Consider the following 131,856-nt stretch of genomic DNA (forward strand, 5'->3'; position numbering starts at 1 on the left):
CATTTGTTGTTCTGATTATTATGTGTCGGGAGGTATTTCTTTTCTGGTCCAGTCTATTTGGAGTTCTGTAGGCTTCTTGTATGTTCATGGGCATCTCTTTCTTTAGATTTGGGAAGTTTTCTTCTATAATTTTGTTGAAGATGTTTGCTGGTCCTTTGAGTTGAAAATCTTCATTCTCATCCACTCCTATTATCCGTAGGTTTGGTCTTCTCATTGTGTCCTGTATTTCTTGGATGTTTTGAGTTAGGATCTTTTTGCATTTTACATTTTCCTTGATTGTTGTGCCGATGTTCTCTATGGAATCTTCTGCACCTGAGATTCTCTCTTCCATCTCTTGTATTCTGTTGCTGATGCTCGTATCTATGGTTCCAGATTTCTTTCCTAGGGTTTCTATCTCCAGTGTTGCCTCATTTTGGGTTTTCTTTATTGTGTCTACTTCCCTTTTTAGGTCTAGTATGGTTTTGTTCATTTCCATCATCTGTTTGGATGTGTTTTCCTGTTTTTCATTAAGGACTTGTACCTGTTTGATTAGGTTATCCTGTTTTTCTTTAAGGATTTGTAACTCTTTAGCAGTGTTCTCCTGCAATTCTTTAAGGGATTTTTGTGCTTCCTCTTTATTTTCTTCTACCTGTTTACCAGTGTTCCTTTGTATTTCTTTAAGTGTGTTATTAAAGTCCTTCTTGAAGTCCTCTACCATCATCATGAGATATGCTTTTAGATCCGTGTCTAGCTTTTCCGGTGTGTTGGGGTGCCCTGGACTAGGTGAAGTGGGAGTGCTGGGTTCTGATGATGGTGAGTGGTCTTGGTTTCTGTTAGTAAGATTATTACGTTTACCTTTCGCCATCTGGTAATCTCTGGGGTTAGTTGTTGTCGTTGGCACTGTTTAAAGATTGGAGCAGAAGCTGTGTTCCACTCACCAGCAGTCTCAAAATCCTGTGGCGGGGGTCGTGGGTAGCTGGCAGTACCCCGGTGCTGGTCCAGCTGGAAGAGGCCTGTGGTCCTACTCAGGCCGGTTTTCTGCTTCCCTAACTAATGCAGTCTCAGGTCCCGGGCGCAATTGGATTGGAGCAGAAGCTGTGTTCCACTCTCCAGAAGTCTTAAGATCCTGTGGCGGGTGTTGTGGGTAGCTGGGGAGTGTCAGCCGACCCTGCGCCCTAGCTACTCCGGTGCTTTTCTGACCGGAAGAGGCTTGTGGCCCTATGTAGGCCAGATTTCTCTCTCCCCAACCAGAGCAGTCTCAGGTCCGGCGTGATTGGACTAGAGCAGAAGCTGTGTTCCACTCACCAGCAGTCTCAAAATCCTGTGGCGGGGGTCGTGGGTAGCTGGCAAGTGTCAGCCGAACCTGTGCCCTAGCTACCCTGGTGCTTTTCCGTAATGATTCTTAAACTATGAAAAACTGAGATATAAGGGCTCAGTACAGCACAATTCAAAATATTCCAAGTGTAGGCTGTGTGTTCTCATCTTGGAAACAATGTAATAATAACTGTATAATGGTCGTTCTAAATTAATGCATAACTTTAAAAGAAACTTTGAAGAAATTATTAGAAAATGAAATAGAAACAACGTTGCGACCTGAGAAATGTAAAAGTTATTGAAGTTATGAAATTAGTTTTACAAAACATTTGAGAGTAGTCCTGAATAGTAAAGTATAGAATATGTCATACTGTATGCCAGTCAAACTAAGCCAAAACACTGGGACTCTTACAATGGTTATTGTGTGCAATGTACAGAATCAGAAAGCTAGCAGAAGTACTGAGATAAGGGTTAAGCACCTCTGACCCATTCAGTGCTTTGGTAGAGGCTTTCCCATCAGAGCCCTACCCTGCAAAGCAGAGGATGAATCTCCAGTACACACCAGCTATTCAAATGGATACCATGTTTCCTATTGTAAAGAAATGGAGGAGTCCATTCAGCCACCATCTGGGAAGGCTCTATCTCATTTTCAGAGTCACTGCAATTGCAGGGTTTTACCTTGGCACCAGCTCCATTGTCTTATGTCAGTATTCTCTGCATTGTCCACTTTCCTGTGGTAGTGTCAGTGATGAGCTCTGCACTATGATTTGTCCCTGTTACCTGGTGTTGCTGCTCACAAAACCTATTCTCTGATCCAAAGAGAAACTTCAAATCACATCCTAAACTGCTTTGGCTCTGAAAGGAAATGGGTGCTTCCACTTTTTTACAACAACGTAAACATACTTCAAGAAACACTTTCTACAGGTATGATCCATTCGACTAATATAGCACACAAAGAAGGACAAGAGTCCATATTAGGGGATGGAGAGAGAGCCCTTCATTTGAGAATATGTTTCTCAAAAGACCCACATGGCATCTAACAGTCCTCTGTCATTTTCGTTCCAGGTGAAACCCAATAACTTCTTCTGGCCTTTGGGGAATGGCATGCAAGTGTTGCACAGACCTACAGAAGGCAAATCATGCATAAATATAAAATAAATGCAAATAACAAACAGAATCGCACTGGGGGAAAAAAACCCCGAGGGAGAAAACTCATAGAGCATATGGGCCTGGATTTTGTCTCAGCTTTTAAAAACATCTGGATACTGAATACTGGACTACATTCTGTGCTTGTGTTAAAACTCCCTTAAAGAACCAAATGTATTGTCAAGCACAAAATTCACTCTCATAATAAAAAAAACAACAAAATAACCAAAAAAATAATAAATCCCTATCTCAAAAGGTCCTAAAATTGAATCTCTCTAGTAGTAGTTACCACTGATAGAACATTTAAAGGACAGCAGAAGCATACATGTCTGTGTTTTCTGAAAGCTTTTATATTCCCTTAGAATATGTTTTTATTTCTTGAAAGACATTTCAGAAATGCTGATATATTTCCCATTAATTTGTTCAACACTATCATTCACTGTATTTTAGCAGCAGCTAAATATTTGACATGCAAGGATACAATATGGGTAATTTTTCCATCATGACATCGGTATCCACAGAGTTGGACACACTATCCACACTGAATGTAAAATCAATCGCTTTTGTTGCTCAGTCTGGCTGGGAAGTCATTATGGAACCCACTATAAGTGGGCAGTCAATATGTACAGTGTGTAGACTTATCAAAATATTAAATCAACTACAAAACAAATCAACAGCAAAGAAACAAAGATAAAACTTCTAATGAAACAAAAAACCAAATAACAAAATTAATCAAATCTCAAACCAAAATCTAAAAACAAGAATTGTGCTAAAGAGCCTTCTTTGGCTGTCATTTTGCAGCACAGACTTACAGCCCATGGCTGTCCTTGGCAACACAGTAGAAAATAAGTTACTTCTGGTAACAATCTTTACAACAGAAATTTAAGTAGGTCTCCTTTTTTGGAGTATGGGTTTGAAGAATAAGGACACCCAAGACTAAGCAGAAAACATGTTACAGACTTTGGCTCAAAGTCTTTGCAATTTTGTAGAATGATTTTGTAATTTTCCTTGATGACCTATCAGGACAAGAAAAATTTACACTCTCAGAATCTTCCTGTTTTCCCAGCAGCTCTTGATGTGTCTCAGCACATGTCTGAATCCCTCTACATGCTCACTCTTGCTGAGCCAGAGCCCAGATGAAATTAAGGGCTATTCATTCCAATAAAACAAAAGTAAAGGAAGAAAATGCAGCAGATGATAGCCATGATTACTAGGGATGAGACGAAATATTTGCTTCGCACATGCAGATCTCCCCCTATAGAAGTTATCTTCAAAGGAGACCTTGTCCTGGTCTGTTCCATGTTCCAGTTTCTGCTGGAGTATTTCACACCTAGGGAAGGAAGGAACAAAGGCCTGATTAGGATTTGTCAATTCAGCTCTCCATCCCACACTAGATCTATTCAGCTGGATAAACTATTATGACCTATCATTGGCTGAGGTCATTCCCTGCATCCCCAAGTGTCATAGAGCACCTGGGCTTGGAATTATTTCTCAGCTTTTAAAAACTGTTAGAAACTGAGCTGTGAACTACACACTGTACTGTAGTTTAAAAGAAAAACACTATATTACTCCAATAGTCCAGGTATAATATATTGAATAATAACATTGTAGGAATGTACAAATCTGAGTTCAAGAGAGATGTGAACAACCTAGAAAACCATGTGGATACCTTATGGGGAACCTGCCTAGAATTGAAGTGAAGGTTATGATTATTTCTCTAGTGCAGGATCCTGACAGGGTACCACTCATCAACCCTTATATCTGGAAATAACCAGAGAAAACCTATAACATGAAATCCACAGGCACTGCATGTGTTCTAAAATCAGAAAGAATGTGCTAACTGAAAATATTCCCCAGGCTAGGAACTGAATTTAAAAAGTGATGGTCATGAAGGAACATAACAACACACCTGTACATCTGAGACTGTTGTAGAGTACTCTGTCAAATATGCAAATTATTTGTGTTCACACATCACAAGCACAGTATACCTCAGTAACCTGTTTAGTTTAGTTTCCTAGCTACTGCTATTATAAAAATCTCCCAGGATATTTTGGAGTCATAAAAAACAAATCTTGAATGGGATAGGTACGTAATGAGCAAAGCATATAGACAGCTCAGTCAGTGATAAGCTTTCCCCTCATAAACACAGACTCGGAATCAGGGTTCTTGGCATATTATTCAATATGTCTTAGCAAGTTCAAAAAGCTATGTAGAGTAGGCTTGTCTGCCAGCAAAGGATCACATGGTGGTGGTGGACTAGCCTCTCCTTCACTGTTTCAGTCTTTTCCCAAAGTAAACAGTTCCTTCCTTTAAAGGCTCCCTTTGTCATTGCCTGACTGAATCGGTGTCCAAAGGTATGATCCCAGAAAAACAGGAAGTCACTATAAATAGTATGTAATGGAACAATTTTCACCCAATAATGTGAATGTGTCAGGGATATTTTGAGTAACATGATGCTAACTAGTTGAAAGTAAAATACTTACATGGATTATCTAACACTGAGCTATAATTCATGAAAGGGCTGCATCACATAGTATATTTTCACTCTTTAGCTGATTGACATCAGGATATCATCTTTTTCTGGGCTACTCTGAGGACCAGTATAGACCTCATGTGCCCTAGAGACTCTCTGGATATGTACTTATTCTGGAATCAGTGGGTCAAAGGGGACTTTTTTTCTACTTTCTGAACCTCGCTTCTCAAACACCTACCTGATTTTATACTACCAGACCTGTCTGAAGGTCCTCATTTCTCCCAACCCCTGTTGAGGCTGATTTTAACACTGAGAAAATGATTTTGAATAACAGCAATTGCAGAATGCTACACAGATAACATAGTGTGAGTTCTTTAGATTATCATGATCCTCAAGGGGTTCCTGAAACAGCCCCTTTTTGTACCACAGTATGGGAATTCTGCTGGATGCATGTACAGCTACGTGCAACTCAATCTCTCTATGATTAGAATCCAAGCCAAATTATAAGGCAACATTTTACTGAGTAGAGGTAGCTGGAAAGTGATGGAGGAAGGCAATGATGAAAACAATCTGGATTGCTGAGAAGAGACAGTGAGCCACCTGACATTACAGTGGGCCTTCTTAATTCTTCCAGAGCAGAAAAGGGACATAACACATGGATTTTATACACCAACCTCCTCCTCAACACTATGTACCATATTCCATTGATTTTCTCCAAAGGATTTCAATGAGGATCAGCAATTTGGTGCCTAGTCAGTTGAGAGTCTGACTTTACATGAGTTTTTGTGTCCTTTTTTTTTCCCCTTGGGAGCTAGGTAGAGTTGCACACTAATTGGACTGCTGTATTTGATTTTTCATGGGCAATTTGAAATCTCAGGGGCTTTACTCATTATGCTTGGCCTCTACAGACAAACATGGTTGCATGTCCACACAAACACACACACAAACACATATACACACACAAACACAGTTGTATATAGAGCATCCATACCAAAAACACTTGGAAAGGCATTTTGCATTATACAAACACACAACTTAGAATAAACACACTGAGTCACAGCTGGTACACACACACAAACACACACACACACACACACACACACACACACCACATACCACACAAAGACTGACACAAACACACATACATCAGTGAAATTCTTGTTCTTATCTAGCATATTTTCTATTGTATGAGCATGTAGTGGGACCTATGATGTGTACAAGACTTTTAGACTCAAGGGGGCTTCGAAGCCCTGACCTGTACTTATCTCCTCTTCAGGAACTTTTTCTATGCAAATATTTGCTGGTCCTACAAGTAAATTACAAGCTCTACACAGATATCGTGGACAACACAGTACTCAATTGCCATGAAAGAGATTTCTGTGTATAGCCTCCAGTAAGCCCCATTTTGACTCATCAAGGCCCTCTCACTAAACCTACACTGAGTCCTTTTGAGCATCCGAGGAAGACTGCGACTTTTTGTCATTACTCAGGATCTTTTCAACATATTACTTATTATATGATATTAAATCATCCTCAAAATCAGTCAGGAGAAATCTAGTTAAATGACCTGCTGTGACATTTATGAAATGCAGCACTCTGCACAACTCTCAGTGAGAATCTATCCTGAAACAAAGTCATGCCCAAAATACAGTTAGCAAAACAACGTCAGTAGAGTGATGCACTGTAGGCTTCTATGTATGCCGATGGTTAAGCCAATAAGACAAGCCAGAATCTCCCAGGCAATAACCATAAGCAGAAAAAATTAAGAAATGTAATACTAATTTTATAAATAGTATTATTGTTTAATGATTTGTTGATATAAAGAAGAAACAGATCTCTACCTGGTAGTGGACAGGAGATGAAAACTCTACTGGACATTAGACAATAGGAAGTATCAGGTTTATTGAGAGACGTAGGCCCAAAGAACTAAGTTAGAGAATGACTACAAAATATCAGATGTCCTTAACTGGCCTTACAAAATACCCACAAAGGTACAGATTGGCATAAGCATCCATAAACACACATACACACACACACACACACACACACACACATCTAAAATCATAAGGGAGCAAAAAACAATGAAGAATCTGTCATGCTAGTGGAACAAAAAATTTAGACTATGCAGAGCAGATGTTTCAACTGAGAAACACAACTCTGGTATTCTTACTAGGAAATAGAAAGATCTAGACAACATTCTTCTTGGTCAGAATGAGGGCTATATATGGAGAAATTTTTTCATGAAGCCTCAAAACTCTCACACCAAACCTGAGACTGTGAGAAGCCTTTCCTACATCCCTGCTCATTCAGCCAGCACCAGACCAGAAGGCCCAGGAACTCCAACTCCAACAGCACTCAAAGAAAATAGGACTGACAAGCTGCTACTCAGGCTCACTTAGTGTGAATCAAGATCTACGGTGAAAGGGTTGGGGTGGGGAGCAAAAACTTCCAAAAGGCAACAATGAAATCCACTTATTTGTCTATTCCACTAAGCTCTCATCCATGGCAATCTACTTCCTTCCAGGAATCCCACCTGATCCCTATAAAGCAAATGAGCTTCAGGACTTCTTCCTTCAAAGCTCTCTACTATTCCATCTCTACTATTCTAAAGAAAGGCTCCAGCCAAGTACCCTGCAAACTTAATGTCATGTAGAGTTGTGATGTGTAATCAACTAATCTCCCTTAGTAAACTGCACATTCTAGCAGAGCAGAAATATTTGCTTGCTAAACATACAGTTTCTTAAAAAAGGCTACCTCCAGAGAAAGCCTTGTAGATGATCACCTAAATAAACACTTGGAGGAGACACAGGTGAGTGCCTGGATAAGTTGGTGGATGTTACATTGGATTGTCTATGTTTATGGTTAGCCATGAGGGCAATCTGCCTCTGATACACATCATCCTACCTGCTACTGCTTAGCACTTGGGATGCATGTTCTTGCTGACCTCATCACAGAACCTCTTTTCTTCAACATAAGATGCTCCCTGGTCTGCCTGCTCTACCAGCAGTTTTCTGGTCTTATTCAGCAACATCCTTACTTTTTCCTTCAATTGATTGCATTCTTTCAGGAGGTAGGTGTGCCTGAAGCTGAACCACAAATAAACAAAAAAACAAAAAAAGGTGATTCCCAGCAAGCTTCCTTTTGTCTGCCACTCCTCCAAGTACTATGATCCCTGCAAGAGTCCTGATACCCAAACAGCCCCAGACTGGAGTCCACAGTATACCCATCAGTACCAAATAGAGGCAGGTCAAATCCAGAGACCAGCCACATGCCACAAGAATCAAAGGACTTCTGAAAACCCTGACACCAACAGTGTCCCATGTACATCAAAGAAGAAGAAATGTTCCCCATGGGTGCTTATATGTCTGTGGTACCAGAAAACCATCAGTAGGGAGAGGGCAAATCCCCTCTGAGGGAGGAGAGGATACCCAAAAGTTATAAAATCTTTCCATTTTTGTCATGGATCCTGTTGTGGCCCGCCCGCAGTCCGCAATGCGAATGGTTCAACTGAGAATGGCAGTTCGAGCTGAAAAGAGAGGAAGCTAGACGGGGCGGGAGAAAGAATGAGGCCAAGATGATTCCATGTTCAAGGCCCCCCTTTACTAATTCCAACTTTTAGTTATAAAGGAAGGGGGAGGGAACCCAATTTCCCGCCAAGTAACTCGGGGTCCAGTAGCAGGATGAACACGTGTGTGCCTCCAAGCAGCAAAGCTGACAGGGTCCAGCAGTGGGCGTGGCAGAACGAATGAGCAGGAAACTCCACCCTTGAGCAAGCAGGTTCAAGCAGGTGGGGGAAGAGAGACCACAGGATCCCATATCTTTTAATCTGCTGTCAGAACCCTAGAGATCAGGGTTGCTTGTGATTCTCAGCATGGTGGAAATTGTTTCTATAAAGAGGATCCTGAATTTGGAAGAATAAAGACAATCTTGGACAATCTTCACACTTAGGAAAACTGTGTCCAAAGGTACAAATCCAAGACTCTTGCCTCAAGGAAGGTCTACTATTAAGAAACAGATATTATAGAACAGAGCTATTACTTTTGGTCAAAGTCCTGGAAGGCCACAAGCATTTCCTGACTAGTGCAGGGTCTCAGCTGTGTCTGGGACTCACCTGTAGGTATCCTTATCTTCTATGAATTCCTTGTACTTCTCAATGGTATCACTTATTGACTGCATCATTTTTCCATATCCAACATTGTCTTCTCATGTTGTGATTTAATGATGGTGAATTCAATGTTCATCCTGAGCAAATAATCCTCTGAACTAAGCAATCAAGTATCATGTGCAAAAAGGCTGTATCTGACTACCCAAGCCAATTGTATGCCACATCCTTGCTCCTTCAGAGTGGGTCCTATTGGTACTGATTAAATATCTTGGGCAGAGGACAGCAGAGCCAGGGGATCAAATGGAGATAGCTGATCTCCAAGTGTTTCTTACGTGAGCCTGAAGGAATATACTAGTTCTGTGAGATGTTTCTACAAGACTGTGCCATAGTCTTTGGTCCTTAGATTTAAGGCTTTTTTCTCCTCTTAGTTTTAAGGCAGGGATAATCCTTTGTTCCTATTGCTACATGAATTCTCAGAGGACATAACTAGTATTTACAAGGAAAAAGGTTTTATAACACCTCCAACCCCAGGCCATTCCTATGTGACACCAAGGTAAACACAGAGAACAAAGTATCCTGATGATCAATATGAGCCTCTAAAGATTCAACAGTAGCATGCTCTACAAACTGTGCATCACAGAAATCCTCAGATCCCAACAAAGTTCCCATAACTCCAGATCCTGAAAAAAACGCATAAAACAAACTTCACACACAGGAAAATTAAAATGCCAAATAAATCCAGGTAGGTTCCATAGTTTCAGAGTACAATGAAGAAAACAAGAGTAAAGCAGCAATGGCCTGCAGACATTACATTCTTACACAGTAAGGCAGCTATTGTGACCAGGTCCTTCCAGCTGTTGACAGAACCAATCAGACTCCAAGTACCACAAGGGCAAGTACAAAAGGTTGGTGAAGAATTTTTCCCAATATGTAGTTTGCCTATTTGTCCTATTAGCTATGCCCTTTGGCTTACATAAGTTTTTCAGTTTCATGAGGTCCCATTTATCAAGTTTTGATGTTAGACCTGAGCCATGAGAGCTGTGTTTAGAAAAATTGCCCCTATTTCGTGAGTTTGAAGCTCTTTCTCAATTTCTCTTGAATTAGATTCAGTGAATCTGGTTTTATGTTGAGGTCTTTGATCCACTTGGACTTGAGTTTTATTCATGGTGATAAATATGGATCTACTTTAATTTTTCTACATACTTACTGCCAGTAGCACCAGCACATTTATTGAAGATGGTTTCTTTTTTACATTGTATATTTTTGACTTCTTTGTCAAAAATCAAGTGTCCATACGTGTGTTTTCATTTCTGGGCCTTCAATTCTTTCTTTTTTTTTTCTATTTTAAAATATTTTAATCTTACTTTTCAAACTTTATCCTCTTTCTTGGTTTTTGGTTCAGAACTTATTATCTCATGCCCTCTCCACCTGCATCTATGAGAGAGTTCCCCACTCACACACCCACTGCTGTCTCCCTGCCCTGGCATTCCCTACATTTGGCCATCGATCCTTCAAAGGAACAAGGGCGTCTCTTTCCATTCATGTCTGGCAAGGCCATTCTCTGCTACATACGTAGGTAGAGCCATGGGTTGCTCCATATGTACTCTTTGATTGGTGGTTTAGTCCCTGTAAGCTCTGGGGTATCTGGTTGGCTGATGTTGTTCTTTCTATGTTTGCAAGCCCATTAACACCTTCAGTCCTTTCTCTAACTCCTCCATTGGGGACTCTAGGCTAGGACCAAAGGGTAGCTGCAAGCATCTACCTCTGTATTTATCAGTCTCAGGCAGAGCCTATGAGAAGACAGCTGTAGCAGGCTCCTGTCAGCAAGCACTTTTTGGCATCTTTCATAGTGTCTGAGTTTGGTGTCTGTATATGGGATGGATCCCCAGGTGGGAAGTCTCAGGATGGCCTTTGCTTCAGTCTCTGTTCCACATCTTGTCTCCAAATTTTCTCCTGTGATGCTTTTGTTTATGCTTCTAAGACATTTTTTTTTGTTATTCTAAATGAATTGGCAAATTGCTTTTCTAAGTATAAGAACAATTGATTTAGAATTTTGATGGGGATTGCATTGAATCTGTAGATGCACGATGGCCATTTTTACTATATCAATCCTGCCAATCCATGAGAGATGGAGATCTTCCCGTCTATTGAGATGTTCTTAGATTTCTTTCTTCAGAGACTTGAAGTTCTTGTCATACAGATCTTTCACTTGCTTGGTTAGAGTCACCTTCAAGGTATTTTCTTTTGTTTGTGACTATTGAGAAGGATGTGGTTTCCCTAATTTCTTTCTCAGCCTGTTTATTTTTTGAGTAAAAGAAGGATACTGATTTGTTTGACGTAATTTATATCCAGCCACTTTGCTGAAGTTGTATATCAGGTTTAGCAGTACTCTGGTGGACAGTGTTTCTAACCATTGGTTGTGTGCTGACCCCTGTGGTTGAATTATGGAAAGCTGCTAACCCCTGTTGTTAGAAAGCTGGAAGAAGCTGAGGACTGGGGGGGGGGGGAACCCTGTTGGAGGATCAGAACACTCAGTAAACCTGGACCCTGGAGATCTCTCAGAAACTGCAATACCAACCAGGCTGCATACAACAGCTGTTATGAGGCCCCCAAAATATATACAGCAGAGGACTTCCAGGTCTGGATTCAGTCATAGAAAATGCACATAAGCCTCAAGAGAATGGAGGCCCTAGAGAGTTCAAAGTTCTAGTTTGGGTGGGCGTGGGGGTAGGGACATCCTGTGGCACAGGGGTGTGTGGTGGAGGTATGGGATATGGTATGGGGTTGGACCAGGAGAGGAATAAAATCTGGAGTTTAAAATTATAAAGGAAAAAAAATTTAAAAATAGAAAAAGAAAAAAGAAGGAATTCTCTGGTGGAACTTTTGTGTTCAGTTAAGTATATGATCCTATCATCTTCAAATAGTGGTAATTTACCTTCTTTCTTTCTAATGTGTATCCCTTTGTCCTCCTTCTGTTGTCTAATTACTCTGGATATGACTCTGAGTACAATATTGAATAGGTAGGGACTGAGAGGGCAGCCTTGTTTACTCCTCGATTTTAGTGGGATTGCTTCCAGTTTCTCTCCCTTTAGTTTGATGTTGGCTACTGATTTGTTGTATATTGATTTTACTATGTTTAGGTATGGGCCATGAATTCCTGATCTTCCCTAGACTTTATCATAAATAGATGCTGAATTTTGTCAAATGCTTTCTCAGCATGAAATGATCATGTAGTGTTTTTTCTTTGAGATTGTTTAGATAGTGGATTATGCTAATGGATTTCTGTATATTGAAGCATCCCTGCATCCATGGGATGAAGTCCACTTGATAATGACAAATGATCTTAATGATTTGTTCTTGGATTTGGTTTTTGAGAAGTGAATTGCATAATTTTGCACTGGTATCCATTAGTGAAATTCAGAAGTTCTTTCTTTGTTGGGTCTTTATGTGGCTTTGGTATCAGTGTATCTGTGGCTCCATAGAGCACATTGGGTATTATTCTTTTTGTTTGTATTTTGTGGAATAGTTTGAAGGGAATTGGTATTAGGTCTTCTTTGTAGGTTTGAAAGAATTCTGCACTAAACACATCTGGTCCCCAGCTTTTGTTGGTTGGGAGATTTTACCCATTGCTTGTATTTCTTTAGGGGTTATGGGACAGTTCATATGTTTTATCTGATCCTGATTTAATTTTGCCTGTATCTGTCAAGAAAATTGTCCATATCATACATATTTTCCAGTTTTGTTGAATACATCTTTGTAGTAGGATTTGATGATTTTTTTTTTTGATTACCTTGGTTTCTGTCATCATGTCTCCTCTTTCATTTCTGATTTTATTAATTTGGATACTGTCTCTGAGCCATCAGGTTAGTCTAGATAAGGGATTTTCTATGTTGTTGATTTTCTCAAAGAATCAGCTTCTGGTTTTGTTGATTCATGTATAGTGCTTTTTGTTCATTTGCTTGATTTCAGCCCCGAGTTTGATTATCTCAGAGCATCTACTCCTCTTGGGTATATTTGCTTCTGTTTGCTCTAGAATTTTCAGATGTTCTGTCAAGCTGCTAGTATATACTCTCTCCAGTTTCTTTTAGGAGGTACTGAGAGCTATGAGTTTTCCACTTAACATGGTTTTCATTGTATCCCATAAGTTTGAGTGTGTTGTAACTTCATTTTCACTAAATTCTAAAAAGTCTTTCATTTCTTTCTTTATTTCTTCCTTGGCCAAGTTATAATTGAGGAGAGCATTGTTCAGCTTCCATGTGTATGTGGGCAATCTGTTGTTTTTGTTGTTATTGAAGATCAGCCTTAGACCGTGGTGATCTGATCAGTTGCATCACATTATTTCAATTTTTTTTTAATCAGTTGTGGCCTGCTTTGTGAACGATTATATGGTCAAATTTGCAGAAGGTGCCCTGAGGTACTGAGAAGAAAGTATATTCTTATGATTTAGGATGAAATGTTGTATAGATATCTGTTAAATTGATTTAGTTCATAACTTCTGTTACGTTCACTGTGTCTCTGTTTAGAATCTCTATCCATTATCTGACCATTGATGACAGTGGGGTACTGAAGTCTCCCTCGAGTATTGTGTGAGTTACAATGTGTGCTGTGAACTTCAGTAAAATTTCTTTTATGGCTTTGGTTGCCTGTGCAGATGGAGCATAGATGTTCAGAATTGAGAGTTTATCTTGGTAGATTTTTCCTTTGATGAATATGAAGTGCCCTCCTTACGTTTTTTGAAAACTTTAGGCTGAAAGTCCATTTTATTCGATATTAGAATGCCTACTTCAGCTTATTTCTTGGGAACATTTGTTTGGGAAATTGTTTTTCAGCTTTTAATTCCGAGATAGTATCTGTCTTTGTCAGTGAGGTGCATATCCTGTATGCAGCAAAATCCTGGGTGCTGTTTATTTTTCCAGTCTTTTAGTCTATGTCATTTTATTTGGTAACTGAGTCCACTGATGATTGAAAACCACTCTAGAAATCAGTTTCCTGGTTCCTTAGAAAACTGGACATAGTCCTACCTGAGGACCCAGCAATACCACTCCTGGGCATATACCGAGAAGATGCTCCAACATGTAATAATGACACATACTCCACTGTGTTCATAGGAGCCTTATTATAATAGCTAGTAGCTGGAAAGAAACCAGATGTCCCTCGAAAGAGGAATGGATGGAGAAAATGAGATGTATTTACACAACGGAGTACTATTCAGCTATTAAAAACAGTGAATTAATGAAATTCTTAGGCAAATGAATAGAACTAGAAAATATCATCCTGAGTGAGGCAACTCAATCACAAAAGAACACACATGGTATGCACTCACTTATAAGTGGATCTAGCCCTGAAGCTTGGAATACCGAAGATACAATTAACAGACCACATGAAGCTCAAAAAGAAGGAAGACCAAAGTGTGGATATGTTGGTCCTTCTTAGAATGGGGAACAAAATACCCATGGGTGGAGACAGAGAGACAAAGTGTGGAGCAGAGACTGAATGAAAGGTCACTGAGAGACTGCCACATCTGTCTAACCATTCCCTATACTGTCACTACACCCAGGTGCTATTGTGGATGCCAACAAGAGCTTGCTGACCAGAGCCTGGTATAGCTACCTCCTGAGAGACTCTGTCAGTGCATGTCAAATACTGAGGAGGATGCTCTCAGTCAACCATTGGACTGATCACAGGGACCACAATGGAGGAGATAGAGAAAGGACTCAACGTACTGAAGGGGTTTGCAGCCCCATAGGAGGAACAATAAGATCCAACTAGTACCTCCAGTGATCATAGGGACTAAAGCACTAGCCCAAGAGTACAGATGGAGGGAACCATTTCTCTAGCTGCCTATTTAGCAGAGGATGGCTTTGTTGATCATCAATGGAAGGAGAGGTCCTTAGTCCTGTGAAGGCTCAATGCCCTAGTGTAAGGGAATGCCAAGACCAGGGAGCTGTAATAGGCGGGTTAGTGAGCAGGGGAAGGGGGGATGGGACTGGGGGTTTTAGGGGGAAAAGCAGGAAATGGAATAACATTTGAAATGTAAATAATGAAGATACTTAATTTAAAAATATTTTAAAAATAATAAATAAACTGAACTTCTAAATTATCCAGAGATTATGAGACTTGAGAAGGTTTTGGCTAATGTTCCTAACCTGGTTGTCCTGGTATAAATCAAGACAGGTTTCTTTGTGTGCTGGGGAGGGTAGTTGAAGGAAACAATTTTAATTTTCATCTGGAGGTGGCTTATTCCCTAAGGATGAGGAGGAATTCTGACCATGTCTGTCAGGAATGGCACGCTACCATACATTGTTGTCCCATTTCCAGACTGTAGAGCCCCACTGGTTTCTGAGCCTTATTGGCTGTTTGCTCTTGTCTACAAACCCTGCTCTCTCTTTTGGAGTAAATTGTCCGCTATTATATGAACTTAATTTCGTGTTTTGTCTTCCTACAGGATGTTGAGTAGCTGCTTAAGTAGTTTCAGGACAACTAACCTTAGTGCTTTTATATAAGATTGAGTGGGATTATCATTCAAAGTCTGCAGATGACCTCCAGAAATCAAAGAAAAGGAGTCAATTTGATAATCCTGAAATAAAATAACATGGGAAAAGCTTAAAAACCAGTGACTGGACAAGCTAGTCATTTGGAAGAGGTGTTCATCAGCCTCTGGTTCTATCTGTACCTTCAAAGTCTACTCAAGGCTGGACTAACCTGAAGGAGTAAACACAAATCTCAGGGAGCACACAGTGGTCATGGAATACTTTCACCAAAGATAGATTCAGACAGTCTACAAGGATGACAAACAGAACTCACCTGTGGAATGGGAACATTCTGGCCGCACAGTCTTATTCTGACAAAGGCTCCAGAATTCAAGATTACGAACCATAAAAGTAGAGCAAATCTGTGTGCAGGACACTATTGGCTCATCAAGCCTGGGACGCACCAGGGCATACAGTAGGCACATATTTGTTGTAAGGAATCCCTACAGGAATGAGAAGACAGGATGAAGATGCCAAGATCATCCCTCTAAAAAGAAGACCTGAGAATGTTAACTCATCACCTAATTTGTAGAAAAGTCTGTGCATTCCCTTTTAACTTCCAGCTATGCATGTGTTTAAAAAAGAGAATGAGAAAAGGCACAATGGGGAAATCCCAGCATCTTCAAGAAAACACCATTCTCTTCAACCACAGGAGAGTGGTTAGGAATATCTCCCACACCCACCTGGACAACTCTTCCAGGGAAAACAGAGGCTTTAGAATCTAAGTGCAGACTCACATCTAAGCAATGAGAGAGGCATTCTAAGTTAGATCATACCAGTCCACAGATACTAAATGAAACAATGTGAAAGCCTTTTCAGAAGCAATTGCCCTCCACCCTACCACTCACTCTCCCTCCCTTTCTTTTCTCAGACAGGGTCTTTTGTAGCTCAGGAGGGTCTTGAACTCTGGATCTCCCTGGTTCAGTGTTCCCAGTACCCAGCCTTGAAAGACATTTTTCAAACAATGTTTAACACTAGGAGTCAGACTCTAAACTTCTGAACTTCTAAGACCATCAGAAGCCATTTTACAACTATATATATAAAAAAAAAGTCACCACTGTGGGTGTGATTGGCAAACACATTCTTGCACATTTCTGCATTTTCTTAAACTTTATTTACATTATGCTCCACCCTTCGGTCTAATTATCTGCAAGTTTCGGTCTAATTATCTGCAAGTTGGATAACTATCTCACTCTGTCTCTCAAAAATCCCCCCACGGACAGGAAAGTTAAGTAAGGGCTGGAGGGTCATTTCTGGGGTTGTCTGGTTTTGTCCCTAAAAGACACCCAAATCCCCGGACCCCTTGGGGCAGGCAGAGGAAAGCTCTTCAGAATAGCTTGGCTGCCTGGAAGCCACAGCTGGTCTCTTTTTCTGCGCTGTCTAGCAGGGTCACCGGTTTTATCTGGGGAAACTCAACTCTTAACTTTAGTTAGGCCACCAGCAGCCCCTTGCCCAGCACCTTCCTGGACCCCATAGCCAGGGCTCCTGGCTCACCTGACCAAGTTGGGGTGCTCAAATTCACCAGGTGCCTTAGCACTGCCACCTAGCGGATGGTGGAGAGCTGCATGCCCTCCTAGCTGGTCTGCACTCATATGAGCTTCAGAGTCATGCATGAAGCAGTCACCTTTCTTCAGGTAGCGGGCCTTGAACACCTACCCTTAGGTGCCTTAGCAGATCTCCTCCAAGCACTCATACTGCTGATAGGTGAAACTCAGGCTGTCCTTCTCCATGCTGGCTGCAGGCTATCAGTGCAGCACAGTGGAACCAGGATGTGCACTCCTGCCTTATAGGCCTTAGGGATGCCTGGAGTTGGAATCGTGGCCACAGGGCAGGACTGACCAACCTCCTTGCCCTTGGGCGCAAGCCTTGTGCAGCCTCCAGGAAACTCCACCTAGCCAAGTCTCTGTGCTGGGCCGCTGCCACTGTGGAGAGCACCAATCCCACCTCTTCACCCTCCTCAGTGATTACAGAGTCTGCCCACAATCTCTGCACCTAGGAGGAGGAGCCAGGAGGAGAAATTGTGATCAGTCTGCCCTGGAGACTTCCACCGGGTTCCACCAGCTCACTTTTCCTCCCCTCTACTCGCCCTGGCTCCCTAATCAGGCTGGGTTTCTAGGAGAAAAACCAAGTTACTTTTCTTCCCCAACAGGGCTCATGCAATCTTCAGAGGATAAGGTTGCTGGGGCCCCTGGGGGATGAGGGCCAGGCAGGAGGCAGCAGGACAAGAGGGGGCATGCTGAGCAGCCCAGAGTGTGCCCAGAGCACAGGGGAGGGGAAGTGCCCAGAACATCAATGTTATGGCTCAATATTTATACCTACATAGTTGTTCTCCGATGCCCTCCCTCACTCCGGGGGCCTAGTCGTGTGGGGTATGGGGCGACCTGGGGGAGATCTGAAGCTGGCATGAAAGCACCTGGGGTTCACCAGTGTGGGGCCACAGAACAGGGATGGGGCTCCTGGGACCCTGTAACCCAATGCTGCAAGTATGCTAATAGGGGTGTCAGACATCTGCTCAGAGATTGCTTCCTTTCTTTCTACTTTCAGTTTTTCTACAGGGAGACATTTGAAAGGGACTCATTCTCACAAATGGTCTTTGGGGTATGGCAAGCTTAGTGGGAGACCAAATTCTGCCTCTGACTTGGAGGACCTCCCTGGTGGATACTCTGGGAGGATAGACCATCTGGTAGGGGAGTGCTGGGGCTACTAGAGGTAGGAGAGCAAGGAGCCCTGGAAGGGGAGAAGTGTTGTGCCCCCGCACAGATAAAGCCCACATGCACAGGATGAGTGTGCCCCCAGGCCCTGGGCTGCTCCTGCCCAGGGTGTGCATTTGAACTGCAAAGCTTTAAATAAGAAAAGTAAACTTGGGGCATGAAGCAAGAATGCACACTTGCAGGGATTAAACCATGGTGGGCTGTGTGCACTACTCCATGCATAATGAACCTGAGGGGTCCCCAGCAGGAAGCCTGGGCCAAGGTTTTTACTCCTTAGTTGGGAAGATGGGGCCCATACCCACACCCCTCGGGAGGCTACAGAGGGAACTTGCACAGGGGAAATAAACGTGGGGGCACGGAAACACATTCTGCAGCACAGAATCCCACCCAGATGGTGCACATTCAATTTTAAATGTGACTGTTCAAGTAGAGTCAGTTTGGGGAAGCTCGATGAAAAGTGAACATATGAGTATTTTATGCACGAAATCTGTTCAAGCTGGCATAGGACCCAGGTATCAGCGTGTCCCCGCTGTGGGAGGTTCCTCTGGAGACCTCTAGCTCCCCCCAGCTGGCACCCATAACCTACCCAGTCCCAATGTTAACCCAAGTAGATTCCGAGGGGCCACACAGCCCCCTACACCCCTTTACTCTCACACACTGGGATCCTAGCCGGGACCCCCGCCCTTCAACCCACCCACGAGAGTCTTTGGCCCCTTTCCTGTGGGCCAGGGGCGCCGGCCTCCTGAGAAGCTGGAGTGTCTGTCTGCCCCCACAGGCATTTGCCCCTAGAAGCAGGTAAGTGACTACTGTGGCCCAGGTGAGTGGCACTCTGCGGGCAGGGGGTTGGCACAGCCAGAGAGGGCGGAGGGACAGCAGAGTGCACTGCCCATGGGCAACCCAGAAGGCTCAGGGGCCTCTGGCTCTAGCCATGGCTGGGGGCCCGAGTGGAGGACAGAGGGGCTTGGACCTTCTAGCCTCTGAGAACCACCTGGGGGTGAGCATGCAAATTAAAGCCTTCAGGAGCAAGCAAGCAAGGCTGTGTTCCCCAATGAGCAGCTCAGAACTGGGGACCTGGAGGGCCGGGAAAAGGTAAATGAAAATTTCCAGTTCTCACTGCAACCACTCTAGTGGGGGAATCTAGCTACTGAAAATAAGTGGCATGAAAGGCATCCAGTGGGATTCTGCATCGGGGGTCTGCAGGGTTTCCACCAACAATTAAGGTCCCCCAGAGTTGGGTGTTGACAGGGTGGGTGAAGGTTATCAGTCTGATGAGGACAGAAGAAAACAAAATAAAGCAAAGTACTTATGGGGGTTCCGTGGGGTGGCAGATAACAACATTTTCCTACATGCAAAAACCGGACCTTATTGAGGAGTGGAGTGTGGGGCGAAGAAGATTGGCAGGATGCCATGCAGAAAAGAAAATACCAATCTGTTCTGTCCAAGCACTTTTCACTTTCAGCTTGAGCTACATTTGTTTTGTTTTCTCTCACTTCCTTTCTGCCTCACAAAACTCTATCTTTTCTTTTTGGACAGAGGCTATGGTTTGGGAATAGCCAAGCACACTTGTGGTTAAGGATCTATTTGAAGGGGCTGGTGGGGTCACATTATTAAGTGGTTAGAAACTGTTGAGGGCTCACCAAGGTATTTCTGGAGAACTATAAAGATTCAATTTCAGTATTAAAAATTACTGCAAAATAACAGACACGTGCACACATAAAGAAGAGTGCTCAATTTAAGTACTTTATTGGGGACTTTGAGATTTGAACCTTTGTAAGAATGTCTCTTTTACCTGAGAAAAAAATGGATGCAGCTACTTTAGGTGAGAATGAGAATTTTGGTGAAGGGGAGGAAAGGTCTTCAAGTCTTTCTACAAGGAGTAAAAGAAAATAGCTGTCTTTGAAAATAATTCAATATTTCCCCAAATCTAGATCTGTAGATCTCAAAACTTTTAAACATCTTAAAGCAAGAGAGAGAAAAAAGTACAGGAGGGGCAATTTCTGTACTTTGTAGAAAAATCAACAAAATTCTGTTTAAATTGGAAATATTGCTTTTAAGATTTTTTTTATATTAGACCATGTTACTAATTTCGCCCTAGGGTTTTTTTTTCCTTTTTAAAATTAATTCTGTTGCAATATGAAGCAAGGTTAAAGGAATAAAAGTTGCTATAGAAAACTGCAAACGGTTTTTTACTACAGGTGAATTGTAGTAAATTTTTTAAATAATAAAACAGAGCAATGATGTGTCTTTAAACTTAACTTATAAAACACATTTTGTGTTTGAGTGCATCTTCTAAAATAAAACCCAGTTTCTGAGCAAATTTTACTTATGGTTTAAGATGTATCACATACACAAAGCAAATTATTAGATTTTATACTTATAAAAGCATTACTACCAATCACTAGGCTCTTAGCCAAAGATACAAGTGAGAGCCTCCCCCATTTTGATGACTGTTCACACTTAGCAATGCTTTTTAAAACAATTTATTTGCTGGTAATTAATATGCTTATCTCATCTAAAAATAATGGTCAATAAATAGCTGTAGGAACAAGCACTTGGTGTCATGCATTCATTTAAGTAAATAATTAATTCAAAAAATAGTAACTGGCAAATAGCTTATAACACAAGAGTGTTTATTCTATACTATGTAGTATTTTTAATTATAGTGTTAGAAAACATCTGTTGCCAAGCAGATGACAATTGTCATGGTTTAGATTACAAAATCACCTGGGCAATGTCAAAAACAACCCCCCAAACCAATGAAGCTGACTGTATCAGATTTTACCTCTCTTGGTGTCCTCTTTTCTTTTCTGCTGCAACTTATGTTTTATGTTAATTTAGCATTGTGTACTTTCCCTGGTTATGGTTCACATTAAGTACCAGCTGGTTAAAAATTCAGACCCAAAGAGTTACAATGGCTTGCATTAAAATATTAAACTAGGGGTTGGGGATTTAGCTCAGCGGTAGAGTGCTTGCCTAGCAAGCACAAGGCTCTGGGTTTGGTTCACAGCTCTGGAGGGAAAAAAAAAACAAAGAAAGAAAAACAAAACAAAACAATAATAATTAATAAACTATAAGGTTGCTTTTGTGTATGGGTATCTTCCTCTGTTGTCAGCAGGCGATCATAACAAAATTTGTGCAAAGTTTACAAACTGAACCAAAGTCTGACTCCTTTGTTGAATATCCTTCACATGAAAACACAGCATTTAAGACTCATGGCTGGACCCAGTGTTTTTATACTGATACTGCCAGTCATATTCCACAGTTGCAAATCAAAATCATCTTTGTGAATTTCTTAGCATTCATGAATTTAAACTCTAAACTGGGAGTTTAGTGTTACATAAAGGATATGTGTCACATGGGAAGAATTTTATGTCAAATTATGTAACTTTTTGTTTTCCCTTGAATAAAAATTAAAACTTATGAAGTTCTAATGTAAAAAAAAAAAAAAAAAAACAGTGAATGAATTCTTTGCATACTTCTATGACAGTGAAAGGCTGGGAAAATCCCTAGGAATTGGAGTGTGAACTGAGACTCAGTACAAGGTCTATGGGCACAGAAATCAAATGTTGAAACAGCTTAGAAGACAGATCAGGACGAAATATATTGAGTCCAGACTGATGCTGGGGAGTCAATGAACAATCCAGAGAACATTGGCTCAGCAAGAAAGGAGCAGGGAGGAGAGGTACTCGGGCATTTCTTGAAGTCAACCTTTGCTAAAAATGAGTAAAAAACTCAATTTTTCATAGTTGGTGCATTCATACAGGAAAGGAGGAGATGACTCAGTCACTAAAGGTCCTGAGAGGCCACACTGAGCTGACATTCATGAGTTCTCCATTATTTATTAAGAACAACGCACTTGATTAAGAAGTTTACATGACCTATACACCCAGCACTTCTCTCTCTGCTACTATCTGTCATGGTGGAGGATTTTCTCAGGGTTGTCTCTTCCGAGCTGTCAGGACACGGGCAGGCTTTTCCTCTCACCTGTTTTGGTCTCAACAAAGTCTTCCCTCACCCACCAGAAAAATCTCTTCTTGAAATTTGAGCCTCATTGTGAGGTAGCAAAAGAGTGGAAACAATTTATGGCATTAAAGATGAGGCCTTTGGAAGGCAATGTGGGTTAGATAATGTCATCAGAGTAAATTCTTGCCTTTTGCAAAAGCCTTCAAAACAAATGGTTCCCTAGAATAGTTTCTCAACCAGAGAGCAGGATAGCATGTGGCTTATGTATTTGCAATATGGTTGTGGGAGACAGGCTACTGATTTTAGATAGTCTTAAGTAGCCAGGGCTGGTCTTGTACACAACCCACTAACGTGGTCAAGGTTGACTTTGGATCCCAAAAGCCATCCTAAATATTTGAATATCAATAATTAAGAACCACTTCTTCATTTCTAAAATTAGTAAGTATTTCAAGTCTAAAATAGTTTATCTTTACCTTCTCTTAAGTTAGTATGTAAATAATGATATCATTGTGTAACGATGATTTAATTTTCCCCACCGAGAGAATGTTGCTTTTTTTTTCTTGGACCTAAATGGTTAAATGGAACCAATGATGGAAATCTTCTGTCAAAGTTCCCTCTCTAAAGAAAATGCTCCTGATTCCTGACTAAGGAACAGAGTGTGGTGTGTGTTTCTGGTTGAGGCCTCTTATCAAGTTAAGGAACTACACTAGATTTTCTTTTTAGAAACCCATAAATAGGTGCCATCTTGTATCAAAAGTTTCTTCTGAGTGTGATGAGAACAACGTTTTTTTTTTTTTTTCACAGAGATATTGTCAAGACTGAAGCTTCTGTGTGCAAAGCAGAGATCTGCTGTACCTTTCCCAACTCAGTCCATGACTCAGTTTATGTTCAAATAATGTATGATCTTATTAGTAATGCAAGGTAGATGAATACCTCTTGTGTTCTCCTCATGGGAATAGTCTAGACCAGAGTGAGATTATGTCTCTCTTTCTGTCTCTCTCTGTGTCCCTAAATTATGTTTCTGTGTGCCTCTGTCTCTCTGTCTCACTCTCTGTCTCATTCTGTCTCTGTCTCTGTGTCTGTCTCTGTGTCTGTCTCTGTGTCTGTTTCTCTCTCTCTCTCTCTCTCTCTCTCTCTCTCTCTCTCTCTCTCTGTGTGTGTGTGTGTGTGTCTGCCTCTGTGTCCCTCTCTCTCTGTCTCTTGTCTCTCTCTCTGTCTCTGTCTCTCTGTCTCTGTCTCTGTCTCTCTCTCATGGTGGTTTTGAGACAGTGTTTTTGTGTGTTATTCCTAGCTGTTCTGTACCTCACTCCATACACCATGCTGTCCTTGGGAGATTCAGGTTAAATCATGCACCACAAATGCCTACTGCCTCAAAATACATGCCTTATTTTCATCTCTCCAATTCTACATAATTCCCCATTCATCTGCATTTTCTTTACCACATTTAAAAAGCTAACACACTATTATATTTCACTGATGTGTGCTTAGAGTATAACACTACTTCCCTTACAGCTATTGGTCATTGCTAATATGTATTAGTGTTGCTAAAATTTTTCTGTAGAATAAGATTCAGGACATGAACCAAATCCTTGCTCCAGTTTTTGTTTTCCTGCAATAACTAGCTGGGCTGCAATTCTCACATAAAATCTTCCAGAACACCTGGCCAACATAACCATATATTGATCATTAGTGGTGACATTTTCCATTCTGTCCAGGTCAGTCCTCATAGCATAGAAACTGGCTGGACGTGTATTAACCTCTTCTGGATAGGTTCAGTACTGCAAGGGGATCTATCACACTTTATCTAGATATGTTGTATATTGCCTAGTATCTTATTCTGGAGTCTGGGTATTTCATGTGGATTTGCATGGGGATCCAAAGGATCTCTTCTGGATACGTTTGGCATTGGAAGGTGTCTTAGTCAGGGTTTCTATTCCTGCACAAACATCATGACCAAGAAGCAAGTTGGGGAGGAAAGGGTTTATTCGGCTTACACTTCCATGCTGCTGTTCATCACCAAAGGAAGTCAGGACTGGAACTCAGACAGGTCAGGGAGCAGGAGCTGATACAGAGGCCATGGAGGGATGTTCTTTACTGGCTTGCCTATCTCTGGAACACAGCCTCTTTGTGCTTTCAGAAAACACTTCCCAGAAGATGTCACCTCAACGATGCTGGTCTCTTCTTAATCACCGCTAATTTCTTAGCTCCAGCTAACCAGCATCAATAGTCCCAGTAATGCAAAGTTTTTGCTTTAGTAGTTCTGGTATCTTGATAATTACAGCTGATTCTTCAGCCCCAGCTAACCAGAACTACAAAATCTTCACAATCAAAACAGCAATGGCCCTGAAGAGAGTCTTTAATTTTCCCTCTGAAATTTTACAAACCAGGCCTCCATCTTCTGCACTGTTCTCAGCATTATCTTCCAAGCTCCTACACAACATCTGACAGAGCTCTTAACAACGAATGGATCTTCAAGCCCAAAGTTCCAAAGTCCTTCCACAGTCCTCCCCAAAACATGGTCAGGTTGTCACAGGAATACCCCACTCTGCTGGTACCAATAAAAGAATGTTTATAATGACAGACCCAGTAACGTTCAGCACAGGAGAGGTGAAATTTATAATGGCATGACTCGCTTGGACCTTTGGTACTGGCTAATCAATCATGGTGTTTCCAGGAATGAAATACATAAGAAGCCTACTGCATATTTGTTTGATCTGTATAAGCAAAAAAATTCTCAAACAAATGAAAGAAAGGCTACAGTAGTTCGTGGTAAACAGCAATCTCGGCCAGTGAGTCAATTTCCAGACTTGAGCCAGTTTGCAGATCCAGAACCCCTTGAATGAAGGGGTGGCCAGGTTCCCCTGAGGAAGGATCCTGATAAGACACCCAAAGGTTTTGCTGTTACCCTTTCTCCAGTTCTTCCCCAGAGGGACCTATGGCCTTTTACAAGGGTAACTGTACACTGGGGAAAAGGAAATAATCAGACTTTTCGGGGTCTGCTGGATACTGGTTCTGAGTTGACACTGATCCCAGGAGATCCCAAGAAACATTGTGGGCCTCCAGTTAAAGTAGGGGCCTATGGAGGGCAGGTGATTAATGGAGTTTTGACTGATGTCCGACTCACAGTAGGTCCAGTAGGTCCCCGGACACATCCTGTGGTGATTTCCCCAGTTCCAGAATGTATAATTGGGATAGATATACTCAGAAACTGGCAGAATTCTCATATTGGTTCCCTGAACTGTAGAGTGAGGGCTATTATGGTTGGAAAGGCCAAATGGAAGCCTTTAGAGTTGCCTCTGCCAAAGAAAATAGTGAATCAAAAACAGTATCGTATTCCTGGAGGCATTGCAGAAATTACTGCCACTACCAAGGACTTGAAAGATGCAGGGGTGGTGGTTCCCACCACATCTCCGTTTAACTCTCCTATCTGGCCAGTGCAGAAAACAGATGGATCATGGAGAATGACAGTTGATTATCGAAAACTAAATCATGTAGTAACTCCAATTGCAGCTGCTGTACCAGATATAGTTTCGTTACTTGAGCAAATTAACACATCTCCTGGCACCTGGTATGCGGCTATTGATCTGGCAAATGCCTTCTTCTCAGTACCTGTCCATAAGGATCACCAGAAGCAATTTGCTATCAGTTGGCAAGGCCAACAGTATACCTTCACAGTTTTGCCTCAAGGATATATTAACTCTCCTGCCCTGTGTCATAATTTAGTTAGAAGGGATCTTGATCGTTTGGATATTCCACAAAATTTCACATTGGTGCACTATATTGATGACATTATGCTGATTGGACCAAGTGAGCGGGAAGTAGCAACCACTTTGAACTCATTGGTAACACATATGCGTATCAGAGGATGGGAAATAAATCCAACCAAAATTCAAGGACCATCTACCTCAGTGAAATTCTTAGGAGTCCAGTGGTGTGGGGCATGCAGAGATATTCCTTCTAAGGTGAAAGATAAGTTATTGCACCTGGCCCCTCCTACAACCAAGAAAGAAGCACAACGTTTAGTGGGTCTATTTGGATTCTGGAGACAACACATCCCTCACTTGGGTGTGTTACTTAGGCCTATTTACCAAGTGACTCAGAAAGCTGCTAGCTTTGTGTGGGGCCTGGAACAGGAGAAGGCCCTTCAACAGGTCCAGGATGCTGTGCAGGCTGCTCTACCACTTGGACCATATGACCCAGCAGACCCGATGGTACTTGAGGTGTCTGTGGCTGATAGAGATGCTGTTTGGAGCCTCTGGCAGGCCCCTGTAGGTGAATCACAGAAAAGACCTTTGGGATTTTGGAGCAAAGCTCTACCATCATCTGCAGACTATTCTCCCTTTGAAAAACAGCTCTTGGCCTGCTATTGGGCCTTAGTGGAAACTGAACGTTTGACAATAGGACACCAAGTTACTATGCAACCTGAATTACCCATTATGAGCTGGGTACTATCAGACCCTGCAAGTCATAAAGTGGGATGCCCACAGCAGCAGTCTATTATCAAATGGAAGTGGTATATACGTGATCGTGCCAGAGCAGGTCCTGAAGGCACAAGCAAGTTACATGAAGAAGTTGCTCAAATGCCTATGGTTTCTACTCCTGTTACAATGCCATCTGCTGCCAAGCATGCGCCTATAGCCTCATGGGGTGTTCCCTATGATCAACTGACCGAAGAGGAGAAGACTAGGGCCTGGTTTACTGATGGCTCTGCACGTTATGCAGGCACCACCCAGAAGTGGACAGCTGCAGCATTACAACCCCTTTCTGGGACAACTCTGAAAGACACAGGTGAAGGGAAATCTTCACAGTGGGCAGAACTTCGGGCAGTACACATGGTATTACAGTTTGTTTGCAAGAAGAAATGGCCAGATGTACGATTATTCACTGACTCATGGGCTGTAGCCAATGGATTGGCTGGATGGTCAGGGACTTGGAAAGATCACAATTGGAAAATTGGTGAAAAAGACATCTGGGGAAGAAGTATGTGGATAGATCTCTCCAAATGGGCAAAGGATGTGAAGATATTTGTGTCCCATGTAAATGCTCACCAAAAGGTGACTTCAGCCGAGGAGGAGTTCAATAATCAAGTGGATAAGATGACCCGTTCTGTGGACAGTCAGCCTCTCTCCCCAGCCATCCCTGTCATTGCTCAATGGGCACATGAACAAAGTGGCCATGGTGGTCGAGATGGAGGTTATGCTTGGGCTCAGCAACACGGGCTTCCACTCACCAAGGCTGGCCTGGCTACAGCTGCTGCTGATTGCCAGATCTGCCAACAGCAGAAACCAACACTGAGCCCCAGATATGGCACCATTCCTCGAGGTGACCAGCCAGCAACCTGGTGGCAGGTTGACTACATTGGACCACTTCCTTCTTGGAAAGGACAGCGTTTTGTTCTTACTGGAGTAGATACTTATTCTGGTTATGGATTTGCCTTTCCTGCACGTAATGCCTCTGCTAAAACCACCATTCACGGACTGACAGAATGCCTTATCTATCATCATGGTATTCCACACAGTATTGCTTCTGACCAAGGAACTCATTTCACAACCAGAGAAGTACGACAGTGGGCCCACGATCATGGAATTCACTGGTCTTACTACATTCCCCATCATCCTGAAGCAGCTGGCCTGATAGAAAGATGGAATGGCCTTTTGAAGACGCAGTTACAGCGCCAATTAGGTGGTAACAGCTTGGAAGGCTGGGGTAGAGTTCTTCAGAAGGCAGTATATGCTTTGAATCAGCGCTCAATATATGGTACAGTTTCACCCATAGCCAGGATTCATGGGTCCAGGAATCAAGGGGTGGAAAAGGGAATAGTTCCACTTACTATCACTCCTAGTGACCCTCTAGGAAAATTTTTGCTTCCTGTCCCCATAACTCTAGGTTCTGCTGGCTTAGAAGTTTTAGCTCCAGAGAGGGGAGTGCTCCTACCAGGAGCTACAACAAACATTCCATTGAATTGGAAGCTCAGACTTCCCCCTGGTCATTTTGGGCTTCTAATGCCCTTAAACCAACAGGCTAAAAAGGGACTAACCGTGTTAGGAGGAGTGATAGATCCAGATTACCATGGGGAAATTGGATTACCTCTTCACAATGGAGGTAAGCAAGATTATGTCTGGAGTGTAGGAGATCCCTTAGGGCGTCTCCTAGTACTACCATGTCCTGTGATTAAAGTCAATGGGAAAGTACAACAGCCTAATCCAAGCAGGATGACAAAGGACGAAGACCCATCAGGAATGAAGGTATGGGTCAATCCTCCAGGAAAAGAGCCAAGACCTGCTGAGGTGCTGGCCGAAGGTAAAGGAAATACAGAATGGGTAGTAGAGGAAGGTAGTTATAAATACCAATTAAGGCCACGTAACCAGTTGCAGAAACGAGGATTATAAAGTAATATGAATGCCCCATTGTAAATTTACAAATGCGTTTGCGATTGTACGAGGGATAGTTATATCATGTTAGGCGTATTCACAACCTTGTTATTGTTTCATGTGAACATGAGATATTATTTGTGTCAAGTTGACAAGGGGTGGATTGTAGTGGCTATTCCTGGTTGTCAACTTGACTATATTTGGAATGAACTACAGTCCAGAATTAGAAGGCTCACCAGTGACCCTTATCTGGAGGCTTGGAGATCCTTATCTGGATCTTGGTAAGGAGATCTTGAGCCATAGTGGCTATGGATTCCAGAAGATTAAATCTCTGAGTTTAAGGAGATTTAATCTGGGCTACACCTTTCATCTGGGATTAAAGGTGTGGTGGAACAAACCTTTAATCTGGGCTACACCTTCTGCTGGAGACAATATAAGGACATTGGAAGAAGGGAGTCTAGCTCTTGCTCCTTCGCCTGCTTGCCGTGTGAGACTGAGTAACTGCTAGATCCTTGGACTTCCATTCACAGCTGTGACTGAACCATTGTTGGGAATTGAGCTGCAGCAGTGGAGTACAGGCATCTGGAGCCCAGAGGACGACATGTGTGCTACAAAGGGCATGGTTGGAGAAGTGACCCAAGCCCTTGGAGGAGCCCAGAAGATCGTGAGTTGGATCCCAGACTTTGGACGGTTGGAGATTGATTTTTGCTTTGATTGTGACTGTGCCCTGATATTTTCCCTCTTGAAGGAAGAAACTAGTGGAGCCCACAGTTAAGAGACTTTTTTTTTTTTTAAGATTTATTTATTATATGTAAGTACACTGTAGCTGTCTTCAGACACTCCAGAAGAGGGCACCAGATCTCGTTACGGATGGTTGTGAGCCACCATGTGGTTGCTGGGATTTGAACTCTGGACCTTTGGAAGAGCAGTCGGGTGCTCTTACCCACTGAGCCATCTCACCAGCCCCCAAGAGACTTTTAATTGTAAAAAGACTTTGGATTTTAAAAGAGATGGATATTTTAAAGAGATTGAAATTTTAAGAATATGTAAAGACTGTGGGACTTTTAAAGTTATTTCGATCTTGGGGATGAATAAGAATGTAAGGGTTGAGGCTTACTAGTGATGTGTTTGTGTGTCAAGTTGACAAGGGGTCAATTGTACTGGCTATTTTTGTGTCAACTTGACACAGCTGGAGTTATCACAGAGAAAGGAGCTTCAGTTGAGGAAATGCCTCCATGAGATCCAGCTGTAAGGCATTTTCTCAATTAGTGATCAAGGGGGAAAGGCCCCTTGTGGGTGAGACCATCCCTGGGCTGGTAGTCTTGGGTTCTATAAGAGAGTAGGCTGAGCAAGCCAGAGGAGGCAAGCCAGTGAAGAACATCCCTCCATGGCTTCTGCATCAGCTCCTGCTTTCTGACCTGCTTGAGTTCCAGTCCTGACTTCCTTTGGTGATGAACGGCAACATGGAAGTGTAAGCCGAATAAACCTTTTCCTCCCCAACTTGCTTCTTGGTCATGATGTTTGTGCAGGAATAGAAACCCTGACTAAGACAGAAGGTGATTGATAGCCACCTTTTAATATTTTGAGTACCAAAAGGCAATCTATCCCACTCTCTGGAAAAGGCACTTTGACTTCAGGTCAATTTGAGTGAGGTACTCAGCAGGAAGGCAAGGGCTGTCCTGTGTGACATCAGAAGTCCCTTCCCTAGATGTTGTATTGTAACCTGGAGAGCCCTGGCATTGTCTGTGATGTTACTAATGTTGTGGTGACTCCAACTGCTCTTGGAGCATTCATTAACTACCTTTAAGGTTCATCCTTAGACATGCTGACAAAACTGAGTAGGCTTCTTGGAGGAGAGAACAATGAACCTACAGAGACCAGAAAGAGGCAGCCACAAGATGGCCTTTGGTCTTAGTGTTAAAGAGCCAGAATTAATGGTCCTGGGGAAGTCACTGTGAATCCTGGGCATGAAAGAGGGAGCTTCCTAGAGAAGGTGGGCTTGAGCTTGGAATTCCAGTAATAGAATCAGGAGCTTGGGGCTTCTGGGAAGCAGTTTGTTTGACAGGGAGCAGGAATTGTCAAGGCTGCAGCTGCTGTACAAGAGCTCCTTAATTTCATTCTGACTGTCAGAAGAGGGCATCAGGCGGCAGACTCCTCCTCCTCGCTCCTAGGGCTATACCACAAGCTGACTTTGATCTTAAGATGCTCTCTGGATGTCTTTGGTACTGGATGGCAATCTGTCTTATCCCATCTTCTGGATAATTTGGGGACTGAGGATCTAGCACCCTCTTCTGAGTAGTTTTCATAATGCATAGAGGACTTTCATCCTTTGCTGTCTGCTTTGAGTATAGGAAATAAATCTAACCCATTCTTCTACTCACTGAATTTACTCCATGACACAGGCTTCAAGGATCACGTGAATTCAGGCTATGTCCTGGACTACCCTCATGCAGTGGATGTCACATTCTGCCTCCTATATACTGAGACCTTCTGTTGCTTATTAAACTCAGTGTCCTGATGCCAGGACAACACAGGTTGGGGTTCCTTAGTAAGGGATCAAGGGCTTCAAGACCTCCCTCATGGACCTGGAAGGAAAGACTACCCTTCTAAAAAGTTCCCAGGAAGTCTGTGCCACAGGTCCTGGCCCACCTCAACCCTGTTACCATTTTTTCAAAAATATATCTTCAGAACACAGATTCTCAGTTGTAGGTTCTTATTGCTACACAGCTACCGAGAGCAAAAAAATCAGTATTTGCAGGGAGGAGACTCAGTATCAGGATGGCTATATATAATCCTCATGTGATTTCAATGTGCCACCAAGGTGAACATATAGACAAAGAGCAGTGCTGACTAAGGTGGGGCTCCCTGCACATGGAGACAGCATCACCTTGCAACAGGCCCCACTGTAGACTCCAGATTCCAAGGATGCATAGACCCATGGGGGATACAAGCACATACACACACACACACAGACACACACACACATAATTGGTCCTCTATGAGGAGTCCATGACTGTAGGCTTTTGCTACACTGCATCCTTGGTGTATTGCTTTAAGTTCCATGTATGTCTGATAGCAAAAATCAAGGAAAGGATATTCCAAGTTCTCAGACATTTACTACTTTCATCTTGTACACAGGCAATCACAGCTTGGTGGTGCTAAGCACTAGGGAATCCAGGACCTACTTGCATCACATCAGATACTAGCTGACAATGCCCTCCAAGCACAGCATGGCTGACTAGCTTATGCCATCCAGAGCCAGTAGGACTGCAGTATGTGCTGAGGTACATGACTAGCCACAATGGTTGGGAATGATATCCTATCTTGAGAATAGCTGCCCTGATTTTAGCCCAAGAAGTGGGAGTGAGTAGGTAGGGGAGCAGGGCAGGGGGAGGGCATAGGGAACTTTAGGGATAGCATTTTAAATGTAAATGAAGAAAATATCTAATAAAATAAAATAAAAAGAAGAGGATACTTCTCAAAGAGTAGCTGAAAAGCTCTTCCAGATACTGGACTAAAAGTTTTACCAGTCCCATTGAATTGTGTCAAACCATAGCAAAGAATTCATAGACAAAACTTGTCAATAAACAGTGAATGATTTATGGATAGATGGGAAACTTCATGGTGCATGCAGACTTCAGAGTTCTGGTCTCATGCAGTAAAGAAGATTTCATTAATGAAAACACTACAAAACACTTAGTAGAGTGCAGGAAAAGGTGGATGGGCCTCCTTCTTACTTTGGGCCTATTGCACGTAAATACAGGGAGGGATTCATCCCAATACTATTTGATTGGAATGCATGCTGCATTGCTTTCCATGCTCAGAGATAATCAGCTACCCAATCTATAACTATTGCTTTTTCATTACCCATTTTCTCCAGTTCTCCATAAAGGCTATTCATCTGACGACCTGAGAGACAGATTGGGCTTCTGACTAACCCACCATCCCCCCAGACAATTTGGAGCCTTGTCATAGTGATATTACATAGCTCAAGAAGGTAGACAAGACAACATAATCAATTTGGAAAGGCTTTACATGATTTTTCCACTATTTTACTGGAGAGTTTAAGTATCATTTTAGCATGCACTCAGCACACCCAGGTCAAGAAGGCAGAAGGAACAGATGTCAATGCCAAACAGATCCCCTCCTGAAATGATGGATCCATTAAAATTGAGGTTTCACTGGGCCAGAGGCCTTTCCATCCCCTATCCATCACCTATCCATTATATTGAGTCTTAAGCATCTCATGAATACAGGATCATTATGCAATCTGGAAGAGTCTCAGGCCTGGAACTGAGAACTCAAAAATGTAGAAACTGGAGAAGGGATAGGTAATGGGACTATGGAGCAGCAATTCAATATCCCTGTAGGCCTTTGTTCACAGATACCTATTTTGTGTGGTTGTTTTGGAGACAGGAATAATGTGGGATTTTATCTTTTGAAGAATGGATGTAAACTTTACAAGTTGATGCCCTCCCTGAATCTGCCTTCCTCTATTGCCAAGTATAAGGGAGTTTTCTTTGCAACGAAATGGGGTTGTAAAACAGAGATTTAATGAAAACACATGGCTCAGTATAGTGAAACAATGTGTCCTTCCAAGGCATGTGCAGACTAAAAAATATAATCCAACTTGCATAAAAGTAAAGGTGCAGGAGGATGTTTTTGGCCTCTGGGAAACAGGGCCTCCTGGGGAATAGGATTGTATGTTACATGAATACACCCAGATCTAGATTTATATTGGAGAAGAATCGCCCACATCCAATGATGCTAGAGCTTTAGATCCTATCACAGATGAGCTACCCATGCCATGGCCCTAACAAAATCTCCCCATTCAAATCATTTGACTTGTAGTGAAGCAGAGAGAAATGTCTCATTTTGGAAGGAGAAGTTGCCAAGGGTTAACCCCTGGGTCAAAAGAGAGACTCCAGGAAAGGGCACTTCAGAAACTGGTCAAGATGGGGCAAGCTGGCAAGCAGGTAAGCCATGGACATTCCCAGTGACATCATCAGTAGTCACTTCCCTTGACAATCTCTTGTATCCAGGAGAACCTTAGAATCTTCAGTGATGTCACCAGTGTTGTGGTAACAAGAGTTGCCTGTGAGGTATTCCATTAGATCCTAATGGGTTCCCAAGCAGGTATGTTGTCCATGCTCCTCAGGGTATTTTGGAGGGAGAATATAATACAAACTGAGACCAGATCAAGGCAGAAGGACACTGTCCCTCTATCATGTTGGGAGAGGGCAAGAAAGAACTGGTCATGGAGAAGGCACAGTGAGACCTGGGCAAGGTTGGGGGAGATACATGGGGGATGTGGGCTTGAGCTGGTCCTTGCAGGAATATGGCGTTTGATCTGGATCCTTCAAATTCCTTAATGGTAAAGCCAGAGACAAGAATATCTGATGATTAGTTTTTTAGTCAGTGTGGAATTGACAAGCCTGCAGTTGATTTGCTGAGAGATCTTTATTTTCCTATGAATGGCAAATTATTCAAAGACCCAGCTCTATGAGATTAACAAAGTGTTGCTCTCAGGAAAGAGTGTTGAAGCACTCCATGCTGATACAGTTTCCTCTAGGTTACATAAGCATGTGATGCCAAGAACAGAGAGGGCTATTCCCCTGCTCATGTATCAAGGTTTCAGACACTTTGGTATTGAACAAGTATGATGTGGACTGATTCACAGTCTGGGGTCAGTGTAGTAGTGTATGAGCTCTCATTACACATTGTAAGAAACCTAGAAAGGTGTTGGCTCATGGAATGTTAGGGGCTGGTGTTTATTGTCAATTTTCTTGTGCTAAGAGGGATGGAATATGTTGTAAGATATGAACTGAAAATGCCCTCCAAATTCTTCTTTCTGGAGCAGCTTATTATGCATTTCAGGCCTGGGAGATTGCAGTAGGTTGTCAGGCATATGTTTAGTGATGGTGGATGGGAACAGGGACACAGCTGAGGAGACCAGCTTGAAGATAGCTTTCCTGCTCTTTCAGGGATTCACAGTGTCTCTAGATTTTTTTCTTCCTCAGGCTTCTGTGTGTGACAATGCTTTCCCTGTCCTATTTTCTCTACAAGTTTACTAGTGTTTATCTACCTACAGGGTCTTTTAGGAAGGCATCACCCCAAACTCCCAACATCAAAGAGCACAAGAAAAGAATCAAGAGGTTGGAGAAGCTCAAAAGAGATCTCCAGAACATAAAAAATGAGAGAGACAAACTCCAGGGAATCCTGGCCAAGTACTCTAACAAGGATTTGAATGACAGGTAGTCACTGTGCCTACTTCTTTACTATCTTGGGACCTTCCTGTTAAGCACAGATTCCCTCGTAACAGGACACTACAACTCCAGACTGTCCACATATCCAAACTCATTTGTCTGATTGGAGTTTCAACACAGAACTTGAAGTTCAGATAAGAGTAAGATGGGGGTCACAGGAATTATGATGCCTCCAAAACTAAATCAGAGCCTTTAGCATGAATCACCACCTGGGGACGAAGATAGTAATGTATGAGCTCTCATCCTGCCTTTTTTTTTTTTTTTTTTTTTTTTTTTTGGTTTTTCGAGACAGGGTTTCTCTGTATAGCCCTGGCTGTCCTGGAACTCACTTTTTAGACCAGGCTGGCCTCGAACTCAGAAATCCGCCTGCCTCTGCCTCCCGAGTGCTGGGATTAAAGGCGAGCGCCACCACGCCCGGCTTCATCCTGCCTTTTAAGAAGCTTGCACAGGTGTTAGTTTGGGGGACTTGCTAGGTATTGTGTGATTATGGCCTATCCTTTTAAAATTGATCTGGAGGTAATTTGGGTGCAATTGACCCTGTCAACAGCTGGAGTATCCAAGTCCCACATATTACCTCTCAGTATGACGGGATTGGCTGCAGTTCATCACTGATTTTCTCAAATTTTATTCATTATACTCTCAGATAATGCCACATCATTATATTTATTTAGCATTCTGATTGAGTGTGTGTGTGTGTGTGTGTGTGTGTGTGTGTGCTTATCATCTGGAGAATCTATGTAATGTGACAGGTCATTATGTTTTGCCTGACACAGTTTCTAGGAAATAACAGTGAGGAAGCAAGGAAGGATCATTCTGAACAGCACAGGACTTGACTTCTGTGCTTACATTCGAATCTCCTGGTATATGTTATAAAGGCTTCGCCCTGTAGATATGATTATGTCCTTTGGGAATTTTTGTAGTAATAGAGCCAAGGATTGCCAAATCCTTGTCAAAAAACAGGAGGAGAGTCATAGAGATTTAACGTGGTCCCAGGCCTGTTGCACAGGTTCCAGGAAAGTTCGTTGAGAGCTAATCTATTATTTCAAGCCCCTTCAGTTAACTGAAGCAGGTGAGCTCCCTGCCATTACTTCCCTGTCTCTACTGGCCCCAGGACAAGGGTAATAAATTTAATAAGCACCAAGTGGAACTGGTAATAAGGAGCTAGGTTGTGGCATACATGGGTTGGCGTAGTACATGATTCTCCTTGAATTGAAATGATTCTTGTATCCTTAGTTCACGGGATTATTTATTCCTTGGGCCATGTCCTCCCACAGGATCAACTTTGAGACATTCATGCTTGAGATGCAACATGACCAGGTGATGACTGACCTGAAGAGAATGCCCCAGGACATCAGTGAGGCCTTGTACAAGTGCCAGGACTTGACTAAAGAAAATCAATATTACTGGTGAGTGACTAACATGGTCATGAAGCAAGAACTAGACACAGGATATGTCTGTCCATATGTGTCTTTGAAACAAAGTGAGGGCTCAGGTTCTATATTGTTTTCTCTAACAGGAAGCTTACCTTGTTTAAAGCAAGCCTGTAAGATTTTAACATCTTGTACTCATTTTGGCAAAGTGTGTAGAGTCTGTGAGCCCCTCAAGTCATTGTCCTTTACAACTAAGTATCCTCAAGATAGAAAATGTTTACACCATGGTGGAAATAGTTATCAACCTTGAGCCTCTTGTGCTCTGAAATTAGATTCATAGATGTCTTAGTCAGGGTTTCTATTCCTGCACAAACATCATGACCAAGAAGCAAGTTGGGGAGGAAAGGGTTTATTCGGCTTACACTTCCATACTGCTGTTCATCACCAAAGGAAGTCAGGACTGGAACTCAAGCAGGTCAGGAAGCAGGAGCTGATGCAGAGGCCATGGAGGGATGTTCTTTACTGGCTTGCCTCCCCTGGCTTACTCAGCCTACTCTCTTATAGAACCAAGACTACCAGCCCAGGGATGGTCCCACCCAGAAGAGGGGCCTTTCCCCCTTGATCACTAATTGAGAAAATGACTTACAGTTGGATCTCATGGAGGCATTTCCTCAACTGAAGCTCCTTTCTCTGTGATAACTCCAGCTGTGTCAAGTTGACACAAAAAAAGCCAGTACAATTGACCCCTTGTCAACTTGACACACAAACACATCACTAGTAAGCCTCAACCCTTACATTCTTATTCATCCCCAAGATCTAAATAACTTTAAAAGTCCCACAGTCTTTACATATTCTTAAAATTTCAATCTCTTTAAAATATCCATCTCTTTTAAAATCCAAAGTCTTTTTACAATTAAAAGTCTCTTAACTGTGGGCTCCACTAAAACAGTTTCTTCCTTCAAGAGGGAAAATATCAGGGCACAGTCACAATCAAAGCAAAAATCAATCTCCAACTGTCCAACGTCTGGGATCCAACTCACGATCTTCTGGGTTCCTCCAAGGGCTTGGGTCACTTCTCCAGCCATGCCCTTTGTAGCACACACGTCGTCCTCTGGGCTCCAGATGCCTGTACTCCACTGCTGCTGCTGCTCTTGGTGGTCATCTCGTGGTACTGGCATCTCCAAAACACTGCATGACCCCTTCAGTCCTGGGCCTTCAATTACAACTGGGGCTGCACCTTCACCAATGGCCTTCCATGGCCTCTCACAGTGCCGAGCCTCAGCTACTCTGCGTGACCCCTTCATGCCTTCAAAACCAGTACCACCTGGGTGACCCTTACACATTACCAAGTCCCACTGCAGAAGGAGTACAACCTTGCCTATCTCTGGAACACAGCCTCTTTGTGCTTTCAGAAAACACTTCCCAGAAGATGTCACCTCAACGATGCTGGTCTCTTCTTAATCACCGCTAATTTCTTAGCTCCAGCTAACCAGCATCAATAGTCCCAGTAATGCAAAGTTTTTGCTTTAGTAGTTCTGGTATCTTGTTAATCACAGCTGATTCTTCAGCCCCAGCTAACCAGAACTACAAAATCTTCACAATAAAAACAGCAATGGCCCTGAAGAGAGTCTTTAATTTTCCCTCTGAAATTTCACAAACCAGACCTCCATCTTCTGCACTGTTCTCAGCATTATCTTCCAAGCTCCTATACAACATCTGACAGAGCTCTTAACAACGAATGGATCTTTAAGCCCAAAGTTCCAAAGTCCTTCCACAGTCCTCCCCAAAACATGGTCAGGTTGTCACAGGAATACCCCACTCCCAGTACCAATTTGTCTTAGTCAGGGTTTCTATTCCTGCACAAACATCATGACCAAGAAGCAAGTTGGGGAGGAAAGGGTTTATTCGGCTTACACTTCCATACTGCTGTTCATCACCAAAGGAAGTCAGGACTGGAACTCAAGCAGGTCAGGAAGCAGGAGCTGATGCAGAGGCCATGGAGGGATGTTCTTTACTGGCTTGCCTCCCCTGGCTTACTCAGCCTACTCTCTTATAGAACCAAGACTACCAGCCCAGGGATGGTCCCACCCAGAAGAGGAGCCTTTCCCCCTTGATCACTAATTGAGAAAATGACTTACAGTTGGATCTCATGGAGGCATTTCCTCAACTGAAGCTCCTTTCTCTGTGATAACTCCAGCTGTGTCAAGTTGACACAAAAAAAGCCAGTACAATAGATGAGGTTTCCCTGAGGAACATAGAACGACTGTGTGCTGCTTGGGTGTCTTCTCTCCTAGAGAAATTTTGCCCTATACCTACAGGTGGTTTTTTTTATACTGCAGACATATAAGCACATATGGACCCCATGTTCTCTTCTGAGGGATACATGAATCCCTGTTGGTATCAGTGGTTTCAGAAGTACCTTGGGTTTTCTGGAAAGTGGCTGACCTATGGATTTGACCTCAATCTATGTGATGCTCCACGGACAATCTGGATACTTGTCTGGGGCTGTCTGGGTATCAAGGCCCATGATAGGGGAATGGTCCTCGGAGGAGTGGGAGGAAAATGGATACTGCCTGGAGTCACCATATTTTGTTTGTGGATCAGGTTCAGGAACTGCCACCTCCTGATTGAATCTAAGCTCATCCAGCTCAATGTCAGGATGTTGCAGAAGGAGAACAGACAGCTGTTAAGGGAGCAGATTGCCTTGGAAGAATGCAACATAGAAACAAAAATACTAAGTAAAGAAGGCAGCCAGAAGATCAAAGACAAATATAGCAGGCAAGCAGCAGGTAGGCTGAATGAAGCATCAGGGGCAGGTTGCCCTAATGTGTAAGCATAAACACAGTCAAGCCTATGCAACTGTCCTGAAACTTATGCAGGCTCTCTCCTATGTCCCATCCAGTTGTACAATTCTGTGATCATTACCAAGACTTTCTGTGGATTTGACCTTTTTTCAAGAAATTTAATTACTGCCATGCCCTCTCCTCCTCCTCCTTCTCCTCTTCCTCCTTGCAATTGGACACCTCTAGTTGGCCACTATAAGGCAGAGGAGATCCTGGACCCCTTATAGCATCTCGTTCTTGCTCTACAGTATAGAGAGGTGCCTCAGGATGCCACTTCCTGAATTATCTAGGAGCCAGGTCCTCTGTTCTGATCTATGGCAACTCACTCAGAGGGGCTTGTGCCCAGTTCCCTCCTAGGACAGTAGGGTAGCCTCCAATTTTAATGTTTTATAATTAAAGTCTTTAGTAAAAAAGAGTAAGTTCCACAATATACATATTTTAAAAATAAAACTTAGGCTTCTTTGACTTTCTTGTACTAAGTTAACCACCTAGAAATTCAAGGTATATCTGATTGGCTTCACCAAGAGGATTCATAGAATCCTACTCTGCATCCCTCTCTTGATGTAGTTTTCCTTAGTATATCATGGCCTTGGCTTTGCTTCAGTACAGATTCCCCCTCAGAGTTTTTCAGAGTGCTGCATTTCAGAACAATCACTGTATGTCTATTCACTACCCTCATTATGACTGACATTGGAGATGATTTTTATGTCACATGAACTGCAACATGTTGAAATGTTACTGTATAATAACTGTTGTTAACTCTTTTTATTGGTGCTACCAGGGTCTTCTGAGATGTGGCCAAGGTAGGTTAATGAGCAGAATATATTTCAAGTTTGAGCTGGCTGGAAGATGTTCTTTGACCCCTCTTTCCTAGGACCTTGAATCTTGTTTGCCAGCTTGTCTGTGCAAGGCTTATACCATACTTGTAGAATCAGCAAGTATATGCATGGAAAATGTTCCTGACAAGGAAATCAGTACAGGCCAGGGCACACAGGCCGGTTTAGTCTAAGAGCCTTTTACACATCTTAGGTCCCAATAATTCCTCAAGTGACAGGAAATGTTCTCAAACATAGCCATCTTTTCATAGAGGAGTTTGTGTCTCTCTGTGTGTGTGTGTGTGTGTCTGTGTGTGTCTGTGTGTGTGTTTGTGTACATTTGTGTGTGTGTGTCCTCTTGTCCATGGGTGTTTAGCATGTGTGTTTTGTATTTCAATAATCATAGGTGCTTGTTATAGTTGCTTCATTATACAAGTGTGTATTCATGTACTCTTTTTGTATGTGTGTGTGCATGTGTCTTTGAAGGGATGCAATTGTGTGTCTTTGTACATATATGTATGTAATTGTGTCTATATATATTCATACGTTTGCTTGGTCTTTAAACATCTTAAATGGTAATAGAGGAAATCTTTAATGAGAATTGTACTCTGTCAGTTCATATTGTATTTTAAGAACCTCAAACATAGTAGCCCATCATCATGCCTATCCACCTGGGTCACTAGAACTAAAGAAGACAAAAAATGGTATAAAATCTGATATTCCAAAATTTGTAGATTGAAAAATACTTATCTGTTTTGATTTTATTTGTAGGAAAACAAATAATTGTGGTACCTGGAAGTAAGGAGAAGGCTCCTATGTCAAATCCATGATCCTGAGAGTCAAAAAAGCTGGCTAAGGCTTTGTGTTCCTTCTCTGCACTTGGTGAATAGTGATTGCCCACTGGAAGATCAACAACAGCATCAAAACCAACAACTTAAATAATGGACTTTGTGTGAATCTAAGGGGCATGTCTCTCTTAAAAAGAAAAAAAATGGCATCTTCTAACGGAACTGAATATGTTTGCTATGTATTAGTCAGTTTGTTTCACTAGTATTAGAAAGGTATGAGGAAGAATTTATTAACATCTCATCACCAATAAAAATTAAGGTTTTTAAAATTATTATTAATGTTAATTATTTATTTATATCCAGATCTCAGCTTCACCCTCCTCCCTTCACAATCCCTCTTTCCAATGGCTCCCTGCTATCCACCCTTCCTACCCTTCTCCTCAGAATTGAGGAGGCCTCCTATGAATAACAACCAGCCTTGCATTATCAAGGTGCAGTATACCTAGGTGCATCTTTGTCTTTTCAGGCTAGATAAATCATGACAGTCAAGACAAGGGGATCCAAAGTTAGGCAATATTGTCAGAGACAATCTCTTCTCTAGTTTTACGATTCCCACGGGAAGACCAAGCTATGTAACTGTTACTTCTTTGGAGAAGGCCTAGGTCCATCCCACATATAATCTCTGGTTCAAAGTTCAGTCTCTATGAGTTATTCAGAGCTCAGATTTGTTGAAACTGTAGGTTATCATGTGGTGTCCTTGATCACTGTGGCTCCTTCAACCCTGCCTCTCCCTCTTCCACAGAATTCCCCAAGCCTCTGCATCTGTTTCCAGAAGCTGCTGAGTGAAGGCTTTCTCGCTAACAATAGTTATGCTAGATCCATGGCTGCACATATACACGAATATCATTAACTATGTCGGGGGTGGGGGGGCTCCATTTCTTGGCATGGGTCTCAAGTTGGGCAAACCATTATTTTGTGCTTTCATAAAATTCAACTTCATCTTTTACCATGCACATCTTAAAAGCAAGAAAAATTGTGGGTCTAAGTTTTGGTGGCTGAGTTGTTGTTTCAGTCCCTCCACTGGAAGTCTTGTCCGGTTACCGGAGATGGCCAGTTCAGAATCCAGACTTTCCATTTTGAGTCTTAGAGCCACCCTAAAAGATTCCTGGGTTTTTCTACTGTCCTGGGATTCTAGCTCTTCCCAGAGAGCCTCCCACCCCCAATCCAGGTGCTGCTATGAAGAGAGGTATACAAGTATCCTTGTTGTATGGTAGAGCATCATTTACATATATGCCCAGGCAAAGTTCAACTGGGTCTTCAGGTAGAAATATTTCCAGTTTTCAGAGAAAGCATCAAGTTGATTTCCAATCTGGTAGGACAAATTTGTACTCCCTCTAGCAGCAGTGTTATCCTTGGCACACATTTTCATCAGTATGAGCTGTCCCTTGAGTTTTTTACTTTATCCATTCTGAGGCTTGTAAGATCTCAGAGTACTTTTGATTTGCATTTTCCTGATGATGATGACTAGGAAAAGTGAATATATCTTTAAGTGCTTCTAAGCCTAGTGAGATTCTTCTGTTGAGAATACTCTCTTTAGATCTGTATCCCACTTTAAAATTGGGATAAAATTTTATTTAGTTTGTAGATACATAGTTTCGTGAGTTATATAAGAGTTAGTGAAGATCTTTTCACATTCTGTAGGTTGCACTTTTGCCCTTTTGATATTACCTGTGCCATTGTGAAGCTTTTCAGTTTTATGAAGTCCCATTTATTAAATTTTTGCTATAAGTGTTAGACCTGTTGGCATTCTGTACAGGAAGCTGTCTCCTGTGTGATTGTGTTCAAGGTTATTCCTCCCTTTCTCTTCTATCAGATTTAGTGTATCATGTTTTAGATGAGGTCTTTGATCCAGTTAGACTTGTGTTTTGTGCAGGGTGAATAATATGGGTGTATTTTCATTCTTTAACATGCAGTCATTCAATTAGACCTGAGCCATTTCTTGAAGATGCTTTTTTTTCCACCCCGCTATACAGTTTTAGTTTCTTGGTGAAAAATTAAGTTCTCATCAAGGTAAGGGGATTTGCTTCTGGGTCTTCAATTCAATTCCATTGGTCAACCTTTCTATATCCGTGCCTGTAGCACTTTGTTTGGTTGCTATTGCTCTCTAGTAAAGCTTAAATCAAAGATGGTGATGCCTCCAGAAATACCTTTACTGTAGCTGATTGTTTTAGTTCTACAGGGTTTTGGTATTGTTTTGTTTTTTGCTTTTGGTGGTGTTGGTTGTGGTTGTATGGTTTTTGTTTGTTTGTTGCTTTTGATTTTATTTCTTTTTTTTTTTTTTTGGCTTTCCATATTGAGTTGTGTAATGTCCTATCAAAGTCTGAAAAGAATTGTGTTGGAAATTTAATGGATGTTTTGCACTGAGCCTGTAGATTGCCTTTGGTAAGATGTTCACTCTTACTATGTAAATCCTACTAATCCATGAAAATGGGATATCATTTCATGTGGTGATATTTTCTTCAATTTCTTTCTTACAGGTGTGAAAATTCCTGACATAAAGGTCTTACATTTGCTTGGATAGAGTTACACCAAGATATTTAATATTATTTGTGGCTATTGTGAAGTGTGTTGTTTCCCTAATTTCTTTCTCAGTCCAATAGATGGTAGGCAACTTTATGATGTACCACTTGCTCAATGCTATATACATATGCTGAAGAAACCTAGTTGTTAATTGGAAACATCTAATACATATCCTTGAAAGACACAACAGACTTCGTTTGATAATGAGTGTCTTTAACTCTAGGTTCAGACATTGGTATTCTTGTGTTCCACGTCTATAGCTAGGACTATAGATACTATCTTCAAAACAGTAAAAGAAAATGAATATAATGAACTCGTGGGATGTCACAATAGTGAAGGTGATTGCAACCAAGCTGGAGACCAGAATTTGATCCCAACAATTGAAAGACAAGAGTAAATTGATTCACAACTTGTCTTTTAGGCTTCACCCAAGTGTGGGGGCAACAAGCACAGAGATGGAGTCAATAATTCATAAGTGTATAAACAATGCACAACATGATAAAAATAGAGGGAACATGCCACAATTTATGGATTGTTATACCATAAAAACCATTACATTGACCACTATGTATGTGTCTTGTGAAGAGATTCTAGCCTACATCAGACTCTCCTGTCCTTATCCAAGTTTCTCTTTCCCTTCCACTCTGATATACTCAAATGGGACTCACCTAAATTCATCGTCTATTGCTAGCAAATAGGGTTTAACATGAAGGCACAGGACACAGTACTAACCTGATGCTGAGCCTTTGCAGTCAATGCATCCTGAAAGGCTTAGGATTTACCCATCACAGAAAGAGTCTTCAAAAGTAGCTTTGAATTACACTCTTTCAAAGACATGATTTCTTCCCCATGCTAATATCAATCTTCTGAGTTTAAAGAAGCCCCACACCCTACAGAAGGGACACTTTAACTTCTTCAATAACTGAATTTGAAGTACCCAGCCAGAATCCTAAAGGTTCTGTGTAATTCCAAAGCTTGAAAACTACCTGAAATATGGCATGAATAGCTGGACAGACATTCATCTGGAGGCATCTTCTCTGTCAACTTTTCAAGATGAAGAGCAGGGCCTTGTCCTCTACCATACTCTGTCCATCACAATAGGTTGACACTTTTCCTAATGAAAATGTTCATGCTAAGATGTAATCTAATAGCTTACATAATTTGGCACAAATCATCCCACTACACATTAAGGCCGGACACCATTTTCTGACCCAGACTGGTAAGAGTTAAAGAAAGAGACTCGAGTTAATTCTGTTTCCCATGTTATACAGGCTACTCACAAGCAGAGTGGCATAGTTTCCAGTATTCATTGAGATGAATATTAGGAGTGCATCCTAAAAAGGCTAGCATGTTCTGGTTTCAAAATCCACATTGAAATATGCAGCTGGCTATGAGTTAAAAAACTCTTTAATTCCAATATCTTTGCAGATAATGCATAAATGCAGGGCTATTCTAGGAAGCTAAGCAGATCACAGAAAGAGTAACAAGAGATCTAGGATTTGTTACAGGCTTGACAACACAATGAGTTCAATTTATCTTATAACTGTCAGCCTGCCTACAAAGTGACTGTGGTTTCTGAAAAACAAATAAAAATTACCTCTTGGATTTTCCAGTGTACACAGAGCTGCCCCTGAAATTTAGTCTGCCTTATGTGGAAATGAGCCATGAACACAGACAGGTATACTTAAGAAAATCCTGTTTCCTGGTTGACTCATAAACTTCCAAGATCTGCCACCTGAAGCAGATCTGCTAATGTTTCAAGGACCCTGTTTGGTCAACTCATTGTTAATCTCCACCTTCTGGGGACCTGAAAAAGAGTAGTGGCTTCAAGAATGGTGGAAACCTTAGACCTTTCTCAGTCTCCTTGCATGGATTATCAGCCCAAATAGGGTGAATGTAATAAAACAAATTGAGCATTTTCTACCTTCATAATCCACACTGAAATTTGGTGTGAACTCTCAGCAGAGTTCATGACCAACAGGAGCACCTGGCCTCCCTTCTTCCCAATGGCCATTACTGGTGTCCCCCTCCATTTTTTCTATTCTCTTTTCTAATATGAACAATCGGCCTTGGGAACTCAGATTTGGGGTATTTTGCCATTTTGTTCAGAATCTGTGTATTGCCTATGTCTCCCTTTAGGACTCTGTGAATCAGCCTGAGTTCTTATTAGAGCTTTTTCCAGCTCTGCATCAGCAGATACCCATGGGAGCTTCTGGCCCCCCAGGCAGGTTATTTTCCAAAGCTCAGATAAGAGACATGACTGTGAACAACACCCTGACTCCTGCAGATGGATATCTGATGAACAAACTCCATGGCTAGTTGTACAAGGAGGTCTTTGGGACTCCTCCAAATCTCCTTGCACTGCAGCTTCCCCTACAGTTTAATGGGGATGCCTTACATATTCAGAGGATCAATCCAGTATCAACAAGGTGGCAACATACTAGCATCCAGAAAGGCATGGTCCAGGAGAATCTGAGAGTCCTACATCTTCATCTGAAGGCTGCTAATATAACACTAATTTCAAAGCAGCTAGGTTGAGGGTCTTGACACAATGTCACATCTACTCCAACAGTGCCACACCTTCTTATAGTGCCAATAGGACAAAATGGCAATGCACATACTGAGAAAACATCTTTACCAACCCTATATCTGATAGAGGGCTAATATCCAAAATATACAAAGAACTCAAGAAGTTACACTCCAGAGAACCAAATAACCCTATTAATGAATAGGGTACAGAGATAAACAGAAAATTCTCAACCGAGGAATCTTGAATGGCTGAGATGTACTTAAAGAAATGTTCAACATCTTTAGTCATCAAGGAAATTCAAATAAAACTGATCCTGAGATTCCACTTCACAGTAGTCAGATTGGCTAAGATCAAAACTCAACTGACAGCTGATGAAAGTTGGAAATATTTCTACCTTAAATGCAGCTATGCCACTATGGTGCATATAAGCAAAAGATTCTCCAATACATTAAAAGGAATATGCACCAGTATATTAATAGCAGCCTTATTATATAATAATCAGAAGATGAAAACAACCCAGATGTCTCTCAACAGAGGAATGGATACAGAAAATATGGTACATTGTACAGTGGAGTACTATATAGCTATTAAAAAAAAAGACTTCATGAAATTTGAAGACCAATGGTTGGAAGTTGAAATTGAAATATCATCTTGAGTGTAGTATCCCAGTCACAAAAGGACACACATGGTATGTACTTTTGATAAGTAGATGTTAGTCAAAAAACTGCATGGAATGCTCATGAAACAATTCACACACAATATGTAACCCAGAAAGACGGAAGACCACACAAAATGTGGATGTTTCTGTCCTACTCAGAAGGGGGAAGACAAGAATGTTTGGAGATAGGAGGAGAGAAGGATCTGGGATGGAGAGAAGAGTAAGAGGTAAGAGTGGGCTGGTTCAGATATGGGAGGAGATAGGGAAGAAGTACAGAGGGTAACTCATTTGAAAGGAGGTCTGTAGCCATGGGGGAGGGGGAAGTGTTTGTAGCCACTATAAAGTCCCAGATGCCAGGGACCCAAGAGATTCTCAGGACGCAACATGGAGGACATTAGCCTAAATACCAAACAAAGGGCAGGTAGGAACTATACAAACCATATTCAGTGGATATGCATGGCCACAGTTGAAGAGTGGGGCCAGTTAACTGCCTCAAAAATACTAATTCAGAATTACTTCTCTCAAAAGAAAATGCAGAGATAAAGAAAGGAGCAGAGATTGAAGGAAAGGCCACCCAGAGACTGACACACCTACTGTTCCATCCCATTCTCTCTCTCTCTCTCTCTCTCTCTCTCTCTCTCTCTCTCTCTCTCTCTCTCTCTCTCTCTCTCTCTCTCTCTCTCTCTCTCCCACACAGGGGGATAATGCCCTCCTCACTGGTCTGCACTCACAGGCACTTCAGATTCAGGAAGAGGCAGCCTTTCTTCAAGTTGAGGGCCTTGAACACCTTCCCATAGGCGCTTTAGCCAATCTCCTTTCATGCACTCATACTGCTGATCAGAGCGACTCAGGCTGTCCTTCTCCATGCTGGCTGCAGGCTGCAGGCGCTTCACAGTGGAACCGGGATGCACACTCGCTGCCTTACAGGCCTCGGGGAGGCATGGAGTCGGACTCGTGGCCTCCAGGCTACAAGGATGGATCTCAGGCACAGCAGCAGTGAAACTCCGCCTGGCCAAGTCGCCAAGCCTCTCCGCGCCAACACTACAGGAGAGCTCTGATCCCTCCTCTTCCCCCTCCTCAGTGATTACATAGTCCGCCCACAATCTCAGCACCAAGAAGGAGGAGGAGGAGGAGACAGGAGGACAAGGAGAAAGTGTGATCAGACTGCCCAGGAGACTTCCACCGGGTTCCACCAGCTCCTCCCTCCCCTTCACTCGCCCTGGCTGCCTTATCCAGCCGGGTTTCTCAGAGAAAAAACAAGTTACTTTTCTTCCCCAGCAGGGCTCCTGCAGTCTTAGCAAGGAAAAGGTTGCTGGGGCACCTCCGGATGAGCACTGCGCGGGAAGCAGCAGGACTAGATGGGGCGTGCAGAGCAGCCCAGAGTGTGCCTGGAGAATGTGTGTGTGTGTGTGTGTGTGGGGGGGGGGTATGGGAGGAGCCGGCGCTTCTATGTCCTGGCTCAATATTTATACCTATATCGTTGTTCTCCGCTGCACTCCCTGACTAAGGGGTCCTAATCATGCGGGGTACAGGGCGACCTGGGGTAATTCAGAAGCTGGCATGAAAGCACCACAGGTTCACAGGTGTGGGGCCCCAGAACGGGGTTGGGGCTCCTAGGACCCTGTAATCTCATGCTGCCAGTCTGCCAGTGGGGATGGTCAGACATCTGCTTGGAGATTGTTTCCTTTCTTTCTACGTTCAGTTTTTGTACAGGGAGACATTTGAAAGGGACTAGCTCTCACAAATGGTGTTTGGGGTATGGCAAGCTTAGTGGGAGACAAAATTCTCCTCCAACTCAGAGGACCTAACTGGTGGATACTCAGGGAGAACAGACCATATGTTGGGGAGGGCTGGGGATACTAGAGGAGGGAGAGAGAGGGGCCCTGGAAGGGGAGAAGTGTCATGCCACCCACCCCCACCCCTGCACACACACTAAGATCCTAAGGGTGTAGGAAAGGCAGGTCCATCACACTTTCAGTCATCCTGTCCTGAAAAAGTAACTTCAGGACTTTTCTAGCTAACTGGGACTGGCCCTTAAGTTTTCGACCCATGCAAAAGCAACCGCCCTTATGATGGTGGGGGTGGGGGGCAGTAAACATAGGTCTCCCAGGTGTGAGAAGGGGCAGCGCTTGTGTCACTACTTCTGAGAGTCACAACTGTATTACTCTAAAGCTTCTTAGGAAATGAATATTCATTTGGGGTTCATAAGAAATCAGGAAACCTAGAGCTATCTGTCTCTCATTTCCTTGAAATACAGCATTAGTGATAACTGTAAAGCAGAAATACTGACTTTCCAGGAAAAGACTTCCCAACTACCCATGTTGAGGTTTCCCAGGCATGTTGAGACATGGCTTTCTTTTTAGGTAATATTAGTGTGACTACACATTTGGTGCCTTTTTGGATTTTCTTTATTTGTTTGAAATTGGAGCGTTGCTATTTTTTTTTTATTATATGTATGTTTTGCCTGCTGCAATCCGCACTTGGTAACAGCAAAACCTGCAAAAAGCAAGCTAGCCAGGCACCAGGGGCAGGCCCCCACAGGCACCCAGTGGGGGCTCTAGAAATCCCACCATAACCACATCTGTGCACCAAATGCATGCAATTCCTCCAGAAGCCAGAAGAGGGCATGGTGTTCAACCCAGAGACTCATTAATAGGATTGTTAGCTGCCTCTGGGTCCTCTGGTAGATAAACAAATGCTCTCAATGGAAGAGCCTTCTTTCCTGTCCATACACTACATTTCTTCTTTGTCCTTCCAGACTGTGTGGTTTTTATTTAAATAAGATAATCCACAATCAAAGATAGAAGTTTATGGAGACCTATAGGTTCAGGTGCTTGAAGATGGAATGCTAATTTCCATAGGTTACCTAGCAGGCACCCATGCAGAGCTCTTGTGGGTTCAAGATAAGGCCATAGAATTGAAAAGTTGGAGCAGACCTGTCACCTCTCATGTAGGATAACCAGGCAGACTAGGCATGAAATGCCTACTTGATGAAATGCAGAATTGAGAAGTTCCTCAGTGGGTAGAGTTAGAGGAAGGAATAATCATTTAAGGCCAGCTAACAAGTGTTGGGATGAAACTTCAAACTCTCCTGCATGGATGGAGCCTGAAATAGAGGTCACATGCCTATGGTGGAGAGCATGTCTGTGCAAGGCTAGGAAGGGAGAGAGATGGTTGATATTGATCTTAACCACACTAGATCTCAGAATTTATTGAGGTAGTACTTCTTCCAGTGGATGCTTCATGCTTGTGAAGGTCTCCTGGAACAGATCTCATTTCTGAGACTAAATGTGAGTCAGAGACATAATGTGTGAAGGAATTCATCCCGTGGATCCCCAAACTGGTGCTGTCAAACCAGGGCTTTTAACCAGAAGCCTTAGAAGGACTGGGGATGTGTTAAGTTGCATACTGTCTTTGGACAACTTCTCTTTCTAAGCTAACTCTGACACAGAAAGGGACACCTGTAAACACACAGGAAGCCAATCATTATCACGTGATACGGCTCTTCTTGTCCATCTTTCAATTCTCTGGTGGATCCTGAGCCTTATTTACTTGTAGGTCTTCAGTGTAGTGCTTGGCTGTTTTGGTAAATGCTACCTGTCAGGTAGCTTAACCTGTTATCTACTAATGGTATTTGTGCAGGTAGATAACAGCTTGACATCAGTCTTTAAATGAGTAAACTGTCCCGAGTATGCAGTGTGAAGTGAGACACTTCCTTTTCGCTTTCAGATAGATATTCCTAGTCTTGAAAGCATTCTCTCAGCAATTCTCAAGGACCAATCTTGTAGCAGCCAAACTGACTATGGTGTCTCAAATTGCCACTTGCCTTGTTGCTGTTGTAGCAGATGAATGAAGTTACAGGCCTGGAATGTAACTCAGGGAGCGTGGACATTTATTAGGTTCAATCATAGCACGGGGAGGTCAAAGAGAAGAAAAATTACCCCATTTCATCCAGACTTGTTGGAGACAAAAAACTGTGAGACTCCATGGAGGCTTTTAAAGTCTGCCACCCACCTCATAGATCCCTCCCAGACTCCATTTATTTCCCTTAATTGAGTAGATCTATTCTCTGGGGAAAGTTTCCATAGTTGAGGTATAACCCCGAATGTACATACGAATACATAGATTACGACATTCTGTGTCTGTGGTGACTGGCTGATGAGATGGCTCAGTGGATAATGGTAATGCGACCAAGCATAGAGACCTGAGTTCTTTCCCTGTGACCCACATGATAGGAGAGAAAAAAACTCCATATTTTGTCCTATGGCTTTCATGTAGGTAGGGGTGCCAAGTCTTAGCCCACAACAGCTCAAGTTTCCCATTGCTCACTTACTGAAAACTCTCCATCAGATACACACATCACTTGTCCAAACTCATTCTTTGCAGCTCACCTCCCAGGATTTCTATGTGAAATGACCCCTTGTTATGAAAAATCAGGAGGAGGGAGTATGCTGGCAGTTGGAACAGCTCTTATAAAGCAGAAGGAGAGCGAGTGAAGCAGGGGAAATTTTAGAGCAATTTGTGTTGTGGAGAATTTCACGGAAAAACAAAACAAAACAAAACAAAACACCCATACACTTAAAATAAAATTTAGTGAAAAGACAGGAGAATTTGGATAGAAAAAAGTTAGAAGGAGAAGCACCCACACCGGGCACTGTACACTTACCACATAACAAGTGTCTGCATGTGACCAGGATGAATGTTAATGACAAATGAAAAAGGAAATTTAGTCCAGTGAAGGAATGTCTTAACCTCCTTAAAGAAAACAACTTCAGTGTGAAAAAGACAAGCAAACATTGACCTCTGAACTCGAGCTATAAAACGCCTTCCAACAATAGGGCCAGACAGTTTTGGCAACAGAAGCAGAAACCAGCCTTAGCTACTCAGCTTTGGGGACCCACAGCTTGTCATAACATTGGGCACCTCGTCTCTGGAACTGAAGAAAACAGATAGAGTTAGTATTCTGAGGTGAGGTAGGAGATAAGGTCTGTGTGTCCTGGAGACAGGGCTGTGACTGTACCTGCTGGACTCACAGGAAAGTCAGGTCGAACATCTAGAAAAGGAGGTTGTGTGTCTGTCTGATCTTTAACCTGAACTTTCTGGAGTGATCCCAGCAGAGTCCATAGGAAATGGAGACAGAGACATTCCATCTCATGTTTATACATGGCCATGCTAATCTCTGAGACAGGTGTTGCATTTTCTCCCTTTGCTCTCTTCCTTCTATGTAGCTAGGGTGGCTTAGGCTCTCCCACACTGTAATCTCTCTGAGAAGCAGATGTTACAGGCAATGGTCTGAATCTGGCCGGTAGCTCTTGGGGTTTAAGGGAGGTTGTGAGATCCTTTGTTTATTATCCATGTTTTTGTTTGCTGTTTTGCTTCATTATCATGGTTTACGTTTATTGTGTTGCTGGGTGCACACATACCACAGCACACTGTGTGAGGTCATGTATGTGGAGGTCAATGGACAACTTACAGCAGTTGGTTCCTGCCTTCTGCCATATGGATTGTGCAGCTCAAATTCAGATCATTAGCAGTGCCTTTTATCACTGCTGTGATAAAATGGGGCAAAACCAACTTGTATGAGAATGGGTTATTTAGACTTACAGCTCCAGGCAGACACTGGGACACAGTCCAGCATCTGTCAAAGTTATGACAGCAGACATGGAAGTCATACTAGTAGGAAAAGAGCTAGTCACATTACATCCACACTCAGAAAGCAGACAATGAGCCAGGCATGAGGCTAGGCTATGGAGCCTCAAGACTTAACTTCAAAGACTTCCTCCACTACCATCTGAAAACAACTGGGGTCAGGGGCCCTCAGTGTTTGGACACACAGATTCCTGTGTGATTTTGGGAACCTAATTAAGACAAAGCATTAAAACCAATTCCCAACAGAAAGGATGAGATGTTGGGATATAGAAAGTGTTAACTCTGGAATACCAGAGGGAGTGTGTGCTTGCCACAGGGAGGTTTGGAAGTGCCCAACCACTGAGCTAGTAAGGCATATCAAAAATCAGCCGGCATGTGTGTGTCTTTCATTCATGAGTCCAGGTCTCTTGAGCGACTACAGAGCTATGAATGCTCCCACTGGGAGCTCAGAGCAGATTAACAATTTACCCCTACCATTAACCACTGAATCCTCTCTCCAATCCCTCTTAAATTTCTGTTTAGTGTTATGGGGGGATGTGGAAGACATAGGTTAGCTTTGTGGAATCTATTCTCCTTTTCCATCTTTACATAGGTCCTAGGAATCAAATTCGGTTTGCCAAACATGAATAGCAAGGGCTTTTGCTGGTTGGTCCACCACCTCACTCCACCCTCACCTGATGTCCATATTCCTTAGTAGCAGGATTCACATTGTTAAGACCTAGGTAAAATAGCAAGGCCAAGATGGAATGTTAAGGCCTAAGTGAAAATATCAGGCCTAGGTAACTGTTTCCTGGCTAACCTGTTATTTTGTGCTGTTACTAATATTATAAGGAAACTTTCTCATGTGTTGTTTCTGTTGTAACTAGAAAATTTTCTCATGCCAAATTGATTAAATATTCTTTTATGTTCTGTGCCCTTGGAAATCATGATAAAAGTCAATAGAAATGCTTTATATAGGTGCCCACATAAGCTTAAAACTGAACCAACCATACAGCAGCACTTCCTGCATCTGTGTATAACCCCTTATGATATTTACTTTTATACATTATGCCTGGGATGGAACCCAACAAAAGAGAGACACCTGCATCAATTTATATTAAGACTTCCATTTTGAGTAAGGGTCAAGTAAAGTTCAAGTTGCCAGGACCTCTGCTTCCCTGCTCTCTCCCTATCTCTGCCTTCCTACAATAAATGCCTTAAAACCATTAACTGCCTCTTTCCATCAGACTTGCTGAGCTGAAGCAATGGAGCAGACATTCCTGTAAGGAGGTGCTTGCTCAGAACCTCCCACCAGGAGATCTCTCTGGTTCCCAGCCACCACCACCATCAACCTGCCCACTGAGGAAGCCAGCAGAACTAGGCAGACACTCTCCTCCCCATGGGAACTGAGCCAGCACTCCCTCCTCCTGGAAATTTTCCTTCAGGCCCTAGACCAGAGTCTGCCTGAGCTTCCCCTCTCCCAGTCACCCCTTCTTTGGTCTCAGCTCTACAGGGTCATCCAGTGGCATCTGCAGTGTCCAAGCCTGAGAACCTGACACCCCTGGACTCTGTGTGGACCACAGACTCCAGAACGAGGTCTTCCACAGACCCCAGAGCTGTCTGCGATGCCTAACACTCTGAACACAACTCTGCCATGTCTAGAGGAACATGTGTCACCAGATCTGGCTAGTAAACACATCCTTTTCCAAACAAAAAGATAAATAAGAGAAATTGATGCTGGATTATATTTTCAAAATCTCTTTAGAGGCTGACATCTTGATTCCAAATCTGATTTTTATCTGTACTGTTCTACATCATTATTCTGTTGAATTATATAAAGTTGGCTTCATACACATAAGCAGTGGAAAGAGAAGAGCTGACACACAGCTACCACAGAAGAGTTGATGGACCACCAGGGTTATTGGTGCACACATGATGTAATCAGCGACAGCCTCTTGCTCCTGGGATCCACAGTTCTATCACTGGGAGATCCTTGACACTCAGAAACATTGTTTTGAGAGTGTTGAGGGACAAAGATGGAGACCTTACCCGCTCCTCTCATTCTTGAGACAGTAGGGTTTGGCCCTGCTGCCACTGGAGTAGAATATGCTAGAAAAGATCAATTACTAGATATAGACTTATTGGTTTATTTAGTTATATACTTGATTTACTGATACTGTTTGTACTGCCTGTTGGTCAACCATGATTTCACCTGCTACCTGAAACAGAATGGCCTGGAGAAATGGCAAGGGTCTGCTACATTTAACCTGCTGACTGCCAGGGATACTTCTGTAATCTCTTGCTTGCTTATCTGCCCAACCTTGTGGTACTAGAGTATAAAATGAGAATAAAAGCCAACCCCACCCTGGGAGTCCTTCCAGGATTTATCCTAGCTTCAGTCCACAGGTGACATCACCTCTCTGCTGGTCTCACTGGTATCAGTGGGCTGATTCCAGAAAGATTGCCACAAAACCAATTTCTTACCAATGCGTGTGGGAATTCTGCCTGAAGATAGACCAAGACAGTAGAGATAGAGGGGTGGTGAAGTAATGGATTCTGCTTTCACCATCTGAGTTCTGATAAACGCCTTGTTAACCCATAACAACACCTTATTGCTTAGTGCCTTTTATCTAACATGTTCTGGGGACAACAGAATGACAACATTTTTCTTTTCTTTCTTTTTTTTTTTTTTGTTTTTTTGAAGGAGGAGGGAGTTTCAAGGCACAAGAGAGGATGATTTTATAATAAACTTTAAACTAGAACCCATGTTGTATGGTTTTGTTATTATCACATGAACATTCATGATTACAGAAAGGTATTTAAGGACAGCTCATGCAAGTATATAAGGTTTCAGGCATAAGCTGCCCTTATTCCACTGAGATCTCATTCATTACCCACCCCTCTTCTCAGTACTTTCCAAGATGAGCCATCTCACCATCTCTTAACACTCCATACCACTGCAAATCAGCAAGAGAGCTCACGTACACCAATGCAAATTCCATTTGGGTCAATTGCTCCTTCCATGATTCCAATACTTTGGGAGGAAAAAGGCAAAAGACTCAAGGTGGCCTGAAGGACATGCTGAGAAAACAAGAAACTTTAAAGAACCACAACTCCAAGGAGATGATCTGGCAGGAGAAAGAAAATAGAAGATGAATGGAACAGGCCTGAACAGGCAACCAGTGCTAGTATGCTAACCCTGTTTGTCCCTCCTACACCCTGAGTGAAGTAGCTGCTTTTTATTTAACACAAAAGCCTGGCAATCAGGTCATGTTTGCTAGGACAGACAGCTTCTTCAAACATATTGTCCATAGCAATGTTGTGATAGGCTTAGCTAATTTCCACTAGCTGACCTGTTTGTGTGCCTAGGTCTATACTGTTCTTCCTGCAAGTTCACAGTCACAGTAAAGGGGGACGATGTGGCCATGAACTACAAAGCAAAGGATAAGGTCACTAAGTAGGAGCAGAGACCTGATGCCCCTACCTGTTTTCTGGCTGAACTACACTGTGCCTTTTATGTTTTTAAATTAACTACAAATATAAAGATTTACTGTTTTTGAGAGAGATGGCTCAGTACTGGCTAAGAGCACTGACTGCTCTTACAGGATTCCTGAGTTTGATTCCCAGAAAACACATGGTGACTCATCTATAATGGAATCTGATGCTCACTTCTGGTCTGTCTGAAATTGGTGACAGTGTACTTACATACATTAAATAAATACATACATACATAAATACATAAGTATTTACAGTTTTCAACATAAAAGTAATCTTTATTTCTGCCTTGTGAGAAATCAGAAAGTCTACACAGTGTGGATCTAAATTTCCCAGATGCTGTGCCCAACAGAATCTGAACGAGAAGCTTTCTTCAGTGGCATCAGACATAGTGGCACAAGCTTTTACCCCAACACTTGAGAATCAGAATCAAGGGGCTCTGTCTGATTCTGAGGCCAGCCTGATCTACATAGCAAATTCCAAGCCACCCAGGGCTAAATAGTGAGAACTGTTGCTCAGAAAACAAACAAATAAAACAAACCAAAAACAGTCCTCAGCCCCTGAGAAGGTGGGAAGTTTATTCAGTAATCCAGCACTTGGGAGGCAATGCCAAGAATAGTACTGGTTCAAAGAGAGTGGCCTGGCTGAGGCAAATCAGACAGAAGTTGGACAGTTGGTGGCACCTACAGCCTGGTGCTGGGTAAGGGCCATACACTGAACAGGACCAGAGCTCCTGACCCCTTGAGTCCCCCAAAGCACCATGAAACTGAAGAGAGTATTTTATTGATAAAACTGAGAATAAAAGCCGTGTAGGTTAGGGAAGGAGGCAAGAGCAAGGGTTTCCTAGAGACCAACATGCAGCCTCTAAATGACTGTCCTCAGGACTTATCCTAACTGCTTTCATCTCTAGAGTGTTCTAAACAGCTGTATCCCAGGACAGTGTCATCAAAGGGGAAGGCTGCTGATCATTGAAGCACAACCCCACTGGGATGATCTCTCATTTCAGAGTGAAGCAGCACCCCACACACACCATTACAGGTTACCCTATTAACAGAGTGAGGAGGCTGGGCAGTCCATTGAGAGTTACAACATTCTTAGTCTAGTAAAGAGACTCTAGTTGAGAAGGTTCCAGTGGGAAGAACATCCACATCTGTGTTTTCTGTGTTTCAGGAAGAAATGAGGCCATCTCCAGGCCAGGTCCTCTTTTCCCAGGCCCCACACCAGCACAGGACTACAGGCCCTCTCCTGCCCTCTGCTGATCACAGTGAGCTCTTATAGACCTCACTCTGGGCTAGCTCATAGCCCAACCTTTCTTAGCCTCCTGCAGGCGCCCAGCTTCAGCCTCTTCTTCTCTTTCTGAGACTGCACACTCTGCAGGAGATCTCCACATCAACTCTGAAGTTGTCAGAGTGTTGTGTGGCCCTCAGATCAGAGAGTCACCAGTCCCATATTGTGTCAGCCTGGGACATCACACCGGATTCTGATCTTCTTTTGTGAAATGAAGGATCTGTAATAAAAGATCTCATAGATTCCTTCCATCTAGGAATCTCTCTAGTGCTTTGAGTCACTGAATAAATGTGGGTGCACATGCATATGTGTGCATGTGTGTGCATGTGTGTATGGGAACAACTATGAAGGGAAACAGACATTCATTTAATTTTAGTGTCAGGGATAACATCCTGTCAGTTGGCTTTCTTGTTTGGGGGTCTGTGGTAGAGAAATGCCCACGATGGGAGGCATGTGCTAGAGCAAAGCTGCTCAAGGTCATGGCAGAAGAAAGGAGGACAGGAAAGGGCACTGTGTCCCACAACATCCTTCAAGGGCAAGCCCACGGCATCCTAGCTTCTTGCTGCTGAGTCTTACTTCCTAAAGCTGAGCATCCACTCACAGCAGCACAGGCTGCTTACAACTTGGTTCATAAGCTGGGTCTGGAATTGCAAGTCTGGGAGCCTACAACTTCCAGCCTGAGGCAGAAAGACAGAAAAATTTGAATCCAATCTGGTTTTCTAAGCAAGTTGAAACCAAACCCAGGCTACAGAGTGATACCCTACTCAACACTTCTTAGACCCCCAAAAGATTAGTCCCTAAAAACAGGTTCCTGTGACAATTTTATAAATGTTGTCCACTGTCATTTCCATAGACAGCCGGAGCACTTGACAGAGCTGTGTCAAATACTACACTGACACTGGGCATCTGTCAGTCAGTAGGTCTAGAGCAGTCATTGCAAGAGGATCCCAGGGTTGAAGAAATTCCAAGTTTTGGAAACAATCTCTCATCAATGGAATCTGCACAAAAAACATCTATCATTGGGAAAGCAAAATAGTCATTGTAGCTTATAGGTCAAGTGCAAAAGTATTTCTTGAGATATTATTATGATATTCATCAAGATTGGAAAGAAAATCCCAAGACTTACTCTTGGGCTATAACTCTGGCTGTACTTCACAACAGAACTGAGAGCAGGTCTGGGCATGTGTCAGTGGGTGGGAGTGCAAGGGAGGTTTGGATTACAAAAAACTTAGAGAGGCTTTTAAACTATGGAAGCCCAAACTCTCTATCTAGGTGACACTAGGGATGTAGATCAGCAGCAGTTCATGTCTCTAGATTGCAAAAAGCCTGGTTCAAACTCCAGTATGAAGAAAAACAGAAATCAAAATTCTTTTAGAGTTATTGCACCATTTTTAACATTGGCTTATAGTAACTCTGGCATCTTAGATAAAGAGATGTTTTCTGAGGGTCCATGTTGTAAAACTAGACCATTGGTACTAGCTCTGGAACAAATGAGGGTAGATGGAAATGTAGAAAGGAATCTTATATAGAAAACAATCAGAAAAGTACTATGAACTATGCCGTGAGTACAGTGTTTTCTTATAACTATGACAGTGTTCCTATATGCAATATTTAAAGTTTGCCTTTTTAACATTTACATGTGTCTGAACTCACATGTGCCATGTGTGTACAGGTACTAACAAAAACCAAACAGGTGTCCATTTCCCCCGGACCTAGAGTTATCTCAAGTTGTGGCCTCTGCGTGACAAACTGTGATCTTCTGGAAGAGGAGGAATCTGGAAGAGTGGAAGTTCTCTTAACCACTATCATCTCACTGATCTCTAAGACCTATTTTTACTAATGTGTCTCTGTGTGTCTGTGCACATGTGTATGAACATGCCAACAGATGCTATTAGAAGACATGAGATGTCCTGGATGGAGTTACAGGCAATTGTAAGCCATCCAGCATGGGTACTGAAACCAACCTTGGGTCCTCTGGAGAGCATCAAGTACTCTTAACAACTGAGCCATCTCTGCAGACCTCACCATCATATAATTTTAAAGATGCAAGACAGAAAGGTAAATATCTCTTATGATTCCGGCTTCCCAAGGCTTCCTAAAAGTGTGTAGTCAGGCTAATAGAAAACTTGTCTGTTCCTTACTGAAAACAGACACGACGCCTACAGCCAATCAACAGGCAATACAGAGATTTCTGTGGAGAGTTCCAATTCAGACTTCAAACTGCCCTGCACAAGAGGGCTTGGAATTTATTCCTTACAATGGAGCCAGCAGCACCATGGCTTGGCCAAGTGAAGAAACAGAAGGCTGGTTGCACAAGCAGACAATGTACCAAACTGTGGGTTCTGCACCAGCTCCACCCACAGAGCCTGCTGTATATCTATGGGCCCAAATGGAGCTCACCCATTATCCCTGATTTCCAGGACAACCAGCCCTCAGGTCCATGGGATCCACAAAGCAGACGGGATAAGACACTGACTGTCTATGCCTGGGACAGGGTGGTTAGGTGATGGAGCAGTGTCCAGTAAAAGTGGCACTGTGAACCCATAGTGACAGCAAGGGCCTTCAGGAGGACATAGGGAAAACTAAGGCAAGGTGGGAGCAGTCACTTCTCTTCTCTCCTCACAGGAAACATGGGTCTGAAGCTGCTTGAGTCCCGACTTTGTCTCCTGATGATGCTAGGACTTGTCCTAATGCTTGCCTCATGCCTGGTACAAACCCCTTCCCAGTGGTTTGCCATCCAGCATATCAATAATAATGCCAACCTCCAATGTAATGTTGAAATGCAGCGTATTAACAGGTTTAGAAGAACATGTAAGGGCTTAAATACTTTTCTTCATACAAGTTTTGCTAATGCTGTTGGTGTGTTTGGAAATCCAAGTGGCTTGTGCAGTGACAATATAAGTAGCAACTGTCATAATAGTTCATCTCGGGTGCATATAACTGTCTGTAACATCACAAGTCGGAGGAGAACACCTTATACCCAATGCAGATACCAACCAAGAAGATCAGTGGAGTACTACACAGTTGCCTGTAACCCCAGAACTCAACAGGATAGTCCCATGTATCCAGTGGTACCAGTTCACTTGGATGGGACATTTTAGCTCCAGTGCCAGCACTTTGCACCTTCACTCATCTGCTACTTGCAAGATCATAGTAATGAAGAGACAGTTCCTCTGTCTGCACTCCATATAGCACATGTCCTCGTGAAACCTGTCCCTAACTACCTTTAATTTAGCTGAACAGATCTTTTCTTACTAATAAACACCTTTGCGTACAAATCTAGATCTCTGGTATCTTTGTGTCTGACAGTGTTGTGGAGAGAGGAAGGGGAAGAGACACACACAGCAAAGTGTGTGTGTGTTGTGTGTGTGTGTTGAGGCAGGGCCTTATACCAATTTAGGAATCTTCCCAGTCCCTAGAAACAAATGAATCTGAGAAAAGATGGACATCTTTCCCAAAAGTTCCCACACAGCATCTTACCTAAAGTTTCACTGTGGGAAAGAGATGGCTGGCAGAGGAGACCAGGGAATTGGGATCTCTGGATGAGGCTATCCCTTGCCCTCTCCTTGTACAGCTGTCCTTAAAGATCAATTACGAGAACATTCAACTCAAACCAGAAGGACAGATTCCAAGATAAGGGAACTGGAATCTGCACAGGAAAGAGATGAATAATGAGAGGGCCTGCCCTGGGGTTACAGATGTTTGTTAGCTACATGGGAACTAGGAATGAAACACAGGTCCTCTGCAAGAGCAATCAGTGTTCTTAACTGCTGAGATATCTCTCCACCTCAATGGATTTTTAAAAGTGGGGTGTGTGTGTGTGTGTGTGTGTAGTTATATGTAACCATACATGGATTTAGATGAAAAGCAAAGATGAAATCTAAAGGAAAGTATAAAATAGGGGAGTAGAATACATGGAATAGGAAAGTAGAAGATGGGACTGTGAGAAACAAGAGAACCAGCCACACAGGGTGAGGAAGTAAGTGCAAGACAGATCAGAGAGGCAGAGGAATGAAGGAGAAATTATGATTACACAAGTGAGTGAAATGTCCATGATAAACACTACTGCTTTGTATCTAACCTTTACACAGACAAAAACCAGGAAGTGAATCTTCAAACTGTCCTTTCTTGGGTGGCCCATCCATCTGAGAAGAGAGAGGCTCAGCATTCTATAGCTTTCTCTTCCTCTCTTCATTAAGCTAACAAATTCCATAGGAAATGGTAACAGAGCCATTCCTTCTCATGTTTATCCATGTGACCGTTCTTGTCTCTGAGATAGTTGTTGGCACTTTTCTCTGTACAGCTAGCATGCCTTATGCTCTCCCACACTATCTTCTCCCTAAGAAGATTATGTTACAGGTGATGATCTTAGTGTAGATAGGGGTGATGGCATTTCATGGGGGTGGAGGTTTGTTTATTGTTTGAAGTTTTATTTTAATGCTTTACATTTATTGTGTTGGTGGGGGCACACATACCATAGCATGTATGTGGAAGACATGTATGTTGTGGTCATGTATGTGGGTATCAAAGGAGAACTTACAGAATCTGGTTCCCTTCTTCTAATACATGGACTCTGCAGCTCAAACTTGGGACATCAGCAGTGCTTTCATTTACTGAGTCAATTCATTAATCCATTAAGAGAAGTTGGAGAGCCTTCCTTGGATCATAGGTGGGGGATTATTCCTCTATGTCCTCAGGTGGAATCTCTGCTTTGAGGTCGCTGATTTTAGCTTGAAACTATAACCCCAGGTATTAACATCAAACAATGTGACAGTCATTGGAGTTCTCAGAACCACCTGGTAAGGTCCCTTCCACAGAGGATCCAACTATTCTGTGGATTTTACCAGGAGAAGCCAGATCCATTCAGACTGAGTGTGTACAACTTTGTTTCCATACTCTTGTAGGGTTATTGGATTTGCCCCAAGTTCGTAGTGTATTGTACTGAATCATCTGATTGACCTCAGAGTCTAACCCAGGACTCATGTGAGGAAAAGCCATACAACAACCAAGGACTATATTTGGTGTCAGTTTGGGGAGCTATTCTAACACCCCTGGGGGCAACAAGAACAGATTCAGCCATTTATCAGAGGTTTTGAAAGACCAGTAAAAATTCAGACCCCTAGCACCAAGAATGTAGGTTAGCTGGTTCAGTGACCCTGTTCCAGGACCTGGCTGTCCACAAAAGTTAGATTAAAATCTTGAGAACAATCTTCAGAAGCAGGGAGTTTCCCCTTGTAATTTTTAGTACCCCCTTGGGACTTTTTCATCAGTGTTTTTGACATTTTCCAATAATGCCCTCCCTACCCCCTTGGGCTGTGTTTTTTTTCCTTTAAATACCTCCTTTTCCAGCTACTCGGGGTCCACAGTCCTCTACCCCTGCGTGGTGTGCGACCGTGGGGCCTAGAGCTTGCCTGGAATAAAACAAAAATCCTCTTGCGGTTTGCATCAAGGCCATTTCTGGTGAGTGATTTGGGGTGTCGCCTCTCCTGAGTCAGAACATGGGGGAGTCCTAACTTTGTGGGTCTTTCAATTTCTTGGTAACGTTTTCCTAGGATCTACTTAAGAGCTTGGTTAATACTTTCAATACCACATGGGCTTTGGGGCTTCCAAGCAGAGTTTGGGTAATATTTTATCCCTAGAGCTGTGAATATAGATAATCACATGTGTAAATAAAGGTTAATCTGTGAGTCTTAAATGACCAGAAGAGACCAAACCTTGGACAGTGTCCTTTAGAAAAACATATTTGACTCCTCTGTAATCGTTTCAACCCCAGTTGCTAAGGATTCTATCTAGTACAAGAAGGTGTGTACAAACACTAACACATATTTGAAGCTGCCCCAAGGAGACAAAAGAGTACATTCTACCTCCCAGTCCTCGCTGGGATAGGAGCACGTCCTCTGCATTGCTCCAAGATGTGTAAAGAATGAGGGCAGCAACATTGTGAAGACCATAGCCCTGATATCCTTGTTTTACTGTAGGTAACTCTCTACCCAAGAACAGTCAAGTTCCCATTTACAGAGTGACATCCCTCTCTGGATGGAATGAATCATGTATTCCATGATTTTTCTTAACTGCAGGACTTAGAGAGGAAAGGTGCTCTCCACATTGATCCATGGCCAGTTTCTGTTGCCCCTTTTTCATGGCACAGTGATGTACATATAGGTTTTATATCATCTGTCTTTGGAAGGATCAGTACTCTCATGGGGATCTATCTGCAATACTGTCTTCTTTGCTTTTCTCTGCGCTGGAATATTTCCTTGGGACACATGAGACATGCATGCCCTTCTGATGGCCCTTCCAGTACATGACTGATCTTTGTCAAAATCTTCGACAGCGTCCAACAGGATTAAAATCTTTTTTGCTTATGTTTGCTTATATTTTATAGGTCAGATGTTGGCCAATAACCGTTACTTGGGTTCTAGGAATCAAACTCAGGTTGCCATACATTCATAGCAAGGGCCTTTGCTGGTTGATCCACCGCTTCACTTCACCCTCACCCTTATCTCCATATTCCTTAGTAGCAGGATTCAAATTGTTAAGACCTAGGTAAAATAGCAAGGCCAAGATGGAACATTAAAACCTAAGTAAAAATGTTAAGGCCTAGGTAACTGTTTCCTGGATAGCCTGTCATTTTGTGCTGTTACTAATATTATAATGAAACTTTCTCACCTGTTGCTTCTGCTGTCATTAGGAAACTTGCTAATGCCAAGTTGATTACATATTCTTTTCTGTTCTGTGCCCTTGAAATTAAGATAAAATTCAATAGAACTGCTTTGTCTAGGTACCCACAATAAGCTTCATCCCGAACCAACCACTCAACAACAGCACTTCCTGCACCTGTGTATAAATCCTTATGGTACTTGCTTTTATAAGTTGCCCCTGGGATGGACCCAATCATAAGAGAGACACCTGCATCTATTTAGATTAAAGCTTCCATTCTGAGTCAGGGTCAAGTAAAGTTTAAGTTGCCAGGACCTTCCTAGGAACTGACATCCTACTTGGTACAAAGAGACGTGTATATGGGTAACTGTCATCCTGGTTGGCAAGTTAAGACATGAAGGTTAGACAAATTCCATCCTGGTTGACAAGTTAACACATGAAGGTTAGACAAATCCCATCGTGGTTGACAAGTTAACACATGAAGGTTAGACAAGGCAAGTCCTTTGCCACAGTTGAATACTCCAACCAATGGGAACAGGATGAGTGTACAACAAAGACATGTTCCTAAGGAAACCCCCATCCCTAAATCCTGATGGGTGAAAATCTTGACACAGATATTTGTAATCTCAGGCTTAAAAAGCCCTACTGGATCTTGACACAAGGTGACAGTCTGCTCCCACATCTGACTGGACTCCCTGATCTATCATCAGCCATGGGGTATGGTGTTTGATAGACCATTCCTGTTTGATGAGAGGCACCAGTGTCTGAGTGGTGTGTGTGACGATTCCCAGACTCCAACACAAACATTTGAGTCATGGTGTCATTTTACACTCTAAAATTTGCCTTGATTTGTGGGACAGTGAGCTTTGCACCTACAGGGTGGTCCCTAGTAGAGCACAGGCCTTGAACCATGGTGACCTGGTAGGTGGTGACTTCTGCCTGCATGGGACTGCAGGTGTTCAGCCACATCTCCTGGGCCCCTGGTTCCTACTGCAGCCACAGCCTCCCACAGTCCCCCTGCAGGGGTGTGTGTGCCCATCAGTCACATAGACAAGGCCCCAAGCTCCTGGTATTCTGTATGGTCTCCACACTGCCAATTACCTGGCCACATCTAGTTTCCTCTCCACAATTACTTGGCAACAGCCAGGTAGATCTGTGCACTCTAAAAGGGGTTATTTGCCCCCTTCTCCCTTTCTTAACCTCTTACCCTCTTACTCTCATGTCTCTCTTATTCTTGCTTCCCACTTTCTCCTCCTTTCCCCATCCTCTTCTACTTTCTATCCATATGGCCATAGCGAGCCTCCCTGTTTCCTTACTCTCTTCCTCTCTGTGCCTTTCTAAAATACATGCTTTAAAACCATTGACTGCCTGTTCTCATTGGGACCGGCCATGCTGAAGCAATGGAGCAAGGGAAAACCCTCATAGAAGCATGATAAAGGGGGATGGCATGGGAGTTTGCAGAGGGGAAACCTGCAAAGAGTATAAGATTTGAAAATCAAATAAATAAAATATCCAATTAAAAAACAGAGTAAATTGACGATAGGGAAAAAAAAAAAAGAATTTGGAGTCATCTTAATAAGGAGTCAACAGCACCTTAAGAACACACCTAAATTCTCTAGGATGAAAAGAAGCAAACACATTGAAGAGGTGTAAATGTCAGAAAATACTCAAACTCAGGGCTGAAGTCAACCAAATAGAAACAAAGAGCAAGATACAAAGAATCAAAGAATCCCAGAGCTGGCTCTTTGAGAAAACAGTTAGCCAAACTAACTAAAGGGCACAAAAACAGTACCAAAATTAAGAAAAACAGAAATGAAAAGGGAAACATAACAACAGAAACTGAGGAATTTAAAAACTCAGCCTGTCTGACTAGAAACACCTATGCTCAACCAACCTGGAAAATGTAGATGAAATGGAAGATATTATTTTATTTTAAGGTTTATTTTGGAATGTATGAGTGCTCTGCTGCATATACACACATGTGTCAGAAGAGGGCATCAGATCCCATGATAGATTTTTGTGAACCACCATGCTGCTGCTGGAAATTGGACTCAGGACCTCTGGAAGAAACCCAGAGCTCCCAACTGCTGACCCATCTCTCCAGCCCAATACCACATACCAAACTAAAATCAAGATAAGTAAACTATATAAAAAGTCCCATAACCTCTACAGAAACAGAAGTAGTCATTAGAATCCTCCCAACCAAAACAAAAACAAAAAATAAAACAAAAACAAAAAAAGTGAAAATGAGGGCATTGACTCTCTAATCTGGAATGAGTCTGCACAAATCATGTTTGGGACCTTAAAGATGGGGCTTTAGTTCAAAACCCTAGCAACTCCAGATGCCTCCAAGCCTTTTCATCTACAGGTCCATAAAACAAGTTTTACTGCAAGTAGTGTGAAACTATGTATTTTAGGCCCATTGTACCACCGTGTAACAGCCCTGTCCAGGCTACTGGACTCTGTCTCCTCAGGTTGTTCCACTTAGGGAACAAAATACCTATAGTCTCATGTGAGGCTCTGCAAGTGCCTGTCAAATACAGACATGGATGCTCATAGTCAGCTATTGGATGGAACACAGGGCCCCGAATGGCAGAGCTAGAGAAAGTACCCAAGGAGCTGAAGTGGTCTGCAACCCGATAGGTGGAACAACAATATGAACTAACCAGTACCCCCAGAGCTCGTGTCTCTAGCTACATATGTAGCAGAAGATGGCCTAGTCGGCCATCATTGGGAAGAGAGGCCCCTTGGTATTGCACACTTTATGTGTCCCAGTACAGGGGAACACCAGGGCCAAGAAGTGGGAGTGGGTGGGTAGAGGAGCTGAGCGGGGGGAGGGGACAGGGAACTTTTGGGATAGCATTTGAAATGTAAATAAAGAAAATATCTAATAAAAAAAGAGCTATGTTGGCTACTACTATTTTAGCAAGAGAAGCAGAGACGTTAACTCTGGGTCAGCATCTTATACTTACATCACCCCATGCAGTGAAGGTTCTTCTCAAAGGAAAACCAGAACCCTGGCTGATCAAGGCATGTTTGAAAAAGTGGCAGGTCCTTTTCTTGGACTATCCTTGGAATCTAGATAGAAAACCCCACTGTCATCAGTCCTGCTACATTCTTGCCAGATGCTGACACACAGAAACTCTTCAGTAATTGTCTGAGGAAAGAAATGTGATGAAAGAGATCTGTCTCTGTAACTCATGTTCCCATAGAAGGACTTACAGAGACAAAGTTTGGATCTGAGACAGAAGGAAGGTCACACAGAGACTGTCCCACCTGGGGATCTATTCCATAAACAACCACCAAACCCAGACATTATTGCTTATGCCAGCAAGATTTTGCTGACAAGACCCTGATATAGCTGTCTCTTGTGAAGCTATGCCAGTGCCTGGCAAATACAGAAGTGGATGCTCACAGACATCTCTTGGATGGAAGACTTAGCCCCCAATGGAGGAGCTAAAGAAAGTACCTGTGGAGCTGAACAGGTCTGCAGCCAATATGAACTAACCAATACCCCCAGAGCTCATGTCTCTAGCTGCATATGTAGCAGAAGATGGCCTAGTTGCCCATCATTGGCAGGAGAGGCCCTTGGTCTTGGGAAGATTATATGCCCCAGCACAGGAGAATGCCAGAGCCAGGAGGTGGAAGTGTGTGGGTTGGGGAACAGGGTGGGAGGAGGGTATAGGGAACTTTTGGGATAGCATTTGAAATGTAAATGAGGAAAATCTCTAATAAGAAATTAAAAGAAAGAAAGAAAGAAAGAAAGTAAGAAAGAAAGAAAGAAAGAACAAATGAACAAAAGAAAGAACGAAAGAAAGGAAGGAAGGAAGGAAGGAAGAAGGAAGAAAGAAAGAAAGAAAGAAAGAAAGAAAGAAAGAAAGAAAGAAAGAAAGAAAGAAAGAAAGAAAGAAAGAAAGAAAAATCTGTCTACCTAAACCTAATGAATATCCCCACATCCCATGAAATCTTTCAGTTCTGAGGCAATGCTTGGCATTCTGAGGCAATGAGGCATGGTTGGGAGCACCATCTTTAAACATGGATTCAGAGACACAGGGGCTTCAGCAGAAATTGCAACTGAAATGATTTGGACCCCAGACTTATAGACCAAATATATGGTGAAAAAGAAGACCTGTTATCTCATACCAGGAATGTCACTATGCCTTAGATTCTGCACATGTGAATGTTCTGATCTATCAAGAAGGAGGGCTCGTCACTGCTGGCAGAAAGAACATTAAAAACAAAGAGGAGTTCTTGCCTCTCCTGGAAACTCTTTGCCTTCCTCTAGGAGTTTCTTGGTTTCAATGCTTAGGACATCAACTTTAAAACACCCTTGAGGCCACGAGTCACCAGGGAATTGACTTGGCTACCCAAAAATCGGCCCAAAAACCAGTGAGGCCTACTGACATTCTGGTGACATAAAGTGCATCACTGCTGCCTGAGAATCCATATACAACCAAGGGGACATAGGGAATATAAAAATATCCAAAGGGTAGAAGAACCAAACGAATGGTGGTGGAAGCCAGAGGGAAGATCATTCTGCCAGGAAATATTGGCAGGGTTCTGGAAAGTAACTTTCACCAGGGTACCAGACAGAGGTCCAGTATACTTTCTGAGTTGCCCAGAAAAAGGTATGTTATAACTAGACATGACAGCCTGGCCCGATTTATCTAAGCAATATGTCAGATTTATAGTAAAATAAATGTAAAGACAGACACTTATCCCAGAAGTGGGCACATACGAGGGGCCAAACTATGGTCAATTGTGAGAAACTGACTTCAGTGATATGTGGCCTGCTAGGGGAGGATAAGAGTCCATGCTTCTTTTTAGTGATACCTTATTTGGATAGGTATAAGTTTTATCCACTAGTCTCAAAGGTCTCAAAGAGTAGCTCAAAATCTATTCCAGGTGCTGGACCAACAATTTTACCACTTGCTTGGAATTGTGTCAGATTATAGCAGAGAACTCATAGCCAAAACTTGTCAAGTAACAGTGGATGATTTCTGAATAGCTGAGAAACTTCATTGTATATGCAGACCTCAGAGTTCTGCTCACATTCAAATGAAGAATAGTTCACTAATGGAAACGGTGCTTAACTCTCAGGAGATTTCCTGGAAGGATGGATGGGCCTCCTTCTTACTTTGGCCTTTTGTACCCAATGCATGTAGGAATCCATCCCTATAGTATTTGTTTAGAATGCCTCCCCCATTGCTTCCCAATATCAAAGATAATCAGTTAACCAAACTATAAGTATTTCTTTTTCATTGTCCAGGTCCTCCTGTTTCCATAAAGGCTATTCATCAACTCTTTGAGAGACATAGTGGACTTCTGACTTTTCCACCATCATCCTAGCCACCTCTGAGCCTTGTTGTAGTGATACTACTTGGCTGAAAAGGGTAGCTAAAGACAACACAATCAATTTGAAAAACACTTACATGATTTTTCCACTCTTACACCTGAGAGGTTAGGTGGCATTTTACCATGCATTCAGAAGGCCCATGTCGAAAAGCTAGAAGCCAGAGATGACAATGCCAAACAGAGACCATCCTGAAATTATGGACCCATTAAAATTGAGGTTTCCACAGACCTGAGCCCTTTCCATTGCCTATCCACCATATTGAGTATTACGTATCTTGTAGTCGACTATGGGATCATAATTCAATGCCCAACAGCCTCAGACTTGGAACTGGGAACATCAGAAGGTAAATATTGGAGAAGGGAGAGCTAATGGGACTACAGAGCAGCAATCCAAGACCCCTGTTGACCTTTGCTCACAGATGCCTACTTTGTCTTGTTCTTTTGGATGAAGAGAGAATGTGGGATTTTAGCTTTTGAAGAAGGGACATAAACTTTACAATTTGATATTCCCCCTGTATCTGAGTTCCTCTATTGCCAAGTACAAGGAAATTTCATTGAAAAAAAATCTGATCTTAAAACAGAGCTTTTTTGAAAGCACATATCTCAATATATTGAAACAATGACTCCTCTCAAGGTATGTGCCCACTAAAAAACATAACCCAACATGCAGAAAATTAAATGTGCAGGAGAATGATTTTGTCCTCTGAAAACCAGAGCAACCTGGGGAATTGGACTATATGTTATATGAATGGACACCAGAAGTAGATTTACATTGGAGAACAATCTACCACATGCAAGGATCCTAGAGCTCTAGGCCTTAACGAAGATGAGCTATCCATGTTTAGGCCCTATGAATCTCTCCCCATCCTAAGCACTTGACATGTAGTGAAGCAGAGAGAACTCTCCAGCTTTGGAAGGAGAAGGTGACAAAGGGAACCCCTGGGTCAAAAGAGAGAATCCCACTTTTTTTTCTAATTAAAACTCCCTTGTTCATGGCAATAGGGAATCTCAGGTACAGGGGGAATATCAAATTTTACAGGCACCTCAGAAACGGGTCTAAATGGGGCAAGCTGGTAAACCAGTGCACCATGGTAGTTCCCAGTGACATCATCAGTAGTCACATCCCTGGACAATCTCTTGTATCCAGGAGAACCCTTGACTCTTCTGTGATGTCACCATTGTTGTGGTGACACCAAAGGCCTGTAGTGTATTCCTTCAGAACCAATTGGTTTCACAGGCAAACATGTTGTCCATGCAGCTCACGCTATTTTGGAGGGAAAATACAATACACACAGAGACCAGACTTTGGAGGAATGAGGCCAGCCTTCTGTCATCTTGGGAAGTGGGAAGAAAGAAATGGTCCTGGAGAAGGCACAATATTTCCTGCGCAAAGGTTGGGGAGCTACATTGAGGATGTGGGCTTGAGCTGGTCCTTTCAGGAATAGGGCTTATGATTTGGATCCTCAAAATTCTTCAATCGCAGACCCAGAAACAAGAATTTATGATGATTAGTTTGCCAAGAGCCAGGAATTGGGAAACCTTCACTTGCTTTGTTAAGAAATTTTAATATCATCCCAAGTGGCAAAAATATGCCCAGAGGAAGCTCTGTGAGGATAACAGAGTGTTGCTCTCAGGATAGAGTGTTGAAGCACTTCATCCTGTTAGAGTTTCCAGTAGGTTATATGAGGATGTGATGGCAAGTACAGAGTGGGATATTCCCCTGCTCATGAATCAAGGTCTCTGACACTCTGGCATTGAACACACAAGATGTGGACTGATTCACAGTCTGAGGTTAGTGTAGTAATGTGGGAGCTCTCATCATGCATTTTAAGAAGCATGGACAGGTGTTGGCTTATGGGAGATGTTAGGTGTTAATGTTTATGGTCAAACTTTTTTATGCTAAGTAGAACAGACTGCATTGTCAGATAAGAGCTGACAATGACCTCCAATTATTCTTGCATGGGAGAGCTTATGCATTTCAGGCCTAGGGGAATTGCAATAGGGAGGGAGGAATATGCTTAATGATGGTTTCTGGGAACAGGGATCTAGCTAAGGAGCCCAGCCTGAAGATAGCTTTCCTGCTCTTTCAGGGATTCTCTGTGACTCTAGATTTTCCTCTTCCTCAGACTTCTGTGTGCAACAAAGCATGGTGTCTCCATTCCGTGCCCTATTATCTCTACAAGTTTACTAGTGTTTATCAACTGTTGGAAAGGCATCACCACAAACCTCCACCATCAATAAGCAGGGGCAGAGAATGAAGAGGATGGAGAAGCTCAAAAGGGATCTCCAGAAGATCAAAAATGAGAGAGACGAACTCCAGGGTATCCTACTCAATTACACTAACAAGGATTTGAACAACAGGGAGTCATTATGCCCAGTTCTTTGCTGACTGTCTTGGGCCCTCTCTGTTAACCGCAGATTCCCTCATATCACAGGAGGCTACAACACCAGGAGGTCCACATATCCAAATTCATTTTGCTGATTGGAATTTCGACACAGAACTTCAAGTTCAGATAGGAGTGATATGGGTCTTAGGCACTTTTGATTCCTCCAAAAGGAAATTAGAGCCTGTGGTATGAATCTCAGTCTGGGGATAAGGGTAGTAGTGTGTGAGCCCTAATTCTGCATTGTAAAAATCCTATAAAGGTGTTGGTTTGTGGGAGATACAAGGTCCTCTCTGTTTATGACCAATCATGATTGCAGTTTACATGGAGGTAAGTTGGGTCCAACTAGTCCAGTCAACAGGTGGAGGAGCCTGGTCGCACATACTGCCTCTCACGATGACTGGATTGGCTGTAGTTCATCAATGCTTTTCTCAAATTTTGTTCATTATACTCTTAGATAATGTGTGTTTATTTGGAATTCTGATTGTGTTTAGTTATGTGGTGTGTGTGTGTGTTTGTGTGTGTGTGTATGTTCCACTTAAAATCTAGAGTGACTGTGTAGTATGCTGGGGCCTGAGATTTTGCTTGACACAGTTTCCAGGCAATAATAATGAAGATGCCAGGGAGCCTCACTTTGAGCAGCACAGCACATGACCTCTGTGCTCACCTTAGATGCACACTGGAAACTCCTGGTGTATGTTATAAAGGCTTTCACCTGAGGATACTGATTATGTCCTTTGAGAATTTATGTAAGCAATAGAACCAAGGATTGACAATTCCTTGTCTACAAACAGATGTCCCATCACAGGTCTATAAGGATGACAAACAGAAATCACCTGTGGAATAGGAACACTCTGGCCGTACAGTCTTATTCTGACAAAGGCTCCAGAATTCAAGATTATGAACCATAAAACTAGAGCAAATCTGTGTGCAGAACACTATTGGCTCATCAAGCCTGGGACGCACCAGGGCATACAGTAGGCACATATTTGTTGTAAGGAATCCCTACAGGAATGAGAAGACAGGATGAAGACTCCAAGATCATCCCTCTAAAAAGAAGAGCTGAGAATGTTAACTCATCACCTAATTTGTAGAAAAGTCTGAGCTTTCCCTTTTAACTTCCAGCTATGCATGTGTTTAAAAAGAGAATGAGAAAAGGCACAATAGGGAAATCCCAGAGTCTTCAAGAAAACACCATTCTCTTCAATCACAGGAGAGTGGGCTAGGAACACCCCCACCTGCACAACTCTTCCAGGGAAAACAGAGGCTTTAGAATCTAAAGCACAGACTCACATTTAACCTCTGTGAGAGAGGCATTCTAAGTCAGATCATACTAGTCCACAGATACTAAATGATACAATCAGAAAACCTTTTGAGATGCAATCGCCCTCCACCCTACTACCTACTCCCCCTCCCTTTCTTTCCTCAGACAGGGTCTTTTGTAGCTCAGGAGGGTCTTGAACTCTGGATCTTCCTGGTTCAGTGTTCCCAGTACCCAGCCTTGAAAGACATTTTTCAAACAATGTTTAACACTAGGTGTCAGACTCTAAACTTCTGAACTTCTAAGACTATCAGAAGCCAATTTACAACTATATAAAAAAGGCACCACTGTGGGTGTGATTGGCCAACACATTTTTGCACATTTCTGCATTTTCTTAAACTTTATTTACATTATGCTCCACCCTTAAAGTTTCCTTCTATTATCTGCAAGCTGGATAACTATCTCACTCTGTCTCTCAAAAATTCCCCCCACGGACGGGAAAAGTTAATTAAGGGCTGGAGGGACATTTCTGGGGTTGTCTGGTTTTGTCCCTAAAAGACACCCAATATCCCTGGACCCCTTGGAGCAGGAAGAAAGAAAGCTCTTCAGAATAGCTTGGCTGCCTGGAAGCCACCGCAGGTCAACTTTTCTGCACTGTCTAGCAGGGTCACCGGTTTTATCTGGGGAAACTCAACTCTTAACTTTAGTTGGGCCACCAGCTGCCCCTTGCCCAGCACCTTCCTGGACCCCATGGCCAGGGCTCTCAGCTCACCTGACCACACTGGGATGCTTGAATTCTCCAGGTGCCTCAGCACCGCCACCTCGCGGATGGTGGACAGCCGCATGCCCTCCTCACTTGTCTGCCCTCACATGTACTTCAGATTCAAGAAGTGGCCACCTTTCTTCAGGTCGCGGGCCTTGAACACCTTACCATAGGCGCCTTAGCAGATCTCTGTCATGCACTCATACTGCTGATAGGCGCGGCTCAGGCTGTCCTTCTCCATGCTGGCCGCAGGCTGCAGGTGGGGCACAGTGGAACCGGGGTGCGCAGTTGCTGCCTTACAGGCCTCGGGGAGGTAAGGAGTTGGACTTGAGGCCGCCAGGCTAGAAGGAAGGACCTCTGGTGCAGCCTCCATGAAACTCCACCTAGCCAAGTCATAAGGGCGCCCCGTGCCATCACTGCAGGAGAGCTCCGACCCCTCCTCTTCCCCCTCCTCAGTGATTACAGAGTCTGCCCACAATCTCTGCACCTAGGAGGAGGAGACAGGAGGACAAGGAGAAAGTGTGATCAGACTGCCTGGGAGACTTCCACCGGGTTCCACCAGCTCCCCCCCCCCCGCCCCGCCCTGGCTGTCTAATCAGGCTGGGTTTCTCAGAAAAATAACAAAACAAACAAACAAAAACAAAACAAAAAACAAAAACAAACAAACAAACAAAAAGTTACTTTTCTTCCCCAGCAGGGCTCCTGCAGTAAAAGATTGCTGGGGCCCCTCAGGGATAAGCACCGAGCGAAGCAGTAGGACCAGATGGGGCGTGCCTAGCAGCCCAGAGTGTGTCTGGAGCGCGGGGGAGGGGAGGAGCCAGGCTCAATATTTATACCTATATCATTGTTCTCCGCTGCCCTCCCTGACTATGGGGTCCTAATCCTGCGGGGTACGGAGTGACCTGGGGGAATTCGGAAGTTGGAGTGAAAGCACCAGCTGTTCACCCTTTTGGGGCTGCAGAATGGAGTTGGGGCTCCTAGGACCCTGTAACCCAATGCTGTGAGTAGTGACTTCGCGAGTAGGGGTGGTCAGACATCTGCTTGGAGATTGCTTCCTTTCTTTCTACTTTCAGTTTTTCTACAGGCAGACATTAGAAAGGGACTCGCTCTCACAAATGGACTTTGGAGTATGGCAAGCTTAGTGGGAGACGAAATTCTGTCTCCGACTGGGAGGACCTCCCTGGTGGATACTCAATGAGGACAGACCATCTGGTAGGGGAGGGCTGGGGCTACTAGAGGTGGGAGAGTGAGGGGTCCTGGAAGGGGAGAAGAGTCGTGCCCCCCACACCCACCTCCACCCCCGCACACACACTAAGATCCCAAGGGTGTAGGAAAGGCAGGTCCATCACACTTTCACCCATCCTGTCCTGAAAAAGTAACTTCGGGACTTTTCTAGCTAACTGGGACTGGTCCTTAAGTTTTCAACCCGTGCACAAGCAACCGCCTTATGATGGTGGGGGTGGGGGGCAGTAAACATAGGTCGCCCAGGTGTGAGAAGGGGCAGCGCTTGTGTCACTACTTCTGAGAGTCACAACTCTAAAGCTCTAAAGCTTCTTAGGAAATAAATATTAATTTGGGGTTCATAAGAAATCAGGAAACCCAGAGCTATCTACCTCACATTTCCTTGAAATACAGCATTGGTGATAACTGTAAAGCAGAAATACTGACTTTCCAGAAAAAGACTTTCCAACTACCCATGTTGAGATTTCCCAGACATGTTGAGACATGGCTTTCTTTTAAGGTAATATTAATGTGACTACACATTTGGAGCCTTTTGGGTTTTATTTGTTTGAATTTGGAGCGTTGCTATTTTTTTTTATTATAAGTATGTTTTGCCTGCTGCAACCCTCACCTGGTACCAGAAAACCGGCAAAAAGCAAGTGAGCCAGGCGCACGGGGCAGGACCCCACGGGTGCCCAGAGGGGGTTCTAGAAATCCCACCAGGACCACATCTGTGCACCAAATGCATGCAATTCCTCCAGAAGCCAGAAGAGGGCATTATGTTCAACCCAGAGAAGCATTAATAGGATTGTTAGCTGCCCTCTGGGTCCTCTGTTGGATAGACAAATGCTCTTAATGGAGGAGACTTCTTTCCTGTATCTACACTATATTTCTTCTTTGTCCTTCAAGATTGTGTGGTTTTCAAATGAACAAGATCATCCAAAATCAAAGATAGAAGTTTATGGAGACCTATAGGTTCAGGTGCTTGAAGATGGAATGCTAATTTTCCTAGGTTACCTGACACCCATTCAGAGCTCTTGTGGGTTCAATATAATGCCATAGAATGGTCAAGGTTGAAGCAGATCTGTCACCTCTCATGTAGGATAACACTGCAGACTAGGCATGAAATGCCTAATCGATGAAATGCAGAATTGAGAAGTTCCTCAGTGAGTAGAAGTGGACGAAGGAATAAAAATTTAAGGCCAGCTAACCAGTGTTGGGATGAAACTTCAAACTATCCTGCATGGATGGATCCTGAAATAGAGGTCACATGCCAATGGTGGAGAGCATGTCTGTGCAAGGCTAGGAAGGGAGAGCGATGGCTAATATTGATCTTAACCACACTAGATCTCAGAGTTTATTAAGGAAGTACTTCTTCCAGTGGATGCTTCATGCTTGTGAAGGTCTCCTGGAACAGATCTCATTTCTGAGACTGTGAGTCAGAGACTTAATGTGTGAAGGAATTAATCCCCTGGATCCCCAACCTGATGCTGTCAAACCAGGGCTTTTAAGTAGAAGCCTGAGAAGGATTGAGGGATGTGTTAAGTTGCTCACTGTCTTTGGACACCTTCTCTTTCTAAGCTGACTGTGACACAGAAAGGGACATCTGTAAACACACAGGAAACCAATCATTATCACGTGATACGGCTTTTCTTGTCCATCTTTTAATTCTCTGGTGGGTCCTGAGCCTTATTTACTTGTAAGTCTTCAGTGTAGTGCTTGGCTGTTTTGGTAAATGCTACCTGTCAGGTACCTTACCTGATATCTAGTAATGCTATTTATACAGGTAGATAACAGCTTGACATCAGTATTTAAACCACTAAACTGTCCCAAGTATGCAGAGTGGACTGAGACACTTCCTTTTCTCTTTCAGATAGATATTCCTAGTCTTTAAAGCATTCTGTCAGCCATTTTCAAGGACCAATCTTGTAGCAGCCAAACTGACTATAGAGTCTCAAATTGCCACTTGCCTTGTAGCTGTTGTAACAGATGAATAAAGTTACAGGGCTGGAATGTAACTCAGGGAGCATGGACATTTATTAGGTTCAATCATAGCACTGGGAGGTCAAAGAGAAGGAAAAAGTACCCCATCTCATTCAGACTTGTTGGAGACAAAAAAAAACTGTGAGGCTCCATGGAGGCTTTTAAAGTCTGCCACCTTCCTCATAGATCCCTCCCAGACTCCAATTATTGCCCTTAATTGAGTAGATATATTCTCTGGGGAAAGTTTTCATAGTTGTGTTATAACCCCGAATGTAAATAGGAATACACAGATTATTAAATTCTGTGTCTGTGATGACTGGCTGATGAGATGGCTCAGTGGATAAAGGTAATGTGACCAAGCATAGAGACCTGAGTTCCTTCCCTGTGACCCACATCATAGGAGAGAAAAACTCCATAAATTGTCCTCTGACTTTCATGTAGGTGGGGGTGCCAGGTCTCATCAGCTAAAGTTTCCCACTGCTCACTTACACTGAGAACTCTCCATCTGATACACTCATGTAATTATATGACTCTGTGCTCCATTTCAGAGATTCAGTACTTTTTTAGTTAGAGAAACCAAGGAGGCCAGCATCAGACCAACAACTGAAATGCAGGTTAGGGATTATGGATATAGGGAATTTGTAACTGAGGTGTGAACCTCATGTGTTCCAAAGTGCTCTAAATGGTTTTCAATACATGTGTGGCCAACTGTAGTAGATGCTGTTGTTTCACTGCTGTTTCTTTGTTGCTATAGTTTTGTTTTATTGTCTACCTCTGATTACTTCAAAGAGACAAAAAAACTGTGATGAAATTTGCACTAATCCCTGTGACTGTTGAAGCCTCACTAGATGTCAGAGTCAGCTTGAGTGAGGATGATTTGCCTGGATGATGCACAGCTGCTCCGGGTCGCCTGTACTGCCATATGCTAATATCTTGCTCTGACAAAATAACAGTTATCAGTGACACAGAGTGAAATGATTAACAGTGCTAGCACTCCTAGGTTTAAGCAGACACCATTAGCAAAGTACAAAGGACCCAAAGATGGAAGCATATGCCCAGGCTTACAACAGTAGGCTTTGAAACGATTAAATTGACCTGGGAGTAGACAGTGGAATGTGAGGTGCAGGCAGAGGCCTAGTACAGAGTGTCTGACAGTTTTCCAGGTAGAAGGTGTTCCCACTACTAGAAGGTCTTTGGATCTGTGGTCTAGACAGCATAAGGAGAGTGATGAAAGTCACTGTCTTGTGAATTTGCTGCTGAGACAATTGCTTTCTCTTCTGAATATACACAGTGGAGTTGGCTCAAGGTTAAGAAGAAATAGCCATTGCTGTAGTTCATTGCTCTGAAGAACATTCTCCTTCTCTTTTCAGCCCACATAGATTAATCATGTACCACCTTGTTCCGTGGACACTCACATGACAGGGATGTGGTCCTACTTTCCTGTTATGTGTACCAGAAGATCACTTTACAATGGCCCAATGATCTAGTTCAATCTTACAAGACATAACAATCTAACCTAGTATGGTGGCACTTGCCTTTAATGCCAGGAAAGGTACAGGCAGACAGAATGCTATGAAATCAATGCAGTCTAAACAGTTTGTGGAGATTATGTTTTTTATACGGGATCAAGTCAAATAAGTTTCTGAGGTTTGGAGGTTTTAGGCTTACCAGTTAAGGGGACTTTGTACTTGTAGGAAGGGATAATGCAAATATTCACAGATAAATTGTGGAACCCAGGCCTTCTTTTAGCTCCAAGGCAAGTGCATCCAGAGGACTAATGAATTATCTGCTTTGGGGATTCTGCCTAGCCTAACAGAAGAGTGCTAAACATAGTTATTATAAGGAAATACTCCCACCAGTTCATATATAGTAAGATGCAGGGCCCACATTTGGATGGGTTTTTTGGCACCATGTATTTCCATTCATGATGTGGGTACATGGTGTCAGGAGACACAGAAGAAGGCCTTATATCCCTTGAAAATGAAGTTACTGACATCTCACAACATTGCTTGTAATCCCAGCACTTGGGAGAGGAGGTCAGAATCAGTTCAGGAGCATCCTTGACTATATAAGAAATTTTAAGTCACCTTTATTACTCTAAGAACTTCATTGAGTTCCCATCTGTTGCTATGTATTGTAATGCTAAATTCTGTTCCTAGGAAGGTCTGGAACTAGGAGAGAATTCTCCTATCAAATGATTTTGTTGTGCAAATATTGTTGCTTAATTTAAAACCATTGGTTAAATAAAACTGACTACTGGTATTTAATGGAGGCAGTAGACATATGTGAGTTTTTAGTTATCTGGTTGTGGGTGGAGAACTGAAAGATAAGAGGAGAAATTAGAAGAAAAGAGAAAAGGTACCATGGAGGAGAGGTACCCTGTGTGCATATGGAGGAGAAACAGCAAGTATTTGGGGTGCACCACTGGGGAGGTAGCCAGGTGAGCTGGTAGAAAAGCAGATTAGGGGTCACCAAACCCACAGTAATTGTCTCTGTTTTTGTTTTTTTAACACGGGGTTTCTCTGAATATCCCTGGCTGTCCTGGAACTCACTTTGTAGATCAGGTTGGCCTCAAACTCAGAAATCCTGCCTCTGCCTTGCAAGTGCTGGGAGTAAAAGTGTGCACCACCACCTCACAGTAATTGTCAGAGTCAAATGATGTAAGCATAGTCTGAGTCATTTGTTTGGAAGCAAGTCCAGATGAGTTTAAATTGTTTCTACTGAAACTTTGTATCAAAAAAGAAGGTGATAGGGAAGGAGTAGAGCATTGCCTGGAGGGGAAGGGAGAGAAGATCATGAAGAAAATGATCAAAGACATACTTGAACAGAAAGTCTCCAAGAGCCAGTGGGTGTACATTTTTTCGTTGAATTATTTATTTATTTCCATCTGATCACAGTCCCTCCTTCTCTTCCTAGTCATAATCAATGTCCCAATCCCCCCCACACACAATTCCCTATCCCCTTCTCCCCAGAGTAAGTGACCCTCCTTTTTTCCCCTGTAACAACTCACCGGGCACATCAAGTTGCATCAGGAATAAGTGCATCCTCTCTCACTGAGCCCAGACAGGGCAGCCCAGCTAGGGAAAAGAGATCTAAAGGCAGGTAACAGAGTCTAAATCCGAGGCAGCAACCACTCCAGTTATTAGTCGCCCACATGAAGACCAAGCTACATATCTGTTTCATTTATGAAAGGGTCCTAGTTCAAACCCCTACATGGTGTTGGCTCATGGTTCAGTCTCTGTGAACCCCTAAGGGTTCATATTAGTTGACTCTGTAGGTCCTCTTGTGGCTTCCTAACCCTTCTGGCTACTACAACACTTCCACCAACACTTCCACATGAATCTCAGACCACAGCCTAATGTTTGCCTGTGGGTCTCTGCATTTTTACATTTAAAGGGTGATGGAGATAGCATGCAATTAGAGGGACTGCACACAACAGGTCTCAATGGAAACCTCTCAGCAGCCTGCAGCAGCTACTTGTAAAAAAGGATGGTGTCTGTGGTCTTGAGAAGCAGGAGACACATTCCTCCTGGGTACCTGCCATTTGAAATAAGGGCCTGCCTGTTGTAGGCTGAGATAGAAACATCTCAATTGCCTGTGGAAGCTCTTCATACTAAAATGTAATTCCGCTTTATCTTAACCTTAGTCCTATACAATCACTGTATAGAATTCATAACTGCTTTTCAGCTGGCCTAGATGTATATAATTATTCTATTATATCTGAATTTCCTGTTTCTTTTTTCTTCTTCCCTAGTGTAGTCTGTGAAACTCGATGTTTCTTGATGTAATGATTCTTAAACTATGAAAAAATTGAGATATAAGCGCTCAGTACACCACAGATCAAAATGTCCCAGGTGTATGCTGTGTGTTCTCATCTTGGAAACAATGTAATAATAACTGAGTAATGGTAGTTCTAGATTAATGCATAACTTTCAAAGACATTTTGAAGAAATTATTAGAAAATGAAATAGAGACAATATTTGGACCTGAGAAATGTAAAAGTTATTGATGTTCTGAAATTAGTTTCACACAACATTTGAGAGTAGTCCTGAATAATAAAGTATGAAATATGTCATATGCTATATGTCAGTCAAACTAAGTCAAAACACTGGGACTCTTACAAGGATTATTGTGTGCAATGTACAGAATCAGAAAGCTAGGAGAAGTACTCAGTTAAGGGTTAAGTACCTCTGACCCATTCAGTGCTTTGGTAGAGGATTTCCCATGAGAGCCCTAACATGCAAAGCAGGGGTTGGATCTCCAGTACACACCAGCTACTCAAATGGATACCATGTTTCCTATTATAAAGAAATGGAGGACTCCATTCAGGCACCATCTGGGAAGGCTCTTTCTCATTTTCCAAGCCACTGCAATTGCAGGATTTTAACTTGGCACCAGCTCCATTATCTTATGCAAGTATTCTCTGCATTGCCCAATTTCCTGTGGTAGTGTCAGTGATGGGCTCTGCACTATGATTTGTCCCTGTTACCTGGTGTTGCTGCTCCCAAAACCTGCTTCTCTTATCACAAGAGAAACTTCAAATCACATTCTAAACTGCTTTGGCTCTGAAAGGAAATGGGTGCTTCTACTTTTTTACAACAAAGTAAACATATCTCAAGAACCACTTTCTATAGGTATGATCCATTCCACTAATATAGCACACAAAGAAGGACAAAAGTGCATATCAGGGGATGGAGAGATAGCTCTTCATTTGAGAATATGTTTCTCAAAATACCCACATGTCATCTAACTGTCCTTTGCCATTTTAGTTCCAGGTGAAACCCAATAACTTCTTCTGGCCTTTTGGAATGGCATGCAAAAGTTGCACAGACCTACAAAAGGCAAATCATGCATAAATATAAAATAATTCCAAATAACAAGCAGAATCACCACGGGGGGGGGTGAAGAAGGAGAAAACTCATAGAGCATATGGGCCTGGATTTTGTCTCAGCTTTTAAAAACATTTGTATACTGAATACTGAACTACACACTGTGTTTGTGTTAAAAAGGCAAAAAGGAACCAAATGTATTGTCAAGCACAAAATTCACTCTCATAACAAAGAAAAACAACAAAATAACCAAAAAAATGATAAATCCCTACTCGAAAGGTCCTAAATATGAATATCTCTAGTAGTAGTTACCACTGGTAGAACATTTGAAGGAAAGCAGAAGCATACATATCTGTGTTTTCTGACAGCTTTTATATTCCCTTAGAATATGTTTTTATTTCCTGAAAGACATTTCAGAAATACTGATATATTTCCCATTAATTTGTTCAACACTATCATCCACAGTATTTTAGCAGCAGATAAATATTTGACATGCAAGGATACAGCATGGATAATTTTTCCATCTTGTAGTTGGAATTCACAGAGTTGGACACACTAGACACACTGAATGTACAATCTATTCCTTTTGTAGCTCAATCTGGCTGGGAAGTCATTATGGAACCCAAGCCCCTTAAGTATATCCATCTGTGTCTGATAGGTGTGAGATTTCAGTAGGATGATACCACATCTGAATAAAGAAGTTTCTTAAGAGTGAAGAGTTGGAGATCACTGTTTTATTCTTAGAATATATCCAATTTACTCAATAGAAACTAAAAGTGGGCAGTCAATATGTACAGTGTATAGCCTTATCAAAATATTAAATCAATTACAAAACAAACAACAGCAAAGAAACAAACAAAAAAACTTCTAATGAAACAAAAGAAAACCAAATAACAAAAGCAATCAAAGCTCAAACCAAAATCTAAAAACAAGAATTGTGGTAAAGAGCCTTCTTTGGCTGTTATTTTGCTGCACAGACTTACAGCCCATGACTGTCCTTGGCAACACAGTAGAAAATAAGTTACTTCTGATAACAATCTTTACAAGAGAAAATTAAGTAGGTCTCCTTTTTTGGAATATGGGTTTGAAGAATAAGGACACCCAACACTAAGCAGAAAACATGTTACAGACTTTGGCTCAAAGACTTTGCGATTTTGTAGAATGATTTTTTAATTTTCCTTGATGACCTATCAGGACAAGAAAAATTTACACTCTCAGAATCTTCCTGTTTTCCCAGCAGCTCTTGATGTGTCTCAGCACATGTCTGAATCCCTCTACATGCTCACTCTTGCTGAGCCAGAACCCAGATGAAATTAACAGCTATTCATTGCAAGGAAACAAAAGTAAAGGAAGAAAATGCAACAGATGATAGCCATGATTACTGGAGATGAGATGAAATATTTGTTTTGCACACGCAGAGATGCCCCTATAGAAGTTATCTTCAAAGGAGACCTTGTCCTAGTCTGTTCCATGTTCCAGGTTCTGCTGGAGTATTTCACATCAAGTGTAGGAAGGAACAACGGCCTGATTAGGATTTGTCAATTCAGCTCTCCATCCCACACTAGATCTATTAAGCTGGATAATATATTATGACCTATCGTTAGCTGAGGTCATTCCCTGCATCCCCATCATTGGCTGATGTCATTCCCTGCATCCCCATCATTGGCTGATGTCATTCCCTGCATCCCCTTCATTGGCTGATGTCATTCCCTGCATCCCCATCATTGGCTGAGGTCATTCCCTGCATCCTCAAGTGTCATAGAGCACCTGGACTTGGAATTATTTCTCAGCTTTTAAAAACTGCTAGAAACTGAGCTGTGAACTACACATTGTACTGGAGTTTAAAAGAAAAACACTATATTACTCCAATAGTCCAGGTATAATATATTGAATACTAACATTGTAGGAATGCCCAAATCTGAGTTCAAGAGAGATGTGAACAACCTAGAAAATCATGTGGATGCCATATGGGGAACCTGCCTAGAATTAAGCGAAGATTATGATTATTTCTCTAGTGCAGGATCCTGACAGGGTACCACTCATCAACCCCTATATCTGGAAATAACCAGAGAAAACATATCACATGAAATCCACAGGCACTGCATGGGTCCTATAATCAGCAAGAATGTGTTAACTGAAAATATTTCTAACACTAGGAACTGAATTTAAAAAGTGATGGTCATGAAGGAACATAACAACACACCTGTACATCTGAGACTATTGTAGAGCACTCTGTCAAATATGCTAATTATTTGTGTTCACACAACACAAGCACAGTATACCTCAGTAACCAGTTTAGTGTTGTTTCCTTGGTAATGCTATTATAAAAATCTTCCAGGATATTTTGGAGTCATAAAAAACAAGTCTTGAATGGGATAGGTACATAATGAGCAAAGCATATAGACAGCTCAGTCAGTGATAAGCTTTCCCCTCATAAACACAGACTCAGAATCAGGGTTCTTGGCATATTATCCAATCTGTCTTAGCAAGTTCCAAAAGGTATGTAGAGTAGGCTTGTCTGCCAGCAAAGGATCACATGGTGGTATTGGACTAGCCTCTCCTTCACTGTTTCAGTCTTTTCCCAAAGAAAACAGTTCCTTCCATTAGAGGCTCCCTTTGTCATTGCCTAACTGACTAGGTGTCCAAAGGTATGATCCCAGAAAAATAGGAAGTCACTATAAATAGGAACAAATGGAACAATTTTCTCCCAATAATGTGACTGTGTCAGGGATATTTTGAGTAAGATGCGGCTAACTTGTTGAAGGGCAAATACTTGCATGGATTATCGAACACTGAGTAATAGTTCATGAAAGGGCTGCATCACATAGTACAATTTCACTCTTTAGCTGATGGACATCAGGATATCATCTTCTTCTGGACTACTCGAGGACCAGTACAGACCTCATGTGCCCTAGAGACTCTCTGGATATCGACTCCTTGTTCTGCAATCAGTGGGTCAAAGGGGACTTCTTTTCTACTTTCTGAACCTCACTTCTCAAACACCTACCTGATTTTATACTACCAGACCTGTCTGAAGGTCCTCATTTCTCCCAACCCCCATTGAGGCTGATTTTAACACTGAGAAAATGAGTTTGAATAACAGCAATTGCAGAATGCTACACAGATAACATAGTGTGAGTTCTTTAGATTATCATGACCCTCAAGGGGCTCCTGAAACACCCCTGTTTTGCACCACAGCTATGGGAATTCTGCTGGATGCATGTTCAGCCACATGCAACTCAATCTCTCAATGATTAGAATCCAAGACATATGATACGGCAACGTTTTACTGAGTATAGGTAGCTGGATAGGCAATGGTATCAGGCAATGACGAAAAGAATCTGGAATGCTGAGAATACACAGTGAGACACCGGAAATTCCAGTGGCCCTTCATGATTCTTCCAGAGCAGAAAAGGGACATAACACATGGATGTTATACACCAACGTCCTCCTCAACACTATGTACCATATTCTGATGATTTTTTCCAAAGGATTTCAATGAGGATCAGTAGTATTGCCCCTAGCCAGTTGAGAGTCTGACTTTACATGAGTTTTTGTGTCCTTTTTTTTTTTTTTCTGGGAAGCTAGGTAGAGTTGCACACTAATTTGACTGCCGTATTTGATTTTTTATGCGTGCAGTGTAATCTCAGGGGCTTTTCATCATGCTTGGCCTCTAGAACAGACATGGTTACACGTCTACACAAACATATATACACACACAAACACAGCTGTATATTCAAGCATCCATACCACAAACACTTGCAAAGGCATTTTGCCTTACACAAACACACAACTTAGAATAAACACTCTGAGTCATAGCTGGTACACAAACACACACACATACACACACACAGACACACCAACACACACACCACATACCACACAAAGACTGACACAAACACACATACAACAATGAAATTCTTGCTCTTATCTAGCATATTTTCTATTGTATGAGCATGTAGTGGGACCTATGATGTGCACAAGGCTCTTAGACTTAAGGGGGCTTTGCAGCCCTGACCTGTACTTATATCCTCCTCAGGAATATTTTATATGCAAATACTTGCTGTCCTACCAGGAAATTATAAGCTCTACACAGATATCCTGGACAACACAGCACTAAATTGCCAAGAAAGAGCTTTCTACCTATAGCCTCCACTAAGCCCGTTTTGACACATCAAGGCCCTCTCACTAAACCTACACTGAGTCCTTTTTAGCATCTGAGGAAGACTGTGACTTTTGGACATTACTCAGGATCTTTTCAACACATTACTTATTATATGATATTAAATCATCCTCAAAATTAGTCAGGAGAATTCTAGTTAAATGACCTGCTGTGACATTTCTGAAATGCAGCACTCTGCACAACTCTGATTGAGAATCTATCCTGAAACAAAGCCATGCCCAAAATATAGTTAGCAAAACAATGTCAGCAGAGTGAGCACTGTAGGCTTCTATGTATGCCCATGGTTAAGCCAATAAGACAAGCCAGAATAGCCCAGGCAATAACTCGAAGCAGGAAAAATTATAAATGTTATACTAATTTTAAAAATAGTGTTATTGTTTAATGAATTGTTGATATAAATAAGAGACAATCTCCACCTGGTAGTGGACAGGAAATGAAAACTCTACTGGACATCAAACAACAGGAAGTATCAGGTTTATTGAGAGACGTAGGCCCAAAGAACCAAGTTAGAGAATGACTACACAAAATCAGATGTCCTTAACTGGCCTTACAAAATACCCACAAAGGTACAGATTGGCATAAGCATCCATAATCACACACACACACACACACACACACACACACACACACACATAAAATCATAAGGGAGCAAAAAACAATGAAGAATCTGTCATGCTAGTGGAACAAAAATTTAGACAATGCAGAGCAGATGTTTCAACTGAGAAACACATCTCTGGTATTCTTACTGGGGAAATAGAAAGATCTAGACAACATTATTCTTGGTCAGAATGAGGAGCATATAGAGTGAAATTTTTTCATGAAGTCTCAAAACTCTCACACAAAGTGAGATTGTGAGAAGCCTTTCCTACATCCCTGCTCATCAAGCCAGCTCCAGACCACAAGGCCCAGGAACTCCAACTCCAACAGCACTCAAAGAAAATAGGACTGACAAGCTGCTACTCAGGCTCACTCAGTGTGAATCAAGATCTACAGGGGAAAGGGTAGGGGTGGGGGGCAAAAACTTCCAAAAGGCAACAATGAAATCCACTTATTTCTCAATCCCACTAAGCTCTCATCCTTCCAAACTACTTCCTACCTGAAATCTACATGCTCCCCACAAAACTTTTGAAGGACTTTACATCTTCCTGCAAAGCACTCTACTATTCTAAAGAAGGGCTCCAACACAGCACCCTTCAAACTCAATGTCATATAGAGTTGTGATGTGTAATCAACTTATCTCCCCCAGTGAACTGCAGATTCTAGTAGAACAGAAAAATTTACTTCTCAAACTAACAGTTTCTTGATAAAGGCTACCTCCACAAAAAGCCTTGTAGATGATCCCATAAATAAACAGTTGGAGAAGACATAGGCAAGTGCCTGGTAAGTTGGTGGACTGTTACATTGGACTGTCTTTGTTTATAGTGAGCCATGAGGGCAATCTGCCTCTGATACACATCACCCTACCTGCTGCTGCTTGGTACTTGTGACAAAGATGTTCTTGCTGGCCTCATCACAGAACCTTTTTCTTCACCATAGGATGCTTCCTGTTCAGCCTGCCCCTCCAGCAGCTTCCTGTTCTCATTCAGCAACATCCTTACTCTTTCCTTCAATTAATTGCAGTCATTCAGGAGGTAACAGTGCCTGAAGCTGATCCACAAACAAAGAAACAAAAAATAGTCATTTCAAGCAAGCTTACATTTCTCTGCCACTCTTTTAAGAACTAGGATCCCTACAAGAGTCCTGATCCCTGGACAGCCTCAGACTAGAGTCCACACTATACCCATCAGTACCAAATAGAGGTAGGTCAAATACAGAGATCAGCCACATTTCACAAGACTCAGAGGACTTCAGAAAACCGTATCACCAATATTGTGGTTGTTTATATGTCTGTGTACCATAAAACAATCAGCAGGGAAAGGGCAAAAACACTCTGAGGGAGAAGAGAAGACCCAACATGTATAAACCAAATCGAGGTAGATCAAATGCAGAGATCAGCCACATGCCACAAGACTCAAAGGACTTCGGCAAACCATAACACCAACAGTTTTCCATATACATCACAGAAGAGGAAATGTTCCTCATGGTTGCTTATATGTCTGGGTACCAGAAAATAATCAGCAGGGAAAGGGCAAAAACACTCAGAGGGAGAAGAGAAGACCCAACAGGTATAAACTCTTTCCATTTTTGTCATGGATCCCAGAACTTTGAATCTGCTGTCAGAATCCTAAAGTTTCAGGGTTGCTTGATATTCCCAGCATGGTGGAAATGGTTTCTATGCAGAGGATCCTGAATTTGGAAGAATAAAGTTTGGAGTGTCTTGGACACTCGTCACACTGAAGAAAACTGAGTCCAAGAGGTACAAATCCAACACCCTTGCCTCAAGGGAGGGCTCCTATTAAGGAACAGATAGTGGGGCTGGAGAGATGGCTCAGAGGTCAAGAGCACTGACTGCTCTCCTGGAGGTCCTGAGTTCAATTCCCAGCAACCACATGGTGGCTCACAACCATCAGTAATGTGATCTGACCTCCTCTTCTGGGGTGTCTGAAGACAGCTACAGTGTACTTACACATATAATAAATAATTTTTTTTAAAAAAAGAAACAGGTAGTATAGAACTAGAGCCCTTATTTTTGTTCAAAGTCCTAGAAGGCCACCAGCATTCCCTGCCTAGTGTTTCTCCTTACCTGTGTCAGGGACTCACCTGCAGGAATAGTTATATTCTATGAGTTCCTTGTACTTCTCTATGATATCACTTATTGACTGGGTCATTTTTTCCATATCCAACATTGTCTTCTCATGTTGTGATTTAATGATGGTGAATTCAATGTTCATCCTGTGGAAGAGCATGGCCCAAAGAGCAAATATCCTCTGAACTAAGCAATCAAGTATCATGTGCAAAAAGGCTGTATCTGGACTACCCAAGCCAATTGTATGCCACATCCTTGTTCCTTCAAAGAAGGTCCTATTAGTACTGAGTAAACTTATTATCTTGCCCAGAGAACAGCAGAGCCTGGGAACCAAATGAAGAGCAATGACCCTCAAGAGCACCTTGGGTGAGACTGAAGTACTATACTAGGTCTGTGAGAAGTTTCTAATAGACCTGTCAAGATATTGAATCCTTTATCCTCAGGCTGGTCCTCTTGTCTTAGAGCTGTGGTGGTTCCCACTATCTAGTGAAAGAAACAGAGAAGTTCTCTCTGGGTCAGCATCTTATATTTACATCACCCCATGCAGTTGAGGTTCTTCTCAAAGCAACACCAAAATTCTGGCTGTTAAAAGCAAGGGTCAAAGTCCTACTCTTTGACTATCCTGGAGTCTAGTTTGAAAAACCCCCTGTCATCACGTCTGCTAACATCTTGACAGATGAAGACCCACAGAAGCTCATCAATAATTGTATGAGGAAACAAACATGAAGAAACAGATCGGTCTCAACATATTGGACACCCCCACATCCCATGAAAGATTCTGAGTGAATGTTCTACATGGATGGGAACAACTCAATTAAATATGGAACCAGGTACACAGGGACTTCAGGAGATATTGCAGGTGAAAATATTTGGCCCCAAAATATATAGACCAAATCTATGGTGAAAGAAAAGACCTGTCATCACTTACCAGGAATGTCAATATGCTTTACTTAATAAATATGTGGATATTATGATCTATGGAGAAGGAGAGCTCATCACTGCTCACAGAAAGAACATTAAAAACAAAGAGGAATTCTTGGCTCTCCTGGAAACTCTTTGAATTCCTCCATGATACTCTTGGTTTCAAGGCAAAGCACATCAACTTAATGACCCCCTTGTGGTCACAAGTAATCAGGTCACTGAGTTGGCATGCCAAAAATTGTTTGAGATCAGTGTAAACTGTGCATGGTGGCACATGCCTTTAATCCCAGAAATTGAGAGGCATACGCAGGCAGATTTCTAAGTTCGAGGCCAGACTGGTCTACAGAGTGAGTTCCAGGACAGCCAGGCGATACAGAGAAATCTTGTCTCGAGTAAACCAATCAAAAAGCAAACAAACAAAAAACAGTGGAATCTACTGACATTCAGTTGACATACTGTGACCCACTGCAGCCTGAGAATCCATTGTATAAACAAGGGGAAATAAGGGATGTAAAAATATCTAAAAGATAGCTGAAGCCAAAATTTGGTGGTGGACACCAGAGGGAATGATCACTCTGCCAGGAAATACTGGTAAGTTTCTGGAAACAAACCTTCAACAGACTACCTGACTGGCATACACACTACTTTCTAAGTTGCTCATAACAAGGTATGTATAACTGGACTTAACAGCATGGCTCAATTCCTCCAAGCAATATGTCATCTTAATAGTAAAATACATGTAAAGACAGATACTTCGGCCAGAAGTGAGAACATATGAGGGGCCAAACAATGGTCAAATGTGGGAAACTGACTGCACTGATGTGTGTCCTGGTGGGGGAGAGTAAGAGTCCATGCTGTTTTGTTTTGTTTTGTTTTTTTTTTTAATGAAACCTTCTATGCGTTTATCCACTAGTCTGAAACTTCTAAAAGAGTAGCTGAGGAGCTCTTCAAGGTACTTGACCAATAATTTTACCACACCCTTTGAATTGTGTCAAACTATAGCAGAGCATTCATAGCCAAAAGCTGTCAATAAACAGTGAATGATTTAGGAATAGATGGGAACCTTCATGGTATATGCAGACCTCAGAGTTCTGGTCTCATGAAAGTAAAGAAGAGTTCCTTAACGGAAACACTACAAATCTCTCAGAAGAGTTCAGGGACTGAGCCTCCTTCTTACTTTGGGCCTATTGTACCCAATACAGGGAGGAACTCATCCCTATACTATTCTATTGGAATGCCTGCCCCATAGCTTTGTAGGCTCAGATATCATCAGCTAGTCAAAATATAACTATTTTTTTTTCATTAGCCATATTCTCCAGTTCTCCATAAAGGCTCTTCATTTGACTACCAGAGAGAGAGAGAGTATACTTCTGTCTACCCCACCATCTCCCCAGACACCTTTGGGCCTTGTTGTAGTGATATTCCATAACCGAAGGTGGTAGCCAAAGACAACACAATCAATGTGGAAAGGCTTTGCATGATATCTACACTCTTACACCTGTGAGGTTAGGTGGCATTTTACCATGCACTCAGCACACCCAGGTCAAGAAGGCAGAAGGCACTGATGTCAATGCCAAAGAGAGCCCCTTCTGAAATTATGAATCCATTAAAATGGAGGTTTCACTGGACCCGAGGCCATTCATCCCCTATCCATCCAATTGAGTCTTAGGTATATCATGAATACAGGATCATATTCCAACCCCCAACAGACTCAGGCCTGGAACTGGGAACTTACAAAGGTAGATACTGGAGAAGTGAGAGCTAATGGGACCAGGAAGCAGCCATTCAATGTCCCTCTTGGCCTTTGTTCAGAGATGCCTATTTTGTCTGGTTGTTTTGGAGATAGAGAGAATGTAAGATTTTAGCTCTGGAAGAAGGGACATAAAATTTACAATTTGATGTTGCCCCTGTAGTGACTTCTTCTATTGCCAAGTACATGGGAGTTTTCATTGCAAAGAAAAGGGGTTGTAAATCAGAGATTGTGTGAAATCACATGGATCAATATATTGAAACAGTGTCTCCTCCCAAGGCAGTTGCACTCTAAAACATATAATCCAACTTGCGTAAGAGTAAAGGGGCAGGAGTAGGTTTTTGGCCTCTGGGAAACAGAGACACCTGGATAAATCGACTGTTTGTTACATGAATGGACCCCAGAAGTAGATTTATATTGGAGAAGAATCTCCCTCATAAAAGGATCCAAACAAAGATGAGCGACCCATTCCAATGCACTAACAAAATCTCCCCATTCAATGCACTGGACTTGTAGTGAAGCAGAGAGAAATCTCTAGCTTTGGAAGGAGAAGTTGCCAAGAGGTATCCCAAGGGGCAAAAGAGAAACTCCAGGAAAGGGCACCTCAGAAACTGGTCAAGATGGGGCAAGCTGGTAAGCCAGTAGGCCATGGAAGTTCCAGATGACATCATCAGTAGTCACTTCCCAGACAATCTCTTGTATCCAAGAGAACCCTAGAATCTTCTGTGATGTCACCACTGTTGTGGTAACCAGAGCAGCTTGTGGGGTATTCCTTCAGATCCTCATGGGTTCCCAAGGAGGCATGTTGTCCATGCTCCTCAGGGTATTTCGGAGAGAGAATAGAATACACTCAGACACCAGAGTAAAGCAGAAAGAGTCCAGCCGCCCGTCAGTGTGGGAAAGGGCAAGAAACAACTGGTCATGGAGATGGCACAGTGAGTCCTGGGCAAGGTTCGGGGAGCTGCCTAGAGTATGTGGGCTTCAGCTGGTCCTTCCAGGAATAGGGATTATGATACTTCAGATTCTTCAATGGTAGAACCAGAGTCAAGAATATCTGATGATTAGTTTTACAGACAGCCTGGTATTCAAAAGCCTGCAGTTGCTTTGCTGAGAGATCTTAATTTCCTCCTGAATGGAAAATTATGCAGAGCAAGCTCTGTGAGAATAGAAAAGTGTTGTTCTCAGGATAGAGTGTTCATACACTTCATCTTAATATAGTTTCCTCTAGGTTACATGAGCTTGTGATGCCAAGAACAGAGAGGGCTATTCCCCTGCCTATGAATCAAGGTCTCAGACACTTTGGTATGGAACACACGTGATGTGGACTGATTCACAGTCTGGGGTTCCTGTAGTAGTGTATGAGCTCTCATCATGCATTTGAAGAAGACTAGAAAAATGTTGGCTAGTATGCTAAGAGGTACAGATTTGTTGTCAGATATGAGCTGACAATGCCATCCATTTATTCTTGCCTGGGGCAGCTTATGCATTTCAGGGCTAGGGCGATTACAATAGGAAGTCAGGCATATGTTTAGTGATGGTGGTTGTGAACAGGGACCTAGCTGAGGAGCCCAGCTTGAAGAAACCTATGATGCACTATCAGGGATTCTAGGTGTCTCTAGATTTCCCTCTTCCTCGGGCTTCTGTGTAGGACAAAGCATGGTTTCCCTTTCCCTGCCCTATTATCTCTACAAGGTTACTAGTGTTTTTTCTACCTACAGGGTCTGTTGGGGAGGCATCACCACAAACCCCCACCATCAATGAGCAGGAGAAGAGATGTGAGAGGTTGGAGAAGCTCAAAAGAGAGCTCCAGAACATAAAAAATGCCAGAGAAGAACTTCAGGGAATCTTGGCCAATTACACTAACAAGGATTTAAATGACAGGTAGTCTTTATGCCCAGTTTTCTGCTGACTATCTTGGGCCATCCCTGTTAAGCCCAGATTCCCTCATACCACAGGAGGCTACAACTCCAGGCTGTCTGCATATCCAATTAATTTTGCTGATTGGACTGTCGACACAGAACTTCAAGTTCAGATAGGAGTGAGATGGGGTTACAGGCACTTTTCATTCCTCCAAAAGTAATTCAGAGGCTGTGGCATGAATCACAGTCTGGGGATGAAGGTAGTAATGTGTGATCTCTCATCCTGCCATTTAAGAAGCTTACACAGGTGTTGGTTTGTGGGAGTTGCTAGGTAAAGTTTGTTTATAGCCAATCCTTTCCATAATTGACCAGGCTATAATTTGGATCCCATTGGTCCTGTCAACAGCTGGAGCGGGGTGTCCCACATATTGTCTCTCAGTATGACTGGATTGGCTGCAGTTCATCACTGCTTTTCTCAAATTTTGTTCATTATACTCTCAGATAAAGCCACATCATTTTAATTATTTTGCATTCTGATTGTGTTGTGTGTCTTGTGTGTGTGTGTCTTGTGTCTTGCGTCTGTCTGTGTGTGAGTGTGTGTGTGTGTGTGTGTGTTTGTGTAAAAGAGATAGAGAGAGACAGAGAGAGATACTGACAGAGAGACAGAGACTGAGAGAGATACTGTTTGCATGTGAGCTTGTGTGTGCCTTTGTGGATGTGTGTGTTCCTGTGTGTATGTGTTCCTGTGTGTGTGTGTTCCTGTGAGTGCAGCTTAAGATCTAGAGAGTCTGTGTCATGTGATATATCATTGAGTTTTGCAAGACTCCATTTCCAGGCAATAACAGTGAGGAAGCCAGGGAGGTTCATTCTGAGTAGCAGAGGACTTGACCTCTGTGCTCACCGTGAATGCACATTGGAATCTCCTGGTTTGTTATAAAGGCTTTTCCCTGTAGATATGATTATGTCCTTTGGGAATTTTTGTAGCAATAGAACCAAGGATTGGGAATTCCTTGTCTAAAACCAGGAGGAGAATCATACAGATTTAACGTGGACCCAGGCCTGTGACACAGATTCCTGGAAAGTTCTGGGAGAGCTAGTCTATTCTTTCAAACCCCTTCAGGGAGCTGAAGCTGATCAGCACCCTGCCTTTTCTTCCCTGGGATTAATGGCCCAAGCTGAAGAGCAATAATTTTAATAAGCACCAAGTGGAAAAGGTAATAAGGAGCTAGGTCCAGTGGCATATATGGGGTAGGGTAGAGCATGATTCAGCTTGAATTGAAATGATCCTTGTATCCTTAGTTCATGGGACAATTTGTTGCTTGGGCCATGCCCTCCCACAGGATCAACTTTGAGACATATATGCTTGAGATGCAACATGACCAGGTGATGACTGACCTGAAGAGAATGCCCCAGGACATCAGTGAGGCCTTGTCCAAGTGCAAGCACTTGACTAAAGAAAATCAGTTCTACTGGTGAGTGACTAACAGGGTCATGACCCAAGAAATAGGCCCAGGATATGTCTGACAATCCTTGTCTTTGAACTAACATGGGGCTCAGGTTCTATACTCTTAGTCTCTAAAGAGGAAGCCTGCCTCCTTCAAATGAGGCACTAAGATTTTAACATCTTAGACTCATTTTAACCAAGTGTGAAGAGTCTGTGAGCCCCTCAAGTCACTGTCCTTTCCAACACAGTATCCTCAAGATTGAAAGGTTTCTACCATGATGGAGATATCAATCAACCTTGGACCTCTTGAGCTCTGAAAGTAGATTCATAGATGGGGTTTCCAGGAGAAACATAGAAAGATAGTGTGATGCTTGGGTCTCTTCACTCCTAGAGAATTTTTCCCTATACCTACAGGTGGTTTTTTAATACCACAGACTTATAAGCACATATAGACACCATGTTCTTTTCTGAGATAAATGAGTCCCTGTTGGTGTCAGGGTTTTCAAAAGTATCTTGGGTCTTCTGGAAAGTGGCAGTCCTCTGGATTTGATCTCCCTTTATGGCCAATCTGGATACTTGTCTGGGGCTGTCTGGGGATCAGGGCCCATGAAGAAGGAATGGTGCTTGGAGGAATGGGAGGAAGATGGATGGATGCTGCCTGTAATCACCATGTTTTGTTTGTGTCTCAGCTTCAGGAACTGCCACCTCCTGATTGAATCTAAGCTCATCCAGCACAAAGTCAGGATGTTGAGGAGTGAGAACAGACAGCTGGTATGGGATCAGACTGCATTGGAAGAATGCAACATAGCAACAAAAATACTATGTAAAGAAGGCAGCCAGAAGATCAAAGACCACTATACTAAGCAGCAGCAGGTAGGATGAATGAAGCATCATGGGCAGAATGCCCTAATGTGTAATCATAAAGACAGTCAAGCCTGATGGTATTTATGGTATTAAAAAACCACCTGTAGGTATGTAACCATCCTGCACCTTATCCAGGCTCTCTCCTATGTCTCGTCCAGTTTTACACTTCTGTGATCATTTCCAAGACTTTCTGTGGAGTTACCCTCTTTTGGAGAAATTGGATTTCTGCCATGCCCTCTCCTCCCCATCCCAGTTGGCCACCTCTAGCTTGCCACTCTAGGCAGAGGAGATCCTGGACCCCTGACAGAAACCCCTAGAGGCTCTATGGTATGGAGAGGTGACTCAGGATGCCATTTCCTGAATTATCTAGGAACCAGGCCCTCTGTTTTGCTCTATGGCAACTCATCCAGAGGGGTCTGGGCCTGTCCTCTCCTAGGACAGAAGGGCAGGCTCCAATTTTATTGTGTATGTGTACGTGTGTATGGGTGTGCCTGTATGTCATGGCTTGGCTGAAAAGATGCAGTGTCCTTTCGATGTCTCCAAGATGAAGTACTAGTACAGGATGGCAGTATCTAAGGAGCCATACACATAGCAGGGCTATTGGTTTTTGGTTTTGCTTTTGTTTTTTCCTTCATGAGTATCCACTTTAGAGTTCAATGCTTACCCTTGGGAAGAATTGCATGAAGCACACTCTTGCTGATTACAGTATCTTTTCAGTGTGCATGGATTTCCTGTGAGATGGTTTCTCTGGGGATTCCCAGATATAGGGGTTCACAAGGAGAGCCAAGGAAGGAATCTTCACTCCAGAAATAATAAGAGCCTTCACTTCAAAGTTTGCTAGGCTCCTTAGAAGGCCTCTGTTCAATGTTAGATTCAGACACTGATACACACTTATTTTTCAATATAAACATTTAGACTATTGGAGAAATGTGGTGTTTTACTTTAACTCCAGCACAGTGTGTAGTTCACAATTCAGTGTCAAGCAATTTTTTACATTTGAGAAAAACATCCAGGCCCAGGTTCTCTCTGCCCCTTCTCCTATGGGGATACAGGAAAGATCTCAAATGAAAGGTCATACTAGATTATCCTGATGAGTAAAGCTGGTGTTTCTTGGATCGCTGACATGGCAAGATCTCACCAGGCTTTTTTCTCTTCCTCCCATAGGTCTGAAATATTCTGCAGAAGCTCAAACAGATCAGAGACCAGGTCAAGATCTTGCTCCGACACAACTGTTCACCAGGAGCACTGGATGTGCAAAGCAAATTAACCACCATTGCATCTAATCCTTGTAATCATGGCAATCTTGGGCTGCATTTTCTTCTTTTTTAGTTTGCTATGGGTAATGAGGCCTTTATTTTGTCTAGCCTCTGGTCCAGCAAGACTGCCTGTTTGGAAGGCTTCAGAGAAGTACTGAGATACATCAAGATCTGCTGGGCATCCAGCAGGACTCTGACAATGCCAATTTTGGCAGGTCCTGTTGGGTCATCAAGATATAATTCATAGTGGTCAGTCATGTGAATTTGAAAAACTTTAAGGTATCACCTGTAAAATCTCTCATGTTAGCCTTGAAGGACTAGTCCATGAGCAGAACACCCACCCCAATGAGGCATGCCTATATTCATCTTCAACAGATTATTACCATCAGTGACTGCCTTTGCACTATTTCACCAAGGCCAGCAATAGGCTGTGGGTCTGTGCTGAACATCTGCAGCAAGAGAATGATGTTTAGCTTAATTATTTTGTTTGGTTTTTGGTTAGAGTGTTGATTTCTTTGGGTCTTTGGTTTTCCTGTGTTTTCATTTGAAGTTTCATTATATATTCATTATCTTTTTGTTAATGTAATTAATTTGCATTTTGCTAAGTCTATATCTTGTATAAACTGACTCCCCACGTTAAGAATTTATTGAATAAAATTAGTGTATTGTTATGGATAAAACATCATCTCTAATTATTTCTATTATAAGGATATTCTGCATTTATGTGTGGTTCATACATAGTCCTGTAACACTAGAAGTTTTAGGCAGGAATGGGACTCTTCAAGTATTATGTTGTTTAGGCTTCATAAGTAGTGCCCAGCCAGACGGATCTCCACATAAAATTGAGCTTTTGATGTGGATAATGTATCAAACTATGTGGATCCCGAGGTCAGGATGGAAAAACTATCCTTGCTCTAACTCTATAGTAAAAAATTTAGCTACAGTCATAATGTACTCTCTTGGATGACCACGTCAGACAAACAAATTAGAAACACAACAGTATTTCTCTAATACATCTCAGGAAACAAACATATTCACATTGAGTAATTAAAATCTTCTGAATTATAAATGAAGTGATTGGGATTAAAATGACCTTCAAAGTTCATTTCAGAATTGAATGTTTGATACCTACTTCATCGAACTGTTTTACAAAGGACTAGTAGATATGGACTTGCTGGAGGAGTTGTGACAATGGAGGTTGGTATTGAGGTTTCAAAAGCTCATGCCAATCCCTGCCTCTGTCTTTGTCCCTGTCTTTGTCACTATCTCTCCATCTCTATTGATCTCACTATGTTTCTCTCTCTTTTTCTCTATATCTCAGTCTATAATATCTCTGTCTCTGCCTAAGTCTTTCTGTTTGTCTGTCAATCTGTATCTATCTATCTCTTTCCTCTGCCTCCTCTATATGTATCAGATGCAAGTTCATCTACTCCTCTATTTTTATGATGCCTGTATGCATGCCTGCCTGCCTACCGCCACGTTCCCCAACTTGACAATCCTGGATCACACTTTTATATTGTAGGTCAACCCCAATTGAATATTTTCTTTATACGTTATCCTGGTCAAGATGTGTCCTAGCAATAAAACAGTGAATAAGAAAGCAAAAGAAAAACTTAATCAATGCAAAGATCAGCTACAAGATGGGAGAGGATCTTTACTAAGTGTACATATGACAGAGAGTTCATTTCTAGACAATCTGATGGTGTTTAAAACCAAACAACAGGAAACCTGCCTGTTAAATATTAAAACATTATAAATTTAAACATTTCAAAATGTTCTATGGCTGTACATGGTAGTGCACACCTGTAATCCCAGCAGTCAGAAGGCAGAGGCAAGAAGAACTGCATGAGCCTCTGGACAGTCTAGTCTATGTACTAGATTCTGGGACAGCAGGGGTAACTAGAGAGTCCCAGTCTCAAACATACTCCCTTCTGATGTTCTGTCGAACTGAAGAGAATCTTTAAGAAAGAGAAAGAAATGGATCATAGATATGTATTTACATATTTAATATCCTTCCTCATAGGAAAATGCAAATTAAAATAGTTTTAACCTTGTATCTTACTGCAGTCAGAATGGCTATTACCAATAGACTAAGGACCACAACTGTTGGCATGAGTGTGGGGTAAGAGAACATATATTCACCTGTACAGTCATTACGAAAAACAGGAGAAATGTTCTGGAAAACATAACTAGAGATAGATCTTCTATATGAACCAGCTGTACTATTTGTGGTGGTGTGAATGAGAAGAACCCTTATAGGCTCATAGATTTGAATACTTGGTTAACAGGGTATAGCACTATTTGATCAAATTTGGAGCTGTAGCCTTCTGTGGGGGTGGGCTTTAAAGTTTCAAAAGTCCAGCTCAGGGCCAGTATCCCTGCTTCCTGCAGATCCAGATCCAGAACTCTCAGCTACTTCTCCAACACCATGTCTGCCTGTGCATGATTCTGTCAAGACAAAAATGTACTAAAATTCTGAAATGGTAAGCAGACCCCCATTTACATGCTCTCCTTAAAAGGACCTATCATGGTCCTGTTGTCCCTTTCTAGCAAGTGAACACAGACTCAGACACTATTCCAGGGCATATAGCCAAAGGCATTATCCTAAGACAGACACCCGGAGGTGCTCATGTTCCTTGCTGCTTTATTCACAATAGGCAGGACATCAAAACAACCCAGACGTAAATATAACTGATGCAAGGATAATGAATATATGGTTCATATACACAATGGTAATGAACTGTGACAATATAAATGAAATTTACAGGTTAATGGATGGAGACATGAATAATCTTTCTGAGTGATATAACCCAGACCCAAAAAGACAAATACCACATGATGTGTCTTATGTGGATGGTAACTTTGAATGTATAGAGATGTGTATTTAAACTGCAGTATCCATAAAAGGTAATGCACTAGTGTTGGGTTATAGGAGGATATTGAAAGAAAATAATAGAACACATAATTTGTGAAGGAGAAAAAAGGAAAACAGTAGGACAGAGTGAGGTAAGTATCTTGGGAGATTGCAGAGGGGTGTGGTGGCTTGAATATGCTTGATCATGGGAGTGGTACCTTTAGGAGTTGTGGCCTTGTTAGAAACAGTGTGTCAGTGTGGAGGGTGGGCTTTGAGACCCTCCTACTAAACACCAGTTAGACAGTCTTCTTGGTGCCTTAGGAATAAGATATAGAGCTCTTAGCTTCTTCTCCAAAGTAATGTCTGTCTAGATGCTGCCATGCTTCCTGCCTTGAAATCAATGGACTGAGCCTCTGAACCTATAAGCCAGTCCCAATGAAAAGTGGCCTTGGTCCTGGTGTCTCCTCACATCAATAAAACTCAAAGACCTGGGACAGTAGACCACCATGTCAGGAATTTGGTAAGGTTGAGTGTGTTGGAAGTCCCAGACCCACAGTAGATGGCAAAAGTGTCACCTGCTTCCTACCAGGCCTCTTTCATGGGACCAAAATCTCTACATAGGTACATGGCCTGTGGTCATTTAGAACAGAATAAGGTTCCCCATACTAATGAGGTACCTAGAAGATGGTAGGGTTTAGTCAATAAGCTTCCCTTCCTGGACATTGCTTCCTCAGAAGGTACTTACCTTCTAGTCTAACCTCAAGACGTGTTATGCTTTCATTTCCATAAAAAACAATCAATAAACAGTTTAGAACCAAGGACTGTCTCTCTCATCAAACCAACTGTGGGTTATATGGAGAAAAAGCCTTTGCCTACAGAGCCATGCCATCTAAGTCTCCAACAGAAGGACCCTCAATACTCCTGGACTAGCCACTTCTGAGCTAACCCAGAATTCCCCATTCCCTGTTTTCAGGGCTAGTTCTCAGCCTGCTGGCCTCCTACATGCTCAGCTCCTCTGTGACTTCTAGCAGTACCTGCATGTCCAAGATTCTGAGAAGCCCTTGGCCTGGTCTCCTTGCAGGCCAGCAGGCTCTAACCTGCTATAAACTCCCTGCAACCCAGCACTGTCTGGATGTCCAGGATTTCCTGGGTCCCTGACCCCAGACTCCTTAACATAGGCCCATGGAATTCAGAACCTCCATTCTCTACTCTTGCCTGTGGTTTTCATTGTCAAATGGACTCCAAGGTGTCAGGGAACCCCAGCTTCCACCTCCCATGCCCAAGGCTACATTCTTCCACCCCCTAAGTAGTGTAATTGCATTTCAATCCAGGTCAATACCAGACAGTGGGCTTAGGATACATACAATCTACCATGTCTGCATTTGGTCTGCCCAGTGGGTTTCCCACACCTGTGCTGCAGATCAGAAAGCAAAACAACACTAAGACAAGGAAGTAGTATGGAGGTGGGATAACTGACTGCAGACTTTTGAAAGGCCACCTGTAAGCCTACAATTTAAGAAGCTTTATAATACACAAACCCATATAAAGGAGGTTTAAATGAAAATACCCTATTATGCTCTGACAATTCCTCCCCTGAACATAATATACTACCCAATGAAAAGCCCAGGGCCAGGTTTGCCTTATCTTGTTTGGAGTTGCTCATCACTGAGTCTCATAAACACTACCCAATCATTAAAGACTGCGTCCATTGCTCTTCCTTCCTTTCTGGAAGTCAATGGTCAGACCACATTGCTGAAGAAGATGGTATCTGGCACAGCCATCAATTCAGGCATCTATCTCATTATTTTCTGTGTGTTGAGAACATATCTATTACTCTTTAGCAGTTACTTGGAGATATTTGGCCCATTGCAACCCACCAAATGTCTATAGAAGAGATAATCCCTTGGTAGCTGAGATTGCAAATCCCAGTCCATCATCACCCTCCTAAAATCTGGCAATTGATATTCTAATTTCAGCTTCTCTAAGTGGGCTAAACTGGAGAGGGAGCCCAGGGCCTCAGGCACACCATGCAGCAAACACTACAGGACAATACACTACACTTCACCACAGCACACCGCACCACACCACACTACAGTATACTACACTAGATAACCCCAGTCCTCCTTTTTCTCTGAGATCAACTTTGGCTGTCCACTGTGGGAACATGTCTACTTTATATATCTGCAATGGATATAGGAAAATATGTTTTAACCAAGATCACTTCGGTGTTTGTCTAGCACGTTTGTTGGCAATGTTAAAGATTTTCAATTGGCATGCAACTTTATCCTTTGGGAAGATTCAATATAAGAACACAATGTACAACTATCAAATCATTTATCATTTCTTTTCATTGGGAGCTTTCAACTCCCATTTTCATTTTGACCTAATGTTTTCTTGTTGGTTGGTATTGTGGTAGAAGCTGTTCCACATTCTTTAATTTTCTTCTCCTAGGTATAATGACCATTACCATACGACCCTGAAAATATTCATCTCATCAGATACCTTTAAAGGGGCTAAATACTCTTTTGCAAAGAAATTATGGATTATGGAGAATCTGGGGGTTGGGTTGTAAAATACTTTCACAAAATAGACAGAATATAAAAGCTCGTAACTAGTTTCTGGTTTATTTAAAAGGATCAGCTTACCTGTAATATAGAAATGATTTTCTTAAACAAGGACTTGCTGTAACCAAGTCTGTGAGGATTAGCTTTAATTGTCAGTTGGAAACAACCTGGAGTCAATCTCGGAGCAGAATCTCAACAAGGGATTTTTCCATGGGTGGCCTGTGGTCATATCTTTAGGGTTGGTTCTCTTAGTCAAATTAAATGATATCAAAAACCACAGCCCACTCTCAGAGGCAATATTCCCTAGGCAGGGAGGAGGCCCTGAAATGCATAAAGGTGGAGAATTGAACTGAACACAAGTAAGCACTCAAGCGAGCTAGTGAGCATATCTGTGTTCATTTGTCTCTGCATTGGAATGTCAGTGTGATGTGACCAGTACTCTCAAGCACCACCTGTTACGACTTCCTGCAATGCTGGGCAGTCACATGAAAATGGAAGCTAAACAGTTTCTCTCCTAAGATGCTTTTTCTGAAGTGTCTCTTCATTGGTCCACCCTGTCAGATCTTCTCATTTGGAGACTTGAAACTATTTTTACTTTAATTCTCCATCAAATATAATAAGTTTCTGGGAACTGAACTTTCCCTTCTACAATGTTAAGTACTAGAATTAATTTCTTTGTTCTTATTGTAATTTGACATCTGTTATCTAACAATCCCCATCTCCTTCCTTCTACTCAGGTCTCTACAAGAACTATCTCATCTACTCTATTTCTATAGAAGAGGTAATCCCTTGGTAGCTGAGATTGCAACTCCCAGTCCACCATCACCCTCATAAAATCTGGCAACTGATGTTCTAACTTCAGCTTCTCTAAGTGGGCTAAACTGGAGAGGGAGCCCAGGGCCTCATGTATACCAAGCAGCAAACACTACACGAGTGTACACTACACTTCACCACAACACACCATCCCTCACCACACTACAGTATACTACACTAGAGAACCCCAGTCCTCCTGTTTCTCTGAGGTCAACTTTCTTTCTTAGCACTTGCTCAGCCTTCCTGCATGGATTATCTGCCCAAACAAGGTGAATGTACTAAAACAAAGGGAACATTTTCTACTTTCATAATTCACATTGTAATTTGCTGTGAACTCTGTGCAGAGTTCATGACCACCAGGAACACATGGCCTCCCTTCTCCCCATTGCCACTTACTGGGTTCTCTCTCCATTTTTTCTGTTCTCTTTTCTAATCTGAGGGTACAGCCTTGGATACTCAGATTTTGGGTACTTTGTCCTTTCCTTCAGACCTCTGTATTTGCTGTGTCTACCCTTAGGACTCTGTGTATCAGGCTGAGTACTTAGTAGAGCTGTTTCTAACTCTGCATCAGCAGATACCCACAAGAGCTTCTGGCCCTCAGATAGGTGGTTCTTCAAAGCTTTAGATAAGAAGTGTGACTCTGAACAACACCCTGACTCCTGCAGACAGATGGCTGCTGAACATACTCCATGACTAGTTGTCCCAGGAGGGTTTTGGGACTCCTCCAAATCTGGCTGCACTGCAGCTTCCCTTACAATTCAATGTGGATGTCTTACAGGTTAAGAGGATCAGTCAAGTACCAAGAAGGTAGCCACATGGATGCATCCAGAAAGGCATGATTCAGGAGAAGCTGAAAGTCCTACATGTTCATGTGAAGGCTGCTAATAGAACAGTAATGTCCAGGCAGCTAGGGTGAGGGTCTTGACCACACACTATACTCTAACATGGCCACACCTTCTTATATTGCCACTCAGTGGACTGAGCATATAAAAACCATAAAAAATATTGATGCAAAAATACACAATAGCTTCTTGGAAACTGAATCTAATAGCACATGCAAATGATCATTCACCATGATCCAATAGTCATCATGCATAGGATGTAAGAATGATTCAATGTTTTGGAATTCATCAAAGTAATATACTATGTAATAAATTTAAGAAATTTTTACTTGATCATCTCATTAGATGCTGTATCATCCCACGAATGCAGGAATGACTCATTATGGACATCCATCAATGTAATCCACTATATAAAATATCTTAAAATATATTGGATAATCTCATCAGATGCTGAAAAATTGTTTGACAATATACAATACAACTTCAAGATAAATGCATTGGAAGAATCAGAAAGTCACGGTCTATATCTGAATATAATAAGAGCAACATAGAGCAATCCAGTTGCCAACATAAAAATATATGGAGAAAATTTTGAAGCAATCCCATTAAAATCAGAGACAAGGAAAGACTTCCCCCTCTTCCCCTATGTATTCAACATAGTCCTTGACATTTTAGCCATAGCAATCAGGCAAAAAAGGCAGATCAAAGTGTTGCAAATTGGAAGGGAAGAATTCAAGACACTACAATTTGAGGAGTATGGGATATTACACATAAATGAGCCCCAAAATATCCAGGAGAGAACTCCTACAGCTGATAAATAACTTCAGCAATGTCAATGGATATAAAATTAACTCAAACAATCCAGGAACTTTCCACTACTCAAAGGATAATTAGGCTGAGGGAGAAATTTTTAAAAACTACATACTTCACAATAGTCACAAACAATATCCTGGTGTCATTCTAACAAAGCAAGGGAAAGATCTGAATGACAAGAACATTAAGTCTCTGAACAAAGAAATCAAAGAAGACTGTAGAAGATGGAAAGATCTCCCATGGTCATTGATGAGCAGGATTAATATAGTAAAAAATGTCCATCTCGCCAAAACAATCTACGGATTCAATGCAATCCCCATCACAATTCCAACTGATTTCTTCACAGAGATAGAACAAGCAATTCTCAAATTTATCTGGAATAACAGAAAACACAGTATAGCAAAAACTATTCTTAACAATAAAAGAATGGCTGGGGAAATCACCATCCCTGATCTCAAAATATACCACAGGGCAATAGTGATGAAAATGGCATGGTACTGGTATAGAGAGACAAGTAGACCGATGGAATAGAATTGAAGACCTAGAAATGGACCTACACTCATATGATACTTGATCTTTGTCAAAGGAGCCAACACCATCCAGTGGATAAAAGACAGCATTTTCAACAATTGGTGTTTGTTCAACTGGCAGTCTTCATATAGAAGAATGCAAATTGATCTATTCTTATCTCCTTGTACAATGCTCAATTCCAAGTCACTCAAGGACCTCCACATAAAACTAGATACACTGAATCTAATACAAGAGAGAGCAGTAAAGAACTTCGAACACATTGGCACAGGGGAAATGTTCCTGTACAGGACACCAATGGCTCCTGCTGTAAGACAAAAAACATTGTCAAATGGTACCCCATAAAATTCAAAAGCTTTGTAAGCCAAAGGATGCTGTCAAAAGGACAAAATTGCACACACATATTGGGAAGACATCTGCACCAACCCTATGTCTGATAGAGGGCTAGTATCCTGCTGCAGACCCTCTGGGTCCCGTGCCTGTGTGAAATGGTTCTCTAGAGTAGGTGGGCAAAGCTTAGGATGGAGTGACAAACAGTCATACACAGGAGAGGTTGTGCAGAATCTGAATGTAATTTTCTGGTCGAACTTAGACTAATTATATTACAGCGAATATCATAAATTGTAAAACATAGCAGATAGGGTACATAGAAGTTTTCCAGGTGCAAGAGGAGTGACTATAAAAAGAATTTATAGGAACCAGATAAATGTTTACATTAGAGATAAGCATCCCTCCAGATGTAAGACTAGTGACTTCAAAAGGATGATGTTTACATTAGAGATTAGCATCTGCTTTGGATCAGCCCTGTGCCAGGCAAGAGTTTCACACTTTACTGTTAATTGGGCTAGGGGGGGTATTAACTCTTGCCTGGCCTCAGGAATAAAGTAGTGTCAAGGACCTTGGAATTCTTAGGTCTTTTTAATTCTTATCTACGTCTGGAGAATTCCCATTTATCAGTATAGTATATTAACTTGCTGTTGGCATGGAATGTAGTCTGTAAAAAGAATTTCTATCTCAGTGAGAATTCCAATCTCTTTCTGCAGATAACTGAGCTAATGGCTAGTGCTTTATTGTTTTATTGCAGTGCTTAATTAGTTACTGAATAGTTTAAGCTCCTTGCTGCTATCTGGGAACTTAGAACACTGGGAAAGGCTTTAGCTATGTTAGAATTCAATCTTAAAAGTCATTACATTAAGGTAATACTAAATAGAGCACACGTGAATCCATACACTAGGCTAATTCGGGGATGGAAGATTGATTTTATGGTTTATAAAGATTTAGGGGAGAAAGTGCCAGACTCCAGGAAGAGAGTTTCCTTGAAACTCATTGCTTCATAGGTCAGCTTCCCAGGTTTCGCTATGTCAAACTGACTCAACCAAAGTACGTGGCAATATCCAAAATATATAAAGAACTCAAGAACTTACACTCCAGAGATCCTAATAACCCTATTAAAGAATGGGGTACAGAGCTAAACAGAAAATTCTCAACTGAGGAATCTTGAATGGCTGAGATGTACTTAAAGAAATGTTCAACATCTTTAGTCATCAGGGAAATGCAAATCCAAATGAACCTAAGATTCCACTTCACATCACTCAGATGGGCCAAGAACAAAACTCAGCTGACAGGTGATTCTGGCAAAAATGTGAAGAAAGAAGAACATTCCTCCATTCATGCTGGGACAGCAAGTTGGAAAAACGACTTTGGAGATCAATCTGGCAATTCCTGAGAAAGTTAGAAATAGTTCTACCTCAAATACAGTTATACCACCATGGTGCATATACCCAAAAGATTCTCCAATATATTAATAGAACACATGCACCACTATGTTCATAGCAACCATATTTAAAATGACCAGACACTGAAAACAACCCAGATGTCCCTCAACAGAGGAATGGATACAGAAAATATGGTACATTGTACAGAAGTACTACTCAGCTTTAAAAACATTACTTCATGAAATTCAAAGGCCAATGTTTGGAAGTTGAAATATCAATCTCAGTGTGATATCCTAGTCACAAAAGGACACACATGGTATGTAGTTATTGATAAGTGGAAATTGTTCAAAAAATGCATGGAATGCCCACGATACAACTAACAGACTATGGGAAACTGAAGAAGAAGGAAGATCACACCAAAGTGTGAATGCTACAGTTCTACTCAGAAGGGGGAAGAAAAGAATGTTTGGAAGTAGGAGGAGAGAAGGATCTGGGAGGGAGAGAAGAGTAGGAGGTAAAGGAGGTTCTGGTTCGGACATGGGAGGAGATGGGGAAGAAGTACAGAGGGAAAGTCATTTGAAATGAGGTCTGTAGCCATTGGGGAGGGGGAACTGTGTGTAGCGACTATAAAGTCTCAGATGCCAGGGACCCAAGAGATTCCCAGAACCCAACATGAAGGACATTAGCCTAAATACCAAACAAAGAAGAAGTAGGAACTGTACAGACCATATTTATTGGATAAGCATGACAATCTTTGAAGGGTGGGGCCACCCAACCATCTCAAAAGTATTAATCCAGAAATCCTTCTCTCAAAAGGAAATGCAGGGATAAAGAGAGGAGCAGAGCTTGAAGGAAAGGCCATCCAGAGACTGCCCCATCTTGGGATCCATTCCATCTGGAGACACCAAACCAAGTCACTATTGTTGATGTCAAGAAATCTGATGCTGTCAGGAGCCTGGTATATTCTCATTCTCTCTCTCTCTCTCTCTCTCTCTCTCTCTCTCTCTCTCTCTCTCTCTCTCTCTCTCTCTCTTTCTCCTTTTTTTCCCACAGGTGGAGGAACATTTTTGTTCCTTTTCCCTAAACACAGTATAACAACGATAGATAACATTCATATCAAGTTAGGATTATGGGTAATCAGAAGGTGATTCAGTATATCAGTATACAGCAATGGTTCTCAACCTTCCTAATGCTGCAAATCCTTTATGTACTTATTCAGGTTTTGGTGATACTCCCTCCACCATACCATAAAATTATTCAATGCTACTTCATAACTGCAACTTTTGGTAGTTTGTGTCTCTTGAAATGCTATGCACGCAGCCAAACATGAGACCGAGCGAGGGAACACAGATTGTAAAGTTAGGACAAGGACTGAAGGAAGAGAAGGGGCTTGCAACCCCATAAGCAGAACAACAAAATCAATGAAACAGAGCCCCACAAAACTCACATGCACAAAACCACCAAGCACATAGTACATGAGGGGATATCCAGAGTTCCAGCTGGATACGTAACAGAGAAATGCCTAATCTGGCATCAATGGGAGGGCATGCCCTTGGTCCTGTACAGGCATGATGATCCAGGGTTGGGCAATGCCAGGGCACTGAGGCAGGAGTGTGGGGAGGAGGGGGTATAGGAGCACCCTCATAAATAGAGGCAATGCTAGAAGTGGAGGGGATGGGGTTTTTGGAGGGGGAACTGAGAAGGAGGATAAAATTTGGACTGGAAATACATAACAAAATCAATAAAGAAAAAGTAAAAATAAAGTTATAAAAATCACAAATGTGGCAACCCTAGAAAAGGACAACCTACAAAAGAGATCAGGATCTACAGATGCAAGCCTCACCAACAGAACATAGAAAAGAGAATTGCAGGCAAAGGAAATACCATAGATGATATTACAAAGTCACTCAAAGAAAATACAAAGAGTAAAAAACTCCTAACTCAAAACATCTAGCAAATGCAGTACACAATAAAAAGAACAAAACTAAGAATAACAGAAAAAGAAGTAGGTGAGGGTTAACAGTTCAAAGACCCAGAAAACATCTTCAACAATATCATTTTTAAAAGTCCTTAACCTAAAGCTGAGATGGCCTTAAATTTACAAGAAACGTACAACACACCAAATCGATTGGATCAATACAGAAAATCATTCTGTCACATATTAGACAAAAGTATAAATGTACAGTATAAAGAAAGAAAATATTACAAGCTATAAGGGAAAAAACTCAAGTAACATACAAAGGAAGACCGATGGGAATTACATCAGACTTGTCACCAGAAATGAAAATATCTAGAAGATCTTGGAAAAATGTCTTGCAGAGACTCTAAGAGAACACAAAAGCCAGCCCTGGCTACTATACCCAGAAAACTCTTTATGACCATAGTTGGAGAAATTAAGATATTCTGCCACAAAAACAAATTCAAACAGTATCTTTCCACTAATCCAACACTACAGAGGATACTAGAAGCAAAATTCCAACAGAATGAGTGTGATTATACCCAAGAAAACACAACAAATGAATAATGTCACAAGAGCCCCAAAGAAAAGGAAAATCATGTTGTCTCCATTCCCTGCCATATTATCTCAACTTACATGGTCTGTTGGAAAAGCATCACCCCAACCCTCCACCACCAATAAGCAGGAGCATAGAATGAGGAGGATGGAGAATCACAAAAGGTTTCTCCAGAAGATCAAAAATGAGAGAGACCAACTCCAGGGAATCCTAGCCAATTACACTAACAAGGCTTTGAACAACAGGTAGTCATTATGCCCAGTTCTTTGCTGACTGTCTTGGGCCCTCTCTGTTAACCTCAGATTCCCTCATATCACAGGAGGCTAAAACACCAGGCTGTCCACACATCCAAATTCATTTTGCTGAATGGATTTTCGACACAGAACTTCAAGTTCAGATAGGAGTGAAATGGGACTCAGGCAGTTTGATTTCTCCAAAGGTAAATCAGAGCCTGTGGTATGAATTACAGTCTAGGCATAAGGGTTGAAGTGTGTGAGCCTTAATCATGCATTGTAAGAATCCTATGCAGGTATACGTTTTGGGGAGATGCAAAGTACACTGTGTTCATGGCCAATCATGTTTGCAGTTAAGCTGGAAGTAATTTGGGTTAAACTGGTCCTTTCAACAGTTGGAAGGGCCTGGTCCCACATACTTTCTCTCAGTAGAACTGGATTGGCCATAGTTCATCACTGCTTTTATCAAATTTTATTCACTATACTCTCAGATAATGTGTGTTCATTTGGCATTCTGATTGTGTTTGATTATGGGGGGGGAGTGTGTGTGTGTGTGTGTGTGTGTGTGTGTGTGTGTGTATGTTCCACTTAAGATCTGAAGACACAGGGAGCCTCACTTTGAGCAGCACAGCATATGAGCTCTGTGATCACTTTAGGTGCACACTGGAAATGTAGTCTCCTGTAGATACTGATTATGTCCTTTGGAATTTATGTAGCAACAGAAGCAAGGATTGACAATTCCTTGTCTACAAACAGATGTGTCATCGCAGACCTAAATCTTGGCTCACACTGAAAGAGCCTGAGCAGGTACTTGTCAGGACTGTTTTCTGTCAGTGTTGCTAGAGTTCTTTCCTAGAGCTTATATTCTGGAGCTCACTGGATCAACCAGGATGTGAGAAAAGCTTCTCTCAGGCTGAGTGTTGGTGTGAGAGATGTGAGGCTTCAAGAATGAAATTTCACTAACACTCTCAACCTAGTCTAAAAATTGTGCCCCCTAAGAAATGTTAGTGCCCAAGGGATGGATAGCAGAGACCAGTGTCTCACATTAAACATAAGCCTTCCATAGTCCTCATCAACTGTTTCTCTACCATCCATTGTTATCTCCTCATAGTTTTCTACTCACTTATGATTTTTAGACAGAGAAAGCGACATATATCTATATCTATCTATCTATCTATCTATCTATCTATCTATCTATCTATCTATCTAGAGAGAGAGACTATGTGTTTGTGTGTGGTATCTATCTATCTATCTATCTATCTATCTATCTATCTATCTATCTATCTATAGAGAGAGAGTATGTGTTTGTGTGTGGCATAAGCATGTCTGTACCAATACATATATTGGTGGGTGTGTTGAAAGTCCAGTTATTTATGTAAGATTTTGTTCAGTTTTTCTTTTTTTGTTTTATTTATTGATTGATTGATTGATTGATTGATTGGGACAGCATCGTGTTGTTTGTTTTTTATTCAGTCTTTCTGTAACATATTCCCTAGAAACCAGGTCTGTCACTGAACCTGAGACTTCCTGTTTTGTTTAAGCTGTCTGACCAGCATCTTTGAATTTTCTGTCACCTCCCAGGCAGAAATCTTTGTATGGTTTGGTCTCAATTAATTGTTATGAGGTTCAATTGCTCATAGCTAGGAAGATCATGGTGCTATTTTCTATAATTTTATACAAACATTTTAGTGTTTTGGGGTTTTTTATTTGTTTGTTTTTGTAAGTGCCAATTCATTAACAAAGAGGAAGACAATGCCGTCTGCTTCAGGTGTCAGACACACAACTTGTCTCACTGTGCCTTCTCATGAGTTTTATCTCATCATGAAGGAAACTTCAGAAAGAAGTAGTTGGGAGGGGGTAGACTAGTGGTGGTCTTACCCAAGAAATCTGGGCTACATGTTACCCACAGTTGAAGTTTTCAACAATTAATGTCTTAATAATCCAAGAGAAGCCATGTTGCCAACACTTAAAAGTGAATGAAAACATAGATAGTCCAGCCCACCTTTTCCGAATCTTACCATGTGACCTCAGATTCCCCTTCCCAGTCCTTCCCTCATTCATTACAACTTCCAGATCCTGAGTTTGGATGCCCACCCATGTGAGAAAAAACCGCAAAGCCGGCATGGTACCCTTGGAATATGAGTATGATATGGGGCACAAAAGGGGTGCTCAAAAACAGCTAGCTGAAGACATGAACAAAACGGGGCTCCAAGAATCTCGATGTTCCGATTGAAAGAACACTTAGGAACCTAAAACAACAGCCTATCATTCTAAGATGGGAGTGTGGGGCTCTTGGAGGTCAAGGGGCAGGAGTCCAGGCACCCCCGAGTCACAAAGATGGTTCCCTGACATTGGGCAAAAGCATTGGTGTTGGTTGAGGGACCACAGAAGCCAACTTACCTGGATTATCATGGCTCTCCATCCACTGGACCTCAGACTCCAGTGGCCCTGGGATCAAGCTTCTTCGTGAAGCTCCACTTCTGTGTCTGTCTTCTGCTGCAGGGCCTTCACAAAGCACTCTTTCTCTTGCCTGCCTCGTGGATGCTGGCAAGAATCACAGGAGATACTCAGACCCTGGGGTCAGGAGGTCAGGAGACCAGGCCAGATGTGACCTTCGTGGCCACTTCCAATCCAGACACACGCTCTTGTCCCCCTCCCAGTTGGTCACTGCTAGCTTTCCTTTCTAGGCAGAGGAGTTCCTGGACCCCTGACAGCAACCCCTTCCAGCTCTATGGTATGGAGAGGTGAATCAGGATGTCACTTCCGGAATTATCTAGGAACCAGGTCCTCCGATCTTCTCTATGGCAGCTATCTCAGAGCAGAGCTCGGGCCTAATACACTCCTAGGACAGAAGGACAGTCTCCAGTTTTATTGTTTTCTAATTAAATTCTTTAGTAATAAAAAGTTAAACATGTAAGCATTTTAAAAATAAAACTTAGACTCCTTTGCCTCATTGCACTAAGATAAACCCCTGGAATCTAATGAGTGTCTTACTGGCTTCACCAAGTGGATTCATGGAATCCTATACTGCATCCCTTTGCTGACTTTATTTTGCTGAGTGTATCATAGACATGACTTTGCTTCTGTACAGATTCCCCCTCATTGTTTTGCAGAGTGCTGCATTTCAGAAAAATCAAGGCATGTTAAGTCACTAACCTCTTTTTGGCTGACATTACTAACATGTGTGTGTGTGTGTGTGTGTGTGTGTGTGTGTGTGTGTGTACGCACACGCACAACTTTGTTTTTAAATTGGGTATTTTCTTTACTCACATTATCCCGTTTCCTGGTTTCCCATCATAAAAAAAAAAAAAAAAAAAAAAAAAAAAAAAAAAAAAACCTCCCCCAATTCCTTTTCCACTCCCCTTCTTACCAACCTACCCACTCCTGGTTCCTGGCCCTGGCATTATATCTCATGAACTGTAATCTGTTGATTGCAGCTACTGGATAATATCTATGGCTAACTGTTTTTGTTGGTGCTACCAGAGTCTTATGAGAAATTGCTAAGTTAGGTTTAGAGAGCAGAATATATTTCCACTTGGAGCTTGCTGGAGGATATTCTTGGAACCCTCTTTTAGAACCTTTAATCTTGTGTGGACCCACTTGTGTATGCAGAGGACCCATTTGTCTGTTTTATGTCATACTTGTAGAAGCAGCAAATATCTGCATGGAAAAAGTTCCTGACAAGGAAATCAGTACAGGCCCAGGCAGCACAAGTTGGGTTAATTTAAGAATCTATTACACAGCTCAGGTCCCAATACTTCCTCAGTTGTCAGGAAATGTGCTGTAATATAGCAGTGTTTTCATTGGTGTGTGTGTGTGTGTGTGTGTGTGTGTGTGTGTGTGTGTGTGTGTATGTGTATGTTTGTGTGTGTATGTGTTTTTGCCCAGGTGTTTGTGAGCATGTTTATGTGTCATATTTGTGTAATGATAGGTGCTTGTTGTAGGTGCTAGTATACAGTACTGTTCATTCATATTTTCTTTTATGTGTGTGTGCATGTATATGTGAAGGCAAGTATTCATGTGTCTCTGTATACATATGCATGTATTTTTTTATATATTCACATAGTCACTTTGTCAGCAAATATCTTAAACGATATAATAGAGGACAACTTAAAAGAGAAAAGTACTCTGTCAGTTCATTTTGCATTGGGGAAACAGCTTTTCATCATGCCTCTCCACCTAGATCACTAGAACAAATGGCACAATACAGAAGGAGAGGGAATTTGTAGGAAAAATTAACTCTAAATTGTTTGAAATAGACTTAACGGGTCGCATTACTTTACATATACATAAATTATATAACACACATACACACACACACAGTCACAAGGAGAGAGAGAGAGAGAGAGAGAGAGAGAGAGAGAGAGAGAGTTATGCTACTGGGATAAAAAGTCTTCCCCAAGAGCCATAGGCTATGAAATATAAAATCCCAATAGAAGGCATGGGAGACATCCTTTGGCTGTGTTTGTAAGGAGACTCCAAGACACCCTTAATGAATTATAGACTATTGATTTTTGTGAGGCCAGTGAGCTAGGGGCTGAGAGAAGCAGGCCTGGAGTAAGAGGTAGTTGAGGCATGTCCAAACCCTGGAAATTTCATCCTCAGAGTGGCAGCAATAGAATACCTTTTAGAGTTTCAGACGGTTCATCTGAAAAGGTGTAACTGTAAATCATGTTGCAAAAGAAAATTTCAGAGAATTCTACTGGTTTTAGTGTATAACTGCAGTCATTCATTTCTCCAAGTTGTAGGGTTGGACAAGGTCACTATAAGAAACAACTGTTTATGGACAATAAGGGCTTCTATCATTCTCCAAGCTGAGAACCTATGAAACTTCACTATTTGCAGCTAATGTAAAATGTGTAGACTTGGGGATGAACAAAGCTTTAAGTTCATTAGGCTCAACAGCCATTTCAGAGAGAAGGGAGCAATACCATACTCATGTCTGTGCTGCTGTGTGTAGTACATGTCAGGAAAAGGGGGAGGGGAGCTATGTGCTTCCAGGACAAAGCATTAAGAACACTTAGGTTGCTAGAATTTGTATTCTATACTATATTGTTTATGTTATGTTATATTATATTTATGCTACAAAATTATTGTTGTACATCAAGAAGACATTCATCTTCTTAGGAGTTGAAAGACATGAACAGAGGTCAGATGATGTTCCAGGTCGGCAGGGGCAGTATATTTCCACACAGAGGTGTATGGGCTTCCCCTCTTGCTGAGGTTGCACCAGGCAGAGCTTCAGAGAAGGAAGAAGCACATCCAGAGCTGCTCAGCATTCAGGAGGAAATGTCTAAGACTGTAAATTAATACTTGTCCTCACCCAACACCAAGAATATTTAATGGAGTTGAGTTAAGTAAAGTTAAAAGACTTTGAGCAAAATCCTGTAACATGTGTCAACCTTGGTCTTACAAAGTCTAAACTACAAAGCCCCCAAAGAAACATGGCAATGATTGTCTTGATGGGCTATTACATCTGAAACTGCCTTTCTACCTTGCTTCACGGTTGACCACATGTTGTAATTCAGTGCTACTAAACTGCCCCTGTAGGTTTTGGTTTTGATTGCTTAGGGGATTAGAATTTTTGGTTACCTTGGTGTTGCAGATTTGATTTTTATTTTCTCTTTCTTTTTTCTGGTCACTATTTTGATATTTTGCTGAAGCCATATACACTGCATATACTGATACAGCTAAGTAGAGAGAGATTCTTTTTAAATCCATACTGAGTGAAATGTCTGCACTTTTATGAATTAAAAAACAAACAAACAAAAAAGAAAACAAGTTCAAATCCTACACTATCAAGCCCAGCGTTTTTAGCCAGGTATGGTGTCACACTCCTGGAGCTCCAGAATTCACAGGCAGAGATGGTTTTCTGTAAACTCCAGGCATCATGGTCTAAATCGAGAATTCCCAGACAGCCAGTCCTTCACAAGGGTATATTTTGGGGGGCATGGATGTCATATCCTACTCTGTGTATAAGCACTTCATGATAGAAAATGGATCTATGCTGTATCCTTTAGGTCATATATTTAGGTACCCCTAAAATAAGGTAAATGACATTCACATGTTCCTGTAATAAGCATGCTGACCAAATTATGAGAGTCACAACTGTATTGCTCTAAAGCTTGTTATGAAATGAATATTCATTCGGGGTTCATAAGAAATCAGGAAACCCAGAGCTATCTGCCTCTCACTTCCTTGATATACAGCATTGGTGATAACTGTAAAGCAGAAATACTGACTTTCCAGAAAACTACCTCCTTCTACTCATGTTGAGATTTCCCAGACATGTTGAGACAAGGCTTTCTTTTTAGGTAATATTAGTGTGACTACACATTTGGAGCCTATTTGGGTTTTATTTGTTTGAATTTGGAACGTTGTAATTTTTTTTTAATTTATATGTATGTTTTGCCTGCTGCAACCCACACCTGGTATCACAAAACCAGCAAAAAACAAGCAAGCCAGGCCTGCAGGGCAGGACCCTAGGGGTGCCCAGAGGGGACTCTAGAAATCCCCCCAGGACCACATCTGTGCACCAAATGCATGCAATTCCTGAAGAGGCCAGAAGAGGGCATGGTATTCAACCCAGAGACTCATTAATAGGATTGTTAGCAGCCCACTGGATCCTCTGGTGGATAAACAAATGTTCTTAATGGAAGAGCCTTCTTTCCTGTCCCTACTCTACATTTCTTCTATGTCCTTCCAGATTGTGTGGTTTTTAATTGAACAAGATCATCCATAATCAAAGATAGAAGTTTATGGAGACCTATAGGTTCAGGTGCTTGAAGATGGAATGCTAATTTTCCTAGGTTACCTGGCACCCATCCAGAGCTCCTGTGGGTTCAAGATAATGCCATAAAATTGTCAAGGTTGGTGCAAATCTGTCTCCTCTCATGTAGGATAACACTGCAGACTAGGCATGAAATGCCTAATTGAAGAAATGCAGAATTGAGAAGTTCCTCAGTGAGTAGAAGTGGACGAAGGAATAAAAATTTAAGGCCAGCTAACCAATGTTGGGATGAAACTTCAAACTATCCTGAATGGATGGATCCTGAAATAGAGGTCACATGACTATGGTGGAGAGCATGTCTGTGCAAGGCTAGGAAGGGAGAGCGATGGTTGATATTGATCTTAACCACACTAGACCTTAGAGTTTATTGAGGAAGTACTTTTTCCAGTGGATGCTTCATGCTTGTGAAGATCTCCTGGAACAGATCTCATTTCTGAGACTGTGAGTCAGAGACTTAATGAGTGAAGGAATTAATCCCCTGGATCCCCAAACTGGTGCTGTCAAACCAGGGCTTTTAAGCAGAAGTCTGAGAAGGATTGGGGGATGGGTTAAGTTGCTCACTGTCTTTGGACACCTTCTCTTTCTAAGCTGCCTCTGACACAGAAAGGGACACCTGTAAACACACAGGAAACCGATCATTATCACGTGATGCAGCTCTTCTTGTCCATCTTTCAATTCTCTGGTGGGTCCTGAGCCTTATTTAATTGTAGGTCTTCAGTGTAGTGCTTGACTGTCTTGGTAGATGTCAGGTAGCTTAACCTGATATCTACTAATGCTATTTGTGCAGGTAGATAACAGCTTGACATCAGTCTTTAAAGGACTAAACTCTCCCGAGTATGCAGTGTGAAGTGAGACACTTCCTTTTCTCTTTCAGATAGATATTCCTTGTCTTGAAAGCATTCTCTCAGCCACTCTCAAGGACCAATCTTGTAGCAGCCAAACTGACTATGGTGTCTCAAATTGCTACTTGCCTTGTAGCTGTTGTAGCAGATGAATGAAGTTACAGGCCTGGAATGTAACTCAGGGAGCATGGACATTATTAGGTTCAATCATAGCACTGGGAGGTCAAAGAGAAGGAAAAATTACCCCATCTCATCCAGACTTGTTGGAGACAAAAAAAAAAAAAAAAAAAAAAAAAAAAAACTGTGAGGCTCCATTGAAGTTTTAAAGCCTGCCACCCTCCTCATAGATCCCTCCCAGACTCCATTTATTGCCCTTAATTGAGTAGATATATTCTCTGGTGAAAGTTTTCATAGTTGCGGTATAACCCCGAATGTACATATGAATACATAGATTCTTAAGCTCTGTGTCTGTGGTGACTGGCTGATGAGATGGCTCAGTGGATAATGGTAATGCAACCAAGCATAGAGACCTGAGTACCTTCCCTGTGACCCACATGATAGGAGAGAAAAAACTCCATATTTTGTCCTCTGGCTTTTATGTAGGTGGGGGTGCCAAGTCTTAGCCCACAGCAGCTCAAGTTTCCCACTGCTCACTTACTGAGAACTCTCCATCTGATACACACAGGTAATTATATGACTCTGTGCTCCATTTGAGAGATTCAGTACTTCTTTATTTTTACTTTTGTTGCCCAGAATTAGAAAAACCAAGGAGGCCAGCTGTGGCTGTAGGTCTCTGCATATTTACATTTAAATGGTGATAGAGAGAGCATGCAATTAGAGCATGCACTGCCCACAACAGGTCTCAATGGAAACCTCTCAGGAGCCTGCAGCAGCTACTTGTAAAAAAGGATGGTGTCTGTGTTCTTGAGAAGCAGGAGATACCTTCCTCCTGGGTACCTGCCATTTGAAATAAGGGACTGCCTGATGTAGGCTGTGATAGAAACATTTCAATAGCCTGTGGAAGCTCTTCATACTAAAACGTGATTCCCGTTATCTTAACCTTAGCCCTGTACAATCACTGTATAGAATTCATTGTGCATGACTGCTTTGCAGCTGTCCTTGATGTGTATAATTATTCTATTATATCTGAATTTCCTATTTCTTTCTTCTTCTGCTTTGGTGTAGTCTGTGAAACTCGATGTTTCTTGATGTAATGATTCTTAAACTATGAAAAATTGAGATATAAGGGGCTCAGAAAAGCACACTTCAAAATGTCCCAGGTGTATGCTGTGTGTTCTCATCTTGGAAACTATGTAATAACTGTGTAATGATAGTTCCAGATTAATTCATGACTTTTAAAGAAAGTTTGAATAAATTATTAGAAAATGAAATAGGACCCGAGAAATATAAAAGTTATTGATGTTCTGAAATTAGTTTCACACAACATTTGAGAGTAGTCCTGAATAATAAAGTATAGATTATGTCATGTGCTGTATGCCAGTCAAACTAAGTCAAAACACTGGGATTCTTTTATGAGAGTTATTGTGTGCAATGTACAGAATCAGAAAGCTAGCAGAAGTACTGAGTTAAGGGTTAAGCACCTCTGACCCATTCAGTGCTTTGGTAGAGGCTTTCCCATCAGAGCCCTACCCTGCAAAGCAGAGGATGAATCTCCAGTACACACCAGCTACTCAATTGAATGCCTTGTTTCCTTTTGTAAAGAAATGGAGGAGGCCATTCAGACACCATCTGGGAAGGCTCTATCTCATTTTCAGAGCCACTACAATTACAAGATTTTATCTTGGCTCCAGCTCCATTGTCTTATGCCAGTATTCTCTGCATTGCCCGCTTTCCAGTGGTAGTGTCAGTGATGGGCTCTGCACTATGATTTGTCCCTGTTACCTGGTGTTACTGTTCCCCAAATCTGCTTCTCTGATCCAAAGAGAAACTTCAAATCACATTCTAAACTGCTTTGGCTCTGAAAGGAGATGGGTGCTTCTACTTTTTTTACAACAAAGTAAACATATCTCAAGAAACAGTTTCTATATGTATGATACATTCCACTAATATAGCACACAAGGAATGACAAAAGTGCATATCAGGGGATGGAGAGATAGCTCTTCATTTGAGAATATGTTTCTCAAAAGACCCACATGGCATCTAACAGTCCTCTGTCATTTTAGTTCCAGGTGAAACCCCATAACTTCTTCTGGCCTTTGGGAAATGGCATGCAAGTGTTGCACAGACCTACAGAAGGCAAAACATGCATAAATATAAAATAAATCAAAATAACAAACAGAATCATCACGTGGAGGGGGGAAGAAAACAGAGGGAGAAAACTCATAGATCATATGGGCCTGGATTTTGTCTCAGCTTTTAAAAACATCTGGATACTGAATACTGAACTCTACACTGTGCTTGTGTTAAAACCCCTAAAAGGAACCAATTGTATTGTCAAGCACAAAATTCACTCTCATAATCAAGAAAAACAACAAAATCACCAAAAAATTCCCTATCTCAAAAGGTCCTAAAATTGAATCTCTCTAGTAGTAGTTACCACTGATAGAACATTTGAAGGAAAGCAGAAGCATACATGTCTGTATTTTCTGGCAGCTTTTATATTCCCTTAGAATATGTTTTTATTTCCTGAAAGACATTTCAGAAATACTGATATATTTCCCATTAATTTGTTCAACACTATCATCCACAGCATTTTAGCAGCAGCTAAATAATTGACATGCAAAGATACAATATGGGTAATTTTTCCATCATGACATCGGTATCCACAGTTGGACACACTATCCACACTGAATGTAAAATCAATCACTTTTGTAGCTCAGTCTGACTGAGAAGTCATTATGGAACCCAGGCCCCTTAACGAGATCCATTTGTGTCTGATAGGTGTGGGATTTTAGTAGGGTGATACCACACTTGGATAAAGAAGTTTCTTATGAGTGAAGAGTTGGAGATCACTGTTTTAATCTTAAGAATACATCCAATTTATTCAATAGTAACTAAAAGTGGGCAGTCAATATGTACAGTGTATAGCCTTATCAAAATATTAAATCAATTACAAAACAAAACAACAGCAAAGAAACAAACAAAAAACTTCCAATGAAATGAAAGAAAACCAAAGAACAAAAGTAATCAAAGCTCAAACCAAAATCCCAAAACAAGAATTGTGCTAAACAGCCTTCTTTTACTGTTATTTTATAGCAAACACTGACAGCAAATGACTGTCCTTGGCAACACAGTAGAAAATGAGTTACTTCTTGTAACAATCTTTACAAGAGAATCTTTAGTAGGTCTCCTTTTTTGGAGTGTGGGTTTGAAGAATATGGACACCCAAGACTTAGCAGAATACATGTTACCAACTTTGGCTCAAATCTTTACAATTTTGTAGAATAATTTTGTAATTTTCCTGGATTACTCTCAGAACCTCCTGCTTGCCTAGCAGCTTTTGATCTGTCTCAGCACATGTCTGAATCCCTCTACATGTTCACTCTTGTTGAGCCAGAGCCCAGATGAAATTAAAAACTATTCATTGCAATGAAACAAAAATAAAGGAAGAAAATGCAGCAGATGATAGCTATGATTACTGGGGATGAGATGAAATATTTGCTTTGCACATGCAGAGCTTCCCCTATAGAAGATCTCTTCAAAGGAGGCCTTGTCCTGGTCTGTTCCATGTTCCAGTTTCTGCTGGAGTATTTCACACCTAGGGAAGGAAGGAACAACGGCCCAGTAAGTGTTTTTCAATTCAGCTCTACATCTCACACTAGATCTATTAAGCTGGACAATCTATTACAACTTATCATCTGCTGACGTCATTGCCTGCATCCCCAAGTGTCACAGAGCACTTGGGCTTGTAATTATTTCTCAGCTTTTAAAAACAGCTAGAAACTGAGCTGTGAAATACACACTATACTGGAGTTTAAAAAAAAACCCTATATTACTCCAATAGTCCATGTATAATATATAGAATAATAACATTGTAGCAATCTCTGAATCTGAGTTCAAGAGAGATGTGATCAACCTAGAAAACCATGTGGATGCCTTATGGGGAACCTGCCTAGAATTGAAGTGAAGGTTATGATTATTTCTCTAGTGCAGGATCCTGACAGGGTACCACTCATCAACCCCTATATCTGGAAATAACTAGTGAAAATATATCACATGAAGTCCACAGGCACTGCATGGGTCCTGTAATCAGCAAGAATGTGTTAACTGAAAATATTTCTAACACTAGGAACTGAATTTTAAAACTGATGGCCATGAAGGAACATAACAACACACCTGTACATCTAAGACTGTTGTAGAGCACTCTGTCAAATATGCAAATTATTTGTATTCACATAACACTAATACCTTATACTTCAGCAAACTGTTTAGTTTCCGCAGTTAATGCTATTATAAAAATCTCCCAGGATATTTTGGAGACATAAAAAACAAATCTTATATGGGATAGATACCTAGTGGGCAAAGCATATAGACAGCTCAGTCAGTGATATGCTTTCCCCTCATGAACCAGACTCAGAATCAGGGATCTTGGCATATTATTCAATCTGTCTTAGCAAGTTCCAAAGGCTGTGTAGGGTAGGCTTCTCTGCCAACAAAGGATCACATGTTGGTGGTGGACTAGCCTCACCTTCATTGTTTCAGCCTTTTCCCAAAGTAAACAGTTCCTTCCATTAGAGGCTCCCTTGATCATTGCCTGACCGACTTTATGTCCAAAGGTATGATCCCAGAAAAATAGGAAGTCACTATAAATAGGATCCAATGGATCAATTTTCTTCAAATAATATGACTGTGTCAGGGATATTTTGAGTAAAATGAGACTAACTAGTTGAAGGTCAAATACTTGCATGGATTATCTAACACTGAGTAATAGTTCATGAAAGGGCTGCATCACATAGTACAGTTTCACTCTTTAGCTGATGGACATCAGGATATCATCTTCTTCTGGACTACTCTGAGGACCAGTAGAGACCTCATGTGCCCTAGAGACTCTGTGGATATCTACTCCTTGTTCTGGAATGTCTGGAACAAAGGGGACTTCTTTTCTACTTTCTGAACCTCACTTCTCAAACAGCTACCTGATTTTATACTACCAGACCTGTCTGAAGGTCCTCATTTCTCCCAACCCCCAATTAGGCTGACTCTAACTCTGAGAAAATGATTTTGAATAACAGCAATTGCAGAATGTTACACAAATAACAGTGTGAGTTCTTTAGATTATCATTATTATTATGATTATTATCAAGGGGCTCCTGAAACACCCCTGTTTTGCACCACAGCTATGGGAATTGTGCTGGATACAGGTACAACTACAAGCAACACAATCTCTCAATGATTAGAATCCAAATCAAATTATAAGGCAAAGTTTTACTGAGTAGAGGAAGCTGGAAAGGCAATGGTAGCAAGCAGTGAGGAAAGAATCTGGGATGCTGAAAAGACACAGTGAGCCACCTGACATTACAGTGGGCCTTCATAATTCTTTCAGAGCAGAAAAGGGACATAACATGGATTTTATATACTAATGTCCTCCTCGACTCTATGTACCATATACCGATGATTTTCTCCAAAAGTTTTCAATGAGGATCAGTAACATGGCCCCTAGCCAGTAGAAAGTATGACTATATATGAGCTTTTGTGTCCCTTTTTATTTCACTTGGGAGCTAGGTAGAGTTGCATACTAAATGGACTGCTGTATTTGATTTTTCATGGGTGCAATCTGAAATCTCAGGGGCTTTACTCATCATGCTTGGTCGCTAAAGACGGACATGGTTTCAAGTCTACACAAACAGACTAACAAACACATATAGACATAGAAACACAGTTGTATATATCCATACCACAAACACTTACAAAGGCATTTTGCATTATACAAACACACAACTTAGAATAAACACACTGAGTCACAGCTGGTACACACACACACACACACAAACACACACAAACACACCCCAACACACACACCACATAGCACAAAAAGACTGAAACAAAAACACATACATCAATGAAATTCTTGCTATTATCTAGCATATTTTTGTTGTATGAGCATGTAGTGGGACCTATGATGTGTACAAGGGTTTTAGACTCAAGGGGGCTTTGCAGCTCTGACCTGTACTTATGTCCTCTTTAGAAACTTTTTCTATGCAAATACTTGCTGGTTCTACAAGGACATTAAAATCTCTACACAGATATCCTGGACAACGTAGCACTAAATTGCCAAGAAAGAGCTTTCTACCTATAGCCTCCAGTAAGCCCCATTGTGACTCATCACAGTCCCCTCACTAAACCTACACTGAGTCCTTTTTAGCATCTGAGGAAGACTGTGACTTTGATCATTACTCAGGAAGTTTGCAACACCTTACTTATTATATGATATTAAATCATTCTCAAAATCAGTCAGGAGAAATCTAGTTAGATGACCTGTTGTGACATATCTGAAATGCAGCACTCTACACAACTCTGAGAATCTATCCTGAAACAGAGCCATGCCCAAAATATAGTTAGCAAAACAATGTCAGCAGAATGATGTCCTGTAGGCTTCTATGTATGCCCATGGTTAAGCCAATAAGAACAGCCAGAATCTCCCAGGCAATAACTCTAAGCAGGAAAAATGAAAAAATCTAATACTTAGTTTAAAAATAGTAGTATTGCTTAATGATTTGTTGGTTTAAATAAGAGACAGATGTCCACCTGGTAGTGGACAGGAGATGAAAAGTCTACTGGACATCGAACAACAGGAAGTATCAGGTTTATTGAGAGACCTAGGCCCAAAGAAATAAGTTAAGAATGACTACACAAAATCAGATGTCCTTAACTGGCCTTACAAAATACCCACAAAGGTACAGATTGGCATAAGCACCCATAAACACACATACACAAACACACACACACATAAAAACATAAGGGAGCAAAAAACAATGAAGAATCTATCATGCTAGATGAACAAATATTTTAGACTATGCAGAGCAGATATTTAAACTGAGAATTTCAACTCTAGTATTCTTACTAGAGAAATAGAAATCCCTATAAAACATTCTTGGTCAGATGAGGGGTATATATGGAGAAATTTTTACATGAAGTCTCAAAACTCTCACACCAACTGAGATTATGAGAAGCCTTTCCTACATCCCTGCTCATTCAGCCAGCTCCAGACCACAAGGCCCAGGAAGGAAAACTCCAACAGCACTCAAAGAAAATAGGACTGACATGCTGCTACTCAGGTTCACTCAGTGTGAATCAAGATCTACAGGGGAAAAGGTTGGGGTGGGGGACAAAAACTTCCAAAAGGCAACAATGAAATCCACTTATTTGTCAGTTCCACTAAGCTATCATCCCTGCAATCTATTTCCTACCTAGAAACCTACCTGATGCCCATAAAGCAAATGAGCTTCAGGACTTTACTTCTTCCTTCAAAGCTCTCCACCGATCTGAAGAAGGACTCCAGCACAGCACCCTTCAAACTTAATATCATGTAGAGTTGTGATGTGTAATCAACTAATCTCCCCTAGTGAACTGCAGATTATAGCAGGGCAGAAAAATTTGCTTGCTAAACATATAGTTTCTTGAAAAAGGCTACCTCCAGAGAAAGCCTTGTAGATGATCACCTAAATAAACACTTGGAGGAGACACAGGGGAGTGCCTGGATAAGTTGGTGGATGTTTCATTGGATTGTCTATGTTTATGGTTAGCAATGAGGGCAATCTGCCTCTGATACACATCATCCTACCTGCTACTGCTTAGCACTTGGGATGTATGTCCTTGGAGGTCTCATCACAGAACCTCTTTTCTTCACCATAGGATGCTTTCTGGTCAGCCTGCTCTACCAGCAGCTTTCTGTTCTCATTCAGCAACATCCTTACTTTTTCCTTCAATTGATTGCATTCTTTCAGGAGGTAGGTGTGCTTGAAGCTGAACCAAAAACAAACAAACAAACAAACAAACAAAAAAGGTGATTCCCAGCAAGCTTCTATTTGCATGCCACTCCACCAAGTACTATGATCTCTGCAAGGGCCCAGATCCTCAGACAGCCCCAGACTAGAGTCCACAGTATACCCATCAGTCCAAAATAGAGGCAGGTCAAATCCAGGGACCAGCCACATGCCACAAGAATCAAAGGACTTCTGAAAACCCTGACACTAAGAGTGCCCCATGTACATCACAGAGGAGGAAATGTACCTCATGGTTGCTTATATGTCTGTGGTACCAGAAAACCATCAGCAGGAAGAGTGCAAATCCCCTCTGAGGGAGGAGAGGAGACCCAAAAGGTATAAACTCTTTCGATTTTTGTCATGGATCCCAGATCTTTTAATCTGCTGTCAGAACCCTAGAGGTCAGGGTTGCTTGAGATTCCCAGCATGGTGGAAATTGGTTCTACACAGAGGATCCTGAATTTGGAAGAATAAAGACTGACTGTCTTGGACAATCTTCACACTTAGGAAAAATGAGTCCAAGAGGTACAAATCCAAGACCCTTGCCTCAAGGGAGGTCTCCTATTAAGAAACAGATAGTATAGAACTAGAGCTCTTACTTTTGTTCAAAGTCCTGGAAGTCCACAAGCATTCCCTGCCTAGTTCAGTGTCTCAGCTGTGTCTGGGACTCACCTGTATGAATCTTTATCTTCTATGAATTCCTTGTACATCTCAATGGTATCACTTATTGACTGTGTCATTTTTTCCATATCTAACATTGTCTTCTCATGTTGTGATTTAATGATGGCGAATTCAATGTTCATCCTGTGGTAGAGCATGGCCCAAAGAGTAAATAATCCTCTGAACTAAAGCAATCAAGTATCATGTGCAAAAAGGCTGTATCTGGACTACCCAAGCCAATTGTATGCCACATCATTGCTCCTTCAAAGTGGGTCCTATTGGTACTGATTAAATATCTTGTGCAGAGGACAGCAGAGCCAGGCGACCAAATGGAGATGGCTGACCTTCAAGAGCTTCTTTTGTGAGCCTGAAAGAATATACTAGTTCTGTGAGATGTTTCTACTAGACTGTGCCACAGGCTTTGGTCCTTAGATATAAGGATTTTTCTCCTCTTAGTTTTAAGGCAGGGATAATCCTTTGATCCAATTGCTAAATGAATTCTCAGAGGACATAACTAGTATTTACAAAGAAAAAGGCTTTATAACACCTCCTACCCCAGGAGATTCCTTGTGATACCAAGGTAAACACAGGGAACAAAGTACCCTGATGATCAACTTGGGCCTCTAAGGACTCAACACTACCATGCACTACAAACTGTGCATCACACAAATCCTCAGATCCCATCCAAGGTCTCAGAACCCCAGATCCTGAACAAAACACAAACAACTAACTTCACACACACACACACACACACACACACACACACACACACATACACACACACAAGTTAAAACGCCAAATAAATCCAGGTAGGTTCCACAGTCTGAGAGTACAATGAACAAAATTATATTAAAGCAATAATGGCCTGCAGACATTGCATTCTTACACAGTAAGGCAGCAATTGTGACCAGTTGTTAACAAAACCAATCAGACTCCAAGCACAGCAAGGGCAAGTACAAAAGAGGATGACCATAGAACACACAGCTCTTATCCAACAATTTAACAACTGTCAAGACTTCTTATAATGAATGTGAGAGATGACACACTCCATTATGAGAGAAAATGTGGGTTAACAGAGAGGGCACAATACAGTCAACAGGATACAGGGCATAATTTTACCTGTAGTTCAAATCAGTATTCATGTCAATGTCCAAGATTCGAAAAAGTTCTAATCTCTCAGCATTTATCTTCCTGATATAAAATTTCATATCTTCTACTTTATTCATATTCTTCATATGATTAGTGATGTTGCAATTTTGGGGTGATGTTTTCCCAGCAGACACTGAAGATAGATAAACACAAATGCATTTGCATAGTTGATGGCCCAGAGCAGGGGAGACCATTCTGAGTCCCAAAGAGAAGGTTGAGGAAGAGAAAAGCTAGAGACAGGATTAATCACTGAAAAAGCAGAAAGGCTATATTTGAGCTGGTCTGCTAAGTTATATTCCTCTTCCCAACCACCACTGTTGGTCACAACTAACACACACTCTTTATTACATTACCCCTTGCCCTGAAATCCATAAGCTGCCTCACACATAAAGATTTGGGGAACAATTTCAGCTCATGTCATATGTTATGCCAAGAAAACCATCAATACCTAGTCATGTGTGTTCAAACTCAAAGTGGCTGAGACATCAACAAATGACCAGATTAGAATCCTCCTCTGTTCTCTGCATCAGAGACTCATGTATCCTACAATAATCTAGAAGATGAAGTGCTTCAACTCCCTACCAATAAGCGACACATTGTTATTCTCATAGTGCCTTCTCAGGGCATTCTTTGACACTCTAAATGAAATTAAATGGCTCCTAGAAAAGAAGCTGCAGGATTGTCAATTCCTGGCTCTGTCAAATGAATTTTCAGAAATTTTAGTCTCTTGGTCTGTCATTAAGAAAGTCCAAGGCTCCAGCTCTTAATATCTACTCAGGGAAAGCTCAGCTCAAGCCAACCTGTTCCAGAATTTCCCAAACTCTGCCCAAGACTCACTGTGCCTTCCCCAGAATGATTTCCTTCTTCTGTTTTTACAAGAAAGGATGCCAGATTCCTTCTGTCTTGGTCTGGTCTCTCCTTGATCACCATTCTCCTTGTGAAATTGCCTGCGCAGCCAGGAAAACATGCCTGATTGAGAACCCAAAAGGCACTGAAGGAATATCCCACAGGCAGTTGCTGTAGCCACAACACAGGTGACATCACAGAAGATTCTAGTTCTATCCTAGATACAAGAGATTGTCCAAGGAAGGCATTACTGATGATGTCACTGAGAAAGGCTAAGGCCTATTTGATAACTAGATCTCCCCAAATTTACCAGTTTCTGTTGTGCATTTCCTAGAGCCTCTCCTGTGACCTGGCAAATACCCTATTGCAACCTCTCTTTCTAAATTCAGAGATTTTTCATATGCTTCATTAAAAGACAAGTGCTTTCGATGGGAAGCATTGATTAGGACCCTGATATGCAGAAGAGATTTTTGTTAGCATCCAAATCTCTAGGGATGGTGAAGAGATATTTCTCAATAATAAATATACTATCTGAGTGAATTCATGTGACATACAGTCTAATTCCCCAGGTTTTCCCTGTTTCACAAAGGCCAGTATCTTTCTCCTATACCTTTAATTGTATAAAATCTGGATAATATCTTGTTACTATGCATATCTTGATACTTGGTATTGTTCCTATATACATATCCATGTGTTTCAAAAAATCTCCTGTTTATAATCCCATCTTTTGCAAGGAAAACTCCCTTTTCTTTGGAACATAGGGGCTCAGCGACAGGACAAATATAAAGTGGTAAACTTCCTGTCCCATCTTCAAATTATTAACTTGCACACCCTCCCTTTCTAAAATACAACCAGACAATTAAAGTGGACATCATTGAGGAAAGGTCAACCTGGACTGTACTGCATTGTAGCCTCATAGCCATCAGCTCTCTAATATCAGTCTTCCTGAATTCCCAAGTGCAGGCATGGGATGCTGGGGTTGTATCATAATTCTCTACTCATAGCAAACATAAAACTCATGAGGTAGGGCAAGGAGTGGAATGGCCTGAGTTCAGGTTAAACTTCAATTTTAATGGGTCTATAAGTTCAGGATGGAGTCCCTTTGGCTTTGTCATCTGAGGCTTCTGTGTTCTTATGCTGGGTGTGCTGAATCTGTGCTATAATGAAACCTATCCTCACAGATGCAAGATGAAAAATCATGTATGTCTTTTGCAGGAAGACATCTGCCTTTGACTACCACCTGGAGCCACACAATACCAACATGCAGAGCTCACAATTGAGGGGCAGATATTGTTGATACCTTAGAAGTTGAGGGCCTTTTCTTCCAATATGGAGCCCATATTTTGGCAATGTGATTTTTCCTTTGGTTTTTCACTATCTGTGGCTTGGTTGTTTCCTGGCCTAAAGGATTCTGGATGCACCAACAAGGGGTCTCCTCCCTACTTTTTCTTATCATGAAAAGGATTTTTGCAGAATCATGCCATGCCAGTAGGAAAGTCAACTAGGCTGCTCTTAGGTCCAGCTCACCTGGTAGAAGACTGAAGACCTGAGGTATCTGGGGAAAGAAAGCAGCACACAGTATCACACAGCTCCCTCTACTGCAACTGATAGAACTGTAAAAGGGTTGTTTGTTTGGTTTTTATTACATATAAAGCTAGCCAGAGTGGGTACATGCCTTTAATCCCAGCACTCAGTATTTTTTTGAAAAAATGTTGTTGTTAGTATTCCTATTGTTTCCTTTGGTTTTTGTTGTTAATTCCCCCAGTTATTTGCACTGTACCTAGAACGTTAAGCTCATGCTCTGTACAGTCCTGTCATTCATGTTAGTCAGAAGTGGTTACTCCTCAGATGATCTCATTACTCAATTTCAAATAAGGGAAACAGTCACAGAAACATTAGTTACCTTGTATGATCTCATGGAACCAACTCAACATGACTGTAGAGTGGCATCTCAATATTTTGGATTAAATTAGCTTCTGTTTTTGAGATGACAGGCCTATGTGGAAGTCTCCATTTAGGTGGCAGAGGGCCTGGTATAGCTGAAAGAATGGCTGCCCTGGAAGGCCAAAGTGGGCCCTTCAGTGTCTCTGAACCCTGAGGCAGAAATATGCCAGTAACACAGGAACACATGGCCAGGGCTTGTTTGGTACTGTATTATGGATGAGCCCTGAGACCAGGATGAAAAGAAGCCTCTAGATTTCTATTAAAGTTGGCACAGTCACTTTGATGTGAGGGGAATAATGGATCTTTGGGGTGCAAGTCCTCCATTTTATTCATCTTTGCTATGTACACAGTATGTGTCAATGACAAAGTCACCCTACTTTACAGCATCTAGCCCTTCTAGATGTTAAAGTGTTTGCCGGTGTATACATACTAGAGTTAGTAGAACAATATATTTTGCCCCATTTTGATAAAACTTTAATTTTGTTTTTGTATTAATATAGTTTTTGCTCATTCACATTACATGATGCTTACTGCAACCCCACACTCACAATGTTTCCCCAAAATTCATGAACTCTTATTCTCTGATCAGATGAGGGGCAACTATCTCAGAACATCTCTTCTTCTACCAAAGCTAACTTACCCTGTCCTGTGAAAAGGTGTCGAGGGTGCTGTAAAAGGATGTCTTTTGCTTGGCTTTTCTCTTGCTCCATTTCCTGGATATGACAAGTTCATACAGAACTGTCCTGGAACATGGTACTTCATTCAGATGGTTCACAAGAAGCACTGGTTTTGTTAATGTTCCATCAAACCTACTCCCACTAGTGTCCTAACCCTGGCAAAGGCAATGAGACATGAGGCATCTATTCCAGGAGTTTCTGATTATTCTCAGAGCAGCAGTACAGCAGCCTACAAAGCTGGCAAAGTTAAGTGAGGTCAAACAGGGAACCTAAGAGCATACTGCTTCTTTCATAAAGTATGTTCTAGAGGATTACCATATCTAAACACACATAGTTTCATATGCACTGGACACTAAAGTGCTCAGCATACATTGCTTTTGTCACTCAGTTTCCCCAAATATTAGAAGTCCCCAAATTTGGAGAAATTTGAAGGAAAAAATATGTCCCTGGGGTTGGCGATACCTCAAAAAAGTGTGAGGACAGAGAACTGTTTGAGAATCAGAGACCAAATGCTTACCAAGATCAAAGTCGAAGCCCAATAGGAAGATCTAAATAATATGCCATTGGATGAAACATGAAATTCGGAAGCCATAGGCCATGAAGGTAAGTCTTTGGCCTTCAGGCAGATCTATTTCGAATTTTCTGAGGAACCTCCAGATTGATTTCCATAGTTGTCATAGTACTTTGCATGCCCACCAGAAATGAAGTTTTGATTCTCTTTTCTCACATTCTCACCAACATGTGCTTTTGCCAGTTTTTGATCTTGGCCATTCTTTATTGGAAAGTATACGGCCTTATACCAATCTCAATTGCTTTGGTTTTCATTTCCCGGAAGACTAAGGACTTTCCACATTTCTTTAACTGCGTCTCAGCCATTCAGTTTCCTTGTTTTGATTTTTTTCTATAGTTCTTTGCGACTTTCAGACTGGGTTCTTTTCTTTTTGGTGTTTATCTACTTGAGTTCTTTAGATATTTTGGAATGTAAGGTTAGTGAAATTTTTTTGCCATTATGTAGGTTACCAATTTGTCCTACTGACTATGCCCTTTGCCTTACATAAGTTTTTCAGTCTCATGAGGTCCCATTTATCAATGTTTGATGTTAGAACCTGAGCCATCGGAGCGTATTTAGAAAATTTGCCCCTACTCCTGTGAGTTTGAAGCTCTTTCTCAATTTCTCTTCAATTAGATTCAGTGAATCTGGTTTTATGTTGAAGTCTTTGATCCACCTGGCCTTGAGTTTTATTCCTGGTGACAAATATGGATCTACTTTCATTTTTCTACATACTTACTTACTGACAGTAGGACCAGCACCATTTATTGAAGATGCTTTCTTTTTTCCATTGTAAAGTTTTGGCTTCTTTGTCAAAGATCATGTGTCGATATGTATGGTTAAATTTCTGGGTCTTCAATTAATTTTGTTTTTATATTTTAAAATATTTTAATCTTACACTTCAAATTTTATCCTGTTTCCTGGTTTCTGGTTCAAAACCTGTTATCTCATGCCCCCTCCATCTGCATCTATGAGAGAGTTCCCCACTCACACAAACACTGCTGTCTCCTTGCCCAGGCATTCCCCTATACTGGGGCATTGAACTTTCAAAGGAACAAGGGCCTCTCTTCCCATTAATGTCTGACAAGGCCATTGTCTGCTGCATATGTAGCTAGAGCCTTGGGTTGCTCCATAGGTACTCTTTGATTGGTGGTTCAGTTCCTGTGAGCTCTGGAGTATCTGGTTGGTTGACATTGTTGTTCTTCCAATTGTTGCAAATCCATTTAGCCCCTTCAGTCCTTTCTCTAACTCCTCAATTGGGGACCCTATGCTCATTCCAAAGTGTTGCTGCAAGCATCTGTTTCTGTAT

General features: G+C 41.9%; 3 protein-coding genes, 1 long non-coding RNA gene and 1 pseudogene across 4 annotated transcripts; 2 read left to right on the forward strand and 3 right to left on the reverse strand.

Moving 5' to 3' along the window:
• Positions 1-2,815: 2,815 nt before the first annotated feature.
• LOC147001772 (uncharacterized) lies at positions 2,816-111,850 on the reverse strand. Its single transcript, XR_015044628.1, has 4 exons — positions 111,547-111,850; positions 88,192-88,323; positions 86,956-87,138; positions 2,816-3,769 (listed from the first exon to the last, which is right to left on the reverse strand). It is a non-coding gene; the product is annotated as an uncharacterized LOC147001772 (long non-coding RNA).
• On the forward strand, positions 33,667-40,953 carry LOC147001773 (disks large homolog 5-like). The gene is made up of 5 exons (XM_085828953.1): positions 33,667-33,728; positions 34,684-34,846; positions 36,133-36,264; positions 38,833-39,017; positions 40,658-40,953. Exons 1-5 carry the CDS (start codon positions 33,713-33,715, stop codon positions 40,714-40,716), a joined length of 555 nt encoding a protein of 184 aa, XP_085685079.1. The 5' UTR covers positions 33,667-33,712; the 3' UTR covers positions 40,717-40,953.
• LOC147001774 (eosinophil cationic protein 2-like) lies at positions 59,483-59,953 on the forward strand. The gene has a single exon (XM_085828954.1). It carries the CDS (start codon positions 59,483-59,485, stop codon positions 59,951-59,953), a length of 471 nt encoding a protein of 156 aa, XP_085685080.1.
• On the reverse strand, positions 71,307-75,594 carry LOC147001775 (uncharacterized; annotated as a pseudogene).
• Positions 111,851-120,452: 8,602 nt separating the features above from the next.
• On the reverse strand, positions 120,453-127,561 carry LOC147001776 (uncharacterized). The gene is made up of 5 exons (XM_085828576.1): positions 127,368-127,561; positions 126,501-126,663; positions 125,394-125,525; positions 124,520-124,701; positions 120,453-120,496 (listed from the first exon to the last, which is right to left on the reverse strand). The coding sequence occupies exons 1-4, from the start codon at positions 127,495-127,497 to the stop codon at positions 124,530-124,532; spliced, it is 597 nt and encodes a 198-aa protein (XP_085684702.1). The 5' UTR covers positions 127,498-127,561; the 3' UTR covers positions 120,453-120,496; positions 124,520-124,529.
• Between the last annotated feature and the right edge of the window lie 4,295 nt (positions 127,562-131,856).

Source organism: Mus caroli, unplaced genomic scaffold (assembly GCF_978045245.1).
Source record: "Mus caroli unplaced genomic scaffold, Mus_caroli_1 scaffold_12, whole genome shotgun sequence".
NCBI lineage: Eukaryota > Metazoa > Chordata > Mammalia > Rodentia > Muridae > Mus > Mus caroli.

What these genes read in the sequence shown, in the direction of transcription:
- LOC147001773 (XM_085828953.1), top strand. An exon ending in AAAGAAAATCAATATTACTG is followed by an intron (nt 36,265 to 38,832) that starts GTGAGTGACTAA and finishes TTTGTGGATCAG; the next exon opens with GTTCAGGAACTGCCACCTCC. An exon ending in ATATAGCAGGCAAGCAGCAG is followed by an intron (nt 39,018 to 40,657) that starts GTAGGCTGAATG and finishes TTTTATTTGTAG; the next exon opens with GAAAACAAATAATTGTGGTA.
- LOC147001776 (XM_085828576.1), bottom strand. Translation starts at nt 127,497, where the DNA reads ATGTTTTCCTGGCTGCGCAGGCAATTTCACAAGGAGAATGGTGATCAA. An exon ending in ATCATTCTGGGGAAGGCACA is followed by an intron (nt 126,664 to 127,367) that starts GTGAGTCTTGGG and finishes ATCTATCTTCAG; the next exon opens with TGTCTGCTGGGAAAACATCA. An exon ending in AATACTGATTTGAACTACAG is followed by an intron (nt 125,526 to 126,500) that starts GTAAAATTATGC and finishes GCTCTACCACAG; the next exon opens with GATGAACATTGAATTCGCCA.
- LOC147001774 (XM_085828954.1), top strand. Translation starts at nt 59,483, where the DNA reads ATGGGTCTGAAGCTGCTTGAGTCCCGACTTTGTCTCCTGATGATGCTA.